The sequence below is a fragment of the Caloenas nicobarica genome, unplaced genomic scaffold (assembly GCF_036013445.1).
Source record: "Caloenas nicobarica isolate bCalNic1 unplaced genomic scaffold, bCalNic1.hap1 Scaffold_86, whole genome shotgun sequence".
Classification (NCBI taxonomy): Eukaryota; Metazoa; Chordata; class Aves; order Columbiformes; family Columbidae; genus Caloenas; species Caloenas nicobarica.
The window spans coordinates 286,362-430,540 of NW_027017719.1; the positions used below are offsets into that span (position 1 = coordinate 286,362).

The following is a 144,179-nucleotide window of genomic DNA, read 5'->3' on the forward strand; positions in this document are numbered from 1 at the left end:
TTGACCCAAGAAAGGTATAGGACTTTCTGGCAAATACGAGAATTCATCTGTTAAAACTTTGTTCCAAATTTGGCATTCCATTGGTTTCAAAAAATGGCCTTCTTTTTCCACAATTTCAAAAACTATCACGGTGAATTTAATAAGAAGTTTCTTACAATTAGTTACCACAGAAAAAGTCTATATAAAAAAGGTTTTGGTTTAATTTCCCAGCTTCATTAGAACTACGGATCTGCTGGAGATGCCTTTAAATTTCACCCTCAGACTGCTTCATTCAGAATTACACCACCGCTGCAGTGTCGGGGTGGGGAGAACCCCCCCTTTCGTCGCTTTAGAATCTTCTCACTGAAGTTTAGATACAAGCAAGGCCACACAAGTGGCACAATCGCTGGTGCTAAGTGGGAGCTGCCTGGCCTTGGCAAAACTTCTCAGTTACAATGAGCTGAGTTTATCTTGAAGCTTGACACAGGCTTTAAATTTATGTTCAAGCTGTACAGCGCAGACCCGGGATATTTTGCTTATTTATTTATTTATTTATTTTAAATATTCCCATTTAATTCCAAACATAATACACTTTATATGCAATTCCAGTTAGCTCAGCAGTAGCTACATTCTTTAGCCCTATTTACTTTTTGTAATTTCTTAAAGATGTTAATAAACAGCATATTAACTATTAATTTATTAATTTATTTCTCTTAGATCTAAATCAGTTCATATTTTAGCAACTTTTAAATACAACTTTTTATTTCTTATTCTTCTAACTAGCACATAAATTTCATACGAATCAAAGTTTAACAAGCCTTTTTTTTTTTTTTTGACTTACAGTACTATACTTCATCTCATTTTTTTCCAAAGTTCTGTAGAACAACGTTAATTGCAATATAGCGCTAAACCCCAGAATTCCACATTCAAACTACATTTTTCTTTTATCAGAGTATTTCCCAAAAAGTTATTCTAATAAGTAAGGATGCATCCTAAAGGGGATCAAGGTTGTATTTTAGTAGCGGAACCGGTTCCCATTTTGTAATTATCTCCGCAAACAAAATTATTTTGGTACCAAATATATATATATATATATACAAACTAAAATACTGAGCTCAGACATGAAAACCAAACACTGAGTTCAAATATGCAGATGGATCACAGTTACACTTATTCAAGACAATATCTCAATTTTAGCATTGCACCTTTGGACTGCTTGCAGCTCAGCAAGGAGGAGATTGTCGCTGGATCTCCCTGACAAAACAGGTCAGTGCGCGCTGGAGCCCAAGCGGCACCTGCCCCCCCCCCCGCTGCCCTAGCAAGCTGAACTGGGCAAGGCTTTTATATGCGTCTCATCTGAAGTGCTACAACTGTTATCCCAAAACAGGATTCTTTACCCGGTGTGCATACAAAAGAGCCAAATTTAGTACACCGAGATGAGACACAGCCTATCACAGAGTTGCGCAAGTCTGGATGTTGGAATAAACTAGCATGGTAGAAAGAAAAGTAACAACTGTTACACACAAAATCTTATCATCACATTCACACAGTAAAAAACTGAATTACTCACCTTCTTCTGTATAATCACAAAATGCATATTTTGAGTCAACAGATTCTCATGATTCTGTGAACTTGCTATATTATACAACAGGCAAAGACTTATTAAACTGTAATATGCTTAAACAGATACCTACAAAGAAAACAGGTTAATAAGGAAAGCATCTTGCAGACCCGAGTAAACCCCCTATGACTCGTGTGCCATCAGCCAATTCTTCCCCAGCCTGTTGCAAAACTGCCCAAAACAATCTAACGATCTTCTGTAGAGTTTTACCCCTGTCCTGCTCTTCTCGCCTTAAAAACAACACTACTTGCAACAAAATGTTATACTTCAAGGTTCTATTCTCCGGCCACTTTTCCCATACATCTAACTTACACAGCAACCACCACTGATTATAATAATTCACAAGATCTTCCTTCCTCGTATTTCCAAGTGCTTTCTTGTGTTCTAAAACACCTCCCCAAATGTAATTTAGCATTTGACGGGTGGGCTCACCATGGAGACCCGAGTCACTAACTGTGGCCCGTAATTGCGACAGCAGCTTCCAATCTAGGGCAGTGATGGTGGCGTTCAGGCCACCAGCAGTGGGAGAATATATTACTGGAAAGGCAATGGCCAGGGCCTCAGCCGCCTCTTTGTCCCCTGACATCCAGGCTTGATTAGAAACCTCTTGCCACAACTTCTGCTGCTCGTTCGCCACCCGCTCTGCACCTCCCCTCGTATCAGTGTCTTTAGAGTCTATAGGCGCACGAGCCTTCCCCTCCCCTTCGGGGGGAGATGACCAGTGCTCCTCGTTCGGTTGACCGGGAGACAGCATAGGAGGCGCAGAAGGAATTGAACTGGCCTATGAACCCGACGGCAGGAAAACAACATTAGTGGCAGGGGGCAACGGGCATGACGAGGCAAAAGCCGAACCCTCTCCAGTGGCTGCATTAGTGGCCGATGGGGAAGCTAGGGCTGCCGAGGCGGCATGGGTGGCCTTCTGCTCTGCATGATATTGTTTTAAGGCATTTGTTACCACCCGCCAGGGCCGTCCCAACTTCCTAGCTGCCTTTTCCTCCTTGATAGCTGTATTCCACAATTTTTCTCCAAAGCGACACCACTCCTCTACATCAAAAACCTCATTAGGATCCTTAAAACAACCCTTGGCTACTCCATACGTGAGCAACCCTGCTAACTCCTTGTCTAAATCAATATCCTTAAGCTGACGCTTCTGTAAGAAGCACTTAAATAAATCATAAGCCGCTTGTCTATCCATACCTTGTTTCTTCAGCGCGCTGTTGCAGCCCTTGCAAGACGTCGGCGGCCTTTAGCGGCGGAACCCTTCTTTAAGGTCGTTCCGGGCACGGAGTCCAGCTCTTTTGCCTTCTCGTGCTGCTTCGAGACCGCTATCCCCTACTCGCTGGACCGTGCTAGACCGTGGCTGCAGGGCTTCCTTTTTGTCCCTGTTCGGGCGCCATTTGTCACATTTGTCACAGCGAGGGAAGACGCAAACACTTAATATAAGTATCAGCAAACTTCAACTTTATTACAGAGCAGTTCACTTTTATACATGTTCCAATAATTATGCCTACTAGTCATAACCTGATCGGCTAAAATCTAGGGATTACATTAACCTAATTCGTCTAGCAACAGATATTCAGTATAATCAGTAACTGGCTTATGCATATTACAAAGCGCAAGCTCATTATTGGTTACAACTTAACTGCCAGCTCCACCCTTAGATCCGCATTCTTCTCGTTACTACATCTGCTTTTCCCAACGAACTTCTAACAGCAAGGCTTTTGTTTGTTACACACTAAATGTCAAGGTTCTTATAACTTTGTCAAGTCAGCGTCTTGCTTGCAGTTCACATGAGCTGAGTTCGCTGCTTATCTAACTCTTGTTCTGCTAACTGTATTAGATTTACATGACCCCTACTATCTTACCATCCCTCCACAATTCCCCCTTTTTTGTTTTTGCGCAAACCAAGTGCACAATTAACAATACAGTAACAATCACAGACAGTATTATTAATCCATGTAAAAGTAGATTTCTCAGCTATCTTAATTCCCACAAAAATCCATATGTGCAGATTGAGGCCTGAAAACTAAGGTTTTGGGTCTAATCATTTTATACTATTAGATAATGTTAACCATTATATCTTACAGTGCTAATTCTTAAATTATGCACTTGTTTTTCAGGGCACTGGCTAAATCCTAAATCAGGCCTTGTACATTATCTGAGACCGTTCTTTTGGAAGTGTTGTTTTACTTGATTTTGCTCATAAGCATTATAATTCCGTTTCAATGGTATTACATATATTTAGCACTCTGATAACATAAAATACAGGTTCAGATATCAGTTAAGGAGATTATTTGAATACAATAACATAAGAATAATGAGGATCCACAACGTGCATGTAGTCACTCACAAGAAACAAAACTAGAGGCCTCTCACTTCAGGGTACTCACAATAAACAATTACCTGCCTAAATTAGGCAAGGGCTCATTCAAGGCAAGGACTCTAGTTCACAGACCCGCAGCTCCGAGAAGATCACTCAAGGGGCATCTTCGGCGGGAACCCCGTTTTCTAGTCTAGTCAGATGTGGCTGTGGGCATTACAACATAGCTCTGGGCACGTCTTGTTGAGGACCCTGTCAATTGACCGAGGGTCCCACCCCTTCTGTCCCACCAGCTGGTAGAGGTGAAGTCACCCTGCCCCGAGACCAGGGAGGATGTGACTGATAACACCTGGGTACCACTCTAAGTGTGTACCTGGGGACAGGTAATAAAGAGCCATCAACGGCCCCATTGAAGGCTCTAAATCTTAGGGGAATGTGCAACTGCCACACAATCCACCTTGCGACCACAGTCATGATCTGACAGGCTACTTTGGAGTGGTGGTGCAGTCACCTCTTGCCTCCAAAGTCAAAAGGGGGCATTCTGTTGGTGAGTTTAAATGTCCATTGTGGATCACCATACCCTATGTGCCATTTTCCTGTTATAAATTATCATTACAAAGCAACTTACAATGAAATAGAATAATACAAATTACAACAATTAAGGAAAACAAATGCACTGAAAGTTTTTTCACCAGTTCATTCCTAATCCAAATAATTTAAAACTGTATCATTCTCATATGATAGTGCCTCTAATTTACAGGGGGTCCAGTACAAATTCGAAACATCTTCTGTGGTTATTTTAGATACCTTGCATATTAAGACCCAGAATGGAAACAAAATCTAAATTACTCTGAACCACTCCTCCATTCCTCATCACTGATAAAACAGGTGAAACTTCCCTGACAAACAATTGTCAATTAAATTTCTTATAAATACATACAGGAGGGATCTCAACAAAATACTGCTGCATTTGATTAAGTTTAATCCAATCCTTGTTTTCCAGCCATTGACCTTCTGGTGGTATCCATGCACCATCTACCCAATGCATGTCATTGTTACTGCACTGTTGCAAGAGATAATACCCGAATAGGCTAAGAAAGTGTTAACTGGAGTGAGGGGCCTGCTGCTGTCATAACAGTACTTGCATTTTGTTGTAACTTCTTTAGCTGCCCCAAGGTAACATCATTGGCCTCTTGCCTTGGTCTCTTCTGTTTCTTCGTTGCCGTCTGCTGCAGGGACAGACATTGCATCTCTGGCATTGGGTTCTTGCACTGGTTTTCCAGCTCATAGTGAGGTTTAACGTATTTCACAGGAAGTCAGTTTGGTCCTGTCGGAATAAGAACACACACGTATCCCCTTCCCCCTTTTTGTATTAATAACGTTTGTTTCAGTGTGGAATGCACTTGTTCAATAATAGCTTATTCAGTGGCAGATTGTGGAATACCTGTGACATGCGAAACATCCCATTGCTATAAAAAATATTACGCGGATCTAGCAGTTTAGCCAGGACCGTTGCCAGTTTTAATTTGTTATGGCACACCCAGCATAGCAAAACAGTGGGTCCAGTGGCACTAGACATCCATGTTTTTCTCACTAGTACAAGCAGATGCACAAAGCATACCTGAAAAAGTATCTATAGAAATGTGTACATATTTCAAACGACCAAAGGATGAGACATATGTAACATCAGTCTGCTAAATGGCATTAGCTATGAGCCTGTGAGGGTTAACTCCAAGGGAGCGTAAATTTGTAATTAGGCCTTGACATTTTAGCCAAGAGCAAACTATGTCTTTTATTCGTCCGAGTGTCGGATAAAACATTTATTTTAAAGTAGCAGTATTCTAATGGAAGAAAATATGTGAAGCCCTGGCAGACTGGAAACGGACTGTAGCTACAGTATGAGTCCGCAACTTCCTTCTGTTATGGGATCTGGTAAAGTCGTACGGGAGCATATATGAGTAACAGACAGTGGGTGTCTGCAATGCTGTAATGCAGTTTGCAATGATACAAACAATTCAAAAGCTACTGTTGCGAGATTTTTTCAAAAAAGGTGAAGGGGATGGTCCCGACTACTTACTCAGAATCACAAATCAAATTTAGAGGTTCCTCCTTAAAAAGCTCTAAGGCATGTAAGGCTGCATTAAGTTCTATTAATTGGGTTGAACCTTCAATAATTTTAACAGAATGATGCTAATTGTTATCTTCACATCAGACTACTACAGCTTTGTGAGACTTTCTTAAACTATCTACAAAAACTGTGCAAGCGTGTAGGATGAGACCAAATACAAGTATGTCCTGTAGCTTGACATCAAAGACATGCAGATTCTACATCAATTTACATCCAGGCATGCCAAAAGCTATGCTATTAAGAAAATCACCTAATGTAATTTAAAAGGACATAGATTGCAAATAATAAAAAAAAGATCAAAATTAGATTTCACAAAGGGTACATATATGACAAAAGGATCATGACTCATTAAGACTTAAATTAATTCCCTGCATTTTTTGATCAGTAACAATCAGTATATCAGTCTGTTAGCATTGTCAACATACTGTCCCACAATAGCCACAGGTTGGTTTTGTGTTGTAACTATAAGTAGACAAATATGCAAGTCCAATCGAATGCAGTTAGCTTGTAAGGTTGTCATAAATTTGTTCATCAAAATCTCTAACTCCATTTTGGCTTTCATATTTATTGGATATTGTTTTTCCTTACCAGACTGAAGTCCTATTTAAGTATTATCAGTGTAGTGTTGGCTTTACCGATACTTCGGCTGCGGGTACTAGTGGAAATACAGCATCTAAAATTTCCTTGGAGATTTCTCACTTGCAGCAAGCAGATCTGCACCATCCAAACATCTTCTTATGGGACACGCAACTGAATGGAATTCTCAGAAAACATGAATTGAGTTTACAATTTACTTAACAAATCTTGACCCAAGAAAGGTATAGGACTTTCTGGCAAATACGAGAATTCATCTGTTAAAACTTTGTTCCAAATTTGGCATTCCATTGGTTTCAAAAAATGGCCTTCTTTTTCCACAATTTCAAAAACTATCACGGTGAATTTAATAAGAAGTTTCTTACAATTAGTTACCACAGAAAAAGTCTATATAAAAAAGGTTTTGGTTTAATTTCCCAGCTTCATTAGAACTACGGATCTGCTGGAGATGCCTTTAAATTTCACCCTCAGACTGCTTCATTCAGAATTACACCACCGCTGCAGTGTCGGGGTGGGGAGAACCCCCCCTTTCGTCGCTTTAGAATCTTCTCGCTGAAGTTTAGATACAAGCAAGGCCACACAAGTGGCACAATCGCTGGTGCTAAGTGGGAGCTGCCTGGCCTTGGCAAAACTTCTCAGTTACAATGAGCTGAGTTTATCTTGAAGCTTGACACAGGCTTTAAATTTATGTTCAAGCTGTACAGCGCAGACCCGGGATATTTTGCTTATTTATTTATTTATTTATTTTAAATATTCCCATTTAATTCCAAACATAATACACTTTATATGCAATTCCAGTTAGCTCAGCAGTAGCTACATTCTTTAGCCCTATTTACTTTTTGTAATTTCTTAAAGATGTTAATAAACAGCATATTAACTATTAATTTATTAATTTATTTCTCTTAGATCTAAATCAGTTCATATTTTAGCAACTTTTAAATACAACTTTTTATTTCTTATTCTTCTAACTAGCACATAAATTTCATACGAATCAAAGTTTAACAAGCCTTTTTTTTTTTTTTTGACTTACAGTACTATACTTCATCTCATTTTTTTCCAAAGTTCTGTAGAACAACGTTAATTGCAATATAGCGCTAAACCCCAGAATTCCACATTCAAACTACATTTTTCTTTTATCAGAGTATTTCCCAAAAAGTTATTCTAATAAGTAAGGATGCATCCTAAAGGGGATCAAGGTTGTATTTTAGTAGCGGAACCGGTTCCCATTTTGTAATTATCTCCGCAAACAAAATTATTTTGGTACCAAATATATATATATATATATACAAACTAAAATACTGAGCTCAGACATGAAAACCAAACACTGAGTTCAAATATGCAGATGGATCACAGTTACACTTATTCAAGACAATATCTCAATTTTAGCATTGCACCTTTGGACTGCTTGCAGCTCAGCAAGGAGGAGATTGTCGCTGGATCTCCCTGACAAAACAGGTCAGTGCGCGCTGGAGCCCAAGCGGCACCTGCCCCCCCCCCCGCTGCCCTAGCAAGCTGAACTGGGCAAGGCTTTTATATGCGTCTCATCTGAAGTGCTACAACTGTTATCCCAAAACAGGATTCTTTACCCGGTGTGCATACAAAAGAGCCAAATTTAGTACACCGAGATGAGACACAGCCTATCACAGAGTTGCGCAAGTCTGGATGTTGGAATAAACTAGCATGGTAGAAAGAAAAGTAACAACTGTTACACACAAAATCTTATCATCACATTCACACAGTAAAAAACTGAATTACTCACCTTCTTCTGTATAATCACAAAATGCATATTTTGAGTCAACAGATTCTCATGATTCTGTGAACTTGCTATATTATACAACAGGCAAAGACTTATTAAACTGTAATATGCTTAAACAGATACCTACAAAGAAAACAGGTTAATAAGGAAAGCATCTTGCAGACCCGAGTAAACCCCCTATGACTCGTGTGCCATCAGCCAATTCTTCCCCAGCCTGTTGCAAAACTGCCCAAAACAATCTAACGATCTTCTGTAGAGTTTTACCCCTGTCCTGCTCTTCTCGCCTTAAAAACAACACTACTTGCAACAAAATGTTATACTTCAAGGTTCTATTCTCCGGCCACTTTTCCCATACATCTAACTTACACAGCAACCACCACTGATTATAATAATTCACAAGATCTTCCTTCCTCGTATTTCCAAGTGCTTTCTTGTGTTCTAAAACACCTCCCCAAATGTAATTTAGCATTTGACGGGTGGGCTCACCATGGAGACCCGAGTCACTAACTGTGGCCCGTAATTGCGACAGCAGCTTCCAATCTAGGGCAGTGATGGTGGCGTTCAGGCCACCAGCAGTGGGAGAATATATTACTGGAAAGGCAATGGCCAGGGCCTCAGCCGCCTCTTTGTCCCCTGACATCCAGGCTTGATTAGAAACCTCTTGCCACAACTTCTGCTGCTCGTTCGCCACCCGCTCTGCACCTCCCCTCGTATCAGTGTCTTTAGAGTCTATAGGCGCACGAGCCTTCCCCTCCCCTTCGGGGGGAGATGACCAGTGCTCCTCGTTCGGTTGACCGGGAGACAGCATAGGAGGCGCAGAAGGAATTGAACTGGCCTATGAACCCGACGGCAGGAAAACAACATTAGTGGCAGGGGGCAACGGGCATGACGAGGCAAAAGCCGAACCCTCTCCAGTGGCTGCATTAGTGGCCGATGGGGAAGCTAGGGCTGCCGAGGCGGCATGGGTGGCCTTCTGCTCTGCATGATATTGTTTTAAGGCATTTGTTACCACCCGCCAGGGCCGTCCCAACTTCCTAGCTGCCTTTTCCTCCTTGATAGCTGTATTCCACAATTTTTCTCCAAAGCGACACCACTCCTCTACATCAAAAACCTCATTAGGATCCTTAAAACAACCCTTGGCTACTCCATACGTGAGCAACCCTGCTAACTCCTTGTCTAAATCAATATCCTTAAGCTGACGCTTCTGTAAGAAGCACTTAAATAAATCATAAGCCGCTTGTCTATCCATACCTTGTTTCTTCAGCGCGCTGTTGCAGCCCTTGCAAGACGTCGGCGGCCTTTAGCGGCGGAACCCTTCTTTAAGGTCGTTCCGGGCACGGAGTCCAGCTCTTTTGCCTTCTCGTGCTGCTTCGAGACCGCTATCCCCTACTCGCTGGACCGTGCTAGACCGTGGCTGCAGGGCTTCCTTTTTGTCCCTGTTCGGGCGCCATTTGTCACATTTGTCACAGCGAGGGAAGACGCAAACACTTAATATAAGTATCAGCAAACTTCAACTTTATTACAGAGCAGTTCACTTTTATACATGTTCCAATAATTATGCCTACTAGTCATAACCTGATCGGCTAAAATCTAGGGATTACATTAACCTAATTCGTCTAGCAACAGATATTCAGTATAATCAGTAACTGGCTTATGCATATTACAAAGCGCAAGCTCATTATTGGTTACAACTTAACTGCCAGCTCCACCCTTAGATCCGCATTCTTCTCGTTACTACATCTGCTTTTCCCAACGAACTTCTAACAGCAAGGCTTTTGTTTGTTACACACTAAATGTCAAGGTTCTTATAACTTTGTCAAGTCAGCGTCTTGCTTGCAGTTCACATGAGCTGAGTTCGCTGCTTATCTAACTCTTGTTCTGCTAACTGTATTAGATTTACATGACCCCTACTATCTTACCATCCCTCCACAATTCCCCCTTTTTTGTTTTTGCGCAAACCAAGTGCACAATTAACAATATAGTAACAATCACAGACAGTATTATTAATCCATGTAAAAGTAGATTTCTCAGCTATCTTAATTCCCACAAAAATCCATATGTGCAGATTGAGGCCTGAAAACTAAGGTTTTGGGTCTAATCATTTTATACTGTTAGATAATGTTAACCATTATATCTTACAGTGCTAATTCTTAAATTATGCACTTGTTTTTCAGGGCACTGGCTAAATCCTAAATCAGGCCTTGTACATTATCTGAGACCGTTCTTTTGGAAGTGTTGTTTTACTTGATTTTGCTCATAAGCATTATAATTCCGTTTCAATGGTATTACATATATTTAGCACTCTGATAACATAAAATACAGGTTCAGATATCAGTTAAGGAGATTATTTGAATACAATAACATAAGAATAATGAGGATCCACAACGTGCATGTAGTCACTCACAAGAAACAAAACTAGAGGCCTCTCACTTCAGGGTACTCACAATAAACAATTACCTGCCTAAATTAGGCAAGGGCTCATTCAAGGCAAGGACTCTAGTTCACAGACCCGCAGCTCCGAGAAGATCACTCAAGGGGCATCTTCGGCGGGAACCCCGTTTTCTAGTCTAGTCAGATGTGGCTGTGGGCATTACAACATAGCTCTGGGCACGTCTTGTTGAGGACCCTGTCAATTGACCGAGGGTCCCACCCCTTCTGTCCCACCAGCTGGTAGAGGTGAAGTCACCCTGCCCCGAGACCAGGGAGGATGTGACTGATAACACCTGGGTACCACTCTAAGTGTGCACCTGGGGACAGGTAATAAAGAGCCATCAACGGCCCCATTGAAGGCTCTAAATCTTAGGGGAATGTGCAACTGCCACACAATCCACCTTGCGACCACAGTCATGATCTGACAGGCTACTTTGGAGTGGTGGTGCAGTCACCTCTTGCCTCCAAAGTCAAAAGGGGGCATTCTGTTGGTGAGTTTAAATGTCCATCGTGGATCACCATACCCTATGTGCCATTTTCCTGTTATAAATTATCATTACAAACCAACTTACAATGAAATAGAATAATACAAATTACAACAATTAAGGAAAACAAATGCACTGAAAGTTTTTTCACCAGTTCATTCCTAATCCAAATAATTTAAAACTGTATCATTCTCATATGATAGTGCCTCTAATTTACAGGGGGTCCAGTACAAATTCGAAACATCTTCTGTGGTTATTTTAGATACCTTGCATATTAAGACCCAGAATGGAAACAAAATCTAAATTACTCTGAACCACTCCTCCATTCCTCATCACTGATAAAACAGGTGAAACTTCCCTGACAAACAATTGTCAATTAAATTTCTTATAAATACATACAGGAGGGATCTCAACAAAATACTGCTGCATTTGATTAAGTTTAATCCAATCCTTGTTTTCCAGCAATTGACCTTCTGGTGGTATCCATGCACCATCTACCCAATGCATGTCATTGTTACTGCACTGTTGCAAGAGATAATACCCGAATAGGCTAAGAAAGTGTTAACTGGAGTGAGGGGCCTGCTGCTGTCATAACAGTACTTGCATTTTGTTGTAACTTCTTTAGCTGCCCCAAGGTAACATCATTGGCCTCTTGCCTTGGTCTCTTCTGTTTCTTCGTTGCCGTCTGCTGCAGGGACAGACATTGCATCTCTGGCATTGGGTTCTTGCACTGGTTTTCCAGCTCATAGTGAGGTTTAACGTATTTCACAGGAAGTCAGTTTGGTCCTGTCGGAATAAGAACACACACGTGTCCCCTTCCCCCTTTTTGTATTAATAACGTTTGTTTCAGTGTGGAATGCACTTGTTCAATAATAGCTTATTCGGTGGCAGAATGTGGAATACCTGTGACATGCGAAACATCCCATTGCTATAAAAAATATTACGCGGATCTAGCAGTTTAGCCAGGACCGTTGCCAGTTTTAATTTGTTATGGCACACCCAGCATAGCAAAACAGTGGGTCCAGTGGCACTAGACATCCATGTTTTTCTCACTAGTACAAGCAGATGCACAAAGCATACCTGAAAAAGTATCTATAGAAATGTGTACATATTTCAAACGACCAAAGGATGAGACATATGTAACATCAGTCTGCTAAATGGCATTAGCTATGAGCCTGTGAGGGTTAACTCCAAGGGAGCGTAAATTTGTAATTAGGCCTTGACATTTTAGCCAAGAGCAAACTATGTCTTTTATTCGTCCGAGTGTCGGATAAAACATTTATTTTAAAGTAGCAGTATTCTAATGGAAGAAAATATGTGAAGCCCTGGCAGACTGGAAACGGACTGTAGCTACAGTATGAGTCCGCAACTTCCTTCTGTTATGGGATCTGGTAAAGTCGTACGGGAGCATATATGAGTAACAGACAGTGGGTGTCTGCAATGCTGTAATGCAGTTTGCAATGATACAAACAATTCAAAGAGCTACTGTTGCGAGATTTTTTCAAAAAAGGTGAAGGGGATGGTCCCGACTACTTACTCAGAATCACAAATCAAATTTAGAGGTTCCTCCTTAAAAAGCTCTAAGGCATGTAAGGCTGCATTAAGTTCTATTAATTGGGTTGAACCTTCAATAATTTTAACAGAATGATGCTAATTGTTATCTTCACATCAGACTACTACAGCTTTGTGAGACTTTCTTAAACTATCTACAAAAACTGTGCAAGCGTGTAGGATGAGACCAAATACAAGTATGTCCTGTAGCTTGACATCAAAGACATGCAGATTCTACATCAATTTACATCCAGGCATGCCAAAAGCTATGCTATTAAGAAAATCACCTAATGTAATTTAAAAGGACATAGATTGCAAATAATAAAAAAAAGATCAAAATTAGATTTCACAAAGGGTACATATATGACAAAAGGATCATGACTCATTAAGACTTAAATTAATTCCCTGCATTTTTTGATCAGTAACAATCAGTATATCAGTCTGTTAGCATTGTCAACATACTGTCCCACAATAGCCACAGGTTGGTTTTGTGTTGTAACTATAAGTAGACAAATATGCAAGTCCAATCGAATGCAGTTAGCTTGTAAGGTTGTCATAAATTTGTTCATCAAAATCTCTAACTCCATTTTGGCTTTCATATTTATTGGATATTGTTTTTCCTTACCAGATTGAAGTCCTATTTAAGTATTATCGGTGTAGTGTTGGCTTTACCGATACTTCGGCTGCGGGTACTAGTGGAAATACAGCATCTAAAATTTCCTTGGAGATTTCTCACTTGCAGCAAGCAGATCTGCACCATCCAAACATCTTCTTATGGGACACGCAACTGAATGGAATTCTCAGAAAACATGAATTGAGTTTACAATTTACTTAACAAATCTTGACCCAAGAAAGGTATAGGACTTTCTGGCAAATACGAGAATTCATCTGTTAAAACTTTGTTCCAAATTTGGCATTCCATTGGTTTCAAAAAATGGCCTTCTTTTTCCACAATTTCAAAAACTATCACGGTGAATTTAATAAGAAGTTTCTTACAATTAGTTACCACAGAAAAAGTCTATATAAAAAAGGTTTTGGTTTAATTTCCCAGCTTCATTAGAACTACGGATCTGCTGGAGATGCCTTTAAATTTCACCCTCAGACTGCTTCATTCAGAATTACACCACCGCTGCAGTGTCGGGGTGGGGAGAACCCCCCCTTTCGTCGCTTTAGAATCTTCTCGCTGAAGTTTAGATACAAGCAAGGCCACACAAGTGGCACAATCGCTGGTGCTAAGTGGGAGCTGCCTGGCCTTGGCAAAACTTCTCAGTTACAATGAGCTGAGTTTATCTTGAAGCTTGACACAGGCTTTAAATTTATGTTCAAGCTGTACAGCGCAGACCCGGGATATTTTGCTTATTTATTTATTTATTTATTTTAAATATTCCCATTTAATTCCAAACATAATACACTTTATATGCAATTCCAGTTAGCTCAGCAGTAGCTACATTCTTTAGCCCTATTTACTTTTTGTAATTTCTTAAAGATGTTAATAAACAGCATATTAACTATTAATTTATTAATTTATTTCTCTTAGATCTAAATCAGTTCATATTTTAGCAACTTTTAAATACAACTTTTTATTTCTTATTCTTCTAACTAGCACATAAATTTCATACGAATCAAAGTTTAACAAGCCTTTTTTTTTTTTTTTTGACTTACAGTACTATACTTCATCTCATTTTTTTCCAAAGTTCTGTAGAACAACGTTAATTGCAATATAGCGCTAAACCCCAGAATTCCACATTCAAACTACATTTTTCTTTTATCAGAGTATTTCCCAAAAAGTTATTCTAATAAGTAAGGATGCATCCTAAAGGGGATCAAGGTTGTATTTTAGTAGCGGAACCGGTTCCCATTTTGTAATTATCTCCGCAAACAAAATTATTTTGGTACCAAATATATATATATATATATACAAACTAAAATACTGAGCTCAGACATGAAAACCAAACACTGAGTTCAAATATGCAGATGGATCACAGTTACACTTATTCAAGACAATATCTCAATTTTAGCATTGCACCTTTGGACTGCTTGCAGCTCAGCAAGGAGGAGATTGTCGCTGGATCTCCCTGACAAAACAGGTCAGTGCGCGCTGGAGCCCAAGCGGCACCTGCCCCCCCCCCGCTGCCCTAGCAAGCTGAACTGGGCAAGGCTTTTATATGCGTCTCATCTGAAGTGCTACAACTGTTATCCCAAAACAGGATTCTTTACCCGGTGTGCATACAAAAGAGCCATATTTAGTACACCGAGATGAGACACAGCCTATCACAGAGTTGCGCAAGTCTGGATGTTGGAATAAACTAGCATGGTAGAAAGAAAAGTAACAACTGTTACACACAAAATCTTATCATCACATTCACACAGTAAAAAACTGAATTACTCACCTTCTTCTGTATAATCACAAAATGCATATTTTGAGTCAACAGATTCTCATGATTCTGTGAACTTGCTATATTATACAACAGGCAAAGACTTATTAAACTGTAATATGCTTAAACAGATACCTACAAAGAAAACAGGTTAATAAGGAAAGCATCCTGCAGACCCGAGTAAACCCCCTATGACTCGTGTGCCATCAGCCAATTCTTCCCCAGCCTGTTGCAAAACTGCCCAAAACAATCTAACGATCTTCTGTAGAGTTTTACCCCTGTCCTGCTCTTCTCGCCTTAAAAACAACACTACTTGCAACAAAATGTTATACTTCAAGGTTCTATTCTCCGGCCACTTTTCCCATACATCTAACTTACACAGCAACCACCACTGATTATAATAATTCACAAGATCTTCCTTCCTCGTATTTCCAAGTGCTTTCTTATGTTCTAAAACACCTCCCCAAATGTAATTTAGCATTTGACGGGTGGGCTCACCATGGAGACCCGAGTCACTAACTGTGGCCCGTAATTGCGACAGCAGCTTCCAATCTAGGGCAGTGATGGTGGCGTTCAGGCCACCAGCAGTGGGAGAATATATTACTGGAAAGGCAATGGCCAGGGCCTCAGCCGCCTCTTTGTCCCCTGACATCCAGGCTTGATTAGAAACCTCTTGCCACAACTTCTGCTGCTCGTTCGCCACCCGCTCTGCACCTCCCCTCGTATCAGTGTCTTTAGAGTCTATAGGCGCACGAGCCTTCCCCTCCCCTTCGGGGGGAGATGACCAGTGCTCCTCGTTCGGTTGACCGGGAGACAGCATAGGAGGCGCAGAAGGAATTGAACTGGCATATGAACCCGACGGCAGGAAAACAACATTAGTGGCAGGGGGCAACGGGCATGACGAGGCAAAAGCCGAACCCTCTCCAGTGGCTGCATTAGTGGCCGATGGGGAAGCTAGGGCTGCCGAGGCGGCATGGGTGGCCTTCTGCTCTGCATGATATTGTTTTAAGGCATTTGTTACCACCCGCCAGGGCCGTCCCAACTTCCTAGCTGCCTTTTCCTCCTTGATAGCTGTATTCCACAATTTTTCTCCAAAGCGACACCACTCCTCTACATCAAAAACCTCATTAGGATCCTTAAAACAACCCTTGGCTACTCCATACGTGAGCAACCCTGCTAACTCCTTGTCTAAATCAATATCCTTAAGCTGACGCTTCTGTAAGAAGCACTTAAATAAATCATAAGCCGCTTGTCTATCCATACCTTGTTTCTTCAGCGCGCTGTTGCAGCCCTTGCAAGACGTCGGCGGCCTTTAGCGGCGGAACCCTTCTTTAAGGTCGTTCCGGGCACGGAGTCCAGCTCTTTTGCCTTCTCGTGCTGCTTCGAGACCGCTATCCCCTACTCGCTGGACCGTGCTAGACCGTGGCTGCAGGGCTTCCTTTTTGTCCCTGTTCGGGCGCCATTTGTCGCATTTGTCACAGCGAGGGAAGACGCAAACACTTAATATAAGTATCAGCAAACTTCAACTTTATTACAGAGCAGTTCATTTTTATACATGTTCCAATAATTATGCCTACTAGTCATAACCTGATTGGCTAAAATCTAGGGATTACATTAACCTAATTCGTCTAGCAACAGATATTCAGTATAATCGGTAACTGGCTTATGCATATTACAAAGCGCAAGCTCATTATTGGTTACAACTTAACTGCCAGCTCCACCCTTAGATCCGCATTCTTCTCGTTACTACATCTGCTTTTCCCAACGAACTTCTAACAGCAAGGCTTTTGTTTGTTACACACTAAATGTCAAGGTTCTTATAACTTTGTCAAGTCAGCGTCTTGCTTGCAGTTCACATGAGCTGAGTTCGCTGCTTATCTAACTCTTGTTCTGCTAACTGTATTAGATTTACATGACCCCTACTATCTTACCATCCCTCCACAATTCCCCCTTTTTTGTTTTTGCGCAAACCAAGTGCACAATTAACAATATAGTAACAATCACAGACAGTATTATTAATCCATGTAAAAGTAGATTTCTCAGCTATCTTAATTCCCACAAAAATCCATATGTGCAGATTGAGGCCTGAAAACTAAGTTTTTGGGTCTAATCATTTTATACTATTAGATAATGTTAACCATTATATCTTACAGTGCTAATTCCTAAATTATGCACTTGTTTTTCAGGGCACTGGCTAAATCCTAAATCAGGCCTTGTACATTATCTGAGACCGTTCTTTTGGAAGTGTTGTTTTACTTGATTTTGCTCATAAGCATTATAATTCCGTTTCAATGGTATTACATATATTTAGCACTCTGATAACATAAAATACAGGTTCAGATATCAGTTAAGGAGATTATTTGAATACAATAACATAAGAATAATGAGGATCCACAACGTGCATGTAGTCACTCACAAGAAACAAAACTAGAGGCCTCTCACTTCAGGGTACTCACAATAAACAATTACCTGCCTAAATTAGGCAAGGGCTCATTCAAGGCAAGGATTCTAGTTCACAGACCCGCAGCTCCGAGAAGATCACTCAAGGGGCATCTTCGGCGGGAACCCCGTTTTCTAGTCTAGTCAGATGTGGCTGTGGGCATTACAACATAGCTCTGGGCACGTCTTGTTGAGGACCCTGTCAATTGACCGAGGGTCCCACCCCTTCTGTCCCACCAGCTGGTAGAGGTGAAGTCACCCTGCCCCGAGACCAGGGAGGATGTGACTGATAACACCTGGGTACCACTCTAAGTGTGTACCTGGGGACAGGTAATAAAGAGCCATCAACGGCCCCATTGAAGGCTCTAAATCTTAGGGGAATGTGCAACTGCCACACAATCCACCTTGCGACCACAGTCATGATCTGACAGGCTACTTTGGAGTGGTGGTGCAGTCACCTCTTGCCTCCAAAGTCAAAAGGGGGCATTCTGTTGGTGAGTTTAAATGTCCATTGTGGATCACCATACCCTATGTGCCATTTTCCTGTTATAAATTATCATTACAAAGCAACTTACAATGAAATAGAATAATACAAATTACAACAATTAAGGAAAACAAATGCACTGAAAGTTTTTTCACCAGTTCATTCCTAATCCAAATAATTTAAAACTGTATCATTCTCATATGATAGTGCCTCTAATTTACAGGGGGTCCAGTACAAATTCGAAACATCTTCTGTGGTTATTTTAGATACCTTGCATATTAAGACCCAGAATGGAAACAAAATCTAAATTACTCTGAACCACTCCTCCATTCCTCATCACTGATAAAACAGGTGAAACTTCCCTGACAAACAATTGTCAATTAAATTTCTTATAAATACATACAGGAGGGATCTCAACAAAATACTGCTGCATTTGATTAAGTTTAATCCAATCCTTGTTTTCCAGCAATTGACCTTCTGGTGGTATCCATGCACCATCTACCCAATGCATGTCATTGTTACTGCACTGTTGCAAGAGATAATACCCGAATAGGCTAAGAAAGTGTTAACTGGAGTGAGGGGCCTGCTGCTGTCATAACAGTACTTGCATTTTGTTGTAACTTCTTTAGCTGCCCCAAGGTAACATCATTGGCCTCTTGCCTTGGTCTCTTCTGTTTCTTCGTTGCCGTCTGCTGCAGGGACAGACATTGCATCTCTGGCATTGGGTTCTTGCACTGGTTTTCCAGCTCATAGTGAGGTTTAACGTATTTCACAGGAAGTCAGTTTGGTCCTGTCGGAATAAGAACACACACGTGTCCCCTTCCCCCTTTTTGTATTAATAACGTTTGTTTCAGTGTGGAATGCACTTGTTCAATAATAGCTTATTCGGTGGCAGAATGTGGAATACCTGTGACATGCGAAACATCCCATTGCTATAAAAAATATTACGCGGATCTAGCAGTTTAGCCAGGACCGTTGCCAGTTTTAATTTGTTATGGCACACCCAGCATAGCAAAACAGTGGGTCCAGTGGCACTAGACATCCATGTTTTTCTCACTAGTACAAGCAGATGCACAAAGCATACCTGAAAAAGTATCTATAGAAATGTGTACATATTTCAAACGACCAAAGGATGAGACATATGTAACATCAGTCTGCTAAATGGCATTAGCTATGAGCCTGTGAGGGTTAACTCCAAGGGAGCGTAAATTTGTAATTAGGCCTTGACATTTTAGCCAAGAGCAAACTATGTCTTTTATTCGTCCGAGTGTCGGATAAAACATTTATTTTAAAGTAGCAGTATTCTAATGGAAGAAAATATGTGAAGCCCTGGCAGACTGGAAACGGACTGTAGCTACAGTATGAGTCCGCAACTTCCTTCTGTTATGGGATCTGGTAAAGTCGTACGGGAGCATATATGAGTAACAGACAGTGGGTGTCTGCAATGCTGTAATGCAGTTTGCAATGATACAAACAATTCAAAGAGCTACTGTTGCGAGATTTTTTCAAAAAAGGTGAAGGGGATGGTCCCGACTACTTACTCAGAATCACAAATCAAATTTAGAGGTTCCTCCTTAAAAAGCTCTAAGGCATGTAAGGCTGCATTAAGTTCTATTAATTGGGTTGAACCTTCAATAATTTTAACAGAATGATGCTAATTGTTATCTTCACATCAGACTACTACAGCTTTGTGAGACTTTCTTAAACTATCTACAAAAACTGTGCAAGCGTGTAGGATGAGACCAAATACAAGTATGTCCTGTAGCTTGACATCAAAGACATGCAGATTCTACATCAATTTACATCCAGGCATGCCAAAAGCTATGCTATTAAGAAAATCACCTAATGTAATTTAAAAGGACATAGATTGCAAATAATAAAAAAAAGATCAAAATTAGATTTCACAAAGGGTACATATATGACAAAAGGATCATGACTCATTAAGACTTAAATTAATTCCCTGCATTTTTTGATCAGTAACAATCAGTATATCAGTCTGTTAGCATTGTCAACATACTGTCCCACAATAGCCACAGGTTGGTTTTGTGTGGTAACTATAAGTAGACAAATATGCAAGTCCAATCGAATGCAGTTAGCTTGTAAGGTTGTCATAAATTTGTTCATCAAAATCTCTAACTCCATTTTGGCTTTCATATTTATTGGATATTGTTCTTCCTTACCAGATTGAAGTCCTATTTAAGTATTATCGGTGTAGTGTTGGCTTTACCGATACTTCGGCTGCGGGTACTAGTGGAAATACAGCATCTAAAATTTCCTTGGAGATTTCTCACTTGCAGCAAGCAGATCTGCACCATCCAAACATCTTCTTATGGGACATGCAACTGAATGGAATTCTCAGAAAACATGAATTGAGTTTACAATTTACTTAACAAATCTTGACCCAAGAAAGGTATAGGACTTTCTGGCAAATACGAGAATTCATCTGTTAAAACTTTGTTCCAAATTTGGCATTCCATTGGTTTCAAAAAATGGCCTTCTTTTTCCACAATTTCAAAAACTATCACGGTGAATTTAATAAGAAGTTTCTTACAATTAGTTACCACAGAAAAAGTCTATATAAAAAAGGTTTTGGTTTAATTTCCCAGCTTCATTAGAACTACGGATCTGCTGGAGATGCCTTTAAATTTCACCCTCAGACTGCTTCATTCAGAATTACACCACCGCTGCAGTGTCGGGGTGGGGAGAACCCCCCCTTTCGTCGCTTTAGAATCTTCTCGCTGAAGTTTAGATACAAGCAAGGCCACACAAGTGGCACAATCGCTGGTGCTAAGTGGGAGCTGCCTGGCCTTGGCAAAACTTCTCAGTTACAATGAGCTGAGTTTATCTTGAAGCTTGACACAGGCTTTAAATTTATGTTCAAGCTGTACAGCGCAGACCCGGGATATTTTGCTTATTTATTTATTTATTTATTTTAAATATTCCCATTTAATTCCAAACATAATACACTTTATATGCAATTCCAGTTAGCTCAGCAGTAGCTACATTCTTTAGCCCTATTTACTTTTTGTAATTTCTTAAAGATGTTAACAAACAGCATATTAACTATTAATTTATTAATTTATTTCTCTTAGATCTAAATCAGTTCATATTTTAGCAACTTTTAAATACAACTTTTTATTTCTTATACTTCTAACTAGCACATAAATTTCATATGAATCAAAGTTTAACAAGCCTTTTTTTTTTTTTTTTGACTTACAGTACTATACTTCATCTCATTTTTTTCCAAAGTTCTGTAGAACAACGTTAATTGCAATATAGCGCTAAACCCCAGAATTCCACATTCAAACTACATTTTTCTTTTATCAGAGTATTTCCCAAAAAGTTATTCTAATAAGTAAGGATGCATCCTAAAGGGGATCAAGGTTGTATTTTAGTAGCGGAACCGGTTCCCATTTTGTAATTATCTCCGCAAACAAAATTATTTTGGTACCAAATATATATATATATATATACAAACTAAAATACTGAGCTCAGACATGAAAACCAAACACTGAGTTCAAATATGCAGATGGATCACAGTTACACTTATTCAAGACAATATCTCAATTTTAGCATTGCACCTTTGGACTGCTTGCAGCTCAGCAAGGAGGAGATTGTCGCTGGATCTCCCTGACAAAACAGGTCAGTGCGCGCTGGAGCCCAAGCGGCACCTGCCCCCCCCCCGCTGCCCTAGCAAGCTGAACTGGGCAAGGCTTTTATATGCGTCTCATCTGAAGTGCTACAGCTGTTATCCCAAAACAGGATTCTTTACCCGGTGTGCATACAAAAGAGCCAAATTTAGTACACCGAGATGAGACACAGCCTATCACAGAGTTGCGCAAGTCTGGATGTTGGAATAAACTAGCATGGTAGAAAGAAAAGTAACAACTGTTACACACAAAATCTTATCATCACATTCACACAGTAAAAAACTGAATTACTCACCTTCTTCTGTATAATCACAAAATGCATATTTTGAGTCAACAGATTCTCATGATTCTGTGAACTTGCTATATTATACAACAGGCAAAGACTTATTAAACTGTAATATGCTTAAACAGATACCTACAAAGAAAACAGGTTAATAAGGAAAGCATCTTGCAGACCCGAGTAAACCCCCTATGACTCGTGTGCCATCAGCCAATTCTTCCCCAGCCTGTTGCAAAACTGCCCAAAACAATCTAACGATCTTCTGTAGAGTTTTACCCCTGTCCTGCTCTTCTCGCCTTAAAAACAACACTACTTGCAACAAAATGTTATACTTCAAGGTTCTATTCTCCGGCCACTTTTCCCATACATCTAACTTACACAGCAACCACCACTGATTATAATAATTCACAAGATCTTCCTTCCTCGTATTTCCAAGTGCTTTCTTATGTTCTAAAACACCTCCCCAAATGTAATTTAGCATTTGACGGGTGGGCTCACCATGGAGACCCGAGTCACTAACTGTGGCCCGTAATTGCGACAGCAGCTTCCAATCTAGGGCAGTGATGGTGGCGTTCAGGCCACCAGCAGTGGGAGAATATATTACTGGAAAGGCAATGGCCAGGGCCTCAGCCGCCTCTTTGTCCCCTGACATCCAGGCTTGATTAGAAACCTCTTGCCACAACTTCTGCTGCTCGTTCGCCACCCGCTCTGCACCTCCCCTCGTATCAGTGTCTTTAGAGTCTATAGGTGCACGAGCCTTCCCCTCCCCTTCGGGGGGAGATGACCAGTGCTCCTCGTTCGGTTGACCGGGAGACAGCATAGGAGGCGCAGAAGGAATTGAACTGGCATATGAACCCGACGGCAGGAAAACAACATTAGTGGCAGGGGGCAACGGGCATGACGAGGCAAAAGCCGAACCCTCTCCAGTGGCTGCATTAGTGGCCGATGGGGAAGCTAGGGCTGCCGAGGCGGCATGGGTGGCCTTCTGCTCTGCATGATATTGTTTTAAGGCATTTGTTACCACCCGCCAGGGCCGTCCCAACTTCCTAGCTGCCTTTTCCTCCTTGATAGCTGTATTCCACAATTTTTCTCCAAAGCGACACCACTCCTCTACATCAAAAACCTCATTAGGATCCTTAAAACAACCCTTGGCTACTCCATACGTGAGCAACCCTGCTAACTCCTTGTCTAAATCAATATCCTTAAGCTGACGCTTCTGTAAGAAGCACTTAAATAAATCATAAGCCGCTTGTCTATCCATACCTTGTTTCTTCAGCGCGCTGTTGCAGCCCTTGCAAGACGTCGGCGGCCTTTAGCGGCGGAACCCTTCTTTAAGGTCGTTCCGGGCACGGAGTCCAGCTCTTTTGCCTTCTCGTGCTGCTTCGAGACCGCTATCCCCTACTCGCTGGACCGTGCTAGACCGTGGCTGCAGGGCTTCCTTTTTGTCCCTGTTCGGGCGCCATTTGTCGCATTTGTCACAGCGAGGGAAGACGCAAACACTTAATATAAGTATCAGCAAACTTCAACTTTATTACAGAGCAGTTCACTTTTATACATGTTCCAATAATTATGCCTACTAGTCATAACCTGATTGGCTAAAATCTAGGGATTACATTAACCTAATTCGTCTAGCAACAGATATTCAGTATAATCAGTAACTGGCTTATGCATATTACAAAGCGCAAGCTCATTATTGGTTACAACTTAACTGCCAGCTCCACCCTTAGATCCGCATTCTTCTCGTTACTACATCTGCTTTTCCCAACGAACTTCTAACAGCAAGGCTTTTGTTTGTTACACACTAAATGTCAAGGTTCTTATAACTTTGTCAAGTCAGCGTCTTGCTTGCAGTTCACATGAGCTGAGTTCGCTGCTTATCTAACTCTTGTTCTGCTAACTGTATTAGATTTACATGACCCCTACTATCTTACCATCCCTCCACAATTCCCCCTTTTTTGTTTTTGCGCAAACCAAGTGCACAATTAACAATATAGTAACAATCACAGACAGTATTATTAATCCATGTAAAAGTAGATTTCTCAGCTATCTTAATTCCCACAAAAATCCATATGTGCAGATTGAGGCCTGAAAACTAAGTTTTTGGGTCTAATCATTTTATACTATTAGATAATGTTAACCATTATATCTTACAGTGCTAATTCTTAAATTATGCACTTGTTTTTCAGGGCACTGGCTAAATCCTAAATCAGGCCTTGTACATTATCTGAGACCGTTCTTTTGGAAGTGTTGTTTTACTTGATTTTGTTCATAAGCATTATAATTCCGTTTCAATGGTATTACATATATTTAGCACTCTGATAACATAAAATACAGGTTCAGATATCAGTTAAGGAGATTATTTGAATACAATAACATAAGAATAATGAGGATCCACAACGTGCATGTAGTCACTCACAAGAAACAAAACTAGAGGCCTCTCACTTCAGGGTACTCACAATAAACAATTACCTGCCTAAATTAGGCAAGGGCTCATTCAAGGCAAGGACTCTAGTTCACAGACCCGCAGCTCCGAGAAGATCACTCAAGGGGCATCTTCGGCGGGAACCCCGTTTTCTAGTCTAGTCAGATGTGGCTGTGGGCATTACAACATAGCTCTGGGCACGTCTTGTTGAGGACCCTGTCAATTGACCGAGGGTCCCACCCCTTCTGTCCCACCAGCTGGTAGAGGTGAAGTCACCCTGCCCCGAGACCAGGGAGGATGTGACTGATAACACCTGGGTACCACTCTAAGTGTGTACCTGGGGACAGGTAATAAAGAGCCATCAACGGCCCCATTGAAGGCTCTAAATCTTAGGGGAATGTGCAACTGCCACACAATCCACCTTGCGACCACAGTCATGATCTGACAGGCTACTTTGGAGTGGTGGTGCAGTCACCTCTTGCCTCCAAAGTCAAAAGGGGGCATTCTGTTGGTGAGTTTAAATGTCCATTGTGGATCACCATACCCTATGTGCCATTTTCCTGTTATAAATTATCATTACAAACCAACTTACAATGAAATAGAATAATACAAATTACAACAATTAAGGAAAACAAATGCACTGAAAGTTTTTTCACCAGTTCATTCCTAATCCAAATAATTTAAAACTGTATCATTCTCATATGATAGTGCCTCTAATTTACAGGGGGTCCAGTACAAATTCGAAACATCTTCTGTGGTTATTTTAGATACCTTGCATATTAAGACCCAGAATGGAAACAAAATCTAAATTACTCTGAACCACTCCTCCATTCCTCATCACTGATAAAACAGGTGAAACTTCCCTGACAAACAATTGTCAATTAAATTTCTTATAAATACATACAGGAGGGATCTCAACAAAATACTGCTGCATTTGATTAAGTTTAATCCAATCCTTGTTTTCCAGCAATTGACCTTCTGGTGGTATCCATGCACCATCTACCCAATGCATGTCATTGTTACTGCACTGTTGCAAGAGATAATACCCGAATAGGCTAAGAAAGTGTTAACTGGAGTGAGGGGCCTGCTGCTGTCATAACAGTACTTGCATTTTGTTGTAACTTCTTTAGCTGCCCCAAGGTAACATCATTGGCCTCTTGCCTTGGTCTCTTCTGTTTCTTCGTTGCCGTCTGCTGCAGGGACAGACATTGCATCTCTGGCATTGGGTTCTTGCACTGGTTTTCCAGCTCATAGTGAGGTTTAACGTATTTCACAGGAAGTCAGTTTGGTCCTGTCGGAATAAGAACACACACGTGTCCCCTTCCCCCTTTTTGTATTAATAACGTTTGTTTCAGTGTGGAATGCACTTGTTCAATAATAGCTTATTCGGTGGCAGAATGTGGAATACCTGTGACATGCGAAACATCCCATTGCTATAAAAAATATTACGCGGATCTAGCAGTTTAGCCAGGACCGTTGCCAGTTTTAATTTGTTATGGCACACCCAGCATAGCAAAACAGTGGGTCCAGTGGCACTAGACATCCATGTTTTTCTCACTAGTACAAGCAGATGCACAAAGCATACCTGAAAAAGTATCTATAGAAATGTGTACATATTTCAAACGACCAAAGGATGAGACATATGTAACATCAGTCTGCTAAATGGCATTAGCTATGAGCCTGTGAGGGTTAACTCCAAGGGAGCGTAAATTTGTAATTAGGCCTTGACATTTTAGCCAAGAGCAAACTATGTCTTTTATTCGTCCGAGTGTCGGATAAAACATTTATTTTAAAGTAGCAGTATTCTAATGGAAGAAAATATGTGAAGCCCTGGCAGACTGGAAACGGACTGTAGCTACAGTATGAGTCCGCAACTTCCTTCTGTTATGGGATCTGGTAAAGTCGTACGGGAGCATATATGAGTAACAGACAGTGGGTGTCTGCAATGCTGTAATGCAGTTTGCAATGATACAAACAATTCAAAGAGCTACTGTTGCGAGATTTTTTCAAAAAAGGTGAAGGGGATGGTCCCGACTACTTACTCAGAATCACAAATCAAATTTAGAGGTTCCTCCTTAAAAAGCTCTAAGGCATGTAAGGCTGCATTAAGTTCTATTAATTGGGTTGAACCTTCAATAATTTTAACAGAATGATGCTAATTGTTATCTTCACATCAGACTACTACAGCTTTGTGAGACTTTCTTAAACTATCTACAAAAACTGTGCAAGCGTGTAGGATGAGACCAAATACAAGTATGTCCTGTAGCTTGACATCAAAGACATGCAGATTCTACATCAATTTACATCCAGGCATGCCAAAAGCTATGCTATTAAGAAAATCACCTAATGTAATTTAAAAGGACATAGATTGCAAATAATAAAAAAAAGATCAAAATTAGATTTCACAAAGGGTACATATATGACAAAAGGATCATGACTCATTAAGACTTAAATTAATTCCCTGCATTTTTTGATCAGTAACAATCAGTATATCAGTCTGTTAGCATTGTCAACATACTGTCCCACAATAGCCACAGGTTGGTTTTGTGTGGTAACTATAAGTAGACAAATATGCAAGTCCAATCGAATGCAGTTAGCTTGTAAGGTTGTCATAAATTTGTTCATCAAAATCTCTAACTCCATTTTGGCTTTCATATTTATTGGATATTGTTCTTCCTTACCAGATTGAAGTCCTATTTAAGTATTATCAGTGTAGTGTTGGCTTTACCGATACTTCGGCTGCGGGTACTAGTGGAAATACAGCATCTAAAATTTCCTTGGAGATTTCTCACTTGCAGCAAGCAGATCTGCACCATCCAAACATCTTCTTATGGGACATGCAACTGAATGGAATTCTCAGAAAACATGAATTGAGTTTACAATTTACTTAACAAATCTTGACCCAAGAAAGGTATAGGACTTTCTGGCAAATACGAGAATTCATCTGTTAAAACTTTGTTCCAAATTTGGCATTCCATTGGTTTCAAAAAATGGCCTTCTTTTTCCACAATTTCAAAAACTATCACGGTGAATTTAATAAGAAGTTTCTTACAATTAGTTACCACAGAAAAAGTCTATATAAAAAAGGTTTTGGTTTAATTTCCCAGCTTCATTAGAACTACGGATCTGCTGGAGATGCCTTTAAATTTCACCCTCAGACTGCTTCATTCAGAATTACACCACCGCTGCAGTGTCGGGGTGGGGAGAACCCCCCCTTTCGTCGCTTTAGAATCTTCTCGCTGAAGTTTAGATACAAGCAAGGCCACACAAGTGGCACAATCGCTGGTGCTAAGTGGGAGCTGCCTGGCCTTGGCAAAACTTCTCAGTTACAATGAGCTGAGTTTATCTTGAAGCTTGACACAGGCTTTAAATTTATGTTCAAGCTGTACAGCGCAGACCCGGGATATTTTGCTTATTTATTTATTTATTTATTTTAAATATTCCCATTTAATTCCAAACATAATACACTTTATATGCAATTCCAGTTAGCTCAGCAGTAGCTACATTCTTTAGCCCTATTTACTTTTTGTAATTTCTTAAAGATGTTAATAAACAGCATATTAACTATTAATTTATTAATTTATTTCTCTTAGATCTAAATCAGTTCATATTTTAGCAACTTTTAAATACAACTTTTTATTTCTTATACTTCTAACTAGCACATAAATTTCATACGAATCAAAGTTTAACAAGCCTTTTTTTTTTTTTTTGACTTACAGTACTATACTTCATCTCATTTTTTTCCAAAGTTCTGTAGAACAACGTTAATTGCAATATAGCGCTAAACCCCAGAATTCCACATTCAAACTACATTTTTCTTTTATCAGAGTATTTCCCAAAAAGTTATTCTAATAAGTAAGGATGCATCCTAAAGGGGATCAAGGTTGTATTTTAGTAGCGGAACCGGTTCCCATTTTGTAATTATCTCCGCAAACAAAATTATTTTGGTACCAAATATATATATATATATATACAAACTAAAATACTGAGCTCAGACATGAAAACCAAACACTGAGTTCAAATATGCAGATGGATCACAGTTACACTTATTCAAGACAATATCTCAATTTTAGCATTGCACCTTTGGACTGCTTGCAGCTCAGCAAGGAGGAGATTGTCGCTGGATCTCCCTGACAAAACAGGTCAGTGCGCGCTGGAGCCCAAGCGGCACCTGCCCCCCCCCCGCTGCCCTAGCAAGCTGAACTGGGCAAGGCTTTTATATGCGTCTCATCTGAAGTGCTACAACTGTTATCCCAAAACAGGATTCTTTACCCGGTGTGCATACAAAAGAGCCAAATTTAGTACACCGAGATGAGACACAGCCTATCACAGAGTTGCGCAAGTCTGGATGTTGGAATAAACTAGCATGGTAGAAAGAAAAGTAACAACTGTTACACACAAAATCTTATCATCACATTCACACAGTAAAAAACTGAATTACTCACCTTCTTCTGTATAATCACAAAATGCATATTTTGAGTCAACAGATTCTCATGATTCTGTGAACTTGCTATATTATACAACAGGCAAAGACTTATTAAACTGTAATATGCTTAAACAGATACCTACAAAGAAAACAGGTTAATAAGGAAAGCATCTTGCAGACCCGAGTAAACCCCCTATGACTCGTGTGCCATCAGCCAATTCTTCCCCAGCCTGTTGCAAAACTGCCCAAAACAATCTAACGATCTTCTGTAGAGTTTTACCCCTGTCCTGCTCTTCTCGCCTTAAAAACAACACTACTTGCAACAAAATGTTATACTTCAAGGTTCTATTCTCCGGCCACTTTTCCCATACATCTAACTTACACAGCAACCACCACTGATTATAATAATTCACAAGATCTTCCTTCCTCGTATTTCCAAGTGCTTTCTTATGTTCTAAAACACCTCCCCAAATGTAATTTAGCATTTGACGGGTGGGCTCACCATGGAGACCCGAGTCACTAACTGTGGCCCGTAATTGCGACAGCAGCTTCCAATCTAGGGCAGTGATGGTGGCGTTCAGGCCACCAGCAGTGGGAGAATATATTACTGGAAAGGCAATGGCCAGGGCCTCAGCCGCCTCTTTGTCTCCTGACATCCAGGCTTGATTAGAAACCTCTTGCCACAACTTCTGCTGCTCGTTCGCCACCCGCTCTGCACCTCCCCTCGTATCAGTGTCTTTAGAGTCTATAGGCGCACGAGCCTTCCCCTCCCCTTCGGGGGGAGATGACCAGTGCTCCTCGTTCGGTTGACCGGGAGACAGCATAGGAGGCGCAGAAGGAATTGAACTGGCATATGAACCCGACGGCAGGAAAACAACATTAGTGGCAGGGGGCAACGGGCATGACGAGGCAAAAGCCGAACCCTCTCCAGTGGCTGCATTAGTGGCCGATGGGGAAGCTAGGGCTGCCGAGGCGGCATGGGTGGCCTTCTGCTCTGCATGATATTGTTTTAAGGCATTTGTTACCACCCGCCAGGGCCGTCCCAACTTCCTAGCTGCCTTTTCCTCCTTGATAGCTGTATTCCACAATTTTTCTCCAAAGCGACACCACTCCTCTACATCAAAAACCTCATTAGGATCCTTAAAACAACCCTTGGCTACTCCATACGTGAGCAACCCTGCTAACTCCTTGTCTAAATCAATATCCTTAAGCTGACGCTTCTGTAAGAAGCACTTAAATAAATCATAAGCCGCTTGTCTATCCATACCTTGTTTCTTCAGCGCGCTGTTGCAGCCCTTGCAAGACGTCGGCGGCCTTTAGCGGCGGAACCCTTCTTTAAGGTCGTTCCGGGCACGGAGTCCAGCTCTTTTGCCTTCTCGTGCTGCTTCGAGACCGCTATCCCCTACTCGCTGGACCGTGCTAGACCGTGGCTGCAGGGCTTCCTTTTTGTCCCTGTTCGGGCGCCATTTGTCGCATTTGTCACAGCGAGGGAAGACGCAAACACTTAATATAAGTATCAGCAAACTTCAACTTTATTACAGAGCAGTTCACTTTTATACATGTTCCAATAATTATGCCTACTAGTCATAACCTGATTGGCTAAAATCTAGGGATTACATTAACCTAATTCGTCTAGCAACAGATATTCAGTATAATCAGTAACTGGCTTATGCATATTACAAAGCGCAAGCTCATTATTGGTTACAACTTAACTGCCAGCTCCACCCTTAGATCCGCATTCTTCTCGTTACTACATCTGCTTTTCCCAACGAACTTCTAACAGCAAGGCTTTTGTTTGTTACACACTAAATGTCAAGGTTCTTATAACTTTGTCAAGTCAGCGTCTTGCTTGCAGTTCACATGAGCTGAGTTCGCTGCTTATCTAACTCTTGTTCTGCTAACTGTATTAGATTTACATGACCCCTACTATCTTACCATCCCTCCACAATTCCCCCTTTTTTGTTTTTGCGCAAACCAAGTGCACAATTAACAATACAGTAACAATCACAGACAGTATTATTAATCCATGTAAAAGTAGATTTCTCAGCTATCTTAATTCCCACAAAAATCCATATGTGCAGATTGAGGCCTGAAAACTAAGTTTTTGGGTCTAATCATTTTATACTATTAGATAATGTTAACCATTATATCTTACAGTGCTAATTCCTAAATTATGCACTTGTTTTTCAGGGCACTGGCTAAATCCTAAATCAGGCCTTGTACATTATCTGAGACCGTTCTTTTGGAAGTGTTGTTTTACTTGATTTTGCTCATAAGCATTATAATTCCGTTTCAATGGTATTACATATATTTAGCACTCTGATAACATAAAATACAGGTTCAGATATCAGTTAAGGAGATTATTTGAATACAATAACATAAGAATAATGAGGATCCACAACGTGCATGTAGTCACTCACAAGAAACAAAACTAGAGGCCTCTCACTTCAGGGTACTCACAATAAACAATTACCTGCCTAAATTAGGCAAGGGCTCATTCAAGGCAAGGACTCTAGTTCACAGACCCGCAGCTCCGAGAAGATCACTCAAGGGGCATCTTCGGCGGGAACCCCGTTTTCTAGTCTAGTCAGATGTGGCTGTGGGCATTACAACATAGCTCTGGGCACGTCTTGTTGAGGACCCTGTCAATTGACCGAGGGTCCCACCCGTTCTGTCCCACCAGCTGGTAGAGGTGAAGTCACCCTGCCCCGAGACCAGGGAGGATGTGACTGATAACACCTGGGTACCACTCTAAGTGTGTACCTGGGGACAGGTAATAAAGAGCCATCAACGGCCCCATTGAAGGCTCTAAATCTTAGGGGAATGTGCAACTGCCACACAATCCACCTTGCGACCACAGTCATGATCTGACAGGCTACTTTGGAGTGGTGGTGCAGTCACCTCTTGCCTCCAAAGTCAAAAGGGGGCATTCTGTTGGTGAGTTTAAATGTCCATTGTGGATCATCATACCCTATGTGCCATTTTCCTGTTATAAATTATCATTACAAAGCAACTTACAATGAAATAGAATAATACAAATTACAACAATTAAGGAAAACAAATGCACTGAAAGTTTTTTCACCAGTTCATTCCTAATCCAAATAATTTAAAACTGTATCATTCTCATATGATAGTGCCTCTAATTTACAGGGGGTCCAGTACAAATTCGAAACATCTTCTGTGGTTATTTTAGATACCTTGCATATTAAGACCCAGAATGGAAACAAAATCTAAATTACTCTGAACCACTCCTCCATTCCTCATCACTGATAAAACAGGTGAAACTTCCCTGACAAACAATTGTCAATTAAATTTCTTATAAATACATACAGGAGGGATCTCAACAAAATACTGCTGCATTTGATTAAGTTTAATCCAATCCTTGTTTTCCAGCAATTGACCTTCTGGTGGTATCCATGCACCATCTACCCAATGCATGTCATTGTTACTGCACTGTTGCAAGAGATAATACCCGAATAGGCTAAGAAAGTGTTAACTGGAGTGAGGGGCCTGCTGCTGTCATAGCAGTACTTGCATTTTGTTGTAACTTCTTTAGCTGCCCCAAGGTAACATCATTGGCCTCTTGCCTTGGTCTCTTCTGTTTCTTCGTTGCCGTCTGCTGCAGGGACAGACATTGCATCTCTGGCATTGGGTTCTTGCACTGGTTTTCCAGCTCATAGTGAGGTTTAACGTATTTCACAGGAAGTCAGTTTGGTCCTGTCGGAATAAGAACACACACGTGTCCCCTTCCCCCTTTTTGTATTAATAACGTTTGTTTCAGTGTGGAATGCACTTGTTCAATAATAGCTTATTCGGTGGCAGAATGTGGAATACCTGTGACATGCGAAACATCCCATTGCTATAAAAAATATTACGCGGATCTAGCAGTTTAGCCAGGACCGTTGCCAGTTTTAATTTGTTATGGCACACCCAGCATAGCAAAACAGTGGGTCCAGTGGCACTAGACATCCATGTTTTTCTCACTAGTACAAGCAGATGCACAAAGCATACCTGAAAAAGTATCTATAGAAATCTGTACATATTTCGAACGACCAAAGGATGAGACATATGTAACATCAGTCTGCTAAATGGCATTAGCTATGAGCCTGTGAGGGTTAACTCCAAGGGAGCGTAAATTTGTAATTAGGCCTTGACATTTTAGCCAAGAGCAAACTATGTCTTTTATTCGTCCGAGTGTCGGATAAAACATTTATTTTAAAGTAGCAGTATTCTAATGGAAGAAAATATGTGAAGCCCTGGCAGACTGGAAACGGACTGTAGCTACAGTATGAGTCCGCAACTTCCTTCTGTTATGGGATCTGGTAAAGTCGTACGGGAGCATATATGAGTAACAGATAGTGGGTGTCTGCAATGCTGTAATGCAGTTTGCAATGATACAAACAATTCAAAGAGCTACTGTTGCGAGATTTTTTCAAAAAAGGTGAAGGGGATGGTCCCGACTACTTACTCAGAATCACAAATCAAATTTAGAGGTTCCTCCTTAAAAAGCTCTAAGGCATGTAAGGCTGCATTAAGTTCTATTAATTGGGTTGAACCTTCAATAATTTTAACAGAATGATGCTAATTGTTATCTTCACATCAGACTACTACAGCTTTGTGAGACTTTCTTAAACTATCTACAAAAACTGTGCAAGCGTGTAGGATGAGACCAAATACAAGTATGTCCTGTAGCTTGACATCAAAGACATGCAGATTCTACATCAATTTACATCCAGGCATGCCAAAAGCTATGCTATTAAGAAAATCACCTAATGTAATTTAAAAGGACATAGATTGCAAATAATAAAAAAAAGATCAAAATTAGATTTCACAAAGGGTACATATATGACAAAAGGATCATGACTCATTAAGACTTAAATTAATTCCCTGCATTTTTTGATCAGTAACAATCAGTATATCAGTCTGTTAGCATTGTCAACATACTGTCCCACAATAGCCACAGGTTGGTTTTGTGTTGTAACTATAAGTAGACAAATATGCAAGTCCAATCGAATGCAGTTAGCTTGTAAGGTTGTCATAAATTTGTTCATCAAAATCTCTAACTCCATTTTGGCTTTCATATTTATTGGATATTGTTTTTCCTTACCAGACTGAAGTCCTATTTAAGTATTATCAGTGTAGTGTTGGCTTTACCGATACTTCGGCTGCGGGTACTAGTGGAAATACAGCATCTAAAATTTCCTTGGAGATTTCTCACTTGCAGCAAGCAGATCTGCACCATCCAAACATCTTCTTATGGGACATGCAACTGAATGGAATTCTCAGAAAACATGAATTGAGTTTACAATTTACTTAACAAATCTTGACCCAAGAAAGGTATAGGACTTTCTGGCAAATACGAGAATTCATCTGTTAAAACTTTGTTCCAAATTTGGCATTCCATTGGTTTCAAAAAATGGCCTTCTTTTTCCACAATTTCAAAAACTATCACGGTGAATTTAATAAGAAGTTTCTTACAATTAGTTACCACAGAAAAAGTCTATATAAAAAAGGTTTTGGTTTAATTTCCCAGCTTCATTAGAACTACGGATCTGCTGGAGATGCCTTTAAATTTCACCCTCAGACTGCTTCATTCAGAATTACACCACCGCTGCAGTGTCGGGGTGGGGAGAACCCCCCCTTTCGTCGCTTTAGAATCTTCTCGCTGAAGTTTAGATACAAGCAAGGCCACACAAGTGGCACAATCGCTGGTGCTAAGTGGGAGCTGCCTGGCCTTGGCAAAACTTCTCAGTTACAATGAGCTGAGTTTATCTTGAAGCTTGACACAGGCTTTAAATTTATGTTCAAGCTGTACAGCGCAGACCCGGGATATTTTGCTTATTTATTTATTTATTTATTTTAAATATTCCCATTTAATTCCAAACATAATACACTTTATATGCAATTCCAGTTAGCTCAGCAGTAGCTACATTCTTTAGCCCTATTTACTTTTTGTAATTTCTTAAAGATGTTAATAAACAGCATATTAACTATTAATTTATTAATTTATTTCTCTTAGATCTAAATCAGTTCATATTTTAGCAACTTTTAAATACAACTTTTTATTTCTTATTCTTCTAACTAGCACATAAATTTCATACGAATCAAAGTTTAACAAGCCTTTTTTTTTTTTTTTTGACTTACAGTACTATACTTCATCTCATTTTTTTCCAAAGTTCTGTAGAACAACGTTAATTGCAATATAGCGCTAAACCCCAGAATTCCACATTCAAACTACATTTTTCTTTTATCAGAGTATTTCCCAAAAAGTTATTCTAATAAGTAAGGATGCATCCTAAAGGGGATCAAGGTTGTATTTTAGTAGCGGAACCGGTTCCCATTTTGTAATTATCTCCGCAAACAAAATTATTTTGGTACCAAATATATATATATATATATACAAACTAAAATACTGAGCTCAGACATGAAAACCAAACACTGAGTTCAAATATGCAGATGGATCACAGTTACACTTATTCAAGACAATATCTCAATTTTAGCATTGCACCTTTGGACTGCTTGCAGCTCAGCAAGGAGGAGATTGTCGCTGGATCTCCCTGACAAAACAGGTCAGTGCGCGCTGGAGCCCAAGCGGCACCTGCCCCCGCCCCGCTGCCCTAGCAAGCTGAACTGGGCAAGGCTTTTATATGCGTCTCATCTGAAGTGCTACAACTGTTATCCCAAAACAGGATTCTTTACCCGGTGTGCATACAAAAGAGCCAAATTTAGTACACCGAGATGAGACACAGCCTATCACAGAGTTGCGCAAGTCCGGATGTTGGAATAAACTAGCATGGTAGAAAGAAAAGTAACAACTGTTACACACAAAATCTTATCATCACATTCACACAGTAAAAAACTGAATTACTCACCTTCTTCTGTATAATCACAAAATGCATATTTTGAGTCAACAGATTCTCATGATTCTGTGAACTTGCTATATTATACAACAGGCAAAGACTTATTAAACTGTAATATGCTTAAACAGATACCTACAAAGAAAACAGGTTAATAAGGAAAGCATCTTGCAGACCCGAGTAAACCCCCTATGACTCGTGTGCCATCAGCCAATTCTTCCCCAGCCTGTTGCAAAACTGCCCAAAACAATCTAACGATCTTCTGTAGAGTTTTACCCCTGTCCTGCTCTTCTCGCCTTAAAAACAACACTACTTGCAACAAAATGTTATACTTCAAGGTTCTATTCTCCGGCCACTTTTCCCATACATCTAACTTACACAGCAACCACCACTGATTATAATAATTCACAAGATCTTCCTTCCTCGTATTTCCAAGTGCTTTCTTGTGTTCTAAAACACCTCCCCAAATGTAATTTAGCATTTGACGGGTGGGCTCACCATGGAGACCCGAGTCACTAACTGTGGCCCGTAATTGCGACAGCAGCTTCCAATCTAGGGCAGTGATGGTGGCGTTCAGGCCACCAGCAGTGGGAGAATATATTACTGGAAAGGCAATGGCCAGGGCCTCAGCCGCCTCTTTGTCCCCTGACATCCAGGCTTGATTAGAAACCTCTTGCCACAACTTCTGCTGCTCGTTCGCCACCCGCTCTGCACCTCCCCTCGTATCAGTGTCTTTAGAGTCTATAGGCGCACGAGCCTTCCCCTCCCCTTCGGGGGGAGATGACCAGTGCTCCTCGTTCGGTTGACCGGGAGACAGCATAGGAGGCGCAGAAGGAATTGAACTGGCATATGAACCCAACGGCAGGAAAACAACATTAGTGGCAGGGGGCAACGGGCATGACGAGGCAAAAGCCGAACCCTCTCCAGTGGCTGCATTAGTGGCCGATGGGGAAGCTAGGGCTGCCGAGGCGGCATGGGTGGCCTTCTGCTCTGCATGATATTGTTTTAAGGCATTTGTTACCACCCGCCAGGGCCGTCCCAACTTCCTAGCTGCCTTTTCCTCCTTGATAGCTGTATTCCACAATTTTTCTCCAAAGCGACACCACTCCTCTACATCAAAAACCTCATTAGGATCCTTAAAACAACCCTTGGCTACTCCATACGTGAGCAACCCTGCTAACTCCTTGTCTAAATCAATATCCTTAAGCTGACGCTTCTGTAAGAAGCACTTAAATAAATCATAAGCCGCTTGTCTATCCATACCTTGTTTCTTCAGCGCGCTGTTGCAGCCCTTGCAAGACGTCGGCGGCCTTTAGCGGCGGAACCCTTCTTTAAGGTCGTTCCGGGCACGGAGTCCAGCTCTTTTGCCTTCTCGTGCTGCTTCGAGACCGCTATCCCCTACTCGCTGGACCGTGCTAGACCGTGGCTGCAGGGCTTCCTTTTTGTCCCTGTTCGGGCGCCATTTGTCGCATTTGTCACAGCGAGGGAAGACGCAAACACTTAATATAAGTATCAGCAAACTTCAACTTTATTACAGAGCAGTTCACTTTTATACATGTTCCAATAATTATGCCTACTAGTCATAACCTGATTGGCTAAAATCTAGGGATTACATTAACCTAATTCGTCTAGCAACAGATATTCAGTATAATCAGTAACTGGCTTATGCATATTACAAAGCGCAAGCTCATTATTGGTTACAACTTAACTGCCAGCTCCACCCTTAGATCCGCATTCTTCTCGTTACTACATCTGCTTTTCCCAACGAACTTCTAACAGCAAGGCTTTTGTTTGTTACACACTAAATGTCAAGGTTCTTATAACTTTGTCAAGTCAGCGTCTTGCTTGCAGTTCACATGAGCTGAGTTCGCTGCTTATCTAACTCTTGTTCTGCTAACTGTATTAGATTTACATGACCCCTACTATCTTACCATCCCTCCACAATTCCCCCTTTTTTGTTTTTGCGCAAACCAAGTGCACAATTAACAATACAGTAACAATCACAGACAGTATTATTAATCCATGTAAAAGTAGATTTCTCAGCTATCTTAATTCCCACAAAAATCCATATGTGCAGATTGAGGCCTGAAAACTAAGGTTTTGGGTCTAATCATTTTATACTATTAGATAATGTTAACCATTATATCTTACAGTGCTAATTCTTAAATTATGCACTTGTTTTTCAGGGCACTGGCTAAATCCTAAATCAGGCCTTGTACATTATCTGAGACCGTTCTTTTGGAAGTGTTGTTTTACTTGATTTTGCTCATAAGCATTATAATTCCGTTTCAATGGTATTACATATATTTAGCACTCTGATAACATAAAATACAGGTTCAGATATCAGTTAAGGAGATTATTTGAATACAATAACATAAGAATAATGAGGATCCACAACGTGCATGTAGTCACTCACAAGAAACAAAACTAGAGGCCTCTCACTTCAGGGTACTCACAATAAACAATTACCTGCCTAAATTAGGCAAGGGCTCATTCAAGGCAAGGACTCTAGTTCACAGACCCGCAGCTCCGAGAAGATCACTCAAGGGGCATCTTCGGCGGGAACCCCGTTTTCTAGTCTAGTCAGATGTGGCTGTGGGCATCACAACATAGCTCTGGGCACGTCTTGTTGAGGACCCTGTCAATTGACCGAGGGTCCCACCCCTTCTGTCCCACCAGCTGGTAGAGGTGAAGTCACCCTGCCCCGAGACCAGGGAGGATGTGACTGATAACACCTGGGTACCACTCTAAGTGTGTACCTGGGGACAGGTAATAAAGAGCCATCAACGGCCCCATTGAAGGCTCTAAATCTTAGGGGAATGTGCAACTGCCACACAATCCACCTTGCGACCACAGTCATGATCTGACAGGCTACTTTGGAGTGGTGGTGCAGTCACCTCTTGCCTCCAAAGTCAAAAGGGGGCATTCTGTTGGTGAGTTTAAATGTCCATTGTGGATCACCATACCCTATGTGCCATTTTCCTGTTATAAATTATCATTACAAAGCAACTTACAATGAAATAGAATAATACAAATTACAACAATTAAGGAAAACAAATGCACTGAAAGTTTTTTCACCAGTTCATTCCTAATCCAAATAATTTAAAACTGTATCATTCTCATATGATAGTGCCTCTAATTTACAGGGGGTCCAGTACAAATTTGAAACATCTTCTGTGGTTATTTTAGATACCTTGCATATTAAGACCCAGAATGGAAACAAAATCTAAATTACTCTGAACCACTCCTCCATTCCTCATCACTGATAAAACAGGTGAAACTTCCCTGACAAACAATTGTCAATTAAATTTCTTATAAATACATACAGGAGGGATCTCAACAAAATACTGCTGCATTTGATTAAGTTTAATCCAATCCTTGTTTTCCAGCAATTGACCTTCTGGTGGTATCCATGCACCATCTACCCAATGCATGTCATTGTTACTGCACTGTTGCAAGAGATAATACCCGAATAGGCTAAGAAAGTGTTAACTGGAGTGAGGGGCCTGCTGCTGTCATAGCAGTACTTGCATTTTGTTGTAACTTCTTTAGCTGCCCCAAGGTAACATCATTGGCCTCTTGCCTTGGTCTCTTCTGTTTCTTCGTTGCCGTCTGCTGCAGGGACAGACATTGCATCTCTGGCATTGGGTTCTTGCACTGGTTTTCCAGCTCATAGTGAGGTTTAACGTATTTCACAGGAAGTCAGTTTGGTCCTGTCGGAATAAGAACACACACGTATCCCCTTCCCCCTTTTTGTATTAATAACGTTTGTTTCAGTGTGGAATGCACTTGTTCAATAATAGCTTATTCAGTGGCAGAATGTGGAATACCTGTGACATGCGAAACATCCCATTGCTATAAAAAATATTACGCGGATCTAGCAGTTTAGCCAGGACCGTTGCCAGTTTTAATTTGTTATGGCACACCCAGCATAGCAAAACAGTGGGTCCAGTGGCACTAGACATCCATGTTTTTCTCACTAGTACAAGCAGATGCACAAAGCATACCTGAAAAAGTATCTATAGAAATCTGTACATATTTCGAACGACCAAAGGATGAGACATATGTAACATCAGTCTGCTAAATGGCATTAGCTATGAGCCTGTGAGGGTTAACTCCAAGGGAGCGTAAATTTGTAATTAGGCCTTGACATTTTAGCCAAGAGCAAACTATGTCTTTTATTCATCCGAGTGTCGGATAAAACATTTATTTTAAAGTAGCAGTATTCTAATGGAAGAAAATATGTGAAGCCCTGGCAGACTGGAAACGGACTGTAGCTACAGTATGAGTCCGCAACTTCCTTCTGTTATGGGATCTGGTAAAGTCGTACGGGAGCATATATGAGTAACAGATAGTGGGTGTCTGCAATGCTGTAATGCAGTTTGCAATGATACAAACAATTCAAAGAGCTACTGTTGCGAGATTTTTTCAAAAAAGGTGAAGGGGATGGTCCCGACTACTTACTCAGAATCACAAATCAAATTTAGAGGTTCCTCCTTAAAAAGCTCTAAGGCATGTAAGGCTGCATTAAGTTCTATTAATTGGGTTGAACCTTCAATAATTTTAACAGAATGATGCTAATTGTTATCTTCACATCAGACTACTACAGCTTTGTGAGACTTTCTTAAACTATCTACAAAAACTGTGCAAGCGTGTAGGATGAGACCAAATACAAGTATGTCCTGTAGCTTGACATCAAAGACATACAGATTCTACATCAATTTACATCCAGGCATGCCAAAAGCTATGCTATTAAGAAAATCACCTAATGTAATTTAAAAGGACATAGATTGCAAATAATAAAAAAAAGATCAAAATTAGATTTCACAAAGGGTACATATATGACAAAAGGATCATGACTCATTAAGACTTAAATTAATTCCCTGCATTTTTTGATCAGTAACAATCAGTATATCAGTCTGTTAGCATTGTCAACATACTGTCCCACAATAGCCACAGGTTGGTTTTGTGTTGTAACTATAAGTAGACAAATATGCAAGTCCAATCGAATGCAGTTAGCTTGTAAGGTTGTCATAAATTTGTTCATCAAAATCTCTAACTCCATTTTGGCTTTCATATTTATTGGATATTGTTCTTCCTTACCAGACTGAAGTCCTATTTAAGTATTATCAGTGTAGTGTTGGCTTTACCGATACTTCGGCTGCGGGTACTAGTGGAAATACAGCATCTAAAATTTCCTTGGAGATTTCTCACTTGCAGCAAGCAGATCTGCACCATCCAAACATCTTCTTATGGGACATGCAACTGAATGGAATTCTCAGAAAACATGAATTGAGTTTACAATTTACTTAACAAATCTTGACCCAAGAAAGGTATAGGACTTTCTGGCAAATACGAGAATTCATCTGTTAAAACTTTGTTCCAAATTTGGCATTCCATTGGTTTCAAAAAATGGCCTTCTTTTTCCACAATTTCAAAAACTATCACGGTGAATTTAATAAGAAGTTTCTTACAATTAGTTACCACAGAAAAAGTCTATATAAAAAAGGTTTTGGTTTAATTTCCCAGCTTCATTAGAACTACGGATCTGCTGGAGATGCCTTTAAATTTCACCCTCAGACTGCTTCATTCAGAATTACACCACCGCTGCAGTGTCGGGGTGGGGAGAACCCCCCCTTTCGTCGCTTTAGAATCTTCTCGCTGAAGTTTAGATACAAGCAAGGCCACACAAGTGGCACAATCGCTGGTGCTAAGTGGGAGCTGCCTGGCCTTGGCAAAACTTCTCAGTTACAATGAGCTGAGTTTATCTTGAAGCTTGACACAGGCTTTAAATTTATGTTCAAGCTGTACAGCGCAGACCCGGGATATTTTGCTTATTTATTTATTTATTTATTTTAAATATTCCCATTTAATTCCAAACATAATACACTTTATATGCAATTCCAGTTAGCTCAGCAGTAGCTACATTCTTTAGCCCTATTTACTTTTTGTAATTTCTTAAAGATGTTAATAAACAGCATATTAACTATTAATTTATTAATTTATTTCTCTTAGATCTAAATCAGTTCATATTTTAGCAACTTTTAAATACAACTTTTTATTTCTTATTCTTCTAACTAGCACATAAATTTCATACGAATCAAAGTTTAACAAGCCTTTTTTTTTTTTTTTTGACTTACAGTACTATACTTCATCTCATTTTTTTCCAAAGTTCTGTAGAACAACGTTAATTGCAATATAGCGCTAAACCCCAGAATTCCACATTCAAACTACATTTTTCTTTTATCAGAGTATTTCCCAAAAAGTTATTCTAATAAGTAAGGATGCATCCTAAAGGGGATCAAGGTTGTATTTTAGTAGCGGAACCGGTTCCCATTTTGTAATTATCTCCGCAAACAAAATTATTTTGGTACCAAATATATATATATATATATACAAACTAAAATACTGAGCTCAGACATGAAAACCAAACACTGAGTTCAAATATGCAGATGGATCACAGTTACACTTATTCAAGACAATATCTCAATTTTAGCATTGCACCTTTGGACTGCTTGCAGCTCAGCAAGGAGGAGATTGTCGCTGGATCTCCCTGACAAAACAGGTCAGTGCGCGCTGGAGCCCAAGCGGCACCTGCCCCCGCCCCGCTGCCCTAGCAAGCTGAACTGGGCAAGGCTTTTATATGCGTCTCATCTGAAGTGCTACAACTGTTATCCCAAAACAGGATTCTTTACCCGGTGTGCATACAAAAGAGCCAAATTTAGTACACCGAGATGAGACACAGCCTATCACAGAGTTGCGCAAGTCCGGATGTTGGAATAAACTAGCATGGTAGAAAGAAAAGTAACAACTGTTACACACAAAATCTTATCATCACATTCACACAGTAAAAAACTGAATTACTCACCTTCTTCTGTATAATCACAAAATGCATATTTTGAGTCAACAGATTCTCATGATTCTGTGAACTTGCTATATTATACAACAGGCAAAGACTTATTAAACTGTAATATGCTTAAACAGATACCTACAAAGAAAACAGGTTAATAAGGAAAGCATCTTGCAGACCCGAGTAAACCCCCTATGACTCGTGTGCCATCAGCCAATTCTTCCCCAGCCTGTTGCAAAACTGCCCAAAACAATCTAACGATCTTCTGTAGAGTTTTACCCCTGTCCTGCTCTTCTCGCCTTAAAAACAACACTACTTGCAACAAAATGTTATACTTCAAGGTTCTATTCTCCGGCCACTTTTCCCATACATCTAACTTACACAGCAACCACCACTGATTATAATAATTCACAAGATCTTCCTTCCTCGTATTTCCAAGTGCTTTCTTGTGTTCTAAAACACCTCCCCAAATGTAATTTAGCATTTGACGGGTGGGCTCACCATGGAGACCCGAGTCACTAACTGTGGCCCGTAATTGCGACAGCAGCTTCCAATCTAGGGCAGTGATGGTGGCGTTCAGGCCACCAGCAGTGGGAGAATATATTACTGGAAAGGCAATGGCCAGGGCCTCAGCCGCCTCTTTGTCCCCTGACATCCAGGCTTGATTAGAAACCTCTTGCCACAACTTCTGCTGCTCGTTCGCCACCCGCTCTGCACCTCCCCTCGTATCAGTGTCTTTAGAGTCTATAGGCGCACGAGCCTTCCCCTCCCCTTCGGGGGGAGATGACCAGTGCTCCTCGTTCGGTTGACCGGGAGACAGCATAGGAGGCGCAGAAGGAATTGAACTGGCATATGAACCCAACGGCAGGAAAACAACATTAGTGGCAGGGGGCAACGGGCATGACGAGGCAAAAGCCGAACCCTCTCCAGTGGCTGCATTAGTGGCCGATGGGGAAGCTAGGGCTGCCGAGGCGGCATGGGTGGCCTTCTGCTCTGCATGATATTGTTTTAAGGCATTTGTTACCACCCGCCAGGGCCGTCCCAACTTCCTAGCTGCCTTTTCCTCCTTGATAGCTGTATTCCACAATTTTTCTCCAAAGCGACACCACTCCTCTACATCAAAAACCTCATTAGGATCCTTAAAACAACCCTTGGCTACTCCATACGTGAGCAACCCTGCTAACTCCTTGTCTAAATCAATATCCTTAAGCTGACGCTTCTGTAAGAAGCACTTAAATAAATCATAAGCCGCTTGTCTATCCATACCTTGTTTCTTCAGCGCGCTGTTGCAGCCCTTGCAAGACGTCGGCGGCCTTTAGCGGCGGAACCCTTCTTTAAGGTCGTTCCGGGCACGGAGTCCAGCTCTTTTGCCTTCTCGTGCTGCTTCGAGACCGCTATCCCCTACTCGCTGGACCGTGCTAGACCGTGGCTGCAGGGCTTCCTTTTTGTCCCTGTTCGGGCGCCATTTGTCGCATTTGTCACAGCGAGGGAAGACGCAAACACTTAATATAAGTATCAGCAAACTTCAACTTTATTACAGAGCAGTTCACTTTTATACATGTTCCAATAATTATGCCTACTAGTCATAACCTGATTGGCTAAAATCTAGGGATTACATTAACCTAATTCGTCTAGCAACAGATATTCAGTATAATCAGTAACTGGCTTATGCATATTACAAAGCGCAAGCTCATTATTGGTTACAACTTAACTGCCAGCTCCACCCTTAGATCCGCATTCTTCTCGTTACTACATCTGCTTTTCCCAACGAACTTCTAACAGCAAGGCTTTTGTTTGTTACACACTAAATGTCAAGGTTCTTATAACTTTGTCAAGTCAGCGTCTTGCTTGCAGTTCACATGAGCTGAGTTCGCTGCTTATCTAACTCTTGTTCTGCTAACTGTATTAGATTTACATGACCCCTACTATCTTACCATCCCTCCACAATTCCCCCTTTTTTGTTTTTGCGCAAACCAAGTGCACAATTAACAATACAGTAACAATCACAGACAGTATTATTAATCCATGTAAAAGTAGATTTCTCAGCTATCTTAATTCCCACAAAAATCCATATGTGCAGATTGAGGCCTGAAAACTAAGGTTTTGGGTCTAATCATTTTATACTATTAGATAATGTTAACCATTATATCTTACAGTGCTAATTCTTAAATTATGCACTTGTTTTTCAGGGCACTGGCTAAATCCTAAATCAGGCCTTGTACATTATCTGAGACCGTTCTTTTGGAAGTGTTGTTTTACTTGATTTTGCTCATAAGCATTATAATTCCGTTTCAATGGTATTACATATATTTAGCACTCTGATAACATAAAATACAGGTTCAGATATCAGTTAAGGAGATTATTTGAATACAATAACATAAGAATAATGAGGATCCACAACGTGCATGTAGTCACTCACAAGAAACAAAACTAGAGGCCTCTCACTTCAGGGTACTCACAATAAACAATTACCTGCCTAAATTAGGCAAGGGCTCATTCAAGGCAAGGACTCTAGTTCACAGACCCGCAGCTCCGAGAAGATCACTCAAGGGGCATCTTCGGCGGGAACCCCGTTTTCTAGTCTAGTCAGATGTGGCTGTGGGCATCACAACATAGCTCTGGGCACGTCTTGTTGAGGACCCTGTCAATTGACCGAGGGTCCCACCCGTTCTGTCCCACCAGCTGGTAGAGGTGAAGTCACCCTGCCCCGAGACCAGGGAGGATGTGACTGATAACACCTGGGTACCACTCTAAGTGTGTACCTGGGGACAGGTAATAAAGAGCCATCAACGGCCCCATTGAAGGCTCTAAATCTTAGGGGAATGTGCAACTGCCACACAATCCACCTTGCGACCACAGTCATGATCTGACAGGCTACTTTGGAGTGGTGGTGCAGTCACCTCTTGCCTCCAAAGTCAAAAGGGGGCATTCTGTTGGTGAGTTTAAATGTCCATTGTGGATCACCATACCCTATGTGCCATTTTCCTGTTATAAATTATCATTACAAAGCAACTTACAATGAAATAGAATAATACAAATTACAACAATTAAGGAAAACAAATGCACTGAAAGTTTTTTCACCAGTTCATTCCTAATCCAAATAATTTAAAACTGTATCATTCTCATATGATAGTGCCTCTAATTTACAGGGGGTCCAGTACAAATTCGAAACATCTTCTGTGGTTATTTTAGATACCTTGCATATTAAGACCCAGAATGGAAACAAAATCTAAATTACTCTGAACCACTCCTCCATTCCTCATCACTGATAAAACAGGTGAAACTTCCCTGACAAACAATTGTCAATTAAATTTCTTATAAATACATACAGGAGGGATCTCAACAAAATACTGCTGCATTTGATTAAGTTTAATCCAATCCTTGTTTTCCAGCAATTGACCTTCTGGTGGTATCCATGCACCATCTACCCAATGCATGTCATTGTTACTGCACTGTTGCAAGAGATAATACCCGAATAGGCTAAGAAAGTGTTAACTGGAGTGAGGGGCCTGCTGCTGTCATAGCAGTACTTGCATTTTGTTGTAACTTCTTTAGCTGCCCCAAGGTAACATCATTGGCCTCTTGCCTTGGTCTCTTCTGTTTCTTCGTTGCCGTCTGCTGCAGGGACAGACATTGCATCTCTGGCATTGGGTTCTTGCACTGGTTTTCCAGCTCATAGTGAGGTTTAACGTATTTCACAGGAAGTCAGTTTGGTCCTGTCGGAATAAGAACACACACGTATCCCCTTCCCCCTTTTTGTATTAATAACGTTTGTTTCAGTGTGGAATGCACTTGTTCAATAATAGCTTATTCAGTGGCAGAATGTGGAATACCTGTGACATGCGAAACATCCCATTGCTATAAAAAATATTACGCGGATCTAGCAGTTTAGCCAGGACCGTTGCCAGTTTTAATTTGTTATGGCACACCCAGCATAGCAAAACAGTGGGTCCAGTGGCACTAGACATCCATGTTTTTCTCACTAGTACAAGCAGATGCACAAAGCATACCTGAAAAAGTATCTATAGAAATCTGTACATATTTCGAACGACCAAAGGATGAGACATATGTAACATCAGTCTGCTAAATGGCATTAGCTATGAGCCTGTGAGGGTTAACTCCAAGGGAGCGTAAATTTGTAATTAGGCCTTGACATTTTAGCCAAGAGCAAACTATGTCTTTTATTCATCCGAGTGTCGGATAAAACATTTATTTTAAAGTAGCAGTATTCTAATGGAAGAAAATATGTGAAGCCCTGGCAGACTGGAAACGGACTGTAGCTACAGTATGAGTCCGCAACTTCCTTCTGTTATGGGATCTGGTAAAGTCGTACGGGAGCATATATGAGTAACAGATAGTGGGTGTCTGCAATGCTGTAATGCAGTTTGCAATGATACAAACAATTCAAAGAGCTACTGTTGCGAGATTTTTTCAAAAAAGGTGAAGGGGATGGTCCCGACTACTTACTCAGAATCACAAATCAAATTTAGAGGTTCCTCCTTAAAAAGCTCTAAGGCATGTAAGGCTGCATTAAGTTCTATTAATTGGGTTGAACCTTCAATAATTTTAACAGAATGATGCTAATTGTTATCTTCACATCAGACTACTACAGCTTTGTGAGACTTTCTTAAACTATCTACAAAAACTGTGCAAGCGTGTAGGATGAGACCAAATACAAGTATGTCCTGTAGCTTGACATCAAAGACATACAGATTCTACATCAATTTACATCCAGGCATGCCAAAAGCTATGCTATTAAGAAAATCACCTAATGTAATTTAAAAGGACATAGATTGCAAATAATAAAAAAAAGATCAAAATTAGATTTCACAAAGGGTACATATATGACAAAAGGATCATGACTCATTAAGACTTAAATTAATTCCCTGCATTTTTTGATCAGTAACAATCAGTATATCAGTCTGTTAGCATTGTCAACATACTGTCCCACAATAGCCACAGGTTGGTTTTGTGTTGTAACTATAAGTAGACAAATATGCAAGTCCAATCGAATGCAGTTAGCTTGTAAGGTTGTCATAAATTTGTTCATCAAAATCTCTAACTCCATTTTGGCTTTCATATTTATTGGATATTGTTCTTCCTTACCAGACTGAAGTCCTATTTAAGTATTATCAGTGTAGTGTTGGCTTTACCGATACTTCGGCTGCGGGTACTAGTGGAAATACAGCATCTAAAATTTCCTTGGAGATTTCTCACTTGCAGCAAGCAGATCTGCACCATCCAAACATCTTCTTATGGGACACGCAACTGAATGGAATTCTCAGAAAACATGAATTGAGTTTACAATTTACTTAACAAATCTTGACCCAAGAAAGGTATAGGACTTTCTGGCAAATACGAGAATTCATCTGTTAAAACTTTGTTCCAAATTTGGCATTCCATTGGTTTCAAAAAATGGCCTTCTTTTTCCACAATTTCAAAAACTATCACGGTGAATTTAATAAGAAGTTTCTTACAATTAGTTACCACAGAAAAAGTCTATATAAAAAAGGTTTTGGTTTAATTTCCCAGCTTCATTAGAACTACGGATCTGCTGGAGATGCCTTTAAATTTCACCCTCAGACTGCTTCATTCAGAATTACACCACCGCTGCAGTGTCGGGGTGGGGAGAACCCCCCCTTTCGTCGCTTTAGAATCTTCTCGCTGAAGTTTAGATACAAGCAAGGCCACACAAGTGGCACAATCGCTGGTGCTAAGTGGGAGCTGCCTGGCCTTGGCAAAACTTCTCAGTTACAATGAGCTGAGTTTATCTTGAAGCTTGACACAGGCTTTAAATTTATGTTCAAGCTGTACAGCGCAGACCCGGGATATTTTGCTTATTTATTTATTTATTTATTTTAAATATTCCCATTTAATTCCAAACATAATACACTTTATATGCAATTCCAGTTAGCTCAGCAGTAGCTACATTCTTTAGCCCTATTTACTTTTTGTAATTTCTTAAAGATGTTAATAAACAGCATATTAACTATTAATTTATTAATTTATTTCTCTTAGATCTAAATCAGTTCATATTTTAGCAACTTTTAAATACAACTTTTTATTTCTTATTCTTCTAACTAGCACATAAATTTCATACGAATCAAAGTTTAACAAGCCTTTTTTTTTTTTTTTTGACTTACAGTACTATACTTCATCTCATTTTTTTCCAAAGTTCTGTAGAACAACGTTAATTGCAATATAGCGCTAAACCCCAGAATTCCACATTCAAACTACATTTTTCTTTTATCAGAGTATTTCCCAAAAAGTTATTCTAATAAGTAAGGATGCATCCTAAAGGGGATCAAGGTTGTATTTTAGTAGCGGAACCGGTTCCCATTTTGTAATTATCTCCGCAAACAAAATTATTTTGGTACCAAATATATATATATATATATACAAACTAAAATACTGAGCTCAGACATGAAAACCAAACACTGAGTTCAAATATGCAGATGGATCACAGTTACACTTATTCAAGACAATATCTCAATTTTAGCATTGCACCTTTGGACTGCTTGCAGCTCAGCAAGGAGGAGATTGTCGCTGGATCTCCCTGACAAAACAGGTCAGTGCGCGCTGGAGCCCAAGCGGCACCTGCCCCCGCCCCGCTGCCCTAGCAAGCTGAACTGGGCAAGGCTTTTATATGCGTCTCATCTGAAGTGCTACAACTGTTATCCCAAAACAGGATTCTTTACCCGGTGTGCATACAAAAGAGCCAAATTTAGTACACCGAGATGAGACACAGCCTATCACAGAGTTGCGCAAGTCCGGATGTTGGAATAAACTAGCATGGTAGAAAGAAAAGTAACAACTGTTACACACAAAATCTTATCATCACATTCACACAGTAAAAAACTGAATTACTCACCTTCTTCTGTATAATCACAAAATGCATATTTTGAGTCAACAGATTCTCATGATTCTGTGAACTTGCTATATTATACAACAGGCAAAGACTTATTAAACTGTAATATGCTTAAACAGATACCTACAAAGAAAACAGGTTAATAAGGAAAGCATCCTGCAGACCCGAGTAAACCCCCTATGACTCGTGTGCCATCAGCCAATTCTTCCCCAGCCTGTTGCAAAACTGCCCAAAACAATCTAACGATCTTCTGTAGAGTTTTACCCCTGTCCTGCTCTTCTCGCCTTAAAAACAACACTACTTGCAACAAAATGTTATACTTCAAGGTTCTATTCTCCGGCCACTTTTCCCATACATCTAACTTACACAGCAACCACCACTGATTATAATAATTCACAAGATCTTCCTTCCTCGTATTTCCAAGTGCTTTCTTATGTTCTAAAACACCTCCCCAAATGTAATTTAGCATTTGACGGGTGGGCTCACCATGGAGACCCGAGTCACTAACTGTGGCCCGTAATTGCGACAGCAGCTTCCAATCTAGGGCAGTGATGGTGGCGTTCAGGCCACCAGCAGTGGGAGAATATATTACTGGAAAGGCAATGGCCAGGGCCTCAGCCGCCTCTTTGTCCCCTGACATCCAGGCTTGATTAGAAACCTCTTGCCACAACTTCTGCTGCTCGTTCGCCACCCGCTCTGCACCTCCCCTCGTATCAGTGTCTTTAGAGTCTATAGGCGCACGAGCCTTCCCCTCCCCTTCGGGGGGAGATGACCAGTGCTCCTCGTTCGGTTGACCGGGAGACAGCATAGGAGGCGCAGAAGGAATTGAACTGGCATATGAACCCAACGGCAGGAAAACAACATTAGTGGCAGGGGGCAACGGGCATGACGAGGCAAAAGCCGAACCCTCTCCAGTGGCTGCATTAGTGGCCGATGGGGAAGCTAGGGCTGCCGAGGCGGCATGGGTGGCCTTCTGCTCTGCATGATATTGTTTTAAGGCATTTGTTACCACCCGCCAGGGCCGTCCCAACTTCCTAGCTGCCTTTTCCTCCTTGATAGCTGTATTCCACAATTTTTCTCCAAAGCGACACCACTCCTCTACATCAAAAACCTCATTAGGATCCTTAAAACAACCCTTGGCTACTCCATACATGAGCAACCCTGCTAACTCCTTGTCTAAATCAATATCCTTAAGCTGACGCTTCTGTAAGAAGCACTTAAATAAATCATAAGCCGCTTGTCTATCCATACCTTGTTTCTTCAGCGCGCTGTTGCAGCCCTTGCAAGATGTCGGCGGCCTTTAGCGGCAGAACCCTTCTTTAAGGTCGTTCCGGGCACGGAGTCCAGCTCTTTTGCCTTCTCGTGCTGCTTCGAGACCACTATCCCCTACTCGCTGGACCGTGCTAGACCGTGGCTGCAGGGCTTCCTTTTTGTCCCTGTTCGGGCGCCATTTGTCGCATTTGTCACAGCGAGGGAAGACGCAAACACTTAATATAAGTATCAGCAAACTTCAACTTTATTACAGAGCAGTTCACTTTTATACATGTTCCAATAATTATGCCTACTAGTCATAACCTGATCGGCTAAAATCTAGGGATTACATTAACCTAATTCGTCTAGCAACAGATATTCAGTATAATCAGTAATTGGCTTATGCATATTACAAACCGCAAGCTCATTATTGGTTACAACTTAACTGCCAGCTCCACCCTTAGATCCGCATTCTTCTCGTTACTACATCTGCTTTTCCCAACGAACTTCTAACAGCAAGGCTTTTGTTTGTTACACACTAAATGTCAAGGTTCTTATAACTTTGTCAAGTCAGTGTCTTGCTTGCAGTTCACATGAGCTGAGTTCGCTGCTTATCTAACTCTTGTTCTGCTAACTGTATTAGATTTACATGACCCCTACTATCTTACCATCCCTCCACACCCTGCCTTGCCCTGCCTTGCCTTGCCTGCCTTGCCTTGCCTTGCCTTGCCCTGCCTCGCCCTGTCTTGCTTTGCCCTAACTTGCCTTGCCCTGCCTCGCCCTGCCTTTCCTTTTCCCGCCTTGCGTGCCTTGCCCTGCCCTCCCCTGCCTTGCCGTGCCTTAACTTGTCCTGCCTTGCCCTGCCTTGCTTTGCCTTGCCTTACCCTGCCTTGCCTTGCTTTGCCTTCTTGTACCTTGCCTTGACCTGCCTTGCCTTCCCTTGCCCTGCCTTGCCTTACCCTGCCTTGCCTTGCCCTGCCTTTCCTTGCCCTACCTTGCTTTGACCTGCCTTGCATTGCTGTAGCTTGCCTTGCCCTTCCTTACCTTGCCTTGCCCTACCTTGGTTTGACCTTGCCTTGCAAGGGTTCCTTGCCCTACCCTGCTTTGACCTGCCTTGCATTGCCGTAGCTTGCCTTGTCCTTCCTTACCCTGCCTTGCCCTGCCTTGCCTTTCTTTGCCCTGCCTTGCCTTTCTTTGCCCTGCCTTGCCTTTCTTTGCCCTGCCTTGCCCTGTTCAGCCCTGCCCTGCCCTGTTCTGCCTTGCCCTGCCTTCCCTTGCCCTGCCCTACCCAGCCTTACCCTGCCCTGCCTTGAGCTACCGTGCCCTGTCTTGCCTTACCTCGCCTTTCCTTGCCCTGCCTTGCCTTGCCCTTCCTTACCTTGCACTGCCCTGCCTTGCCTTGCCTTGCCTTGCTTTGCTTTGCCCTGCCCTGCCTTGCCCTGCCCTGACTTGCCTTGTCCTGCATTGCCTTTTCCTGCCTTTCCTTGCCCTTCCTTGTAATGTGCTGCCCTTCCCTGCATTGCCTTGCCTTGCCCTGCCTTGCTTTGCCTGGCAGGGAAAGGAAAGGGAAGGAAAGGGAAGGAAAGGGAAGGAAAGGGAAGGAAAGGGAAGGAAAGGGAAGGACAACAAAATAAAAAATTCAAAGCAAAACAACACTTGTATTCATTGTGTTATTTGTCCTTGAAATGGATTTTGGAACTGAAACCCCCCAGTCCTTTCGGGCAAACAGTGTCTTTGTTAATTGACTGACTGTGAGGAAAGAGAAGAGGAGAGGAGAGGAGAGGAGAGGAGAGGAGAGGAGAGGAGAGGAGAGGAGAGGAGAGGAGAGGAGAGGAGAGGAGAGGAGAGGAGAGGAGTTCTGTTAGGCCTGGAGTTCTGCGTGACAAGCCCTGAGTGAAGCCTGAGGGCTCCATACCTGATACCACAGGCAGTATGGCTACTGGAAGTAAGGCTCCCCTGGCAAAAAATCCGCACTGTAATTTTGCAAAAGAGGGACACTCTTAGGTTGCTCACTCCCCTATTTTGTAGGTACAGGGACTGATTCGGGGCCAGCACCCCAAAGGCTTCCTCCAAAGGGTGCTGGGCGCAGGGGGGGCAGGCGGGGCTGCACATGTGTGGCTCCTTCACCCCCATGTCACAATACCAGCACCCGGCAACGCAGCAGTCACGAGGCCCCGCGCAGGATCCAAAGGAGCGGCCTCCGGTGCCCACTGCCAGAGCTCAAAAAAATTAACATAAAATAAAGTAAATTAATAAATAAACCACAAAATAAAATAAAGTAAAATCAAACCAAAGCAACCCTTGTATTCATTGCGTTATGTGTCTGTATGGGAATGTAGCGGATGATTTGGCGAGGAGGTTAGTTAAGTTTAAATACACTCAAGTGACTTGCACCTGTCTGTAGAAAAAGTACATACATCACACTAATTGTTTTACTGACCTTGTGCGCTTAACGAGTAGAACGTCTGTGTTAGATAACATAGGCCTGTGAGAAGCTCTAGGCACCTTATCACTATGTCTGAGATTCTTGCTTTGTTGTGAGAAAGAGCGGGAGGCTGTGCCTGCCTGAAACCTTGAAATACAGGCGAGCTCAGCAGGCACAGTGATCTTCCAGTAGGGCTGAACTTACCAGCGCCTGCGTCCCCGCTTGTGTCACCTCTGCCTGGGAGCTTAGGTGCGACTTCGGAGATCCCCCAGTAGAGAGGTCACTAAAATACAACTTGCTCTTTGCAATGCCTTTGTGGCCTCTGGCTCTTCTTGCGATACGCCTGTGTATGTGTACACATTTGGCGTTAGTCGGAAGTCACTAGAAGCAGCCATGCTGGGGTTTGCAAAAACACCGGGGACAGGGGAGGCCTCGAGGGTGACTCCCCAAACTCCAGGATGGCTCGGTACGGAGTGCTGGGCCCCCGTGGCTGCTCTCCTGTCTGAACTGGCTCCGCCGGAGGCATGGCCTCAGATTGATGATGGGGCGGTGATTATCCCCCAGGTAATTCAGACAGCTATGCTAAGGTTTCCATGGAGAGCGGCATCGACTTCTTCTCGCAAATTAGCGGGGAGATTGGGATGGTTATTCGTTACTGGTCTCAGAGCTCTTGATCGTGAAGTTGTTGCATTGCAGAGTAAAGTAAGAGGATTGGAAAAGCAGGTTGGGATTTTACGGGATGCAAAGGTGATTGCACAAGAAGTAATTACTGTCCAAGCAGAGCGGTGCTATGAGCTGCAAGATAACGTAGAGCGGTTGCTAGTGTGTATTGCTAAGGAACAAAGGGAAAAATATGCAAAAAGTGAGTTTCTTTGTTCTCAGGTTTGTGCTCTTACCACAAAACGCTCTTGGAATCCCAAGGAATGGGATGGAAATATTTGGAGTGAATCCTCAGACTCCAATAGTGAGTCTGAATTTGATCCTGACTTAAACGGCAGGGAGGTGGTGGGAGCACAACCCCCCATACACATGATGCAGCAGCACGAACAAGCAGATGAGGGAGGGCAAATCGCACGTACTCACTCTCCAAAGGAGTTAACGGCATTTTCAGAGATCTCTCAGCAGACATGTCCCCATTGTCCCCCTTGACCCCGTTGTCCCCAATATCCCCATTGTCCCCATTATCCCAAATATCCCCATTGCCCCCATTGCTGCCATTGCCCCCAGTGTCCCCATTGCCCCCATTGCCCCCATTGTCCCCCTTGACCCCATTGCCCCCAATATCCCGAATGTCCCCATTGCCCACCTTGACCCCATTGTCCCCCAAATCCCCATTGTCCCCATTATCCCAAATATCCCCATTGCCCCCATTGCTGCCATTGCCCCCAGTGTCCCCATTGCCCCCATTGCCCCCATTGCCCCCATTGCCCCCAATGTCCCCATTAACCCCATTGCTCCCATTGCCCCTCTTGACCCCATTGTCCCCAATATCCCCATTGTCCCCATTATCCCAAATATCCCCATTGCCCCCATTGCTGCCATTGCCCCCAGTGTCCCCATTGCCCCATTGCCCCCATTGCCCCCATTGTCCCCCTTGACCCCATTGCCCCCAATATCCCCAATGTCCCCATTGCCCACCTTGACCCCATTGCCCCCATTGCCCCCATTGCCCCCATTGCCCCTATCACCCCCAATATCCCCATTGCCCCGATTACCCCCATCGCCCCCATTGCCCCCATCGCCCCCAATATCCCCATTGCCCCCATGGCCCCCACTGTCCCCACGTCCCCTCACCTCCCTCTCCGATGTCCCCCCAGCCGGTGGCCACGCAGGGGGTCCCAGGTGGGAAGCGCAGGCTGGGGGCGGGGAGGCAGACGGGCAGGACGGCGGCCGAGAAGGGGCCGGGCCGGGCCAGCTGGGCCAGCGCGATGTCCCCGCTCGTGGCCTCGCCCGCGTAGGCCGGGTAGGGCAGGACCTGCCCCAGGGGGACGGACACCCCCGCCCCGGCCGGGCCCGACAGCTCCGGGGCCCCCAGGAGAACCGAGTACGAGCCGGGGTCACGGTCCCTGCGGGGACGTTGGGGGGACATGGGGATGTTGGGGACATTGGGGACATTGGGGTCACCAGGGGTCACTGGGGGTCACAGTCCTTGCGGGGACATTGGGGGGACATGGGGGATATGGGGACATTGGGGGCATGGGGGACATTGGGGACATTGGAGGCATTGGGGGCATTTGGGGAACATTGGGGTCACCAGGGGTCACTGGGGGTCACGGTCCCTGCAGGGACGTTGAGGGGACATGGGGGATGTGGCGATGTTGGGGGCATGGGGGACATTGGGGGCATCAGGGGGACATGGGGATGTTGGGGACATGGGGACGTTGGGGGCATGGGGGACATTGGGGACATGGGGACATGGGGACATTGGGGTAACCAGGGGTCAGTGGGGGTCGCAGTCCCTGTGGGGACATTGGGGACGTTGGGGGGACATGGGGACGTTGGGGTCATCAGGGGGTCATGGGGACCTTGAGGACATGGGGGACATTGGGGACATTGGGGTCACCAGGGGTCACCGGGGGTCGCGGTAACTGGAGGGACATTTGGGTCATGGGGTCACAGGGTCACCCCCAGTTCCAGCCCCATTACTGGCCCCAGTTCCCCCCAGTCCTCCCAGTTCCCCCCAGTTCCCCCCAGTCCCCCCAGCCCCACAACTGGTCCCAGTCCTCCCTCCAGCCCCACAACTGGTCCCACCCCCGTGATCTCCTGTCTGACATGTCACCCCAGCCCCACCACTGGTCCCAGTCCCCCCGGTTCTCCCAGTCCCCCCAGTTCTCATGTCTGGAAGCAGTGGGCGGCCGTGAGCAGCCAATCGGGCGCCACCAGGGAGGCGCCGCAGACGTGGCGGCCGCGGCGCCGCAGGGACCCCTGCCAGGGCCACTGCCCCTCCCCCGCGTCCTCGCCGCCCACGTTGCGCGACAGGCCCAGCAGGGGACGCCCGCAGCCTGGGGACAGGGGGGACAGTGGGGACAATGGGGACAATGGGGTAACGGGGTGATGGGACAATGGAGATAATGGGAACAGTGGGGATGGTGGGGACAATGGGGGTAATGGGGACAATGGGATAATGGGGATAAGGGGGATAATGGGACAATGGGGACAATGGGATAATGGGATGATGGGGACAATGGGATAATGGGATAATGGGGATAATGGGGATAATGGGAAAATGGGGATAATGGGGACAATGGGATAATAGAGTGATGGGGACAATGGGACAATGGGGACAATGAGGATAATGGGGTAATGGGGACAATGGGATAATGGGGGTAATGGGGTAATGGGGACAATGGGGACAATGGGGACAATGGGGATAATGTGGACAATGGGATAGTGGGGATAATGGGACAATGAGGTTGATGGGACAATGGGACAATGGGGACATGGGGCTCCCCCCGGGTCCCCCCACACTCACTGATCTTCGACCTCGTCAGCTGCCCCGGGGAACCTGCAGGGGGCACCAGGGGGTCAGGGGGACCCAGGCGTCCGGGCCCCACATCTCCCCCCCATTACCCCCCACCAAGGGACCCAGGCGTCTGGGCCCCACACACCTGTGTCGCAGCCGTGGGTCGCGTGCTGTGGGGCAGCCAGCCACAGCAGCAGCAGCAGGAGGGAGTCGGGGGTCCCCATGGCAGCCCAGCCCCCCAACCCCCGCCCCACGGCGACGCCGCTTTAAATGGGGCCCGTGGGGCGGGGCCAGGCGGGGCCACTCACCCAACGGGTTCGCCCACGCGCCGTGGGGCAGGGGTGGGGCCCGGACGCCTGGGTCCCTCACCCCACGTCACCCCCGCGTGTGGGGCCCAGACACCCGAGTCCCCTGGATTTGGGGTCACTTATTGGCAGATGTGGGGCCCGGACGCCTGGGTCCCCTGGATTTGGAGTCACTTATGGGGCAGATGTGGGGCCCAGACGCCTGGGTCCCCTCACCCCACATCACCCCCATATGTGGGGCCCGGACGCCTGGGTCCCTTGTGGTTTGGAGTTCACTTATGGGGCAGATATGGGGCCCGGACGCCTGGGTCCCTTCCCCTCCCCCAACACACAAACACCCCCCGACCCACAAATTGCCCCAAATCGCCCCAAAAAACGGCCCCTGTGGGGCACCCACCCCCCAAACCCCCAAATCCCCACTTATGGGTCCCCCAGGACCCCAAAAACCCCAAATCCGCCACCCCCAGGACCCTCCGATATCCCCCAGAAACCCCGAAATGCCCCAAAATGCCCCAAAATGCCCCAAAATGCCTCAAAACCCACTTTGACCTCCCCAAGATGGCAGCGGGGGCGGGTTGACCTCCTCAAAATGGCGCCCGGAGTGAGCGGGGTTTTGACCTCCCCAACATGAGGGCGGGCGGGGGGGGCGTGGACTCCACCCCATTGGCTGCAGCCGCCGCAGGGGCTGCTGGGATCGTGGGGACCCGGAAGGAAGCAGCGGCGCCATCATGGTGAGCCTGGAAAAAAAAAACAAACCCAAAAAACCCCGATTTTTCCCCCAAAATCCCACCCGGGGACCCTCTCCCACCCCAGGGAAACCCCCCGCGTTGGGGGAAGCCCCGAGTTTGCGTGGGAAACCTGCAATTTGCGCAGGAAAAGCGGCTCCTCCTCCGCCCCGCCACGCACCCCCTCGCCACGCCCCTTTTTTCCTTTTAAGGGAAACCATGCCCCCGCCTTGGCCACGCCCCCAGGACCCCCCCGACATGTGACCCCTGACCCCCATGTGACCCCAGACCCCCCCATGTGACCCCTGACCCCCATGTGACCCGCCCCATGACCCCGTGTGACCCCAGACCACATGACCCCAGACCCCCATATGAACCCGTGACCCCCATGACCCCGGGACCCCCCGTGACCCCTGACCCCCATGTGATCCCCCTATGACCCCACATGACCCCGGACGACAATATGACCCCAGACCCCCCCCGTGACCCCCTGACCCCCCGTGACCCCCTGACCCCCACATGACCCTGTGACCCCCGTGACCCCTGACCCCCAAGGACCCCCAGGAAGTGTTCCTGATGATCCGGCGCCACAAAACCACCATCTTCACGGTTGCCAATGAGTCCAGCACCGTCCTGGAGCTCAAGCGCGTGGTGGAGGGGATCCTGCACTGGCCCCCCAGCGAGCAGAGGCTCTACAAGGTACCTATGGACGCCATACGTACAGCGGAGACACAGAGAGACACATACAGACCCAGAGAGACCCACAACTGACCCAGAGAGACCATAGAGACTATAGAGACTGGATACATCACCATAGAGACCATAGAGACCCCTAGACACCATAGAGACCATAGAGACCCATAGAGACCATAGAGACCGGATACATCACCATAGAGACTATAGAGACCCATAGGGACAATAGAGACCATAGAGACCATAGAGACCCATAGAGACCCATAGAGACCAGAGAGACCAGAGAGACCATAGAGACCATAGAGACCGGATACATCACCACAGAGACCATAGAGACCATAGAGAACATAGAGACCATAGAGACCCATAGAGACCATAGAGACCATAGAGACCCATAGGGACCATAGAGACCATAGAGACCCATAGAGACCATAGAGACCCATAGAGACCGGATACATCACCATAGAGACCATAGAGACCCATAGGGACCATAGAGACCGTAGAGACCATAGAGACTGGATACATCACCATAGAGACCATAGAGACCATAGAGACCCTGAGAGACCATAGAGACCATAGAGATCGAATACATCACCATAGAGACCATAGAGACCACAGAGACCATAGAGACGCATAGAAACCCATAGAGACCATAGAGACCATAGAGATCGGATACATCACCATAGAGACCATAGAGACCCATAGCGACCATAGAGACCATAGAGACCATAGAGATCGGATACATCACCATAGAGACCATAGAGACCCATAGGGACCATACAGACCATAGAGACCCACAGAGACCATAGAGATCGGATACATCACCATAGAGACCATAGAGACCCATAGGGACCATAGAGACCATACAGTCCATAGAGACCATAGAGACCATAGAGACCCATAGAGATCGAATACATCACCATAGAGACCATAGAGACCCATAGGGACCATAGAGACCATAGAGATCGGATTCATCACCATAGAGACCATAGAGACCATAGAGACCATAGAAACCCATAGAGACCGGATACATCACCATAGAGACCACAGAGACCCATAGGGACCATAGAGACCGGATACATCACCATGGAGACCATAGAGACCCATAGAGACCATAGAGACCATAGAGACCATAGAGACCGGATACATCACCATAGAGACCATAGAGACCCATAGGGACCATAGAGACCATAGAGACCATAGAGATCGGATACATCACCATAGAGACTATAGAGACCCATAGAGACCATAGAGACCGGATACATCACCATAGAGACCATAGAGACCCATAGGGACCATAGATACCATAGAGACCATAGAGATCGGATTCATCACCGTAGAGACCATAGAGACCATAGAGACCATAGAAACCCATAGAGACCATAGAGACTGTATACATTACCATAGAGACCACAGAGACCCATAGGGACCATAGAGACCATAGAGACCATAGAGATCGGATACATCACCATAGAGACCATAGAGACCATAGAGACCATAGAAACCGGATACATCACCATAGAGACCATAGAGACCCATAGGGACCATACAGACCATAGAGACCCATAGAGACCATAGAGATCGGATACATCACCATAGAGACCATAGAGACCCATAGGGACCATAGAGACCATAGAGACCATAGAGACCATAGAGACCATAGAGACCATAGAGATCGGATCCATCACCATAGAGACCATAGAGACCATAGAGACCATAGAAACCCATAGAGACCGGATTCATCACCATAGAGACCACAGAGACCCATAGGGACCGTAGAGACCACAGAGACCATAGAGATGGGATACATCACCATAGAGACCATAGAGAGCCATAGAGACCACAGAGACCATAGAGACCCATAGAGACCATAGAGACCATAGAGATCAGATTCATCACCATAGAGACCATAGAGACCATGGAGACCATAGAAACCCATAGAGACCATAGAGACCGGATACATCACCATAGAGACCACAGAGACCCATAGGGACCATAGAGACCATAGAGATCGGATACATCACCATAGAGACCATAGAGACCACAGAGACCCATAGAGACCATAGAGACCATAGAGACCCATAGAGACCATAGAGACCATAGAGACCCATAGAGACCATAGAGATCGGATACATCACCATAGAGACCACAGAGACCCATAGGGACCATACAGACCATAGAGATCATAGAGACCATAGAGATGGGATACATCACCGTAGAGACCATAGAGACCCATAGAGACCATAGAGATCGGATACATCACCATAGAGACCATAGAGACCATAGAGACCATAGAGATCGGATTCATCACCATAAAGACCATAGAGACCATAGAGACCATAGAAACCCATAGAGACCATAGAGACCATAGAGACCAATAGAGACCATAGAGATCGGATACATCACCATAGAGACCATAGAGACCCACAGAGACCCACAGAGACCATACAGACCATAGAGACCCATAGAGACCATAGAGATCGGATACATCACCATAGAGACCATAGAGACCCATAGGGACCATACAGACCATAGAGACCCATAGAGACCATAGAGACCATAGGGACCCATAGAGACCATAGAGACCCATAGAGACCATAGAGATCGGATACATCACCATAGAGACCATAGAGACCCATAGAGACCACAGAGACCATAGAGACCCATAGAGACCATAGAAACCATAGATACCCATAGAGACCATAGAGATCGGATACATCACCATAGAGACCCATAGGGACCATAGAGACCCATAGAGACCATAGAGACCATAGAGATCAGATTCATCACCATAGAGACCATAGAGACCATAGAAACCCATAGAGACCATAGAGACCGGATACATCACCATAGAGACCACAGAGACCCATAGGGACCATACAGACCATAGAGACCATAGAGACCATAGAGATGGGATACATCACCGTAGAGACCATAGAGACCCATAGAGACCATAGAGACCATAGAGACCCATAGGGACCATAGAGACCATAGAGATCGGATACATCACCATAGAGACCATAGAGACCCATAGGGACCATAGAGACCATACAGTACATAGAGACCATAGAGACCATAGAGACCATAGAGATCGGATACATCACCATAGAGACCATAGAGACCCATAGAGACCATAGAGACCCATAGAGACCATAGAGATCGGATACATCACCATAGAGACCATAGAGACCCATAGGGACCATACAGACCATAGAGACCCATTGAGACCATAGAGACCACAGAGACCCATAGAGACCATAGAGACCCATAGAGACCATAGAGACCATAGAGGTCGGATACGTCACCATAGAGGCCATAGAGACCCATAGGGACCATAGAGACCATAGAGACCCATAGAGACAATAGAGATCGGATACATCACCATAGAGACCATAGAGACCCATAGGGACCATACAGACCATAGAGACCCATAGAGACCATAGAGATCGAATACATCACCATAGAGACTATAGAGACCCATAGAGACCATAGAGACCCATAGAGACCATAGAGACCCATAGAGACCCATAGAGACCATAGAGATCGGATACATCACCATAGAGACCCATAGGGACCATAGAGACCATAGAGACCCATAGAGACCATAGAGATCGGATACATCACCATAGAGACCATAGAGACCCATAGGGACCATACAGACCATAGAGACCCATTAGAGACCATAAAGACCATAGATATCGGATACATCACCATAGAGACCGTAGAGACGCATAGGGACCATAGAGACCATACAGACCATAGAGACCATAAAGACCCATAGAGACCATACAGACTATAGAGATCGGATACATCACCATAGAGACCATAGAGACCCATAGGGACCATAGAGATCATAGTGACCATAGAGACCCATAGAGACCATAGAGACCGGATACATCACCATAGAGACCATAGAGACCCATAGGGACCATAGAGACGATATTAGACCATAGGGACCATAGAGACCATAAAGACCCATAGAGACCATACAGACCATAGAGATCGGATACATCACCATAGAGACCATAGAGACTCTTAGAGACCATAGAGATCGGATACATCACCATAGAGACCATAGAGACCATAGAGAACATAGAGACCATAAAGATCGGATACATCACCATAGAGACCATAGAGACCCATAGGGACCATACAGACCATAGAGACCCATAGAGACCATAGAGATCGGATTCATCACCATAGAGACCATAGAGACCATAGAGACCATAGAAACCCATAGAGACCATAGAGACCATAGAGATCGGATACATCACCATAGAGACCATAGAGACCCATAGGGACCATAGAGACCATAGAGATCGGATACATCACCATAGAGACCCATAGGGACCATACAGACCATAGAGACCCATAGAGACCCATAGAGACCATAGAGACCATAGAGATCGGATACATCACCATAGAGACCATAGAGACCCATAGAGACCATAGAGACCATAGAGATCGAATACATCACCACAGAGAATATAGAGACCCATAGAGACCATAGAGACCCATAGGGACCATAGAGGCCATAGAGACCGGATACATCACCATAGAGACCATAGTGACCCATAGGGACCATAGAGACCATACAGACCATAGAGACCATAGAGATCGGATTCATCACCATAGAGACCATAGAGACCATAGAAACCCATAGAGACCATAGAGACCCATAGAGACCACAGAGATCGGATACATCACCATAGAGACCATAGAGACCCATAGGGACCATACAGACCATAGAGACCCACAGAGACCATAGAGACCCATAGGGACAATACAGACCATAGAGACCCATAGAGACCATAAAGACCATAGATATCGGATACATCACCATAGAGACCATAGAGACCCATAGGGACCATAGAGACCATAGAGACCCATAGAGACCATAGAGATTTGATACATCACCATAGAGACCATAGAGACCCATAGGGACCATACAGACCATAGAGACCCATAGAGACCATAGAGATCGAATACATCACCATAGAGACTATAGAGACCCATAGAGACCATAGAGACCCATAGAGACCATAGAGACCATAGAGACCCATAGAGACCATAGAGATCGGATACATCACCATAGAGACCATAGAGACCCATAGGGACCGTAGAGACGATAGAGATCGGATACATCACCATAGAGACCATAGAGACCCATAGGGACCATAGAGACCATAGAGACCCATAGAGACCATAGAGATCGGATACATCACCATAGAGACCATAGAGACCCATAGGGACCACAGAGACCATACAGACCATAGAGACCATAGAGACCATATAGACCCATAGAGACCAGACAGACCATAGAGATCGGATACATCACCATAGAGACCATAGAGACCCATAGTGACCACAGAGATCATAGAGACCATGGAGACCGGATACATCACCATAGAGACCATAGAGACCCATAGGGACCATACAGACCATAGAGACCCATAGAGACCATACAGACCATAGAGATCGAATACATCACCATAGAGACTATAGAGACCCATAGAGACCATAGAGACCCATAGAGACCATAGAGACCCATAGAGACCATAGAGATCGGATACATCACCACAGAGACCATAGAGACCCATAGGGACCACAGAGACCATACAGACCATAGAGACCATAGAGACCATATAGACCCATAGAGACCATACAGACCATAGAGATCGGATACATCACCATAGAGACCATAGAGACCCATAGTGACCATAGAGATCATAGAGACCATAGAGACCGGATACATCACCATAGAGACCATAGAGACCCATAGGGACCATACAGACCATAGAGACCCATAGAGACCATACAGACCATAGAGATCGAATACATCACCATAGAGACTATAGAGACCAATAGAGACCATAGAGACCCATAGAGACCCATAGAGACCATAGAGACCCATAGAGACCATAGAGATCGGATACATCACCATAGAGACCATAGAGACCCATAGGGACCATAGAGACCATAGAGACCAATAGAGACCATAGAGATCGGATACATCACCATAGAGACCATAGAGACCCATAGGGACCATACAGAGCATAGAGACCCATAGAGACCATAGAGACCATAGAGATCGGATTCATCACCATAGAGACCATAGAGACCATAGAGACCATAGAAACCCATAGAGACCATAGAGACCGGATACATCACCATAGAGACCACAGAGACCCATAGGGACCATACAGACCATAGAGACCATAGAGATGGGATACATCACCGTAGAGACCATAGAGACCCATAGACACCATAGAGACCCATAGAGACCATAGAGACCATAGAGATCGGATACATCACCATAGAGACCATAGAGACCATAGAGACCCATAGAGACCATAGAGATCGAATACATCACCATAGAGACCATAGAGACCCATAGGGACCATAGAGACCATACAGACCATAGAGACCCATAGAGACCATAGAGATCTGATACATCACCATAGAGACCCATAGAGACCCATAGAGACCATAGAGATCGGATACATCACCACAGAGACCATAGAGACGCACAGGGACCATAGAGACCATACAGACCATAGAGACCATAAAGACCCATAGAGACCATACAGACTATAGAGATCGGATACATCACCATAGAGACCATAGAGACCCATAGGGACCATAGAGATCATAGTGACCATAGAGACCCATAGAGACCATAGAGACCGGATACATCACCATAGAGACCATAGAGACCCATAGGGACCATAGAGACGATATTAGACCATAGGGACCATAGAGACCATAAAGACCCATAGAGACCATACAGACCATAGAGATCGGATACATCACCATAGAGACCATAGAGACTCTTAGAGACCATAGAGATCGGATACATCACCATAGAGACCATAGAGACCACAGAGACCATAGAGAACATAGAGACCATAAAGATCGGATACATCACCATAGAGACCATAGAGACCCATAGGGACCATACAGACCATAGAGACCCATAGAGACCATAGAGACCATAGAGATCGGATTCATCACCATAGAGACCATAGAGACCATAGAGACCATAGAAACCCATAGAGACCATAGAGACCATAGAGACCATAGAGACCATAGAGATCGGATACATCACCATAGAGACCATAGAGACCCATAGGGACCATAGAGACCCATAGAGACCATAGAGATCGGATACATCACCATAGAGACCCATAGGGACCATACAGACCATAGAGACCCATAGAGACCCATAGAGACCATAGAGACCATAGAGATCGGATACATCACCATAGAGACCATAGAGACCCATAGAGACCATAAAGACCATAGAGATCGAATACATCACCATAGAGAATATAGAGACCCATAGAGACCATAGAGACCCATAGGGACCATAGAGACCATAGAGACCATAGAGACCGGATACATCACCATAGAGACCATAGAGACCCATAGGGACCATAGAGATCATACAGACCATAGAGACCATAGAGATCGGATTCATCACCATAGAGACCATAGAGACCATAGAAACCCATAGAGACCATAGAGACCCATAGAGACCACAGAGATCGGATACATCACCATAGAGACCATAGAGACCCATAGGGACCATACAGACCATAGAGACCCACAGAGACCATAGAGACCCATAGGGACCATACAGACCATAGAGACCCATAGAGACGATAAAGACCATAGATATCGGATACATCACCATCAAGACCATAGAGACCCATAGGGACCATAGAGACCATAGAGACCCATAGAGACCATAGAGATTGGATACATCACCACAGAGACCATAGAGACCCATAGGGACCATACAGACCATAGAGACCCATAGAGACCATAGAGATCGGATACATCACCATAGAGACCATAGAGACCCATAGGGACCATAGAGACGATAGAGATCGGATACATCACCATAGAGACCATAGAGACCCATAGGGACCATGGAGACCATAGAGACCCATAGAGACCATAGAGATCGGATACATCACCATAGAGACCATAGAGACCCATAGGGACCACAGAGACCATACAGACCATAGAGACCATAGAGACCATATTGACCCATAGAGACCATACAGACCATAGAGATCGGATACATCACCATAGAGACCAAAGAGACCCATAGGGACCATAGAGACGATAGAGATCGGATACATCACCATAGAGACCATAGAGACCCATAGGGACCATAGAGACCATAGAGACACATAGAGACCATAGAGATCGGATACATCACCATAGAGACCATAGAGACCCATAGGGACCACAGAGACCATACAGACCATAGAGACCATAGAGACCATATAGACCCATAGAGACCATACAGACCATAGAGATCGGATACATCACCACAGAGACCATAGAGACCCATAGAGATCATAGCGACCATAGAGACCGGATACATCACCATAGAGACCATAGAGACCCATAGGGACCATAGAGACCATACAGACCATAGAGACCATAGAGACTATAAAGACCCATAGAGACCATAAAGACCCATAGAGACCCATAGAGACCATAGAGATCGGATACATCACCATAGAGACCATAGAGACCCATAGGGACCATACAGACCATAGAGACCCACAGAGACCATACAGACCATAGAGATCGGATACATCACCATAGAGACCATAGAGACCCATAGTGACCATAGAGATCATAGAGACCATAGAGACCGGATACATCACCATAGAGACCATAGAGACCCATAGGGACCATACAGACCATAGAGACCCATAGAGACCATACAGACCATAGAGATCGAATACATCACCATAGAGACTATAGAGACCAATAGAGACCATAGAGACCCATAGAGACCATAGAGACCCATAGAGACCATAGAGACCCATAGAGACCATAGAGATCGGATACATCACCATAGAGACCATAGAGACCCATAGGGACCATAGAGACCATAGAGACCAATAGAGACCATAGAGATCGGATACATCACCATAGAGACCATAGAGACCCATAGGGACCATACAGAGCATAGAGACCCATAGAGACCATAGAGACCATAGAGATCGGATTCATCACCATAGAGACCATAGAGACCATAGAGACCATAGAAACCCATAGAGACCATAGAGACCGGATACATCACCATAGAGACCACAGAGACCCATAGGGACCATACAGACCATAGAGACCATAGAGATGGGATACATCACCGTAGAGACCATAGAGACCCATAGACACCATAGAGACCCATAGAGACCATAGAGACCATAGAGATCGGATACATCACCATAGAGACCATAGAGACCATAGAGACCCATAGAGACCATAGAGATCGAATACATCACCTTAGAGACCATAGAGACCCATAGGGACCATAGAGACCATACAGTCCATAGAGACCATAGAGACCCATAGAGACCATAGAGATCTGATACATCACCATAGAGACCCATAGAGACCCATAGAGACCATAGAGATCGGATACATCACCATAGACACCATAGAGACCCATAGGGACCATACAGACCATAGAGACCCATAGAGACCATAGAGACCATAGAGACCCATAGAGACCCATAGAGACCATAGAGGTCGGATACATCACCATAGAGACCATAGAGACCCATAGGGACCATAGAGACCATAGAGACCCATAGAGACCATAGAGATCGGATACATCACCATAGAGACCATAGAGACCCATAGGGACCATAGAGACCATACAGACCATAGAGACCATAGAGATCGGATTCATCACCATAGAGACCATAGAGACCATAGAAACCCATAGAGACCATAGAGACCCATAGAGACCACAGAGATCGGATACATCACCATAGAGACCATAGAGACCCATAGGGACCATACAGACCATAGAGACCCACAGAGACCATAGAGACCCATAGGGACCATACAGACCATAGAGACCCATAGAGACGATAAAGACCATAGATATCGGATACATCACCATCAAGACCATAGAGACCCATAGGGACCATAGAGACCATAGAGACCCATAGAGACCATAGAAATTGGATACATCACCATAGAGACCATAGAGACCCATAGGGACCATACAGACCATAGAGACCCATAGAGACCATAGAGATCGAATACATCACCATAGAGACTATAGAGACCCATAGAGACCCATAGAGACCATAGAGACCATAGAGACCCATAGAGACCATAGAGATCGGATACGTCACCATAGAGACCATAGAGACCCATAGGGACCATAGAGACGATAGAGATCGGATACATCACCATAGAGACCATAGAGACCCATAGGGACCATAGAGACCATAGAGACCCATAGAGACCATAGAGATCGGATACATCACCATAGAGACCATAGAGACCCATAGGTACCACAGAGACCATACAGACCATAGAGACCATAGAGACCATATAGACCCATAGAGACCATACAGACCATAGAGATCGGATACATCACCATAGAGACCATAGAGACCCATAGGGACCATAGAGACGATAGAGATCGGATACATCACCATAGAGACCATAGAGACCCATAGGGACCATAGAGACCATAGAGACTCATAGAGACCATAGAGATCGGATACATCACCATAGAGACCATAGAGACCAATAGGGACCACAGAGACCATACAGACCATAGAGACCATAGAGACCATATAGACCCATAGAGACCATACAGACCATAGAGATCGGATACATCACCATAGAGACCATAGAGAACCATAGTGACCATAGAGATCATAGAGACCATAGAGACCGGATACATCACCATAGAGACCATAGAGACCCATAGGGACCATAGAGACCATACAGACCATAGAGACCATAGAGACCATAAAGACCCATAGAGACCATAAAGACCCATAGAGACCCATAGAGACCATAGAGATCGGATACATCACCATAGAGACCCATAGGGACCATACAGACCATAGAGACCCATAGAGACCATACAGACCATAGAGATCGAATACATAACCATAGAGACTATAGAGACCAATAGAGACCATAGAGACCCATAGAGACCCATAGAGACCATAGAGACCCATAGAGACCATAGAGATCGGATACATCACCATAGAGACCATAGAGACCCATAGGGACCATAGAGACCATAGAGACCAATAGAGACCATAGAGATCGGATACATCACCATAGAGACCATAGAGACCCATAGGGACCATACAGAGCATAGAGACCCATAGAGACCATAGAGACCATAGAGATCGGATTCATCACCATAGAGACCACAGAGACCATAGAGACCATAGAAACCCATAGAGACCATAGAGACCGGATACATCACCATAGAGACCACAGAGACCCATAGGGACCATACAGACCATAGAGACCATAGAGATGGGATACATCACCGTAGAGACCATAGAGACCCATAGACACCATAGAGACCCATAGAGACCATAGAGACCATAGAGATCGGATACATCACCATAGAGACCATAGAGACCATAGAGACCCATAGAGACCATAGAGATCGAATACATCACCATAGAGACCATAGAGACCCATAGGGACCATAGAGACCATACAGTCCATAGAGACCCATAGAGACCATAGAGATCGCATACATCACCATAGAGACCATAGAGACCCATAGGGACCATACAGACCATATAGACCCATAGAGACCATACAGACCATAGAGATCGGATACATCACCATAGAGACCATAGAGACCCATAGTGACCATAGAGATCATAGAGACCATAGAGATGGGATACATCACCGTAGAGACCATAGAGACCCATAGACACCATAGAGACCCATAGAGACCATAGAGACCATAGAGATCGGATACATCACCATAGAGACCATAGAGACCATAGAGACCCATAGAGACCATAGAGATCGAATACATCACCATAGAGACCATAGAGACCCATAGGGACCATAGAGACCATACAGTCCATAGAGACCATAGAGACCATAGAGACCCATAGAGACCATAGAGATCTGATACATCACCATAGAGACCCATAGAGACCCATAGAGACCATAGAGATCGGATACATCACCATAGAGACCATAGAGACGCATAGGGACCATAGAGACCATACAGACCATAGAGACCATAAAGACCCATAGAGACCATACAGACTATAGAGATCGGATACATCACCATAGAGACCATAGAGACCCATAGGCACCATAGAGATCATAGTGACCATAGAGACCCATAGAGACCATAGAGACCCATAGGGACCATAGAGACGATATTAGACCATAGGGACCATAGAGACCATAAAGACCCATAGAGACCATACAGACCATAGAGATCGGATACATCACCATAGAGACCATAGAGACTCTTAGAGACCATAGATATCGGATACATCACCATAGAGACCATAGAGACCACAGAGACCATAGAGAACACAGAGACCATAAAGATCGGATACATCACCATAGAGACCATAGAGACCCATAGGGACCATACAGACCATAGAGACCCATAGAGACCATAGAGACCATAGAGATCGGATTCATCACCATAGAGACCATAGAGACCATAGAGACCATAGAAACCCATAGAGACCATAAAGACCATAGAGACCATAGAGACCATAGAGATCGGATACATCACCATAGAGACCATAGAGACCCATAGGGACCATAGAGACCCATAGAGACCATAGAGATCGGATACATCACCATAGAGACCCATAGGGACCATACAGACCATAGAGACCCATAGAGACCCATAGAGACCATAGAGACCATAGAGATCGGATACATCACCATAGAGACCATAGAGACCCATAGAGACCATAAAGACCATAGAGATCGAATACATCACCATAGAGAATATAGAGAGCCATAGAGACCATAGAGACCCATAGGGACCATAGAGACCATAGAGACCATAGAGACCCATAGAGACCGGATACATCACCATAGAGACCATAGAGACCCATAGGGACCATAGAGACCATACAGACCATAGAGACCATAGAGATCGGATTCATCACCATAGAGACCATAGAGACCATAGAAACCCATAGAGACCATAGAGACCCATAGAGACCACAGAGATCGGATACATCACCATAGAGACCATAGAGACCCATAGGGACCATACAGACCATAGAGACCCACAGAGACCATAGAGACCCATAGGGACCATACAGACCATAGAGACCCATAGAGACGATAAAGACCACAGATATCGGATACATCACCATCAAGACCATAGAGACCAATAGGGACCATAGAGACCATAGAGACCCATAGAGACCATAGAGATTGGATACATCACCACAGAGACCATAGAGACCCATAGGGACCATACAGACCATAGAGACCCATAGAGACCATAGAGATCGGATACATCACCATAGAGACCATAGAGACCCATAGGGACCATAGAGACCATAGAGACCCATAGAGACCATAGAGATCGGATACATCACCATAGAGACCATAGAGACCCATAGGGACCACAGAGACCATACAGACCATAGAGACCATAGAGACCATATAGACCCATAGAGACCATACAGACCATAGAGATCGGATACATCACCATAGAGACCCATAGGGACCATAGAGACGATAGAGATCGGATACATCACCATAGAGACCATAGAGACCCATAGGGACCATAGAGACCATAGAGACACATAGAGACCATAGAGATCGGATACATCACCATAGAGACCATAGAGACCCATAGGGACCACAGAGACCATACAGACCATAGAGACCATAGAGACCATATAGACCCATAGAGACCATACAGACCATAGAGATCGGATACATCACCATAGAGACCATAGAGACCCATAGAGATCATAGAGACCATAGAGACCGGATACATCACCATAGAGACCATAGAGACCCATAGGGACCATAGAGACCATACAGACCATAGAGACCATAGAGACTATAAAGACCCATAGAGACCATAAAGACCCATAGAGACCCATAGAGACCATAGAGATCGGATACATCACCATAGAGACCATAGAGACCCATAGGGACCATACAGACCATAGAGACCCATAGAGACCATACAGACCATATAGACCCATAGAGACCATACAGACCATAGAGATCGGATACATCACCATAGAGACCATAGAGACCCATAGGGACCATAGATACCATAGAGACCATAGAGACCGGATACATCACCATAGAGACCATAGAGACCCATAGGGACCATACAGACCATAGAGACCCATAGAGACCATACAGACCATAGAGATCGAATACATCACCATAGAGACTATAGAGACCAATAGAGACCATAGAGACCCATAGAGACCATAGAGACCCATAGAGACCATAGAGACCCATAGAGACCATAGAGATCGGATACATCACCATAGAGACCATAGAGACCCATAGGGACCATAGAGACCATAGAGACCAATAGAGACCATAGAGATCGGATACATCACCATAGAGACCATAGAGACCCATAGGGACCATACAGAGCATAGAGACCCATAGAGACCATAGAGACCATAGAGATCGGATTCATCACCATAGAGACCATAGAGACCATAGAGACCATAGAAACCCATAGAGACCATAGAGACCGGATACCTCACCATAGAGACCACAGAGACCCATAGGGACCATACAGACCATAGAGACCATAGAGATGGGATACATCACCGTAGAGACCATAGAGACCCATAGACACCATAGAGACCCATAGAGACCATAGAGACCATAGAGATCGGATACATCACCATAGAGACCATAGAGACCATAGAGACCCATAGAGACCATAGAGATCGAATACATCACCATAGAGACCATAGAGACCCATAGGGACCATAGAGACCATACAGTCCATAGAGACCATAGAGACCATAGAGACCCATAGAGACCATAGAGATCTGATACATCACCATAGAGACCCATAGAGACCCATAGAGACCATAGAGATCGGATACATCACCATAGAGACCATAGAGACCCATAGGGACCATACAGACCATAGAGACCCATAGAGACCATAGAGACCATAGAGACCCATAGAGACCCATAGAGACCATAGAGGTCGGATACATCACCATAGAGACCATAGAGACCCATAGGGACCATAGAGACCCATAGAGACCATAGAGATCGGATACATCACCATAGAGACCATAGAGACCCATAGGGACCATAGAGACCATACAGACCATAGAGACCATAGAGATCGGATTCATCACCATAGAGACCATAGAGACCATAGAAACCCATAGAGACCATAGAGACCCATAGAGACCACAGAGATCGGATACATCACCATAGAGACCATAGAGACCCATAGGGACCATACAGACCATAGAGACCCACAGAGACCATAGAGACCCATAGGGACCATACAGACCATAGAGACCCATAGAGACGATAAAGACCATAGATATCGGATACATCACCATCAAGACCATAGAGACCCATAGGGACCATAGAGACCATAGAGACCCATAGAGACCATAGAGATTGGATACATCACCATAGAGACCATAGAGACCCATAGGGACCATACAGACCATAGAGACCCATAGAGACCATAGAGACCATAGAGATCGGATTCATCACCATAGAGACCATAGAGACCATAGAGACCATAGAAACCCATAGAGACCATAAAGACCATAGAGACCATAGAGACCATAGAGATCGGATACATCACCATAGAGACCATAGAGACCCATAGGGACCATAGAGACCCATAGAGACCATAGAGATCGGATACATCACCATAGAGACCCATAGGGACCATACAGACCATAGAGACCCATAGAGACCCATAGAGACCATAGAGACCATAGAGATCGGATACATCACCATAGAGACCATAGAGACCCATAGAGACCATAAAGACCATAGAGATCGAATACATCACCATAGAGAATATAGAGACCCATAGAGACCATAGAGACCCATAGGGACCACAGAGACCATACAGACCATAGAGACCCATAGAGACCGGATACATCACCATAGAGACCATAGAGACCCATAGGGACCATAGAGACCATACAGACCATAGAGACCATAGAGATCGGATTCATCACCATAGAGACCATAGAGACCATAGAAACCCATAGAGACCATAGAGACCCATAGAGACCACAGAGATCGGATACATCACCATAGAGACCATAGAGACCCATAGGGACCATACAGACCATAGAGACCCACAGAGACCATAGAGACCCATAGGGACCATACAGACCATAGAGACCCATAGAGACGATAAAGACCACAGATATCGGATACATCACCATCAAGACCATAGAGACCAATAGGGACCATAGAGACCATAGAGACCCATAGAGACCATAGAGATTGGATACATCACCACAGAGACCATAGAGACCCATAGGGACCATACAGACCATAAAGACCCATAGAGACCATAGAGATCGGATACATCACCATAGAGACCATAGAGACCCATAGGGACCATAGAGACCATAGAGACCCATAGAGACCATAGAGATCGGATACATCACCATAGAGACCATAGAGACCCATAGGGACCACAGAGACCATACAGACCATAGAGACCATAGAGACCATATAGACCCATAGAGACCATACAGACCATAGAGATCGGATACATCACCATAGAGACCATAGAGACCCATAGGGACCATAGAGACGATAGATATCGGATACATCACCATAGAGACCATAGAGACCCATAGGGACCATAGAGACCATAGAGACACATAGAGACCATAGAGATCGGATACATCACCATAGAGACCATAGAGACCCATAGGGACCACAGAGACCATACAGACCATAGAGACCATAGAGACCATATAGACCCATAGAGACCATACAGACCATAGAGATCGGATACATCACCATAGAGACCATAGAGACCCATAGAGATCATAGAGACCATAGAGACCGGATACATCACCATAGAGACCATAGAGACCCATAGGGACCATAGAGACCATACAGACCATAGAGACCATAGAGACTATAAAGACCCATAGAGACCATAAAGACCCATAGAGACCCATAGAGACCATAGAGATCGGATACATCACCATAGAGACCATAGAGACCCATAGGGACCATACAGACCATAGAGACCCATAGAGACCATACAGACCATATAGACCCATAGAGACCATACAGACCATAGAGATCGGATACATCACCATAGAGACCATAGAGACCCATAGGGACCATAGATACCATAGAGACCATAGAGACCGGATACATCACCATAGAGACCATAGAGACCCATAGGGACCATACAGACCATAGAGACCCATAGAGACCATACAGACCATAGAGATCGAATACATCACCATAGAGACTATAGAGACCAATAGAGACCATAGAGACCCATAGAGACCATAGAGACCCATAGAGACCATAGAGACCCATAGAGACCATAGAGATCGGATACATCACCATAGAGACCATAGAGACCCATAGGGACCATAGAGACCATAGAGACCAATAGAGACCATAGAGATCGGATACATCACCATAGAGACCATAGAGACCCATAGGGACCATACAGAGCATAGAGACCCATAGAGACCATAGAGACCATAGAGATCGGATTCATCACCATAGAGACCATAGAGACCATAGAGACCATAGAAACCCATAGAGACCATAGAGACCGGATACATCACCATAGAGACCACAGAGACCCATAGGGACCATACAGACCATAGAGACCATAGAGATGGGATACATCACCGTAGAGACCATAGAGACCCATAGACACCATAGAGACCCATAGAGACCATAGAGACCATAGAGATCGGATACATCACCATAGAGACCATAGAGACCCATAGAGACCATAGAGATCGAATACATCACCATAGAGACCATAGAGACCCATAGGGACCATAGAGACCATACAGTCCATAGAGACCATAGAGACCATAGAGACCCATAGAGACCATGGAGTTCTGATACATCACCATAGAGACCCATAGAGACCCATAGAGACCATAGAGATCGGATACATCACCATAGAGACCATAGAGACCCATAGGGACCATACAGACCATAGAGACCCATAGAGACCATAGAGACCATAGAGACCCATAGAGACCCATAGAGACCATAGAGGTCGGATACATCACCATAGAGACCATAGAGACCCATAGGGACCATAGAGACCCATAGAGACCATAGAGATCGGATACATCACCATAGAGACCATAGAGACCCATAGGGACCATAGAGACCATACAGACCATAGAGACCATAGAGATCGGATTCATCACCATAGAGACCATAGAGACCATAGAAACCCATAGAGACCCATAGAGACCACAGAGATCGGATACATCACCATAGAGACCATAGAGACCCATAGGGACCATACAGACCATAGAGACCCACAGAGACCATAGAGACCCATAGGGACCATACAGACCATAGAGACCCATAGAGACGATAAAGACCATAGATATCGGATACATCACCATCAAGACCATAGAGACCCATAGGGACCATAGAGACCATAGAGACCCATAGAGACCATAGAGATTGGATACATCACCATAGAGACCATAGAGACCCATAGGGACCATACAGACCATAGAGACCCATAGAGACCATAGAGATCGAATACATCACCATAGAGACTATAGAGACCCATAGAGACCATAGAGACCCATAGAGACCATAGAGACCATAGAGACCCATAGAGACCATAGAGATCGGATACATCACCATAGAGACCATAGAGACCCATAGGGACCATAGAGACGATAGAGATCGGATACATCACCATAGAGACCATAGAGACCCATAGGGACCATAGAGACCATAGAGACCCATAGAGACCATAGAGATCGGATACATCACCATAGAGACCATAGAGACCCATAGGGACCACAGAGACCATACAGACCATAGAGACCATAGAGACCATATAGACCCATAGAGACCATACAGACCATAGAGATCGGATACATCACCATAGAGACCATAGAGACCATAGAGACTCATAGAGACCATAGAGATCGGATACATCACCATAGAGACCATAGAGACCCATAGGGACCACAGAGACCATACAGACCATAGAGACCATAGAGACCATATAGACCCATAGAGACCATACAGACCATAGAGATCGGATACATCACCATAGAGACCATAGAGACCCATAGTGACCATAGAGATCATAGAGACCATAGAGACCGGATACATCACCATAGAGACCATAGAGACCCATAGGGACCATAGAGACCATAGAGACCATAGAGATCATAGAGACCATAAAGACCCATAGAGACCATAAAGACCCATAGAGACCCATAGAGACCATAGAGATCGGATACATCACCATAGAGACCCATAGGGACCATACAGACCATAGAGACCCATAGAGACCATACAGACCATAGAGATCGAATACATCACCATAGAGACTATAGAGACCAATAGAGACCATAGAGACCCATGGAGACCCATAGAGACCATAGAGACCCATAGAGACCATAGAGATCGGATACATCACCATAGAGACCATAGAGACCCATAGGGACCATAGAGACCATAGAGACCAATAGAGACCATAGAGATCGGATACATCACCATAGAGACCATAGAGACCCATAGGGACCATACAGAGCATAGAGACCCATAGAGACCATAGAGACCATAGAGATCGGATTCATCACCATAGAGACCATAGAGACCATAGAAACCCATAGAGACCATAGAGACCGGATACATCACCATAGAGACCACAGACACCCATAGGGACCATACAGACCATAGAGATGGGATACATCACCGTAGAGACCATAGAGACCCATAGACACAATAGAGACCCATAGAGACCATAGAGACCATAGAGATCGGATACATCACCATAGAGACCATAGAGGCCTTAGAGACCCATAGAGACCATAGAGATCGAATACATCACCATAGAGACCATAGAGACCCATAGGGACCATAGAGACCATACAGTCCATAGAGACCCATAGAGACCATAGAGATCGGATACATCACCATAGAGACCATAGAGACCCATAGGGACCATAGAGACCATAGAGACCCATAGAGACCATAGAGACCATAGAGACCCATAGAGACCCATAGAGACCATAGAGGTCGGATACATTCACCATAGAGACCATAGGGACCCATAGGGACCATAGAGACCATAGAGACCCATAGAGACCATAGAGATCGGATACATCACCATAGGGACCATACAGACCATAGAGACCCATAGAGACCATAGAGATCAAATACATCAGCATAGAGACTATAGAGACCCATAGAGACCATAGAGACCCATAGAGACTATAGAGACCCATAGAGACCATAGAGATCGGAGACATCACCATAGAGACCATAGAGACCCATAGGGACCATAGAGACCATAGAGATCGGATACATCACCATAGAGACCATAGAGACCCATAGGGACCATACAGACCATAGAGACCCATAGAGACCATAAAGACCATAGATATCGGATACATCACCATAGAGACCACAGAGACCCACAGGGATCATAGAGACCATACAGACCATTGAGACCATAAAGACCCATAGAGACCATACAGACTCTAGAGATCGGATACATCACCATAGAGACCATAGAGACCCATAGGGACCATAGAGACCATAGAGATCGGATACATCACCATAGAGACCATAGAGACCATAGAGACCATAGAGAACATAGAGACCGGATACATCACCATAGACACCATAGAGACCCATAGGGACCATAGAGACCCATAGAGACCATAGAGACCCATAGGGACCCTACAGACCATAGAGACCATAGAGACCATAGAGACCATAGAGACCCATAGAGACCATAGAGACCATAGAGATCGGATAGATCACCATAGAGACCATAGAGACCCATAGGGAACCTACAGACCATAGAGACCCATAGAGACCATAGAGACCATAGAGACCCATAGAGACCATAGAGACCATAGAGACCATAGAGACCATAGAGACCCATAGGGACCATAGAGACCATAGAGACCCATAGAGACCATAGAGATCGGATACATCACCATAGAGACTATAGAGACCCATAGAGACCATAGAGACTCATAGAGACCATAGAGACCCATAGCGACCATAGAGACCATAGAGACCCATAGAGACCATAGAGACCATAGAGACCCATACAGACCATAGAGATCGGATACATCACCATAGAGACCCATAGGGACCATAGAGACCATAGAGACTCATAGAGAACATAGAGACCCATAGCGACCATAGAGACCATAGAGACCCATAGAGACCATAGAGACCATAGACACCCATACAGACCATAGAGATCGGATACATCACCATAGAGACCCATAGGGACCATAGAGACCCATAGAGACCATAGAGATCAGATTCATCACCATAGAGACCATAGAGACCATAGAGACCATAGAAACCCATAGAGACCGGATACATCACCATAGAGACCACAGAGACCCATAGGGACCATACAGACCATGGAGACCATAGAGACCATAGAGATGGGATACATCACCATAGAGACCATAGAGACCCATAGAGACCATAGAGACCATAGAGACCCATAGAGACCGTAGAGATCGGATACATCACCATAGAGACCATAGAGACCCATAGGGACCATAGAGACCATACAGTCCATAGACAGCATAGAGACCATAGAGACCCATAGAGACCATAGAGACCATAGAGATCGGATACATCACCATAGAGACCATAGAGACCCATAGAGACCATAGAGATCGGATACATCACCATAGAGACCATAGAGACCCATAGGGACCATACAGACCATAGAGACCCATAGAGACCTTAGAGATCGAATACATCTACCATAGAAACTATAGAGACCCATAGAGACCATAGAGACCCATAGAGACCATAAAGACCCATAGAGACCCATAGAGACCATAGAGATCGGATACATCACCATAGAGACCATAGAGACCCATAGGGACCATAGAGACCATAGAGACCCATAGAGACCATAGAAATCGGATACATCACCATAGAGACCATAGAGACCCATAGGGACCATACAGACCATAGAGACCCATAGAGACCGAATACATCACCATAGAGACTATAGAGACCCATAGAGAACATAGAGACCCATAGAGACCATAGAGACCATAGAGACCCATAGAGACCATAGAGACCATAGAGACCCATAGAGACCATAGAGATCGGATACATCACCATAGAGACCATAGAGACCATAGAAACCCATAGAGACCATAGAGACCGGATACATCACCATAGAGACCACAGAGACCCATAGGGACCATACAGACCATAGAGACCATAGAGATCGGATACATCACCATAGAGACCATAGAGACCCATAGAGACCATAGAGACCATAGAGACCCATAGAGACCATAGAGACCATAGAGATCGGATACATCACCATAGAGACCATAGAGACCCATAGGGACCATAGAGATCATACAGTCCATAGAGACCATAGAGACCATAGAGACCCATAGAGACCATAGAGACCGGATACATCACCATAGAGACCATAGAGACCCATAGAGACCATAGAGATCGGATACATCACCATAGAGACCATAGAGACCCATAGGGACCATACAGACCATAGAGACCCATTGAGACCATAGAGACCCATAGAGACCCATAGAGACCATGGAGACCATAGAGGTCGGATACATCACCATAGAGGCCATAGAGACCCATAGGGACCATAGAGACCATAGAGACCCATAGAGACCATAGAGATCGAATACATCACCATAGAGAATATAGAGACCCATAGAGACCATAAAGACCCATAGAGACCATAGAGACTCATAGAGACCATAGAGACCCATAGAGACCATAGAGACCATAGAGATCGGATACATCACCATAGAGACCATAGAGACCCATAGGGACCATACAGACCATATAGACCCATAGAGACCATAGAGACCATAAAGACCGGATTCATCACCATAGAGGTCACAGAGACCCATAGGGACCATACAGACCATAGAGACCATAGAGACGGGATACATCACCATAGACACCATAGAGACTCATAGAGACCCATAGAGACCATAGAGACCATAGAGATCGGATACATCACCATAGAGACCATAGAGACCCATAGGGACCATAGAGACCATAGAGACCATAGAGACCCATAGAGACCATAGAGACGGGATACATCACCATAGAGACCATAGAGACCCATAGAGACCATAGAGACCATAGAGACCCATAGAGACCATAGAGATCGGATACATCACCATAGAGACCATAGAGACCCATAGGGACCATACAGACCATAGAGACCCATTGAGACCATAGAGACCCATAGAGACCCATAGAGACCATAGAGACCATAGAGGTCGGATACATCACCATAGAGGCCATAGAGACCCATAGGGACCATAGAGACCCATAGAGACCATAGAGATCGGATACATCACCATAGAGACCATAGAGACCCATAGGGACCATACAGACCATAGAGACCCATAGAGACCATAGAGATCGAATACATCACCATAGAGACTATAGAGACCCATAGAGACCCATAGGGACCATAGAGACCCATAGAGACCATAGAAATCGGATACATCACCATAGAGACCCATAGGGACCATACAGAGCATAGAGACGCATAGAGACCATAGAGACCATAGAGATCGAATACATCACCATAGAGACTATAGAGACCCATAGAGACCATAGAGACCCATAGAGACCATAGAGACCATAGAGACCCATAGAGACCATAGAGACCATAGAGACCGGATACATCACCATAGAGACCATAGAGACCCATAGGGACCATAGAGACCCATAGAGACCATAGAGACCATAGAGATCGGATTCATTTCCATAGAGACCATAGAGACCATAGAGACCATAGAAACCCATAGAGACCATAGAGACCGGATACATCACCATAGAGACCACAGAGACCCATAGGGACCATACAGACCATAGAGACCATAGAGACCATAGTGATGGGATACATCACCATAGAGACCATAGAGACCCATAGAGACCATAGAGACCCATAGAGACCATAGAGACCATAGAGATCGGATACATCACCATAGAGACCATAGAGACCGATAGGGACCATAGAGACCATACAGTCCATAGAGACCATAGAGACCCATAGAGACCATAGAGATCGGATACATCACCATAGAGACCATAGAGACCCACAGAGACCACAGAGACCATAGAGACCCATCGAGACCATAGAGATCGGATACATCACCATAGAGACCATAGAGACCCATAGGGACCATACAGACCATAGAGACCCATTGAGACCATAGAGACCATAGAGACCCATAGAGACCATAGAGACCATAGAGGTCGGATACATCACCATAGAGACCATAGAGACCCATAGGGACCATAGAGACCCATAGAGACCATAGAGATCGGATACATCACCATAGAGACCATAGAGACCCATAGGGACCTTACAGACCATAGAGACCCATAGAGACCATAGAGATCGAATACATCACCATAGAGACTATAGAGACCCATAGAGACCATAGAGACCCATAGAGACCATAGAGAACCATAGAGACCATAGAGACCATAGAGACCATAGAGATCGGATACATCACCATAGAGACCATAGAGACCCATAGGGACCATAGAGACCATAGAGACCCATAGAGACCATAGAAATCGGATACATCACCATAGAGACCATAGAGACCCATAGGGACCATACAGACCATAGAGACCCATAGAGACCATAGAGACCCATAGAGACCAGGTACATCACCATAGAGACCATAGAGACCCATAGGGACCATAGAGACCATACAGACCATAGAGACCATAGAGACCATAAAGACCCATAGAGACCATACACACCATAGAGATCGGATACATCACCATAGAGACCATAGAGACCCATAGGGACCATAGAAACCCATAGAGACCATAGAGACTGTATACATCACCATAGAGACCACAGAGACCCATAGGGACCATAGAGACTCTTAGAGACCATAGAGATCGGATACATCACCATAGAGACCATAGAGACCATAGAGACCATAGAAACCCATAGAGACCATAGAGACCAGAGAGACCCATAGAGACCATAGAGATCGGATACATCACCATAGAGACCATAGAGACCCATAGGGACCCATAGAGACCATAGAGACCATAGAGACCCATAGGGACCATAGTGACCATATAGACCATAGAGATCGGATACATCACCATAGAGACCATAGAGACCCATAGGGACCATAGAGACCATAGAGACCCATAGAGACCATAGAGATCGGATACATCACCATAGAGACCATAGAGACCCATAGGGACCATACAGACCATAGAGACCCATAGAGACCATAGAGACCATAGAGATCGAATACATCACCATAGAGACCATAGAGACCCATAGAGACCCATAGAGACCATAGAGATCGGATACATCTCCATAGAGACCCATAGGGACCATAGAGACCCATAGAGACCATAGAGATCGGATACATCACCATAGAGACCATAGAGACCCATAGTGACCATACAGAGCATAGAGACCCATAGAGACCATAAAGACCATAGGTATCGGGTACATCACCATAGAGACCATAGAGACCCACAGGGACCATAGAAACCATACAGACCATAGAGACCATAGAGACCATAAAGACCATAGAGACCATACAGACCATAGAGACCGGATACATCACCATAGAGACCATAGAGACCCATAGGGACCATAGAGACCATAGAGACCCATAGAGACCATAGAGACCGGATACATCACCATAGAGACCATAGAGACCCATAGGGACCATAGAGACCATGGAGACCATAGAGACCCATAGAGACCATAGAGTCCATAGAGATTGGATACATCACCATAGAGACCCATAGGGACCATAGAGACCATAGAGATAGGATTCATCATCATAGAGACCATAGAGATAATAGAGACCATAGAAACCCATAGAGACCATAGAGACCGGATACATCACCATAGAGACCACAGAGACCCATAGGGACCATAGAGACCATAGAGACCATAGAGATTGGATACTTCAACATAGAGACCATAGAGACCATAGAGACCGGATACATCACTATAGAGACCATAGAGACCCATAGGGACCATAGAGACCATAGAGGCCATAGAGATCATAGAAAACATAGAGATGGGATACATCACCATAGAGAGTATAGAGACCCATAGAGACCATAGAGATCGGATACATAACCATAGAGACCATAGAAACCATAGAGACCATAGATACCATAGAGACCATAGAGATCGGATTCATCACCATAGAGAATATAGAGACCATAGAGACCATAGAAACCCATAGAGACCGTATACATCACCATGGAGACCACAGAGACCCATAGGGACCATAGAGACTCATAGAGACCATAGAGATCGGATACATCACCATAGAGACCATAGAGACCATAGAGACCATAGAGAACATAGAGACCATAGAGACCGGATACATCACCATAGAGACCATAGAGACCCATAGGGACCATACAGACCATAGAGACCCATAGAGACCATAGAGACCATAGAGACCCATAGAGACCATAGAGATCGGATACATCACCATAGAGACCATAGAGACCCATAGGGACCCTACAGACCATAGAGACCCATAGAGACCATAGAGATCGGATACATCACCATAGAGACCATAGAGACCCATAGGGACCATACAGACCATAGAGACCCATAGAGACCATAGAGATCGAATACATCACCATAGAGACCCATAGAGACCCATAGAGACCATAGAGACCATAGAGATCGGATACATCACCATAGAGACCATAGAGACCCATAGGGACCATACAGAGCATAGAGACCCATAGAGACCATAGAGATCGGATACATCACCATAGAGACCATAGAGACCCATAGGGACCCTACAAGCCATAGAGACCCATAGAGACCATAGAGATCGGATACATCACCATAGAGACCATAGAGACCCATAGAGACCATAGAGACCATAGAGATCGAATACATCACCATAGAGACTATAGAGACCCATAGAGACCATAGAGACCCATAGAGACCATAGTGACACATAGAGACCATAGAGACCCATAGAGACCATAGAGACCATAGAGACCCATAGAGACCATAGAGATCGGATACATCACCATAGAGACCCATAGGGACCATAGAGACCATAGAGACCCATAGAGATCATAGAGACCCATAGAGACCATAGAGACCATAGAGACACATAGAGACCATAGAGACCCATAGAAACCATAGAGACCATAGAGATCGGATACATCACCATAGAGACCATAGAGACCCATAGGGACCATAGAGACCATACAGACCATAGAGACCATAGAGATCATAAAGTCCCATAGAGACCATAAAGACCCATAGAGTCCATAGAGACCATAGAGATCGGATACATCACCATAGAGACCATAGAGACCCATAGGGACCATAGAGACCCATAGAGACCATAGAGACCCATAGAGACCATAGAGACCCATAGAGACCATAGAGAACATAGAGATCGGATACATCACCATAGAGACCATAGAGACCCATAGGGACCATAGAGACAATAGAGACCCATAGAGACCATAGAGATCGGATACATCACCATAGAGACCATAGAGACCCTTAGGGACCATAGAGACCATAGAGACCCATAGAGACCATAGAGATCGGATACATCACCATAGAGACCATAGAGACCCATAGGGACCATACAGACCATAGAGACCCATAGAGACCATAGAGACCATAGAGATCGAATACATCACCATAGAGACCCATAGAGACCATAGAGACCATAGAGACCCATAGAGACCATAGAGACCATAGAGATCGGATACATCACCATAGAGACCATAGAGACCCATAGGGACCATACACAGCATAGAGACCCATAGAGACCATAGAGATCGGATACATCACCATAGAGACCATAGAGACCCATAGGGACCATACAGAGCATAGAGACCCATAGAGACAATAAAGACCATAGATATCGGATACATCACCATGGAGACCATAGAGACCCATATGGACCATAGAGACCATAGAGACCCATAGAGACCATAGAGACCGGATACATCACCATAGAGACCATAGAGACCCATAGGGACCATAGAGACCATACAGACCATAGAGACCATAGAGACCATAAAGACCCATAGAGACCATAAAGACCCATAGAGACCATACAGACCATAGAGATCGGATACGTCACCATAGAGACCATAGAGACCCATAGGGACCATAGAGACCATAGAGACCATAGAGATCGGATACATCACCATACAGACCATAGAGACCCATAGGGACCATAGAGACCATAGAGACCATAGAGACCCATAGAGACCAGGTACATCACCATAGAGACCATAGAGACCCATAGGGACCATAGAGACCATACAGACCATAGAGACCATAGAGACCATAAAGACCCATAGAGACCATACAGACCATAGAGATCGGATACATCACCATAGAGACCATAGAGACCCATAGGGACCATAGAAACCCATAGAGACCATAGAGACTGTATACATCACCATAGAGACCACAGAGACCCATAGGGACCATAGAGACCCATAGAGACCATAGAGACCATAGAGACCCATAGGGACCATAGAGACCATAGAGACCATAGAGATCGGATACATCACCATAGAGACCATAGAGACCCATAGGGACCATAGAGACCATAGAGACCCATAGAGACCATAGAGACCGGATACATCACCATAGAGACCATAGAGACCCATAGGGACCATAGAGACCATACAGACCATAGAGACCATAGAGACCATAAAGACCCATAGAGACCATAAAGACCCATAGAGACCATACAGACCATAGAGATCGGATACGTCACCATAGAGACCATAGAGACCCATAGGGACCCTAAAAGCCATAGAGACCCATAGAGACCATAGAGATCGGATACATCACCATAGAGACCATAGAGACCCATAGGGACCATACAGACCATAGAGACCCATAGAGACCATAGAGACCATAGAGATCGAATACATCACCATAGAGACTATAGAGACCCATAGAGACCATAGAGACCCATAGAGACCATAGTGACACATAGAGACCATAGAGACCCATAGGGACCATAGAGACCATAGAGACCCATAGAGATCATAGAGACCCATAGAGACCATAGAGACCATAGAGACACATAGAGACCATAGAGACCCATAGAAACCATAGAGACCATAGAGATCGGATACATCACCATAGAGACCATAGAGACCCATAGGGACCATAGAGACCATACAGACCATAGAGACCATAGAGATCATAAAGTCCCATAGAGACCATAAAGACCCATAGAGTCCATAGAGACCATAGAGATCGGATACATCACCATAGAGACCATAGAGACCCATAGGGACCATAGAGACCCATAGAGACCATAGAGACCCATAGAGACCACAGAGACTCATAGAGACCATAGAGAACATAGAGATCTGATACATCACCATAGAGACCATAGAGACCCATAGGGACCATAGAGACAATAGAGACCCATAGAGACCATAGAGATCGGATACATCACCATAGAGGCCATAGAGACCCATAGGGACCATAGAGACCATAGAGACCCATAGAGACCATAGAGATCGGATACATCACCATAGAGACCATAGAGACCCATAGGGACCATACAGACCATAGAGACCCATAGAGACCATACAGACCATAGAGATCGAATACATCACCATAGAGACCCATAGAGACCATAGAGACCATAGAGATCGGATACATCACCATAGAGACCATAGAGACCCATAGGGACCATACAGAGCATAGAGACCCATAGAGACCATAGAGATCGGATACATCACCATAGAGACCATAGAGACCCATAGGGACCATACAGAGCATAGAGACCATAAAGACCATAGATATCGGATACATCACCATGGAGACCATAGAGACCCATATGGACCATAGAGACCATAGAGACCCATAGAGACCATAGAGACCGGATACATCACCATAGAGACAATAGAGACCCATAGGGACCATAGAGACCATACAGACCATAGAGACCATAGAGACCATAAAGACCCATAGAGACCATAAAGACCCATAGAGACCATACAGACCATAGAGATCGGATACGTCAACATAGAGACCATAGAGACCCATAGGGACCATAGAGACCATAGAGACCATAGAGATCGGATACATCACCATACAGACCATAGAGACCCATAGGGACCATAGAGACCATAGAGACCATAGAGACCCATAGAGACCAGGTACATCACCATAGAGACCATAGAGACCCATAGGGACCATAGAGACCATACAGACCATAGAGACCATAGAGACCATAAAGACCCATAGAGACCATACAGACCATAGAGATCGGATACATCACCATAGAGACCATAGAGACCCATAGGGACCATAGAAACCCATAGAGACCATAGAGACTGTATACATCACCATAGAGACCACAGAGACCCATAGGGACCATAGAGACCCATAGAGACCATAGAGACCATAGAGACCCATAGGGACCATAGAGACCATAGAGACCATAGAGATCGGATACATCACCGTAGAGACCATAGAGACCCATAGGGACCATAGAGACCATAGAGACCCATAGAGACCATAAAGACCGGATACATCACCATAGAGACCATAGAGACCCATAGGGACCATAGAGACCATACAGACCATAGAGACCATAGAGACCATAAAGACCCATAGAGACCATAAAGACCCATAGAGACCATACAGACCATAGAGATCGGATACGTCACCATAGAGACCATAGAGACCCATAGGGACCCTACAGACCATAGAGACCCATAGAGACCATAGAGATCGGATACATCACCATAGAGACCATAGAGACCCATAGGGACCATAGAGACCCATAGAGACCATAGAGACCATAGAGACCCATAGGGACCATAGAGACCATAGAGACCATAGAGATCGGATACATCACCATAGAGACCATAGAGACCCATAGGGACCATAGAGACCATAGAGACCCATAGAGACCATAGAGACCGGATACATCACCATAGAGACCATAGAGACCCATAGGGACCATAGAGACCATACAGACCATAGAGACCATAGAGACCATAAAGACCCATAGAGACCATAAAGACCCATAGAGACCATACAGACCATAGAGATCGGATACGTCACCATATAGACCATAGAGACCCATAGGGACCCTACAGACCATAAAGACCCATAGAGACCATAGAGATCGGATACATCACCATAGAGACCATAGAGACCCATAGGGACCATAGAGACCCATAGAGACCATAGAGACCATAGAGACCCATAGGGACCATAGAGACCATAGAGACCATAGAGATCGGATACATCACCATAGAGACCATAGAGACCCATAGGGACCATAGAGACCATAGAGACCCATAGAGACCATAGAGATCGGATACATCACCATAGAGACCATAGAGACCCATAGGGACCATACAGACCATAGAGACCCATAGAGACCATAGAGACCATAGAGATCGAATACATCACCATAGAGACCATAGAGACCCATAGAGACCATAGAGAACCATAGAGACCATAGAGATCGGATACATCTCCATAGAGACCCATAGGAACCATAGAGACCCATAGAGACCATAGAGATCGGATACATCACCATAGAGACCATAGAGACCCATAGTGACCATACAGAGCATAGAGACCCATAGAGACCATAAAGACCATAGGTACCGGGTACATCACCATAGAGACCATAGAGACCCACAGGGACCATAGAAACCATACAGACCATAGAGACCATAGAGACCATAAAGACCATAGAGACCATACAGACCATAGAGACCGGATACATCACCATAGAGACCATAGAGACCCATAGGGACCATAGAGACCATAGAGACCCATAGAGACCATAGAGACCGGGTACATCACCATAGAGACCATAGAGACCCATAGGGACCATAGAGACCATGGAGACCATAGAGACCCATAGAGACCATAGAGTCCATAGAGATTGGATACATCACCATAGAGACCCATAGGGACCATAGAGACCATAGAGATAGGATTCATCATCATAGAGACCATAGAGATAATAGAGACAATAGAAACCCATAGAGACCATAGAGACCGGATACATCACCATAGAGACCACAGAGACCCATAGGGACCATAGAGACCATAGAGACCATAGAGATTGGATACTTCAACATAGAGACCATAGAGACCATAGAGACCGGATACATCACTATAGAGACCATAGAGACCCATAGGGACCATAGAGACCATAGAGGCCATAGAGACCATAGAAAACATAGAGATGGGATACATCACCATAGAGAGTATAGAGACCCATAGAGACCATAGAGATCGGATACATCACCATAGAGACCATAGAAACCATAGAGAGCATAGATACCATAGAGACCATAGAGATCGGATTCATCACCATAGAGAATATAGAGACCATAGAGACCATAGAAACCCATAGAGACCGTATACATCACCATGGATACCACAGAGACCCATAGGGACCATAGAGACTCATAGAGACCATAGAGATCGGATACATCACCATAGAGACCATAGAGACCATAGAGACCATAGAGAACATAGAGACCATAGAGACCGGATACATCACCATAGAGACCATAGAGACCCATAGGGACCATACAGACCATAGAGACCCATAGAGACCATAGAGACCATAGAGACCATAGAAACCCATAGGGACCATAGAGACCATAGAGACCCATAGAGACCATAGAGATCGGATACATCACCATAGAGACCATAGAGACCCATAGGGACCCTACAGACCATAGAGACCCATAGAGACCATAGAGATCGGATACATCACCATAGAGACCATAGAGACCCATAGGGACCATACAGACCATAGAGACCCATAGAGACCATAGAGATCGAATACATCACCATAGAGACCCATAGAGACCCATAGAGACCATAGAGACGATAGAGATCGGATACATCACCATAGAGACCATAGAGACCCATAGGGACCATACAAGCCATAGAGACCCATAGAGACCATAGAGATCGGATACATCACCATAGAGACCATAGAGACCATAGAGACCCATAGGGACCATAGAGACCATAGAGACCATAGAGATCGGATACATCACCGTAGAGACCATAGAGACCCATAGGGACCATACAGACCATAGAGACCCATAGAGACCATAGAGACCGGATACATCACCATAGAGGCCATAGAGACCCATAGGGACCATAGAGACCATACAGACCATAGAGACCATAGAGACCATAAAGACCCATAGAGACCACAAAGACCCATAGAGACCATACAGACCATAGAGATCGGATACGTCACCATAGAGACCATAGAGACCCATAGGGACCCTACAGACCATAGAGACCCATAGAGACCATAGAGATCGGATACATCACCATAGAGACCATAGAGACCCATAGGGACCATAGAGACCCATAGAGACCATAGAGACCATAGAGACCCATAGGGACCATAGAGACCATAGAGACCATAGAGATCGGATACATCACCATAGAGACCATAGAGACCCATAGGGACCATAGAGACCATAGAGACCCATAGAGACCATAGAGACCGGATACATCACCATAGAGACCATAGAGACCCATAGGGACCATAGAGACCATACAGACCATAGAGACCATAGAGACCATAAAGACCCATAGAGACCATAAAGACCCATAGAGACCATACAGACCATAGAGATCGGATACGTCACCATAGAGACCATAGAGACCCATAGGGACCCTACAGACCATAGAGACCCATAGAGACCATAGAGATCGGATACATCACCATAGAGACCATAGAGACCCATAGGGACCATAGAGACCCATAGAGACCATAGAGACCATAGAGACCCATAGGGACCATAGAGACCATAGAGACCATAGAGATCGGATACATCACCATAGAGACCATAGAGACCCATAGGGACCATAGAGACCATAGAGACCCATAGAGACCATAGAGATCGGATACATCACCATAGAGACCATAGAGACCCATAGGGACCATACAGACCATAGAGACCCATAGAGACCATAGAGACCATAGAGATCGAATACATCACCATAGAGACCATAGAGACCCATAGAGACCATAGAGAACCATAGAGACCATAGAGATCGGATACATCTCCATAGAGACCCATAGGGACCATAGAGACCCATAGAGACCATAGAGATCGGATACATCACCATAGAGACCATAGAGACCCATAGTGACCATACAGAGCATAGAGACCCATAGAGACCATAAAGACCATAAGTATCGGGTACATCACCATAGAGACCATAGAGACCCACAGGGACCATAGAAACCATACAGACCATAGAGACCATAGAGACCATAAAGACCATAGAGACCATACAGACCATAGAGACCGGATACATCACCATAGAGACCATAGAGACCCATAGGGACCATAGAGACCATAGAGACCCATAGAGACCATAGAGACCGGGTACATCACCATAGAGACCATAGAGACCCATAGGGACCATAGAGACCATGGAGACCATAGAGACCGATAGAGACCATAGAGTCCATAGAGATTGGATACATCACCATAGAGACCCATAGGGACCATAGAGACCATAGAGATAGGATTCATCATCATAGAGACCATAGAGATAATAGAGACCATAGAAACCCATAGAGACCATAGAGACCGGATACATCACCATAGAGACCACAGAGACCCATAGGGACCATAGAGACCATAGAGACCATAGAGATTGGATACTTCAACATAGAGACCATAGAGAACATAGAGACCGGATACATCACTATAGAGACCATAGAGACCCATAGGGACCATAGAGACCATAGAGGCCATAGAGACCATAGAAAACATAGAGATGGGATACATCACCATAGAGAGTATAGAGACCCATAGAGACCATAGAGATCGGATACATCACCATAGAGACCATAGAAACCATAGAGACCATAGATACCATAGAGACCATAGAGATCGGATTCATCACCATAGAGAATATAGAGACCATAGAGACCATAGAAACCCATAGAGACCGTATACATCACCATGGAGACCACAGAGACCCATAGGGACCATAGAGACTCATAGAGACCATAGAGATCGGATACATCACCATAGAGACCATAGAGACCATAGAGACCATAGAGAACATAGAGACCATAGAGACCGGATACATCACCATAGAGACCATAGAGACCCATAGGGACCATACAGACCATAGAGACCCATAGAGACCATAGAGACCATAGAGACCATAGAAACCCATAGAGACCATAGAGACCCTAGAGATCGGATACATCACCATAGAGACCCATAGGGACCCTACAGACCATAGAGACCCATAGAGACCATAGAGATCGGATACATCACCATAGAGACCATAGAGACCCATAGGGACCATACAGACCATAGAGACCCATAGAGACCATAGAGATCGAATACATCACCATAGAGACCCATAGAGACCCATAGAGACCATAGAGACCATAGAGATCGGATACATCACCATAGAGACCATAGAGACCCATAGGGACCATACAAGCCATAGAGACCCATAGAGACCATAGAGATCGGATACATCACCATAGAGACCATAGAGACCCATAGGGACCCTACAAGCCATAGAGACCCATAGAGACCATAGAGATCGGATACATCACCATAGAGACCATAGAGACCCATAGGGACCATACAGACCATAGAGACCCATAGAGACCATAGAGACCGGATACATCACCATAGAGACCATAGAGACCCATAGGGACCATAGAGACCATACAGACCATAGAGACCATAGAGACCATAAAGACCCATAGAGACCATAAAGACCCATAGAGACCATACAGACCATAGAGATCGGATACGTCACCATAGAGACCATAGAGACCCATAGGGACCCTACAGACCATAGAGACCCATAGAGACCATAGAGATCGGATACATCACCATAGAGACCATAGAGACCCATAGGGACCATACAGACCATAGAGACCCATAGAGACCATAGAGATCGAATACATCACCATAGAGACCCATAGAGACCCATAGAGACCATAGAGACCATAGAGATCGGATACATCACCATAGAGACCATAGAGACCCATAGGGACCCTAAAAGCCATAGAGACCCATAGAGACCATAGAGATCGGATACATCACCATAGAGACCATAGAGACCCATAGGGACCATACAGACCATAGAGACCCATAGAGACCATAGAGACCATAGAGATCGAATACATCACCATAGAGACTATAGAGACCCATAGAGACCATAGAGACCCATAGAGACCATAGTGACACATAGAGACCATAGAGACCCATAGGGACCATAGAGACCATAGAGACCCATAGAGATCATAGAGACCCATAGAGACCATAGAGACCATAGAGACACATAGAGACCATAGAGACCCATAGAAACCATAGAGACCATAGAGATCGGATACATCACCATAGAGACCATAGAGACCCATAGGGACCATAGAGACCATACAGACCATAGAGACCATAGAGATCATAAAGTCCCATAGAGACCATAAAGACCCATAGAGTCCATAGAGACCATAGAGATCGGATACATCACCATAGAGACCATAGAGACCCATAGGGACCATAGAGACCCATAGAGACCATAGAGACCCATAGAGACCACAGAGACTCATAGAGACCATAGAGAACATAGAGATCTGATACATCACCATAGAGACCATAGAGACCCATAGGGACCATAGAGACAATAGAGACCCATAGAGACCATAGAGATCGGATACATCACCATAGAGGCCATAGAGACCCATAGGGACCATAGAGACCATAGAGACCCATAGAGACCATAGAGATCGGATACATCACCATAGAGACCATAGAGACCCATAGGGACCATACAGACCATAGAGACCCATAGAGACCATACAGACCATAGAGATCGAATACATCACCATAGAGACCCATAGAGACCATAGAGACCATAGAGATCGGATACATCACCATAGAGACCATAGAGACCCATAGGGACCATACAGAGCATAGAGACCCATAGAGACCATAGAGATCGGATACATCACCATAGAGACCATAGAGACCCATAGGGACCATACAGAGCATAGAGACCATAAAGACCATAGATATCGGATACATCACCATGGAGACCATAGAGACCCATATGGACCATAGAGACCATAGAGACCCATAGAGACCATAGAGACCGGATACATCACCATAGAGACAATAGAGACCCATAGGGACCATAGAGACCATACAGACCATAGAGACCATAGAGACCATAAAGACCCATAGAGACCATAAAGACCCATAGAGACCATACAGACCATAGAGATCGGATACGTCAACATAGAGACCATAGAGACCCATAGGGACCATAGAGACCATAGAGACCATAGAGATCGGATACATCACCATACAGACCATAGAGACCCATAGGGACCATAGAGACCATAGAGACCATAGAGACCCATAGAGACCAGGTACATCACCATAGAGACCATAGAGACCCATAGGGACCATAGAGACCATACAGACCATAGAGACCATAGAGACCATAAAGACCCATAGAGACCATACAGACCATAGAGATCGGATACATCACCATAGAGACCATAGAGACCCATAGGGACCATAGAAACCCATAGAGACCATAGAGACTGTATACATCACCATAGAGACCACAGAGACCCATAGGGACCATAGAGACCCATAGAGACCATAGAGACCCATAGGGACCCTACAAGCCATAGAGACCCATAGAGACCATAGAGATCGGATACATCACCATAGAGACCATAGAGACCCATAGGGACCATACAGACCATAGAGACCCATAGAGACCATAGAGACCGGATACATCACCATAGAGGCCATAGAGACCCATAGGGACCATAGAGACCATACAGACCATAGAGACCATAGAGACCATAAAGACCCATAGAGACCATAAAGACCCATAGAGACCATACAGACCATAGAGATCGGATACGTCACCATAGAGACCATAGAGACCCATAGGGACCCTACAGACCATAGAGACCCATAGAGACCATAGAGATCGGATACATCACCATAGAGACCATAGAGACCCATAGGGACCATAGAGACCCATAGAGACCATAGAGACCATAGAGACCCATAGGGACCATAGAGACCATAGAGACCATAGAGATCGGATACATCACCATAGAGACCATAGAGACCCATAGGGACCATAGAGACCATAGAGACCCATAGAGACCATAGAGACCGGATACATCACCATAGAGACCATAGAGACCCATAGGGACCATAGAGACCATACAGACCATAGAGACCATAGAGACCATAAAGACCCATAGAGACCATAAAGACCCATAGAGACCATACAGACCATAGAGATCGGATACGTCACCATAGAGACCATAGAGACCCATAGGGACCCTACAGACCATAGAGACCCATAGAGACCATAGAGATCGGATACATCACCATAGAGACCATAGAGACCCATAGGGACCATAGAGACCCATAGAGACCATAGAGACCATAGAGACCCATAGGGACCATAGAGACCATAGAGACCATAGAGATCGGATACATCACCATAGAGACCATAGAGACCCATAGGGACCATAGAGACCATAGAGACCCATAGAGACCATAGAGATCGGATACATCACCATAGAGACCATAGAGACCCATAGGGACCATACAGACCATAGAGACCCATAGAGACCATAGAGACCATAGAGATCGAATACATCACCATAGAGACCATAGAGACCCATAGAGACCATAGAGAACCATAGAGACCATAGAGATCGGATACATCTCCATAGAGACCCATAGGGACCATAGAGACCCATAGAGACCATAGAGATCGGATACATCACCATAGAGACCATAGAGACCCATAGTGACCATACAGAGCATAGAGACCCATAGAGACCATAAAGACCATAAGTATCGGGTACATCACCATAGAGACCATAGAGACCCACAGGGACCATAGAAACCATACAGACCATAGAGACCATAGAGACCATAAAGACCATAGAGACCATACAGACCATAGAGACCGGATACATCACCATAGAGACCATAGAGACCCATAGGGACCATAGAGACCATAGAGACCCATAGAGACCATAGAGACCGGGTACATCACCATAGAGACCATAGAGACCCATAGGGACCATAGAGACCATGGAGACCATAGAGACCGATAGAGACCATAGAGTCCATAGAGATTGGATACATCACCATAGAGACCCATAGGGACCATAGAGACCATAGAGATAGGATTCATCATCATAGAGACCATAGAGATAATAGAGACCATAGAAACCCATAGAGACCATAGAGACCGGATACATCACCATAGAGACCACAGAGACCCATAGGGACCATAGAGACCATAGAGACCATAGAGATTGGATACTTCAACATAGAGACCATAGAGAACATAGAGACCGGATACATCACTATAGAGACCATAGAGACCCATAGGGACCATAGAGACCATAGAGGCCATAGAGACCATAGAAAACATAGAGATGGGATACATCACCATAGAGAGTATAGAGACCCATAGAGACCATAGAGATCGGATACATCACCATAGAGACCATAGAAACCATAGAGACCATAGATACCATAGAGACCATAGAGATCGGATTCATCACCATAGAGAATATAGAGACCATAGAGACCATAGAAACCCATAGAGACCGTATACATCACCATGGAGACCACAGAGACCCATAGGGACCATAGAGACTCATAGAGACCATAGAGATCGGATACATCACCATAGAGACCATAGAGACCATAGAGACCATAGAGAACATAGAGACCATAGAGACCGGATACATCACCATAGAGACCATAGAGACCCATAGGGACCATACAGACCATAGAGACCCATAGAGACCATAGAGACCATAGAGACCATAGAAACCCATAGAGACCATAGAGACCCTAGAGATCGGATACATCACCATAGAGACCCATAGGGACCCTACAGACCATAGAGACCCATAGAGACCATAGAGATCGGATACATCACCATAGAGACCATAGAGACCCATAGGGACCATACAGACCATAGAGACCCATAGAGACCATAGAGATCGAATACATCACCATAGAGACCCATAGAGACCCATAGAGACCATAGAGACCATAGAGATCGGATACATCACCATAGAGACCATAGAGACCCATAGGGACCATACAAGCCATAGAGACCCATAGAGACCATAGAGATCGGATACATCACCATAGAGACCATAGAGACCCATAGGGACCCTACAAGCCATAGAGACCCATAGAGACCATAGAGATCGGATACATCACCATAGAGACCATAGAGACCCATAGGGACCATACAGACCATAGAGACCCATAGAGACCATAGAGACCGGATACATCACCATAGAGACCATAGAGACCCATAGGGACCATAGAGACCATACAGACCATAGAGACCATAGAGACCATAAAGACCCATAGAGACCATAAAGACCCATAGAGACCATACAGACCATAGAGATCGGATACGTCACCATAGAGACCATAGAGACCCATAGGGACCCTACAGACCATAGAGACCCATAGAGACCATAGAGATCGGATACATCACCATAGAGACCATAGAGACCCATAGGGACCATACAGACCATAGAGACCCATAGAGACCATAGAGATCGAATACATCACCATAGAGACCCATAGAGACCCATAGAGACCATAGAGACCATAGAGATCGGATACATCACCATAGAGACCATAGAGACCCATAGGGACCCTAAAAGCCATAGAGACCCATAGAGACCATAGAGATCGGATACATCACCATAGAGACCATAGAGACCCATAGGGACCATACAGACCATAGAGACCCATAGAGACCATAGAGACCATAGAGATCGAATACATCACCATAGAGACTATAGAGACCCATAGAGACCATAGAGACCCATAGAGACCATAGTGACACATAGAGACCATAGAGACCCATAGGGACCATAGAGACCATAGAGACCCATAGAGATCATAGAGACCCATAGAGACCATAGAGACCATAGAGACACATAGAGACCATAGAGACCCATAGAAACCATAGAGACCATAGAGATCGGATACATCACCATAGAGACCATAGAGACCCATAGGGACCATAGAGACCATACAGACCATAGAGACCATAGAGATCATAAAGTCCCATAGAGACCATAAAGACCCATAGAGTCCATAGAGACCATAGAGATCGGATACATCACCATAGAGACCATAGAGACCCATAGGGACCATAGAGACCCATAGAGACCATAGAGACCCATAGAGACCACAGAGACTCATAGAGACCATAGAGAACATAGAGATCTGATACATCACCATAGAGACCATAGAGACCCATAGGGACCATAGAGACAATAGAGACCCATAGAGACCATAGAGATCGGATACATCACCATAGAGGCCATAGAGACCCATAGGGACCATAGAGACCATAGAGACCCATAGAGACCATAGAGATCGGATACATCACCATAGAGACCATAGAGACCCATAGGGACCATACAGACCATAGAGACCCATAGAGACCATACAGACCATAGAGATCGAATACATCACCATAGAGACCCATAGAGACCATAGAGACCATAGAGATCGGATACATCACCATAGAGACCATAGAGACCCATAGGGACCATACAGAGCATAGAGACCCATAGAGACCATAGAGATCGGATACATCACCATAGAGACCATAGAGACCCATAGGGACCATACAGAGCATAGAGACCATAAAGACCATAGATATCGGATACATCACCATGGAGACCATAGAGACCCATATGGACCATAGAGACCATAGAGACCCATAGAGACCATAGAGACCGGATACATCACCATAGAGACAATAGAGACCCATAGGGACCATAGAGACCATACAGACCATAGAGACCATAGAGACCATAAAGACCCATAGAGACCATAAAGACCCATAGAGACCATACAGACCATAGAGATCGGATACGTCAACATAGAGACCATAGAGACCCATAGGGACCATAGAGACCATAGAGACCATAGAGATCGGATACATCACCATACAGACCATAGAGACCCATAGGGACCATAGAGACCATAGAGACCATAGAGACCCATAGAGACCAGGTACATCACCATAGAGACCATAGAGACCCATAGGGACCATAGAGACCATACAGACCATAGAGACCATAGAGACCATAAAGACCCATAGAGACCATACAGACCATAGAGATCGGATACATCACCATAGAGACCATAGAGACCCATAGGGACCATAGAAACCCATAGAGACCATAGAGACTGTATACATCACCATAGAGACCACAGAGACCCATAGGGACCATAGAGACCCATAGAGACCATAGAGACCATAGAGACCCATAGGGACCATAGAGACCATAGAGACCATAGAGATCGGATACATCACCGTAGAGACCATAGAGACCCATAGGGACCATAGAGACCATAGAGACCCATAGAGACCATAAAGACCGGATACATCACCATAGAGACCATAGAGACCCATAGGGACCATAGAGACCATACAGACCATAGAGACCATAGAGACCATAAAGACCCATAGAGACCATAAAGACCCATAGAGACCATACAGACCATAGAGATCGGATACGTCACCATAGAGACCATAGAGACCCATAGGGACCCTACAGACCATAGAGACCCATAGAGACCATAGAGATCGGATACATCACCATAGAGACCATAGAGACCCATAGGGACCATAGAGACCCATAGAGACCATAGAGACCATAGAGACCCATAGGGACCATAGAGACCATAGAGACCATAGAGATCGGATACATCACCATAGAGACCATAGAGACCCATAGGGACCATAGAGACCATAGAGACCCATAGAGACCATAGAGACCGGATACATCACCATAGAGACCATAGAGACCCATAGGGACCATAGAGACCATACAGACCATAGAGACCATAGAGACCATAAAGACCCATAGAGACCATAAAGACCCATAGAGACCATACAGACCATAGAGATCGGATACGTCACCATAGAGACCATAGAGACCCATAGGGACCCTACAGACCATAAAGACCCATAGAGACCATAGAGATCGGATACATCACCATAGAGACCATAGAGACCCATAGGGACCATAGAGACCCATAGAGACCATAGAGACCATAGAGACCCATAGGGACCATAGAGACCATAGAGACCATAGAGATCGGATACATCACCATAGAGACCATAGAGACCCATAGGGACCATAGAGACCATAGAGACCCATAGAGACCATAGAGATCGGATACATCACCATAGAGACCATAGAGACCCATAGGGACCATACAGACCATAGAGACCCATAGAGACCATAGAGACCATAGAGATCGAATACATCACCATAGAGACCATAGAGACCCATAGAGACCATAGAGAACCATAGAGACCATAGAGATCGGATACATCTCCATAGAGACCCATAGGAACCATAGAGACCCATAGAGACCATAGAGATCGGATACATCACCATAGAGACCATAGAGACCCATAGTGACCATACAGAGCATAGAGACCCATAGAGACCATAAAGACCATAGGTACCGGGTACATCACCATAGAGACCATAGAGACCCACAGGGACCATAGAAACCATACAGACCATAGAGACCATAGAGACCATAAAGACCATAGAGACCATACAGACCATAGAGACCGGATACATCACCATAGAGACCATAGAGACCCATAGGGACCATAGAGACCATAGAGACCCATAGAGACCATAGAGACCGGGTACATCACCATAGAGACCATAGAGACCCATAGGGACCATAGAGACCATGGAGACCATAGAGACCCATAGAGACCATAGAGTCCATAGAGATTGGATACATCACCATAGAGACCCATAGGGACCATAGAGACCATAGAGATAGGATTCATCATCATAGAGACCATAGAGATAATAGAGACAATAGAAACCCATAGAGACCATAGAGACCGGATACATCACCATAGAGACCACAGAGACCCATAGGGACCATAGAGACCATAGAGACCATAGAGATTGGATACTTCAACATAGAGACCATAGAGACCATAGAGACCGGATACATCACTATAGAGACCATAGAGACCCATAGGGACCATAGAGACCATAGAGGCCATAGAGACCATAGAAAACATAGAGATGGGATACATCACCATAGAGAGTATAGAGACCCATAGAGACCATAGAGATCGGATACATCACCATAGAGACCATAGAAACCATAGAGAGCATAGATACCATAGAGACCATAGAGATCGGATTCATCACCATAGAGAATATAGAGACCATAGAGACCATAGAAACCCATAGAGACCGTATACATCACCATGGATACCACAGAGACCCATAGGGACCATAGAGACTCATAGAGACCATAGAGATCGGATACATCACCATAGAGACCATAGAGACCATAGAGACCATAGAGAACATAGAGACCATAGAGACCGGATACATCACCATAGAGACCATAGAGACCCATAGGGACCATACAGACCATAGAGACCCATAGAGACCATAGAGACCATAGAGACCATAGAAACCCATAGGGACCATAGAGACCATAGAGACCCATAGAGACCATAGAGATCGGATACATCACCATAGAGACCATAGAGACCCATAGGGACCCTACAGACCATAGAGACCCATAGAGACCATAGAGATCGGATACATCACCATAGAGACCATAGAGACCCATAGGGACCATACAGACCATAGAGACCCATAGAGACCATAGAGATCGAATACATCACCATAGAGACCCATAGAGACCCATAGAGACCATAGAGACGATAGAGATCGGATACATCACCATAGAGACCATAGAGACCCATAGGGACCATACAAGCCATAGAGACCCATAGAGACCATAGAGATCGGATACATCACCATAGAGACCATAGAGACCCATAGGGACCCTACAAGCCATAGAGACCCATAGAGACCATAGAGATCGGATACATCACCATAGAGACCATAGAGACCCATAGGGACCATACAGACCATAGAGACCCATAGAGACCATAGAGACCGGATACATCACCATAGAGGCCATAGAGACCCATAGGGACCATAGAGACCATACAGACCATAGAGACCATAGAGACCATAAAGACCCATAGAGACCACAAAGACCCATAGAGACCATACAGACCATAGAGATCGGATACGTCACCATAGAGACCATAGAGACCCATAGGGACCCTACAGACCATAGAGACCCATAGAGACCATAGAGATCGGATACATCACCATAGAGACCATAGAGACCCATAGGGACCATAGAGACCCATAGAGACCATAGAGACCATAGAGACCCATAGGGACCATAGAGACCATAGAGACCATAGAGATCGGATACATCACCATAGAGACCATAGAGACCCATAGGGACCATAGAGACCATAGAGACCCATAGAGACCATAGAGACCGGATACATCACCATAGAGACCATAGAGACCCATAGGGACCATAGAGACCATACAGACCATAGAGACCATAGAGACCATAAAGACCCATAGAGACCATAAAGACCCATAGAGACCATACAGACCATAGAGATCGGATACGTCACCATAGAGACCATAGAGACCCATAGGGACCCTACAGACCATAGAGACCCATAGAGACCATAGAGATCGGATACATCACCATAGAGACCATAGAGACCCATAGGGACCATAGAGACCCATAGAGACCATAGAGACCATAGAGACCCATAGGGACCATAGAGACCATAGAGACCATAGAGATCGGATACATCACCATAGAGACCATAGAGACCCATAGGGACCATAGAGACCATAGAGACCCATAGAGACCATAGAGATCGGATACATCACCATAGAGACCATAGAGACCCATAGGGACCATACAGACCATAGAGACCCATAGAGACCATAGAGACCATAGAGATCGAATACATCACCATAGAGACCATAGAGACCCATAGAGACCATAGAGAACCATAGAGACCATAGAGATCGGATACATCTCCATAGAGACCCATAGGGACCATAGAGACCCATAGAGACCATAGAGATCGGATACATCACCATAGAGACCATAGAGACCCATAGTGACCATACAGAGCATAGAGACCCATAGAGACCATAAAGACCATAAGTATCGGGTACATCACCATAGAGACCATAGAGACCCACAGGGACCATAGAAACCATACAGACCATAGAGACCATAGAGACCATAAAGACCATAGAGACCATACAGACCATAGAGACCGGATACATCACCATAGAGACCATAGAGACCCATAGGGACCATAGAGACCATAGAGACCCATAGAGACCATAGAGACCGGGTACATCACCATAGAGACCATAGAGACCCATAGGGACCATAGAGACCATGGAGACCATAGAGACCGATAGAGACCATAGAGTCCATAGAGATTGGATACATCACCAGAGAGACCCATAGGGACCATAGAGACCATAGAGATAGGATTCATCATCATAGAGACCATAGAGATAATAGAGACCATAGAAACCCATAGAGACCATAGAGACCGGATACATCACCATAGAGACCACAGAGACCCATAGGGACCATAGAGACCATAGAGACCATAGAGATTGGATACTTCAACATAGAGACCATAGAGAACATAGAGACCGGATACATCACTATAGAGACCATAGAGACCCATAGGGACCATAGAGACCATAGAGGCCATAGAGACCATAGAAAACATAGAGGTGGGATACATCACCATAGAGAGTATAGAGACCCATAGAGACCATAGAGATCGGATACATCACCATAGAGACCATAGAAACCATAGAGACCATAGATACCATAGAGACCATAGAGATCGAATTCATCACCATAGAGAATATAGAGACCATAGAGACCATAGAAACCCATAGAGACCGTATACATCACCATGGAGACCACAGAGACCCATAGGGACCATAGAGACTCATAGAGACCATAGAGATCGGATACATCACCATAGAGACCATAGAGACCATAGAGACCATAGAGAACATAGAGACCATAGAGACCGGATACATCACCATAGAGACCATAGAGACCCATAGGGACCATACAGACCATAGAGACCCATAGAGACCATAGAGACCATAGAGACCATAGAAACCCATAGAGACCATAGAGACCCTAGAGATCGGATACATCACCATAGAGACCCATAGGGACCCTACAGACCATAGAGACCCATAGAGACCATAGAGATCGGATACATCACCATAGAGACCATAGAGACCCATAGGGACCATACAGACCATAGAGACCCATAGAGACCATAGAGATCGAATACATCACCATAGAGACCCATAGAGACCCATAGAGACCATAGAGACCATAGAGATCGGATACATCACCATAGAGACCATAGAGACCCATAGGGACCATACAAGCCATAGAGACCCATAGAGACCATAGAGATCGGATACATCACCATAGAGACCATAGAGACCCATAGGGACCCTACAAGCCATAGAGACCCATAGAGACCATAGAGATCGGATACATCACCATAGAGACCATAGAGACCCATAGGGACCATACAGACCATAGAGACCCATAGAGACCATAGAGACCGGATACATCACCATAGAGACCATAGAGACCCATAGGGACCATAGAGACCATACAGACCATAGAGACCATAGAGACCATAAAGACCCATAGAGACCATAAAGACCCATAGAGACCATACAGACCATAGAGATCGGATACGTCACCATAGAGACCATAGAGACCCATAGGGACCCTACAGACCATAGAGACCCATAGAGACCATAGAGATCGGATACATCACCATAGAGACCATAGAGACCCATAGGGACCATACAGACCATAGAGACCCATAGAGACCATAGAGATCGAATACATCACCATAGAGACCCATAGAGACCCATAGAGACCATAGAGACCATAGAGATCGGATACATCACCATAGAGACCATAGAGACCCATAGGGACCATACAAGCCATAGAGACCCATAGAGACCATATAGAATGGATACATCACCATAGAGACCATAGAGACCCATAGGGACCCTACAAGCCATAGAGACCCATAGAGACCATAGAGATCGGATACATCACCATAGAGACCATAGAGACCCATAGGGACCATACAGACCATAGAGACCCATAGAGACCATAGAGACCGGATACATCACCATAGAGACCATAGAGACCCATAGGGACCATAGAGACCATACAGACCATAGAGACCATAGAGACCATAAAGACCCATAGAGACCATAAAGACCCATAGAGACCATACAGACCATAGAGATCGGATACGTCACCATAGAGACCATAGAGAGCCATAGGGACCATAGAGACCATAGAGACCATAGAGATCGGATACATCACCATACAGACCATAGAGACCCATAGGGACCATAGAGACCATAGAGACCATAGAGATAGGATTCATCACCATTAGACCATAGAGACCATAGAAACCCATAGAGACCGGATACATCACCATAGAGACCATAGAGACCCATAGGGACCATACAGACCATAGAGACCCATAGAGACCATAGAGACCATAGAGATCGAATACATCACCATAGAGACCCATAGAGTCCCATAGAGACCATAGAGACCATAGAGATCGGATACATCACCATACAGACCACAGAGACCCATAGGGACCATAGAGACCATAGAGACCATAGAGATTGGATACTTCACCATAGAGACCATAGAGACCCATAGAGACCATACAGACCATAGAGACCCATAGAAACCGGATACATTCACCATAGAGACCACAGAGACCCATAGGGACCATAGAGACCATAGAGGCCATAGAGACCATAGAGAACATAGAGATGGGATACATCACCATAGAGAGTATAAAGACCCATAGAGACCATAGAGATCGGATACATCACCATAGAGACCATAGAAACCATAGAGACCATAGATACCATAGAGACCATAGAGATCGGATTCATCACCATAGACTCTATAGAGACCATAGAGACCATAGAAACCCATAGAGACCGTATACATCACCATAGAGACCACAGAGACCCATAGGGACCACAGAGACTCATAGAGACCATAGAGATCGGATACATCACCATAGAGACCATAGAGACCATAGAGACCATAGAGAACACAGAGACCATAGAGAGCGGATACATCACCATAGAAACCATAGAGACCCATAGGGACCATAGAGACCCATAGAGACCAGAGAGATCGGATACATCACCATAGATACCATAGAGACCCATAGGGACCCTACAGACCATAGAGACCCATAGAGACCATAGAGATCGGATACATCACCATAGAGACCATAGAGACCCATAGGGACCGTACAGACCATAGAGACCCATAGAGACCATAGAGACCATAGAGATCGAATACATCACCATAGAGACTACAGAGACCCATAGAGACCCACAGAGACCATAGAGACCCATAGAGACCATAGAGACCCAGAGAGACCATAGAGACCATAGAGACCCATAGAGACCATAGAGACCATAGAGATCGGATACATCACCATAGAGACCATAGAGACCCATAGGGACCATAGAGACCATAGAGACCCATAGAGACCATAGAGACCCATAGAGACCATAGAGACCATAGAGATCGAATACATCACCATAGAGACCCATAGAGACCATAGAGACCCATAGAGACCATAGAGACACATAGAGACCATAGAGACCATAGAGACCATAGAGACCATAGAGACCCATAGAGACCATAGAGACCATAGAGATCGGATACATCACCATAGAGACGATAGAGACCCATCGGGACCATAGAGACCATAGAGACCCATAGAGACCATAGAGACCCATAGAGACCATAGAGACCCATAGAGACCATAGAGACCATAGAGACACATAGAGACCATAGAGACCCAGAGAGACCATAGAGACACATAGAGACCATAGAGACCCATAGAGACCATAGAGACCATAGAGATCGGATACATCACCATAGAGACCATAGAGACCCATAGGGACCATAGAGACCATAGAGATCCATAGAGACCAGAGAGATCGGATACATCACCATAGAGACCCTAGAGACCCATAGGGACCATAGAGACCATACAGACCATAGAGACCCTAGAGACCATAAAGACCCATAGAGACCATAAAGACCCATAGAGACCATACAGACCATAGAGATCGGATACATCACCATAGAGACCCATAGGGACCATAGAGACCATAGAGACCATAGGGACCCATAGAGACCATAGAGATCGGATACATCACCATAGAGACCATAGAGACCCATAGGGACCATAGAGACCCATAGAGACCATAGAGACCCTTAGAGACCATAGAGACCCATAGAGACCATAGAGAACATAGAGATCGGATACATCACCATAGAGACCATAGAGACCCATAGGGACCATAGAGACCATAGAGACCCATAGAGACCATAGAGAACCATAGAGACCATAGAGATCGGATACATCACCATAGAGACCACAGAGACCCATAGGGACCATAGAGACCATAGAGATTGGATACTTCACCATAGAGACCATAGAGACCCATAGATACCATAGAGACCATAGAGACCGGATAGATCACCATAGAGACCATAGAGACCCATAGTGACCATAGAGACCATAGAGGCCATAGAGACCATAGAGAACATAGAGATGGGATACATCACCATAGAGAGTATAGAGACGCATAGAGACCATAGAGATCGGATACATCACCATAGAGACCATAGAAACCATAGAGACCATAGATACCATAGAGACCATAGAGATCGGATTCATCACCATAAAGACTATAGAGACCATAGAGACCTTAGAAACCCATAGAGACCGTATACATCACCATAGAGACCACAGAGACCCATAGGGACCATAGAGACCCATAGAGACCATAGAGACCATAGAGATCGGATACATCACCATAGAGACCATAGAGACCATAGAGACCATAGAAACCCATAGAGACCATAGAGACCGGATACATCACCATACAGACCACAGAGACCCATAGGGACCATACAGACCATAGAGACCATAGAGACCATAGTGATGGGATACATCACCATAGAGACCATAGAGACCCATAGAGACCATAGAGACCCATAGAGACCATAGAGGCCATGGAGATCGGATACATCACCATAGAGACCATAGAGACCGATAGGGACCATAGAGACCATACAGTCCATAGAGACCATAGAGACCCATAGAGACCATAGAGATCGGATGCATCACCATAGAGACCATAGAGACCCACAGAGACCACAGAGACCCATCGAGACCATAGAGATCGGATACATCACCATAGAGACCATAGAGACCCATAGGGACCATACAGGCCATAGAGACCCATTGAGACCATAGAGACCATAGAGACCCATAGAGACCATAGAGACCATATAGGTCGGATACATCACCATAGAGGCCATAGAGACCCATAGGGACCATAGAGACCCATAGAGACCATAGAGATCGGATACATCACCATAGAGACCATAGAGACCCATAGGGACCTTACAGACCATAGATACCCATAGAGACCATAGAGATCGAATACATCACCATAGAGACTATAGAGACCCATAGAGACCATAGAGACCCATAGAGACCATAGAGACCCATAGATACCCATAGGGACCATAGAGACCCATTGAGACCATAGAAATCGGATACATCACCATAGAGACCCATAGGGACCATACAGAGCATAGAGACGCATAGAGACCATAGAGACCATAGAGATCGAATACATCACCATAGAGACCCATAGAGACCATAGAGACCCATAGAGACCATAGAGACCCATAGGGACCATACAGACCATAGAGACCCATAGAGACCATAGAGATCGAATACATCACCATAGAGACCCATAGAGACCCATAGAGACCATAGAGACCATAGAGATCGGATACATCACCATAGAGACCATAGAGACCCATAGGGACCATACAGACCATAGAGACCCATAGAGACCATAGAGATCGAATACATCACCATAGAGACCCATAGAGACCATAGAGACCCATAGAGACCCATAGAGACCATAGAGACCATAGAGACCCATAGAGACCATAGAGACCATAGAGATCGGATACATCACCATAGAGACCATAGAAACCCATAGGGACCATAGAGACCATAGAGACCCATAGAGACCCATAGAGACCATAGAGATCGGATACATCACCATAGAGACCATAGAGACCATAAAGACCATAGATATCGGATACATCACCATGGAGACCATAGAGACCCATAGGGACCATAGAGACCATAGAGACCCATAGAGACCATAGAGACCGGATAGATCACCATAGAGACCATAGAGATCCATAGGGACCATAGAAACCATACAGACCATAGAGACCATAGAGACCATAAAGACCCATAGAGACCATGAAGACCCATAGAGACCATACAGACCATAGAGATCGGATACATCACCATAGAGACCATAGAGACCCATAGGGACCATAGAGACCATAGAGACCCATAGAGACCATAGAGACCCATAGAGACCATAGAGATCGGATACATCACCATAGAGACCACAGAGACCCATAGGGACCATAGAGACCATAGAGATTGGATACTTCACCATAGAGACCATAGACACCCATAGAGACCATAGAGACCAGAGAGACCATAGAGACCGGATACATCACCATAGAGACCATAGAGACCCATAGGGACCATAGAGACCATAGAGGCCATAGAGACCATAGAGAACATAGAGATGGGATACATCACCATAGAGAGTATAGAGACCCATAGAGACCATAGAGATCGGATACATCACCATAGAGACCATAGAAACCATAGAGACCATAGATACCATAGAGACCATAGAGATCGGATTCATCACCATAGAGACTATAGAGACCATAGAGACCTTAGAAACCCATAGAGACCGTATACATCACCATAGAGACCACGGAGACCCATAGGGACCATAGAGACCCATAGAGACCATAGAGATCGGATACATCACCATAGAGACCATAGAGACCATAGAGACCATAGAGAACATAGAGACCACAGAGAGCGGATACATCACCATAGAGACCATAGAGACCCATAGGGACCATACAGACCATAGAGACCCATAGAGACCATAGAGACCATAGAGATCGGATTCATCACCATAGAGACCATAGAGACCATAGAGACCATAGAAACCCATAGAGAACATAGAGACCATAGAGACCATAGAGAGCCGATACATCACCATAGAGACCATAGAGACCCATAGGGACCATACAGACCATAGAGACCCATAGAGACCATAGAGACCATAGAGATCGGATTCATTCACCATAGAGACCATAGAGACCATAGAGACCATAGAAACCCATAGAGACCATAGAGACCATAGAGACCCATAGGGACCATAAAGACCCATAGAGACCATAAAGACCCATAGTGACCATACAGACCATAGAGATCGGATACATCACCATAGAGACCATAGAGACCCATAGGGACCATAGAGACCATAGAGACCATAGAGACCCATAGAGACCATAGAGATCGGATACATCACCATAGAGACTACAGAGACCCATAGAGACCATAGAGATCAGATACATCACCATAGAGACCATAGAGACCCATAGGGACTAGAGATACCATAGAGACCATAGAGACTGTATACATCACCATAGAGACCACAGAGACCCATAGGGACCATAGAGACCATAGAGACCCATAGAGACCATAGAGACCATAGAAACCATAGAGACCATAGAGACCATAGAGACTCATAGGGACCATAGAGACCATACAGTCCATAGAGACCATAGAGACCATAGAGATCGGATACATCACCATAGAGACCATAAAGACCCATAGGGACCATAGAAACCATAGAGACCATAGAGACCCATAGAGACCAGAGAGACCATAGAGACCATAGAGACCCATAGAGACCAGAGAGACCATAGAGACCATAGAGACCGGATACATCACCACAGAGACCATAGAGACCCATAGGGACCATAGAGACCATAGAGACCATAGATACCATAGAGACCCTTAGAGACCAGAGAGACCATAGAGACCATAGAGACCCATAGAGACCAGAGAGACCATAGAGACCATAGAGACCGGATACATCACCATAGAGACCATAGAGACCCATAGGGACCATAGAGACCATAGAGACCATAGAGATGAGATACAGCACCATAGAGACCACAGAAACCATAGAGATCACCACAGACACCCTATGGGTCTCTCTGGGTCTCTCTGGGTCCCCATGGGTCTCTTTGGGTCTCTCTGAGTCTCTATGGGTCTCCATGGGTGTCTATGGGTCTCTATGGGTCTCTATGGGTCCCCATGGGTCTCTCTGGGTCTCTATGGTCTCTATGGGTCTCTATGGGTCTCCATGGGTGTCTATGGGTCTCTGTGGTTCTCTCTGGGTCCCTATGGTTCTCCATGGGTCTCCATGGGTCTCTATGGGTCTCTCTGTCTCTCTCTGGGTCCCCATGGGTCTCTCTGGGTCTCTATGGGTCTCTATGTGTCTCCATGGGTGTCTATGGGTCTCTGTGGGTCTCTATGGGTCCCTATGGGTCTCTCTGGGTCTCTATGGTTCTCTATGGTCTCTATGGTTCTCTATAGGTCTCTATGGGTCTCCATGGGTGTCTGTTGGTCTCTGTGGTTCTCTCTGGGTCCCTATGGGTCTCCATGGGTCTCCATGTGTCTCTCTGGGTCTCTATGGGTCTCCATGGGTGTCTATGGGTCTCTGTGGTTCTCTATGGGTCCCTATGGGTCTCCATGGGTCTCCATGGCTCTCCCTGGGTCTGTCTGGGTCCCCATGGGTCTCTCTGGGTCTCTATGGTCTCTAAGGGTCTCTATGGGTCTCTATGGGTCTCCATGGGTGTCTATGGGTCTCTGTGGTTCTCTATGGGTCCCTATGGGTCTCCATGGGTCTCCATGGGTCTCTATGGGTCTCTCTGGGTCTCTCTGGGTCCCCATGGCTCTCTCTGGGTCTCTCTGGGTCTCTATGGTCTCTATGGGTCTCTATGGGTCTCCATGTGTGTCTATGGGTCTCTGTGGTTCTGTATGGGTCCCTATGGGTCTCAATGGGTCTCCATGGGTCTCTATGGGTCTCTCTGGGTCTCTCTGGGTCCCCATGGGTCTCTCTGGGTCTCTATGGTCTCTATGGGTCTTTATGGGTCTCCATGGGTGTCTATGGGTCTCTGTGGTTCTCTGTGGGTCCCTATGGGTCTCCATGGGTCTCTATGGGGCTCTCTGGGTCTCTATGGGTCCCTATGGGTCTCCATGGGTCTCTATGGGTCTCTCTGGGTCTCTCTGGTTCCCCATGGGTCTCTCTGGGTCTCTATGGGTCTCTATGGGTCTCCATGGGTGTCTATGGGTCTCTATGGGTCTCCATGGGTCTCTATGCGTCTCTGTGGTTCTCTATGGGTCCCTATGGGTCTCCATGGGTCTCCATGGGTCTCTATGGGTCTCCATGGGTCTCCATGGGTCTCTATGGGTCTCTCTTTGTCTCTATGGGTCTCCATGGGTGTCTATGGGTCTCTGTGGTTCTCTCTGGGTCCCTATGGGTCTCCATGGGTCTCCATGGGTCTCTATGGGTCTCTCTGCCTCTCTCTGGGTCCCCATGGGTCTCTCTGGGTCTCTATGGGTCTCTATGGTCTCTATGGGTCTCTATGGGTGTCTATGGGTGTCTATGGGTCTCTGTGGTTCTCTCTGGGTCCCTATGGGTCTCCATGGGTCTCTCTGGGTCTCTCTGTCTCTCTCTGGGTCCCCATGGGTCTCTCTGGGTCCCTATGGGTCTCCATGGGTCTCCATGGGTCTCTATGGGTCTCTCTGTCTCTCTCTGGGTCCCCATGGGTCTCTCTGGGTCTCTATGGGTCTCTATGGTCTCTATGGGTCTCTATGGGTGTCTATGGGTGTCTATGGGTCTCTGTGGTTCTCTCTGGGTCCCTATGGGTCTCCATGGGTCTCTCTGGGTCTCTATGGTCTCTATGGGTCTCTGTGGGTCCCTATGGGTCCCTGTAGGTCTCTATGAGTCTCCATGGGTCTCTATGTGTCTCTGTGGTCTCTATGGGTCTCTATGGGTCCCTATAGGGCTCTATGGTCTCTATGGGGCTCTATGGGTCCCTTTGGTTCCCTATGGTGTCTATGGGGCTCTACAGGTCTCTATGGGTCCCTATGGGGCTCTGTGGGTCTTTATGGTCTCTATGGGGCTCTATGGGGCTCTATGGGTCCCTGTGGTCTCTGTGGTCCCTATGGGTCCCTATGGGTCCGTCATGTGTTTCTGTGGGTCTCTATGGGTCTGCCCCACAGGACAACCAGCTCCTGGACGACGCGAAGACTTTGGGCGAGTGCGGCTTCACCAGCCAGACGGCCCAACCGCAGGCGCCCGCCACCGTGGGGCTGGCGCTGCGGGGCAGTGGTGGGTCCGCCCCACACGTGCTCGATTTTGGGATCCCCAAGGGGCATCCCAGTGGGGAACATGTGGGTCTGACCCAGAGATGTGGGGCTGCCCCATAGATGATGGGGGGGGACATTTTGGGGTCCCCATTGGTTATTTTGGGGTCCCCTGGGGATTTTTGGGGGGGTCCCAGGGGGTGTATGTGGGTCTAGGGGGGTTTATTGGGGTCCCAGGGGGTACATGTGGGTCTGGAGGTGTATTGGGGGGTCCCCTGACCCCCATTTCCTCCCCCCAAAAGCGTTCGAGGAGCTGTTTGGGGGGGGTCCCCATTGATTATTTCAGGGTCTGGGGGGGTCTATATGGGTCCGGGGGGATTATATGTGGGTCTGTGGGTGTATTGGGGGGTCCCCTGACCCCCATTTCCTCCCCCTAGAGACGTTCGAGGGGCTGTTTTGGGGGGTCCCCATTGACTATTTCAGGGTCCCCACTGATTATTTCGGGGGTTCCCATTGATTATTTCGCGGTCTGGGGGGTTATATGTAGGTCCGGGGGTCTCTGTGGGTCTGGGGGTTTATTGGGGGGTCCCCTGACCCCCATTTCCTCCCCCTAGAGACGTTTGAGGGGCTGTTTTGGGGGGACCCCATTGACTATTTCAGGGTCTGGGGGGCTCCGTGTGGGTCTGGGCATGTACGGGGGAGTCCCCCTGACTCCGTGTGCCCCCCCAGAGGAGTTCGAGGGGCTGCGCATCGACCCGTTTTCCAGCCCCCGGAGCTGACGGACATCATGCCGTAGGACTGGCCGCCCCTCCTGTGACCACGCCCCCTTCCCGTGACCACGCCCCCTCCGACCCCGCCCACTCTCCCCCGACCCCGCCTGCCAGCCCCCAGGCCACGCCCCCTCCCTTAATCCCCTTCCCTGAGCTGTAGCCCCGCCCACTCCCCCCCGGCTCCGCCCAGCCTTTGACCCCACCCACCCTTTGACTTCGCCCCGGTCTTGGCCCCGCCCCTTCCCCCGGGTTTGGGGTGGTGGGGGTGTCTTCCTGTTGAGTGACAGGTGTCAATCACGCGGTGCGGGAATCGAGCGGCTCTTGCGTGTTGATTTTTGGGGTCACGACGGAAATGGGAGCTCTGGGGGGGGGGGGGGGGTCCCAGGATGATTTAGGGGGGTCCCCAATGTGGGTCCTGGGGGGTTCCCAATGTGGGTCCCAAGGGGGGATTTTGGGGGGTCCCCAATATTGGGGGTGGGTCCCAAGAATATTTGGGGGGGGGTCCCCAATATTGGGGGGAGTCCCAAAGGTGTCTGGGGGGGTCCCGATGTGGGTCCTGGCGGGGTTTGGGGGATCTTAGGGGGTCCCCAATATTGGCGGGTGGGTCCCAGAGGGATCATGGGGGGGATTTAAGGGGGTTTTGGGGTCCCAGGGGGCAGATTTTGGGTCCCGGGGGGTTTTTTGGGGTCGTGTCCCCCCCCCCAAAAATCCCAATAGAACTGAAGCTGCCAAAGCCCCGCCCCCTCCCCAGGCCCCACCCCCCCCAGACACAACCCAGCGCTGCCATTGGTCGGTTTCTTTATCTCCATAAAACACATGGGAGGGGGGGAAGGGGGCGGGGTTAACAAACCGTGGGCGTGGCCAAGAGTGGGCGTGGCCTGCGGAGGGGGCGGGGCTTCCGGGCTGCAAGAGAAAAAGGGGGTGAGGATGGGTGGTTTTTTTTTTTTAGGGGGGGGGGCGGCAGCCCCATAGATCCTGCCCCACAGATCCTGCCCCACAACCTTCCGGCCGCCGCACAAGAGGCTGCGGGTTCCTCGGCGCCGGCGCGGGACTCTGCCCCCTGGGGGGGGATATGGGTCAGCCCCACAGCGCCGCCCCACGGCACCACACGCCAGGACCCACGGCCGGCTGGCAGCCCCATAGATCCCTCCACCCCCAGCCCCATGGATCCCTCCCCCAGCCCCATAGCCTGCCCCACAGCGCACTGCCAGCCCCATAGATGCCCCCTCCCAGCCCCACATCTGCCCCCCAAGCACCCCACGACCCCACTAATACGCCCCATACCAAGCGCGGCGCCTGCCCCCCAAGTGTGGGGCGCCTGCCCCATAACCCCCGCTCGAAGCGGCCGAACCAACGCGGCGCCCCATAGATCTGCCCCACAACTAAGCGCAACAGACGCCCCCGTAAGCCCCACAGATCTGCCCCCCAAGTAAGAGCAATGTACCCCATGGAGCCCTATGGATCTGCCCCCCAACTGAACAAAACACACACCCCCTGGGCCCCATAGATCAGCCCCCCAAGTAGGGACAACTCACCCCACTGAGCCCCACAGCTCTGCCCCCCAAGTGGGAATGCAACCAATAGATCTGGACCCCCCGCCCCCCCCCGACTCAGCGCCAACATCCACCGGCCCCATAGATTTGCCCCCCGAGTGCCAACACGACCCACAGCTCTGCCCCCCGAGTGGACACATTCACCCCACACGTCCTGCCCCACGTCCTGCCCCACATCTCCTCACCTCCACCAAGTCCCAGGGGAGCTCCCGTGTCCGGTGTGGGGCACAGATGTGGGGCAGGGGCATGACATGTGGGGCCAGAGCCGCCCACTACGGGGCAGAGACCCCCCGAATCCCCTGTATGGGTCGCAGCCCCCCCCCCCATGTGGGTCAGACAGCTGAGGTGCTGAGAAAAGCCTGGTTTTGTTGGATGAAGCAGAGAGGCCAAGGCCTGACACCCAGCCCCTGGGAAGGCAGATCCTGTCCCTCACTCATTGCTCAGGGCTCTTCCTGGGGCAGGGGGATGTGGGCTGTGTGATGCTGAGTGAAGGACAACGGTGTGACAGTTCCCAGCCTTCCTGGGGGTGTGCAAGGAGGCCATGAGGTGCCCCCAGTGCCTGAGGACAACATGTCTCCTCATAGGCCTTGGTGGCAGAGATGGTTGCCATAGCCAAGGGGACAAAGACTTGGGTTCTCTTGGGAACATCCAGCCTTGCCAGTGCCCTTTGCCATCTCCACCACAGGTTGTCCTGCATTGTCCCACAGCTACTTCTGTTTCCCTGCAGGCCGTAGACACCCATCTCGCTTCCTCCCCTTGCTCTCGCCCTTGTATTTCCATACATCAACGGATGTGTCTCCACTCTCATGCCCTGTTCCTTGAAACACAAGGAGGTGGACTGATCTCATGCTCCTTCTGGATGATTTCTCGTACAACAGCAATACCTTTGAGTGACGTTTCTTCCTCCTCATGTCCAGTCGCCATGTTCCAATCTGCGCTGTGTGGCAGTGTTTGTGTCTGTTGTGGAAAGGAGGACCCTGAAAACTACTGACCTGTCAGCCTCTTACCTGTGCCTGGGAAGATCATGGAACAGACCCTCCTAGAAGCTCTACTAAGCCACAAGGAGGACAGGGAGGTGATTCGAGACAGCCAGAATGGCTTCACCAAGGGCAAGTCCTGCCTGACTAATCCAGTGGACTTCTACAATGGAGTAACTACATCAGTGGACAAAGGAAGGGCTATGGATGTCATCTCTCTGGACTTCTGTAAAGCCTTTGACATGGTCCCTCACAACATCCTTCTCTGTGAATTGGAGAGATATGGATTTGATGGCTGGACCGTTTGGTGGGTGAGGAAATGGCTTAATGATTGCACCCAGAGAGTGGTGGTCATTGGCACAATGTCTGGATGGCCACTGGTGACAAGTGGTGTCCCTCAGGGGTCCGTACTGGGATCAGTACTGTTTAATATCTTCATCAATGACATAGTGGGATCAAGTGCACCCTCAGCAAATTTGAAGATGACATCAAACTGAGTGGTGTTGCTGACACACCTGAAGGACCGAAAGCCATCTAGAGGGAGCTGGATAAGCTCGGCAGTTGGATCCATGTGAATTTCCTGAGGTTCAACAAGGCCAAACGCAAGGTCTTGCACCTGGGTTGGGCCATCCCTTGGTATCAGTACAGGCTGGGGATGAAGGGATTGAGAGCAGCCCTGATGAGAAGGACTTGGGGATCCAGGTGGGTGAAAGACTGGACAGGAGCCGGCAATGCGCACTTGCAGCCCAGAATGCCAAACATATCTTGGGCTGCATCTAAAGGAGCGTGACCAGTAGATCAAGGAGGGGATTCTGCCCCACGCTGGTGAGACCCCACTTGGAGTCCTGCATTCAGCTCTGGACCCTCAGTACAGGAAAGACATGGACCTATTGGAGAGTGTCCAGAGCAAGGTCACCAAGATGATCAGAGGGATGGAAAAGCTCTGCTGCGAGGGCAAGCTGAGAGAGTTGGTACAGTTCAGCCTGGAGAAGAGAAGGCTTCAGGGAGAGCTTCTTGACACCTTTCTTTACTGAAGAGAGGCCAATAATAATGATGGGGACAGACTTTTTAGCAGGGCATGTTGTGATAGGACAAGGGATGATGGGTTTGAATTAGAAGAGGAAAAATTCAGGTCAGACATGAGGAGGACATTTTTTACGATGAGGCTGATGAAACATAAGCACTGGTTTCCCAGAGAGGTGGTGGGTGCCTCGTCCCTGGAGACATTAAAGGCCAGGCTGGATGGGACTCTGAGCAATGTGGTCTGAGGGAAGATGTCCCTGGTCATGGCAGGGCGGTTGGACTAGATGATCTGTAAAGCTCCCTTCCAACACTCTATGATTCTATGATTCCTACCTCCAACAAAAGATCCACCATCTAGGAAATAACCCTGCAAACATAGGATCATAGAATCATTTGAGTTGGAAGAGACCATTAAGATCATCGAGTCCAACCACAACCTAACTCTAGCACTAAACCACATCCCTAAGAACCTCATCTATACATCTTTTAGAGACCTCCAAGAATGGTGACTCAACCACTTCCCTGGGCAGCCTGTTGCACTGCTTCACAAACATTTCCGTGAAGAAACGTTTCTTAATATCCATTCTGAACCTTCTCTGGCAGAAGCTGAGGCCCAAAACTGAGCTGAGGATTCGAGTTGTGGCCTCACCAGCGCTGAGTACAAGGGGATGATCGTTGCCCTGGTTCTGCCCACTACACTATTCTTGATGCACGCCAGGAGGCCATTGGCCTTTTTGGCCACCTGGGCACACACTGGCTCATGTTCAGCTGCTGTCGATCAACGCCCCTGTGGGTGAAGAACCTTTCCCTCATGTCCAACCTAAACCTCCCGTGGCACATCTTACTTCCATTCCCTCCGTTTCTGTCATTGGTCACCAGAGGGAAGAGATCAGTACCTTCCCTTCCTTCTCCCCTCATGAGGAAGCTGTCACGACCATGAGGTCTCCTTTTAGTCTTTTCTTCAGCTCTGATGGTGACAAACCCCTTGCTTTGCTTTCTGAAGCAGAAAGGAGAAGCCATGACCTCCAGGCATTGGGAAGGGGGATCCTGTCCCTCACACACGGCTCAGGGCTCTTCCTGGGACCGTGGGATGTGGGTGTGCAAGGCCGAGGGAAGGACAACACTGGTACAATAACTTGCAGCTTCCCCATGGGGCTGCAAGGAGGCAACGAGGCCCCAGTGCCATGAGGACAATGTCTTCTCCTAGGCCTCAGTGGCAGAGACAACTGCCATGGCCAAGGGGTCAGAGACCTGGGTTCTGTTGGTCCCTTCCAGCCTTGCCAGCGCCCTTTGCCACCTCCATCACAAGCTGTTCTACACAGTCCTACACCTGCCCCTCTTTCCCTGCAGGCTGTAGACACCCATCTCTCCCCACCTGCTCTCACCCCAGCATTTCTGCCCCTTCACTGATGTGTTTGCACCCTCACTGGCTGTTCTTTGGAACACAAAGCCATGGGCTGATCCAGCTCCCTCTGCGTGACCTCTTGCACCACAGCACTGCCCTTCCAGTGACATTTCTTCCTCCTGATATCCAGTCCTCACCTTCCAAGTTGCACTTTTTGATATTTTTTTTCTCTTTCCTGCTTCTTCCCACTATCAAGGAAAGCTCACCCATCTCAGAAACTTCCCTTCAGGCAGGGAACCCAACCTGTTAGTCTTCTTCTGGTCTTTTACCTGACTGCAGAGAAGTAACCTCACCATGACCTTCTAAATCTCATGGCTGCTGCTGGTCTTTCAGCTTCTCTTATAGGCACGACGATGTCCCTGCTGCTGTTCCATCATGTACTCAGGTGGGATGGACATGACAACCCGTCTCCAAGGCCTTTCCTGGGTAGGGCCTGTGGGTACCTTGGCAGAGGTTCTTTCCCAGCCATGTTCCTGCTGCTGGCCTGTCAGCTCCAGAGACAGAACTGACCTCACAGTCCCCTTCACAGCCACACGCTTCTGACTGGATTAGGAGACACTGACACACAGCTGATGTCATAACACACCATACCCATCCCTCAACCTCCTATGGCCCAGGACCTGACCAGATGAATGTATGCTTGTATTATGGAAGTTATCAAATGTATATCCTACTAACGATTTGAGCACATAAACATCCCAGTGCTGCATCCAGGCAGATTCCTCTGGTATGTAACATCCAACATGAAGTGACCTCTAGGCACTGTCTGCCCCACAGGCCTTCATGGAAGCTCAAGGAATGTCTGGTTATTTTTCACTTGGGCTCATCTCACCTCGGCTTCCTGTCACCTCACATACATGACGTGCATGCTAACGGCTCATCTGTTCAACGAAAACCTCCTGTTGCCACTCCCAAGGGATGGGAGGTACCTCAGCCCTAAGGTGTGTCCCCCTGCTCTGTCTTCATCTGAAATGTCCCACGTCATGTGGAACGGACACAGGGATTTCGGTTCAAGAAAGCACATCCCAATGCTGCGTTCACGTGTTTTCCCATGGGATGTTACTCCCAACATGAAGTGACATCAGGACACTGTCCTTTCAGGAGTCCCCTGGAACACCTGATAGTGTTTGTGCTCACTCGGGTTCATGTCAACTCACGTGAATGATGTGCATGTTCGCATCTCATCAATACAATGTAAACACTGAGTGTCCATCCATGCAGGGAAGAAGAGCCTCTGTGAGCTGGGGTGAGAGGCCAGGGTTGGAAATAGTGGTTGTGAAGGGCCAGCGCAGGATGATGCCCTGGGGCATCTTCTGTGGGGTGTCCAATGAACATGGGCACAGAATGGACCCTGCTTTGCTGGTCTTGAAGTCCCTGGCAGGAGGCCTGGCTGTGAAAGGACACTGCTGTGTGCCCAGCCCTGCACACACACACTGTGCAGCTGCACAACGGTGTTTCATCTGTGGGCTGCTTCCTTGGGCATGTTCTTGAGAAAAGCTTTGAAAGAAGACCTAAACCTTCCAGCACTGCCCTCAGGAGATCAGCGTTCTTCATGGAATGCTGTTCTGAGGCCAGCTCTGTCACAGCAGTGCCCATTGCCTGTCCCTGCCTGCGCTCACAGGACTGACACACAGCAGGACGGTGACCAAGCTGCCAGAGCACTCAGGCCTTGCACCAACACAAGGGATGAGAAGGAGAGTGTGGGAGTGGAAGGAGAACACCTCTGGAAAATGAAGTGCTGGTGTTCCCTGGCAGTGCTGCAATGCTGGACTCTTTTCCCGTCCTCCCATGCACAAAGGAACAACCGCTGCAGCTCCAAAAAGGCCTTGCAGGAAGGACATAGTGAAAAACAATTCACTGCAGGAATCTTTATTTTGTTTGGAGAGAAGGAGAGTACTGTTCCACATTTACACAACCAATGGTTATAAAAGAAAAGCTGACAGTGGTTAGAAAGGGGATGACAAAATTATCACAATAAAAAAACAACCAATAACAACAGAAAATCCAGATGACAGGCTGGGCCTGTTATTAGCTCCATTAAAACTCCTTTGTACAAGCAGATCAACAGTTTATTGCTTCAGAAAAAACAAAGATATGAATTTCCACAGGGCATCCTTGAGCTCCTGGTTCCTCATGCTGTAGATGAGGGGGTTCACTGCTGGAGGCACCACTGAGTACAGAACGGCCATCACCAGGTCCATGGATGAGGAGGAAATGGAGGGGGGCTTCAGGCAGGAAAATGAGCCAGTGCTGATGAACAGGGAGACCACAGCAAGATGGAGGCATGTGGAAAAGGCTTTGTGCTGACGCTGCTCAGAGGGGATCCTCAGCACGGCCCTGAAGATCTGCACATAGGACAGCACAATGAACACAAAACACATAAAAGCTAAGGAAACAGTGACCACTATGAGCCCAGGTTCCCTGAGGTAGGAGTTTGAGCAGGAGAGCTTGAGGATCTGGGGGATTTCACAGAAGAACTGACCCAAAGCATTGCCCTTGCACAGTGGCAGTGAAAATGTATTGGCCGTGTGCAGCAGAGCATTGAGAAACCCAGTGGCCCAGGCAGCTGCTGCCATGTGAACACAAGCTCTGCTGCCCAGGAGGGTCCCGTAGTGCAGGGGTTTGCAGATGGCAACGTAGCGGTCATAGGACATGACTGTGAGGAGACAATACTCTGCTACTGCCAAGAAGGCAAATGAGAACAGCTGTGCAGCACATCCTGTGTACGAGATGGACCTGGTATCCCACGAAGAATTTGCCATGGATTTGGGAAGAATGGTGGAGATGGAGCCCAGGTCGAGGAGGGAGAGGTTGAGCAGGAAGAAGTACATGGGGGTGTGGAGGTGCTGGTCACGGGCTATGGTGGTGATGATGAGGCCGTTGCCCAGGAGGGCAGCCAGGTAGATGCCCAGGAAGAGCCAGAAGTGCAAGAGCTGCAGCTCCTGTGTGTCTGCGAACGGCAGGAGGAGGAAGTGGGTGATGGAGCTGCTGTTGGACATTTGCTTCCGATGGGTATGGAGCACTGTCACAGGAGCAAAAGACAGTGACAAGTTAGGGGAGACTTCTCTGAGCAAAATGAAAGCCATTGCTTATGCACCCTCCCCCTGCTCCACACCCCCTTGTCCTTTTCCAGACCTTCCTTCAGCTCCGTGGCTGAGCCCTGGGTGGTGCTGGCTGGAGGTGCTGTGAGGAGCAGGATCTGTGCCCGCTGGCTGCCCAGGAGTCAGCCCTGCTCTGCAGCAGGGGGTCATGGGAACGGGGGGCAGGGGCCAGTCCTGGGGTTCAGCTGTGTCAGATGGAACCATTCCTGCTGCAGGAGGGCCTGTCAGCATCTGCTCTCCCAGTGATAAGGAACTAGGATTACACAAGGCAGTTTGAGATTTTTGGGTTTTTACAGCTTCCTGCAATTGCCCTGGAGAATGTTCTTCTGACTCAGAAAGCCTCAGCATTTCTGCTCCATGTCTGTGGGTCAGTGCAGATTAGGGGGACCTGGTCTGTTCCATTGTCTTGCTCCAGCTGCCCTGGGCTGGCACCTTTCTGAGATGGAGGCTGATCACACTGCCATGTTACCCTGAACAGCCACCAGGCCCTGCTGAGAGCAGAGGGACCCACCTATGACCATGACAAGTCTCATCCTTTCCTAAGGTCTCAGCACCCCACGTTTAGCCCAGGACACACATGGCTCATTTCACAAACCCAACGGCATTTTCGCTGTTGTAGCATCTCTGTGTTTCTCCATGGGGCTTAAGATAACACTAAGGTGTTATAGCACAGGTTTGCACCCTGGTGGGGAGCTCACAGCTTGGAAGGAAACCTCAAGGATGTAGGGAAGTGTCCTAATAACATCATTTGATTACGGGAGACTCAGCTCATTCCCCAGCCCCACAGACTGCATTGCCCTCAGCCCCACAGGTCAGAGGAAAGCTGGGACAGGTGTTCCCATGGACACACCTGCAGGAAAGGACCCACAACATCAGGCTGTGACTCTGCAGCTGAAACTCCCATCCCCAGAGAGCCTGACAGCAAGAACCAGATCACACCAACAGTGACCCAGAGCAGTGGAGCAAGAAGGAAACTGCGGTGAGGGTGGGTGTGAGAGAGGCCAGGGCAGAGGCAGCCGGGCACTCAGACAGCGTCACCCTTCCCCAGCTGTGCAGCCACCTCCCACACACCAGCATTGCCGGGCAGCTGCTCTCAGCCCCTGTGCTCTGCAGAGGGAACTGGAGCTCTGGCTGCACAGGAGCTGCTTCATGCCTTGGAGCCCCCGGCCCTGAGGGCAGAGGCTTTGCTGGGTGGGAGAGGAGGCGAGGGGGCTGCTCACAGGAGGGATCTGCACTGCAGGGGATCATCCGGCGTTTTCTCTGTTCTCCCTCCCATAACAATTCTGGGATTAGTTTCCTCACATTTCTGGTCATTTCCCTGCCGTCTGGAGATTCTCCCGCTGAGAAGTGTTTCCCTATTGATGTCTTTTCCCTATCAGTGCTCACGGACCCCATCCCACGCTCTGTGCCCTCACCCTGCCCCTACAGAAACCTGCCTGTTTGCAGGGCACTGCGTGGGGGCATCTTCCTGTTTGCAGGTTGGGAAACAGGTCAGGTCAGATTGAAGCTTACCGGTCCAGCAAAGGTGATGCAGGTGCTGTCCACAGGCAGAGGGGTGGTGAAGGGATGTTATGAGCCTTCTGGCAGATGTACTGATCACTCAAAGTTGCAGTTCAGGAATCTCAGTGACTTCTTTAACCATGAAGGCTCATTTTCATTTTATCCTTTCCTGCACCCCCCGCCCCTTGGGATAGGAAACTGAAAAGACAGGCTCAGGAAAGCTCCTCATCTTTCTGGTAATCCTTGCATTGATCTTGTCCTTGGGGCACCCCCTTGGAGAAATGCTGGGAGTGAGCTGGAGCTGTGAGCAGCCCTGACCCACACAGCACCCTCTCCACAGCAGAAGGACCCTGCCCTGCTGGGAGTCGCTCCTTCCATCCACGGCTTCTCTCCTCAGTGTTCTTGGGATCTCCCCGGACAGGCTGAGCGCTGACCCTGGCAGGTGGCAGAGTCCCTGCCCCGGCACAGCCCTGGGGTGCAGGGACCCTGCTCTGCAGGACAGCCCTGGGCACCCCTGGGTGCTCACCATCTCTGCAACCATCCCTGGGAGAAGGCAGCTGTCATGTCCTGTCCCGCTGATGATGCAGCAGGGAAGCCCTGCTCTTAAGCACGTTCTTGTCAATATTAGAGATACTGAGATAGTCCTCCTGAAAAGTCTCATAAACTGTAAGAGGTACCAGCTTTAGGAGATCTTTCCCGGAACTGCAGCTACATTGCCCTGGAGCCAGAGACTTACCATGCTAAGGGCTGTGAAGATTCTTCTCCAAGTGAGCGAGAGCTCTGTCCCCCCACCCCAGATTGTCTTTAAACTTTCTCTGCCTGGCTCCATCCCCTCGGTGCTGCAGGCAGAGCCCTCAGCCCTGCTGCGCTTTGCAGAGGAGCTGCTCCTGGACAGAGCTGTCTCTCTGCAGCGCTGCCGCTTGCCATGAGCTCCCTCTGTCCCAGGAGCCCAGCCCAGCTCAGGAGTACAGGAGCAGCCCAAGGTGGCACTTCCTCTGTCTGCTCTGGGCTCCCTTGTGGTGTTCCTGGGGCTCCAGGGGAGCATCCCATGAAACAGTGTGAAGTAATCAGTGATGTTTCTTCTCTTACCTTTACAGAGACAGTTCCTTCCTGGAGTGGTATTTTTCATATTAGAATTTGCGCATGACAGTCATCTTTTCTCGACCCATCATTAGACAGGACACCAGCAAAGATCTAAATTCTCCAAGCTAGAGGGAAGAATATCTCCAGTTGCATGAATTTAGGTATTTTATTCTGTGTTTGTAGTCCTTGGGCTAGAAAGACATTCAGCAATCTTTTGGCCATGTCATGCCTCTGCTCTGAAGCAAATCCATTGCTCACATGGGCTCTTGGACACTTGGTACCAGGCTTCCTTGTGGTGGTCAGAGGTTTCCTGGTGCCACAGCTGGGGTGGTTCAGCCCAGATGTGAGGCAATGTCCTCAGCCAGGGACCTGACTGGGGGAGCTGGAGCTGTCAGTGTTGCAGACAGAGCTGTGACACGGATGGAATAAACTGCCAAGGCAGGGTGGCAGAAGTCAGTTCATCTGGTCGTCAAGGACAGCAGCCTCCAAGCACAGCTCCAGTCCAGAACAAAACTCAGTCTAGACCTGTAAGGACATTCAAGAGCCACATAATGAGCTGTTTCTACTTCAGGAACAGTTAAAGGAGAAACAAAGACAGCGTGTGGCCGTTGATGAATTTAATAAGAGAAAGCGGTGAGAGTCTCTGTGTCCTCTTGTCCTCCATCTTCACCAGCATGTTCTCCCAGGCCACTGTGACATGAGACAGGAATCTGGAGGAAAACAACCAGCAGTGGATGGGGATCAAGTCAGGGCTCACTGGAACTAACACAATCCTGACCAGTCTATGGGACAGGAGGGGCAGCATCCCAGGAGCTGAGACAGCAGGACCATGTCACAGGGAGGCCACTCTCCACCATCTCTGAAAGCTCATGGAGACTGGGGGGACTCCCTGACCACTGGCAGCTCTCACGCAGTGTGTGCACTTTTCAAAAACGGCCAACAGATGAGCAGGGGAACTCAAAACTGTGCACCAGAGCATGTCCACTGGGACCCCATTTCTGGGTGTCTGAAGGAGAAGGTGATGGGGTTTACCCAGGGTCCATTGTGCCTGTCCGCCCTCTTTGCTTTCTGTGAGGAAAGGACAGGATTGTTGGTTGCGGGGAGAACACTGATGGTCTGTTACCTGGAAGTCAGGAAGACATTCATCATCATCCCCTGCAATATTAGAGTGTCCAAGTTAGGATATTATGGTCTGTGTCAGTGTGTAAGTACATGAGTAAAAACCAATCTGGATGGATGGGCTTGGAAAGGTGCTATAGGAAGGGAGAAACTTTGCAGTCATGAGGACAGTCAAGCACTGGAAGCTGTTTCCCAGGCATGTGCACTCACTCTGTCCCAGAAAGTGTCCAAGATGTGTTTGGATAAAGCCCTGAGTAATCTGGTCTGACCCTCCTTTGCGCAGGAGGTTGGTCAAGACACCTCCCAAGCTCCCTTTGAGCCTGGATGATGCTGTCCTTCCTTCCCCCTTGTATTTTCCATTTAGGGAGAGCTCTCAAGTTCTCTCTGACCACAGAAATAATTCACATGAGGTGCAGGGCTGCTTTACAAGTACCTGAAACATGCCTGACCACAACTTTTGCATCCCTTTTCATTTGCCCAAACCCAGGGTCTCCTTTTCTTTGCTCTCCTCATGCCCAACTCCTTAATCCTTTTAGAGCAGGTTGCTCAAGAGGTATCAGCATCCATGTACGGAGTCTGCACATCAGCCAGACATCAAAGTCACCATCAAGAGTCTTTTACCCCAGGAAGGGGAAAACTTCCAATGCAGGCACCAAACCAGTGCCCAACCTGCCTGGAGAGCCAGCACAGTTGTGCCACACAACAGCAACGTCTGAGGGAAGCTGGAGGTGATGGGAATTGAAATGGTTTCAACCCAAATCATAGAATCATAGAATCATAGGATCATAGAATCATTTAGGCTGGAAAAGACCCTTAAGAACATGGAGTGCAACCGTAAATCAAACACTGCCAAGGTCACCACTAAGCCATATGCCTAAGTAACACATCTCCACATCTTTTAAATACTTCCAGGGATGGAAGATAAAATCCTGAGCTGGCAGGACACCATTAAGTGCAGTTAGACATAAGATACTTGTCATGCCTGTGAGTTCGGACCTCGTTGGCAGAATGTCTCAGAACCCCTCAGTGAGGAGGGCAGGGTGTTGGGGAGATGGGAGCACGTTTCAGTTTCCCAGATCCCAGGACAGAGCCTAAGCCATCCTTCCCGTCAACTCTGGCATTCAATTTCTTGAGATGCAAATCTGGTGGGCCTTCTGTGGATAATCATGTTAAAAGGCATGAATAATCCTTTAAGTGTTTGTGTAATTTCTCTAAGAGTGTCAGTACAAAAAAATAATTAGAAAAAAGGTTAATCTGCCTAAGTATAATCTCCCACATTTCACTCTGCATCAGTGGTAGCCCCACTGGCAGTGCAAATCAAATACTGCAAATTTGCAGTATAAGGCATGATACCCCATGTATAAGTACATATCAAAATGGTTCAGATGAAGGGTGGTCTGGCAAAAGTCACCTTTTGTGTCCCCAGGTGCACGGACACTGCTCATGTGCCTCTGCAGAGAGGGGCAGAAGCTGGATCCCCTTCTCAGGACAGACTCCTTCCAGGAGAGACACAGCAATGGGGGTAACTCTTCAGGTCTTTACGGAATTTCACTCAGCATCAGTTTTGACGTATTGGGTGCTTTCCTGTGACTACTCTTTCTGCACCAATGATCATAAAAAGACAACCGTTTAGTAAGCCATGGTCATAAAGGGGCTGTTAGGACAAGCAAGTTCACCATGAACTCTGGAGAGAGTGAGGAAGTTTCTAATAAGCAGCAGGAAGAACCAAGAAGCTCAAGGTCTCTTCTGGAGAGCGGGAGGCCCTGAGCAGCAGAGATTGGCCACGTATAGGTGTGGGAGAGGGTCAGGGCATGTCAGGGAGAAGCAATGAGATGGCTGATGGTTTAGTGAACCCTTACAGCCACGTCTGAGCCCAGAAATGGAAAGCAGTTGATGTGTGCAGGTGGAGGAGGAATAGGAGGAAGATTTTCCTGGGAATATGGAAGGAAGAAAGGCCTCTCTTGGGCTTATCATATATGGCAGTGACATTGCCATCTTGTGGGCATGGCTGTGCCTGGGAGATGGGGAATGGCTGCTGCTGGGGTGGCTGTGCTCAGTCATGGCCCATGAGCTGACCCTGCTCTGCTCCTCTCTTACACTGCCCACACTTGGGTGGACCTCAGGAAATATCCATGAACCTGGTGGATGCATGAACTTCCTGCAGTGATGGGATATGGATCCAAATAGAGGATCCAAGCAAGTTTGGGACTGGGACATTGAGGTGATTGGTGACCATTGCCAGGTGTATGAAAGAAGCCGGAGGAGTTGTGAGAAACTCCCAGGCATTTCCAACTCCACAGAAAACCAGAGCCTTGCAGTTAAAGCAACAGCACTTGACATAAAACCCACCCCCAAAACACAAAGCACTCACACTGTCCAAAGGAAAAGCCTTGAAAAATATTTGAGAAAAATTTACCAAGCCCCAGGGGTCAGGACTCAGCCATTCTGATGATAAAAAAACAAACCTTAAGGGCTGACATGGCACCAGAGCCACCTCCGCATCACCTTCACCACCTGTAACCGGTGTCTCCAAGTCTTTCCTTCACCAACCTCCAGGAACACGGACCTCAACTGGTTGTTTCCTTCACAGCCGTGTCAGCGATGGCCCTTCGTGGGGTCCCAAACACCCTCAGAAACTTGGGTTTTGCCTCGGCCTTTCACTTACACAGAGGTTTGTTCATTCTTTCAGTAGCTGCAGTTCAGGATCATGGCAGCAGAGGGCTCATTAACATCTAAAATGCTCTTTCAAGCAAAGGCTTTGTGCAGCATTTTCTTAAAGACTTCAAGTCTGGTGTGGATGATCAGGAGATTTCAGGAATAGCCAAACAGAGAGCATTTCCATAATAACTAGGAATAAAGCCAAATTTCTTCTATTTCCTTCCCTGCTCGCCCTTCCCAACCTTTCCAGAACAGGTGGTATCAGCAGCCTCCAGTTCATATGGATGTGGAGCATCTCCTGATAAAGACTGAATATGTCAGAAAAGTGGGTGCCTGACGCACCACTTGAGTGAGGAGATAGTCCAGGCCACCTCAAGAGGAGTCACACTTCTCTGGACCAAGGCTGGGTGTTCCTGGGAATGTCAGGTGCCACAGCACAGCTACACCTGTGTTCAGGGACCTGGTCAAATGACCCATCTCCTTTTCTATAATGGTGTCTGAGTTTGCTCAGGTAACCCCTGACTTGAGCCCCATCCACTCCTGGGTGTTCTCCAGACTTCTGACTTCAGGAGCAAAGTCCCAGGAGACCATGCTGGTGAAGATGGAGGCAAAGAAACCATCAAGTACCTCAGTCCTGTCTGATTTTACTCTTAGGAAGTTCAGCAGCAGGCCCATGATCGCCCCGTCTCTTCTTTTACTGTAAGGAAGCTGTGTCAGATCATCTTGCTGCCATTACCCTCCCGGCAGCTATCAAGTCCAGGGGAGCTTTGGCATCATCCCCACATTCATGGACAAGGTTTCTAAATTCCTTATTAACAGCTTCCCCTGCTTCCACCTCCTGTCTGCTGCCTTTTTGCCCTGGAGCTCCATAATTTCAGATGAGCAGCCTCACGAGACAAATGCTTCGGTTCATGGGTACTTGGAGAGATCATTCTTGTGCTTGGAGCAGGCTGTCCTGTAACGCTTCTCAGATTTCCTGAGCTCCTTCACTCCTCTGAGCTTCTTCCCATGGCACCACCTGTGTCAGCCCTAGAAGTATGTCAAATTATTCTCCTCTGAAGCCCATCAGCCCTCTGCTGCTGGCCTTCCTCCCTCCCCTCTGGTGCCTGGGACCCCACTGTTTCCTGGTCACCACAGCCAAGGTGGACACTGATGTTCACATCCCCCACCAGCTCTTCCTTGTATCCCAGTGCCAGATCCAGGTGAGCATCACCCTTGTTGACCCACCAGGCAAACATGTTGAGAAGTTGGCCCAGGACTTTTGGTACCTGCCACTTTGCTGGCCAGTGAATGTCAGGGGGATTTCAGTTCCCCATAGGAACCTGCTCATTGACTGGAGACTTCCTCGTGTTGCTGAACGGAAGATCTTTTCCATTTCTTCTCCATGATCAAGTAGATTGTAACACCCAACATGTTGTCACTTGTACTGGGTTTACATGGCAAAGTCTTGGAACTGGGGGTGAGGGTGGGTATGCTACAGTTGTCACCTCTCTGAGAAGACAACAAGACAAATCCTTCCCAAATCTGAGCCACTCAGTGATGCTGGCAGCACCTCTGTGATATTGTATTTGAGAAAGGGTAAAAAACGCTGCACAACAGCAGGTGGGAGAGAGGAGGGAGGAAATGGGAGAGAAAAAGCACTGCAGACACCAAGGTCATATCCCACAGGACCCAAGTAGGTCCCTCAGCAGGCCAAAGCCTGCTCTCCTGAAATCCTGCTCTTTGCCTTGTTATCATCTTCCAGGAGCCTCAACTCTACTTTCTCATTCCTGACTGTTACATCCCTGACCAACTCTTTCTGCTTTGTAAGTGTCAAGTCCCACAGGGCACCTCACCTCACTGAGTCCTCAGTCACCTGTGTCGGGAAGATGTTGTCAATGAGCTCCATACCCCTTCTGGATGGCTGGTACCTTGCAGATATTGGGATATCTTAGGTCTGCAACAAGGACAGGGTCTGGAAACATGAGGCTTCTTTCACTTGTTTGAAGGATCAGTGAGCGTGTAGCTGATGTTCACCTACCACAAAACTGCCCTTGTTGTTCTGCCCTCTCATGCTGACTCCTCAACTTTCAGCTGACATTGTCTGTCCCCAGGTAGAACTCCAAGCATTCCTGCGGCTCACCCACATGAAGGGAGACTTCCCCTCTAAGTCCAGGCCTCTGGCATGATGAGCACGAGACCCCCAGCACCCCACTGTTTCTCCAGGAGAGGCTATTTGTAGTACCCTCATGTTCTTATCTTGGGAGAGGCAACCTTATCAGGATAAGTGATCTGTATACAAACATTGAGAAGTGAGCAAACAGACCTTGAGAAACTTTGGGATTCACTGATCAGAAAGCTCTGAATTTTGATAAGGAGAAGTGGCCAGTTCTGTATCAGGGCAGGAGAATAACCCCATCCACCAGGACAGACCAGGACCTGACAGGCTGAGCAGTGACCCTGAGGAGAAGGGCCTGGGCACTACAAGGGCTGCCACACAAGCCCGTGCTGCACGCTCACCATGAACAAGGCAGCTGCACACGGGGCTGCATGAGGAGGAGCGTGGGAACCCAGACACCTGGAGTTCTCATCCCATTCGATTCAGCACTGGTGTGACCCCACACACACGGGTGTGTACCAGTGTGCGGCTCCCAGTTTGGAGAAGCAGGGAGGAACTGGAAAGTGCAGGGCTCTGCCAAGGCAGGGGTCAGGACCTTGTGCACATGGTGAGGGATGCTGAGGGACCTGGGCTGCTTTGGCCCAGCAGCACTGGGGAGGCTGCAGCAGTGTAGGAGTAGCCTGAGAGTGCTTGAAGGGTGGTTTCAGAGAGGGTGGAGGTTTTCTTCATAGTGGGAAACAGAATAGGAATGAAATAATGGCACACAGTGCAGCTGGGGAGGTCCAGGCTGGACATGAGCAGAAAGGAATGTGAGTGGAAGGGCAGTGCTGTGGTGGAGCAGGTCACCCAGAGGAGTCTGCATCAGCCCAAGGCTTTGGGCTTCAAGGAACAGCTGGGGAGGACGGAGAGATCTCAGCAAAGGAAGGAAGACGCTCAGACAAGAGCAAGGTGGGGCAGCAGGGGGGATGTCTCCAGCCTGCAGGGAAAGAGGTGCAGGTGATGCCACAGCATAGGACTGGCTGTCGTGGAGATGATCAAGGGATGTAAAAAGGCTGAAAGGTGCCAACAGACATGAGCTCCTTCTCCCCTTAGCGATGGCTGTTGTCTCCACCTCTGATGCCTGTGAGGAGACACCTCGTCCTTACAGCACAGGGGCCTCAGGGCCTCCTTGTCCCCAGCCAGGAACCTGGGAGGTGTGGGACCATAGTCCTGCCCTTGGCCTTTCACGGCCCCACATCACACTGTCCCAGGAAGAGCCCTGGGCAACGTGGGAGGGACAGGATCTGCCTTCCCAGGGCTGGGGGTCGGGGCTTGGCCATTTGGTTAATGTAACATATCCAGGTTTACTCAGCATAAGAGCCACCTTTACTTTGCTTACCCTGTGCTCTGCTTTCAGTTTTCTGCCCTAACTGACCCTGGGGATGGTTTCTCAGTAGTGTCCCTCAGTGGGACCTGGTAACATTACAAGAAGCTTTGGAGTTTGAATCTGACTTTGACTACTTCAGAGGTTTCTTCCACTGCCTCTCAGGGTCTGAGGCTCATGCACTCAGCACCAAAGCCACCAGAGGGGTCATTAAAGTGCCTGGGGCTGATCCTGTGCTGCTGAGCTGGGCTGGGCTCCTGGGACAGAGGGAGCTCATGGCAAGCGGCAGCGCTGCAGAGAGACAGCTCTGCCCAGGAGCAGCTCCTCTGCAAAGCGCAGCAGGGCTGAGGGCTCTGCCTGGGGATCTCAGGGAGACGAGCAAGGCAGAGAGAGATTAAAGGTGGTGAGGATTGGGAGGATGACTGAGAGCTCACTGGAGGAGAAATCTTTGCAGCCCTTGACATGGTAAGTCTCTGGGTGCAGGGCAATGCAGCTGTAACTCGTGGAGGCGTCTCCTAAAACTGGCACAGGGACAGCCTGTGGGATCTGCAAGGACAGGGATCTTGTTAAGAAATTTTGAAAATCCGAGAAGCAGGTTTTGCAGCCAGGGGTGCCCAGGACTGTCCTGCAGAGCAGGGTCTCTGCACCCCAGGGCTGTGCCGGGGCAGGGACTCTGCCGCCTGCCAGGGTCAGTGCTCAGCCTGCCCGGGGAGATCCCATGGCAGCAGCTGTGGGTGGAAGGAGCGACCCCCGGCAGGGCACGCAGGGAGCTTGTGGGGCTGAAGGGTGCTGTGTGGGTCAGGGCTGCTCAGAGCTCCAGATCACCCCCACAGACATTGCAGAGGGTCCTTCTGAACAACGACACCAAGACAGCAACAGCTGCAAGGGAAGGAGTCCGTGCTTTCAGCTTTCCACTCTTGGTTGTCTGGGTGGGCAGTGGGAGATGGGGATTTATTTCTCGTCTTTGGAGAAGACACTGAGACCCCAGTTCTCATTAGAACTTGTCTGAGCTGCTCCTGAGCCCCTGCACACACAGAGCTGCCCCTGGACAGTGCCGCGAGGTGTGAGCAGGACAGAGCTGAGCACACAGCGGGTGGGACGGGGTCTGTGACACTGATAGGGAGCAGACCCAGGGACAGAGACACAGCTGCAGGCAGCAGACACATGGCAGAGAGAGGGAGCTGCGACCAGAAATGCTGGGGATGGGTATTAGGAAACCCCCTGCCATCCCCTGCGGTGCAGACACATTTCCTAGTGCAACCTCCTGGTCTTGTCTACTCCCCAGCAAAGCCTCTGCCCCAAAGCCATGGGGTCCATGTCTCGAGTCTCCACCTCAGCAGCTGGACCTCCAGGTGAAGGGCTCCTGGAACGTGGTACACAAAAAAGATGCTAAAAGTACTTGCTCTGCAGTGTCATTCTGTGAGTGGCAGCAGCACAGCCAGGTAAGTAGGAGGTTTCCCAGCATGCCCGTCTGCCTTCCTGTCCTTGCTTTATTTTTCAGGAGCACTGCAGTGTTCTTCCCTGTTTCTCCACCTGTCCCTGGTGCTCTTGCTCTCTGGGGTTGGGGTGGGAGTGTGGATCAACTTCAGTTCTGACACCAACACAGGGGGTCTTGCCCCAGAGGTGTGTTCATGGAAACTAGATGCCCAAGCTGCATTTTAAGCTGTGATGAACTGTTTTTCTCACTTGCTAGAAAGAGAGAATAGGCTAAAACATCCCTCCATCAGGGAGGGGGTTTTCCATGAGAAACAGCATGTTTATTTTCCTCAGAGAAGTCTCCTTTAATGTGTCATCTTCCTTTCCTCCTTGCACAGGTCCTCATGCCCACAGGCAGCAAATGTCCAACAGCAGCTCCATCACCCAGTTCCTCCTCCTGGCGTTCACAGACACACGGGAGCTGCAGCTCTTGCACTTCTGGCTCTTCCTGGGCATCTACCTGGCTGCCCTCCTGGGCAACGGCCTCGTCATCACCACCATAGCCTGTGACCAGCACCTCCACACCCCCATGTACTTCTTCCTGCTCAACCTCTCCCTCCTCGACCTGGGCTCCATCTCCACCACTCTCCCCAAATCCATGGCCGATTCCCTCTGGGACACCAGGGCAATTTCCTACTCGGGATGTGCTGCCCAAGTCTTTCTGTTTTTCTTTTTCATGTCAGCAGAATTCTTTCTTCTCACCACCATGTCCTGTGACCGCTACGTTGCCATCTGCAAACCCCTGCACTACGGGACCCTCCTGGGCAGCAGAGCTTTTGTCCACATGGCAGCAGCTGCCTGGGCCACTGGGTTTCTCAATGCTCTGCTGCAAATGGCCAATACATTTTCACTGCGACTCTGCCAGGGCAATGTCCTGGATCAGTTCTTCTGTGAAATCCCCCGGATCCTCAAGCTCTCCTGCTCAGAAACCTACCTCAGAGGTGTTTGTCTTATTGTGGTTGGTGTCTTTTTAGCTTTTATCTGTTTTATTTTCATTCTTTTCTCCTATGGGCAGATCTTCAGGGCTGTGCTGAGGATCCCCTCTGAGCAGGGACAGCACAAAGCCTTTTCCACTTGTGTCCCTCACCTGGCCGTTGTCTCCCTCTATATCAGCACTGGCATGCTTACGTACCTGAAACCCCCCTCCATCTCTTCCCCGTCCCTGGACCTGGTGGTGTCTGTTCTGTACTCGGTGGCGCCTCCAGCCGTGAACCCCCTCATCTACAGCATGAGGAACCAGGAGCTCAAGGATGCCCTGAGGAAACTCATGGCTGGATTCTTGTCAAAGACATTAAATTTCCCATCTTCTGCGTATCACTCATGGCATAACTCATGACAGGTCTAGCTTGTCTTGTTTGTATTTTGTATTTGTGGATGATTGTTTGGTTTTGGGGGAAGGCTGTTTGGTTTTGCTTTTTGAACTATAATAATATTGCTCAGAAAGAAATGTTATTCTTTATCCCCCTTCTAATTCTCTGTCACCCTTTACAGTTGAAGTCATAGACTTTTTAAATGAGAAGTCATGCTCTCTGTGGATTTAAACAAAATAAATGACCCTGCAGTGAACTGTTTGTCTGAGATCTTTGCAATCTTTGTGAAGCTCAATACAAGCTGTCTGTGGGCAAAGATGGAGGAAAGAGTCCCAGCAGAACAGCTCTGCCAGGGAGCACCAGCCTTGCTCTTTCCAGAGTCCTTCTCTTTCCACTTCCCCACTCTCCTTCTCAGCCCTTGTGTTGGTGCAAGGCCTGAGCGCTCCCAAGGCTTGGATCACCGTCCTGCTGTGTGTCAGTCCTGTGACCAGAGGCAGGGACAGGCAATGGGCACTTGTGTGACAGAGCTGGCCTTGGAACAGCATCTCCATCAGCAAGGGCATCTCCTTAGCACAGTGCTTGACTGTTTAGGTCGTCTTCCAAAGTTCCTTGAAGAACATTCCTAAGGAACAGACTCTCCAGAGGCTCATTGTTTTGCGTGTTTCCCTGTGGACTCAGTGTGATGAGATCAGCGTCCCAGTGCGGCTTTCGAGGGACTTTGGGCTGGTTGTTCAGGTGTTGCTTGTTGGTGACCAGCACCCACACAGATGGTGAATAAGGCAGGGTCCCTCTGAGCACCCTCCATGGCCACCCAAGAGTTTGTGTGGGAGGCGGTCAGTGGCAGTGACCACCATCAGCTGGGGCCGCCTCCCAGTCTGACCAGTATGGCCCCGCAGAGTCGGCACAGCCCGGGCACCACAGCCCACTTGATCTACAGAGCAAAACCCGCAGCTCGGGGGCTGTGGGGAGCGTGGGGACAGGGTGCAGGAATGGCAGCCAGGCCAGTGCAGGTGTGCTCTCTCTAGGGAAAGGCTTTGCGGGGAGATGAGATGTCCCAGGAGAAGAGCAGGACACAGTGTGTGTGCAAGAGAGACACGGAAACAGTCTGTCATGCTGCTGGGTGCCAGCTTGGGGCTGTTGTCTCTTGCAGCCACCCTCTTAATCATTGTCCTCTCACCATGGCTCAAAGAGCTTTTTCTTCCCCCCATGGAAGGACACCAGATGAGTAGGTCAGAAGTCCAGGTGTGCACTGAGGGGACATGTGAGCATGCACATCCTGTGTGGGGGGAAATGAACCCAAATGAGCACAGATGCCATCAGCTGTTCCTGTGGGTGCCATGGAGGCCTGTGGGACAGTGTCTTGAGGTCACTTCATGTTGAGAGTAACTTCCCCAAGAAACCACCTGAATGCAGCACAGGGATGTGCTTCCTTGAACTGAGGTCAGTGTGACCTCCCTGGAGACCTGCATCAGCTCCACCACCCAGACCCAGTTGCTGCCCAGCTTTGTGACCAACAGCGGCACCATCTCTGCTTGCAGCACTGTCACTACTATTTCCTGCAACTCTTGCATGTACTGAGTGCCTTGGTGTTGGTTTTTTTTGTTTTTTGTTTTCTGGCTGCCACATCCTGCGACCAGTGCTGGGCCCTAAGGCACCCACTGCATTTTGCAAGAGTTATAGGCTGGACGGTCTGTCTCCAGAAGGCAGCTGCACCCTGGCTATGGGGATTTCTATCCCCTACAGTCATCACTTCATTCTTGCCCCAGATACAGTTTTGTGTTTGTATTTTAGAGCCATTTGTCCCCTTCCTGTTCACATGGGCATCCCATGAATGCATCGCTGCTCTCTGCCGCAGTGTAGACAGGCACAAGGCCTTCTCCACCAGCTCCTCTCACCTCACCAGTGCCACCGTTTCTACAGCACCCTCATCCTTGCCTGTGGGGTGCCCAGAACAGCCCTCCCGAGACAGTTTGACAAAGCCTTTTTTCTGCACCATCCTCACATCCCTGTTCAATCCTCTCACCCACAGCTTAAGGACCAGAAAGGTTGGGCAGAAGTGGGGCACTGAGAAAAATGGCCAGGAAAGCTTGGAGGTGCACAGAGAGCCCATCAACATGTTGGCCTGCTGCTCTCTTCTGAACAGACCCAGAGGACCTGGAGAGCATTTGCTGTGTCCCAGAAACTCTCCTGGAAGGTTGGGTTATAGAGAAAACTTTTGGTGCAGGAAGGGGCAGACGGGTGCTGGTGGAACTGGCTGGTGTCACCATGAGACATCTCTCAAACACCTCAGAAAATTCATGGCTCTCAGGGAAGTTGCATGGTCCTCTGAGAAAGAAAATATCAAAACAGACTTATCATAGAATCCCAGAATAACTGTGGCTGGAAGAGACCCTTAAAATCATGAAGTCCAACCATGACCTAAATCTGGCACTAAACCATGTTCCTAAGAGTCTCATCTATCTGCCTTTTAAACACCTTCAGGGATGGTGACTCCTCCACCTCACTGGGCAGTCTGTTCTGCTGTTTCAAAACCCTTTCTGTGAAGAAATATTTCCTAATATCCAATCTGAACCTCCCCTGGCAGGACTCAAGGCTATTTCCTCTTGTCTTGTCGCTTAGTACTTGGGAGAAGAGACCAACACTCTCCATGCTCCAACCTCCTTTCAGGCAGTTGCAGAGTGTGATAAAGTCTCTGCTCAGCCTCCTGTTCTCCAGACTGAATCTCCTAAGGTCCCTCAGCTGCTCCCAACAGCCTTGTCACCCTCCTCTGATCTCTCTCCAGCTCCTCGATGTCTTCCTTGTCATGAGGGGCCTAAAACTGACCACAGTGCAAGGGGATGATCACTTCTCTAGTCCTGCTGGCCACAATATTCCTGGTACAAGCCAGGATGCTGTTGGCGTTTTTGGCCACCTGGGCACACACTGGCTCATGTTCAGCCATTGTCGCCAAGACCCCCTGGTTCTTTTCCTTTCCAGACGCTCTTCCCTCAGCCTGGAGCATTCATGTGGTTGTTGTGACCCATGTACAGGGCCCAACACTTGGCCTTGTTAAACCTCATACAATTTGCCTCAGCCCAACCATCTAGCTGGTCTAGATCCCGCTGCAGAGCCTTCCTACCCTCCAGCAGATCAACACTCCCACCCAGCCTGGTGTCATCTGCAAACTTGCTGAGGGTGCACTTGATCCCCTCATCCAGATCATTGATAAAGAGACTAAACACAACAGGCCTCAATACCAAGCCCTGGAGAACACCACTCGTGACTGGCCACCAACTGGTTTTGGCTCCATTCACCACAACTCTTTGGGCCTGGCCAAAGCATCCTTGTATTCCTCTTGAGTCTCCTGCCCCTTCTTCCAAAGGTTATAAATTCTCCTTTTATTCCCAAGTTCCAGGCCGGCCTTCTTCCCCGACGGCTCACCTTCCGGCACACAGGGACAGCTGCTCCTGCGCCTCTGAGATCACCTTCTTGAAGAGAGCCCAGCTTCCTGGACTGCTTTGTCCTTCAGAACTGCCTCCCAAGGGACTCTGCCAACCAGCCTCTAAACAGACCAAAGTCTGCCCTTCGGAAGGCCAAGTAGAAATTCTGCTGACCACCCTCCTCGAGTCCAACTCCTGTCCCTGCACAGGACAACCCCACAGTTCACACCGTGTGTCTGAGGACGTTGTCCAGTCTCTTCTTGAGCACTGTCAACTTGGGGCCGTGACATCTCCCTGGGGAGCCTGTTCCAGTGTCCAGCACCCTCTGAGTGAAGAACCTTTTCTCATGTCCAGCCTAAACCTCCCCTGGCACATCTTTCTTCCATTCCCTTATGTTCTCTCATTGGTCACTAAAGAGAAGAGTTTGGTGCCTTCCCTTCCTCCTCCCCATTTGATGAAGCTGTAGAGCACGATGAGGTCTCCTCTCAGTCTCCTCTCTCCAAGCTGAAAAACCAAGTGAGTTCAGCTGCTTGTTACACGTCTTCCCCTGCAAACCTTTCACCAATTTTGTAGCCTCTTCTGGACACTCTCTAGCAGCTTATCATCTTTTTTATACTGTGGCATCCAGAACTGCAAACAGTGCTCCGGGTGAGGCTGCAGGAGAACACTCTAGACCACAGGAGAGACACTGGATCAGCATCAATGAGATAATGCTGCAATCGCCTTGTCTACAAACTGAAAAATAATAAACTATACCCTTAACCAAAAAAACAAAGTAGTTTTCATCACAAAGTCTTGAAATTGTTCTCTGTAACTATACCAGGAAACCTCTCGAATCAACTGTACAAGACTAGAAGACAATTACAAGAAGAGACATGGTTTGTTAGAGCTTTCCCTTCTCAGCACTCTCTGTCTTAGGCTGTGCATTTGATCTCCCTCATCTTTTATGTATTTTTTCCTGCCCTAACTAAACTGACCATGTCTGAAGTCCTATTTCCAGCAGCTGATCTGCACACAAGCACTTGCGATTGCTATCTGGATTTCCCTTCCTCTTACTCTTTGATCACTCGGGCTCTTGTCAACAATCCAGTTTCTGCTTTTAGCTTCAAGGAGTTAAAAGATTCCTTGTCTTTCAGTAGTCTGTCTAATTCTGTCTTTAGCCAACTCTTTTATTGTGTTTATTTTGTAATTCATTTCTGTCTAAAACATTTCTTGCATGGTTATGCCTTGGAGAAGGTGAACCTCATTGGTGGCAGTTTGTCCTTGGCACACAGTTGAGGAGTGGGTTTTCTTTTAATTATGAATCTTATCAGTTTTATTTTGTTTGCTCAGAAGTAAAGAAAAGTCCCTCTGCCTGTGTGCAGCCAGGTCTTCAAGGAGAGCAGGTGGGAGCTGCTGCAAAGGAGCTGGAACATCCAGCTGCAGACTGCAGTGGAGAAGTCTGGGGTAAGGAAAAGGGATGCAAGTCCCGGGTGGCCAAGGAGAGAAATGATGGGGCTGGGGAGGTGAGGAGCAAGGTTGTCCACACAGCGTCAGACTTCAAGGGACAGCTTCTCCAACCAGTCCAGACCTCCTTAGCAGAGACCCTGGAACAATATCAGATAATGCTGTAACCACCTCTTCTCCACACTAAAAAAAAAATTAAACTATATCCTGAAACCAAAAAAAAAAGTCATTTTTATTAGAAGATTTTTGAAATCACTCTCCATAGCTACAGTAGGGACCTCTCTAATTCACTGTAAAAGACTGGAAGGAATTTACAAGAAGAGACATGGTTTCTTAGAGCTTTCTTCTGTGTAATGAGCCCCATGGTGCATTTAGTGCTAAGTCCTTCAATCTCACTGAAGTGCTGAGAGGAGATTGCACAAACCTTGCCAGAAGTCAAAGTCAGAAGAAAAAAGTACTGAGTACCTTGAAGTATTAATGAGTTCCACTGAGGGCAAGTACCAGCAAAGCCTCCTCAGGGACTCATTAGAGCAGAGACTTGGAGGCCATGATGGCAGATAAACAAAGGGTCATGTGCAGGCAGCTGAGGTGCTGAGAAAAGCCTGGTTTTATTGGATGAAGCAGAGAGGCCAAGGCTTGACCCCCAGCCCCTGGGAAGGCAGATCCTGTCCCTCACCCATTGCTCAGGGCTCTTCCTGGGGCAGGGGGATGTGGGCTGTGTGATGCTGAGTGAAGGACAACGGTGTGACAGTTCCCAGCCTTCCTGGGGGTGTGCAAGGAGGCCATGAGGTGCCCCCAGTGCCTGAGGACAACATGTCTCCTCATAGGCCTTGGTGGCAGAGATGGTTGCCATAGCCAAGGGGACAAAGACTTGAGTTCTCTTGGGAACATCCAGCCTTGCCAGTGCCCTTTGCCATCTCCACCACAGGTTGTCCTGCATTGTCCCACAGCTACTTCTGTTTCCCTGCAGGCCGTAGACACCCATCTCGCTTCCTCCCCTTGCTCTCGCCCTTGTATTTCCATACATCAACTGATGTGTCTCCACTCTCATGCCCTGTTCCTTGAAACACAAGGAGGTGGACTGATCTCATGCTCCTTCTGGATGATTTCTCGTACAACAGCAATACCTTTGAGTGACATTTCTTCCTCCTCATGTCCAGTCGCCATGTTCCAATCTGCGCTGTGTGGCAGTGTTTGTGTCTGTTGTGGAAAGGAGGACCCTGAAAACTACTGACCTATCAGCCTCTTACCTGTGCCTGGGAAGATCATGGAACAGACCCTCCTAGAAGCTCTACTAAGCCACAAGGAGGACAGGGAGGTGATTCGAGACAGCCAGAATGGCTTCACCAAGGGCAAGTCCTGCCTGACTAATCCAGTGGACTTCTACGATGGAGTAACTACATCAGTGGACAAAGGAAGGGCTATGGATGTCATCTCTCTGGACTTCTGTAAAGCCTTTGACATGGTCCCTCACAACATCCTTCTCTGTGAATTGGAGAGATATGGATTTGATGGCTGGACTGTTTGGTGGGTGAGGAAATGGCTTAATGATTGCACCCAGAGAGTGGTGGTCATTGGCACAATGTCTGGATGGCCACTGGTGACAAGTGGTGTCCCTCAGGGGTCCGTACTGGGATCAGTACTGTTTAATATCTTCATCAATGACATAGTGGGATCAAGTGCACCCTCAGCAAATTTGAAGATGACATCAAACTGAGTGGTGTTGCTGACACACCTGAAGGACCGGAAGCCATCTAGAGGGAGCTGGATAAGCTCGGCAGTTGGATCCATGTGAATTTCCTGAGGTTCAACAAGGCCAAACGCAAGGTCTTGCACCCGGGTTGGGCCATCCCTTGGTATCAGTACAGGCTGGGGATGAAGGGATTGAGAGCAGCCCTGACGAGAAGGACTTGGGGATCCAGGTGGGTGAAAGACTGGACAGGAGCCGGCAATGCGCACTTGCAGCCCAGAATGCCAAACATATCTTGGGCTGCATCTAAAGGAGCGTGACCAGTAGATCAAGGAGGGGATTCTGCCCCACGCTGGTGAGACCCCACTTGGAGGCCTGCATTCAGCTCTGGACCCTCAGTACAGGAAAGACATGGACCTATTGGAGAGTGTCCAGAGCAAGGTCACCAAGATGATCAGAGGGATGGAAAAGCTCTGCTGCGAGGGCAAGCTGAGAGAGTTGGTACAGTTCAGCCTGGAGAAGAGAAGGCTTCAGAGAGAGCTTATTGACACCTTTCTTTACTGAAGAGAGGCCAATAATAATGATGGGGACAGACTTTTTAGCAGGGCATGTTGTGATAGGACAAGGGATGATGGGTTTGAATTAGAAGATGAAAAATTCAGGTCAGACATGAGGAGGACATTTTTTACGATGAGGCTGATGAAACATAAGCACTGGTTTCCCAGAGAGGTGGTGGGTGCCTCGTCCCTGGAGACATTAAAGGCCAGGCTGGATGGGACTCTGAGCAATGTGGTCTGAGGGAAGATGTCCCTGGTCATGGCAGGGCGGTTGGACTAGATGATCTGTAAAGCTCCCTTCCAACACTCTATGATTCTATGATTCCTACCTCCAACAAAAGATCCACCATCTAGGAAATAACCCTGCAAACATAGGATCATAGAATCATTTGAGTTGGAAGAGACCATTAAGATCATCGAGTCCAACCACAACCTAACTCTAGCACTAAACCACATCCCTAAGAACCTCATCTATACATCTTTTAGAGACCTCCAAGAATGGTGACTCAACCACTTCCCTGGGCAGCCTGTTGCACTGCTTCACAAACATTTCCGTGAAGAAACGTTTCTTAATATCCATTCTGAACCTTCTCTGGCAGAAGCTGAGGCCCAAAACTGAACTGAGGATTCGAGTTGTGGCCTCACCAGCGCTGAGTACAAGGGGATGATCGTTGCCCTGGTTCTGCCCACTACACTATTCTTGATGCACGCCAGGAGGCCATTGGCCTTTTTGGCCACCTGGGCA

The 144,179-nt window shown here is 46.2% G+C and overlaps 2 protein-coding genes across 2 annotated transcripts; both read left to right on the plus strand.

The window, feature by feature from the left end:
• The first annotated feature begins 57,548 nt into the window (after positions 1-57,548).
• Positions 57,549-115,816, plus strand: LOC136002960 (elongin-B-like). Its single transcript, XM_065658197.1, is given in 6 exon segments — positions 57,549-57,560; positions 58,240-58,383; positions 114,803-114,911; positions 115,616-115,648; positions 115,651-115,678; positions 115,771-115,816. Coding segments are annotated over 6 exon segments (372 nt in total).
• A 19,557-nt stretch (positions 115,817-135,373) lies between these two features.
• Positions 135,374-136,348, plus strand: LOC136002961 (olfactory receptor 14A16-like). Its single transcript, XM_065658198.1, has one exon. The coding sequence runs from the start codon at positions 135,374-135,376 to the stop codon at positions 136,346-136,348; it is 975 nt and encodes a 324-aa protein (XP_065514270.1).
• The last annotated feature ends 7,831 nt before the right edge of the window (positions 136,349-144,179 follow it).

Coding starts and splice junctions, on each gene's coding strand:
- LOC136002961 (XM_065658198.1), top strand. CDS start 135,374: ATGTCCAACAGCAGCTCCATCACCCAGTTCCTCCTCCTGGCGTTCACA.